This window comes from Amblyomma mixtum, chromosome 6 (assembly GCF_055824585.1).
Source record: "Amblyomma mixtum isolate Tamu chromosome 6, ASM5582458v1, whole genome shotgun sequence".
Classification (NCBI taxonomy): Eukaryota; Metazoa; Arthropoda; class Arachnida; order Ixodida; family Ixodidae; genus Amblyomma; species Amblyomma mixtum.
Genome location: NC_143017.1, coordinates 46,571,219 through 46,714,534, shown reverse-complemented (window position 1 = coordinate 46,714,534; position 143,316 = coordinate 46,571,219). Strand labels below are relative to the sequence as shown.

The 143,316-nt window shown below is 50.9% G+C and overlaps 1 protein-coding gene, 1 non-coding gene and 1 pseudogene across 2 annotated transcripts; 2 read left to right on the top strand and 1 right to left on the bottom strand.

The window, feature by feature from the left end:
- Nucleotides 1-55,111: 55,111 nt before the first annotated feature.
- CenG1A (Centaurin gamma 1A) lies at nucleotides 55,112-127,255 on the top strand. Its single transcript, XM_089547838.1, has 19 exons — nucleotides 55,112-55,263; nucleotides 79,203-79,261; nucleotides 90,654-90,741; nucleotides 90,825-90,910; nucleotides 94,718-94,862; nucleotides 94,949-95,083; nucleotides 100,835-101,109; nucleotides 103,701-103,928; nucleotides 105,031-105,108; nucleotides 106,260-106,364; nucleotides 108,025-108,178; nucleotides 110,594-110,689; nucleotides 114,163-114,306; nucleotides 116,761-116,834; nucleotides 118,398-118,475; nucleotides 118,571-118,667; nucleotides 120,175-120,292; nucleotides 122,064-122,433; nucleotides 124,414-127,255. Exons 1-19 carry the CDS (start codon nucleotides 55,119-55,121, stop codon nucleotides 124,618-124,620), a joined length of 2,682 nt encoding a protein of 893 aa, XP_089403964.1. The 5' UTR covers nucleotides 55,112-55,118; the 3' UTR covers nucleotides 124,621-127,255.
- Nucleotides 59,705-59,776, top strand: TRNAS-GCU (transfer RNA serine (anticodon GCU)). The gene has a single exon. It is a non-coding gene; the product is annotated as a tRNA-Ser (tRNA).
- Nucleotides 127,256-134,017: 6,762 nt separating the features above from the next.
- Nucleotides 134,018-135,261, bottom strand: LOC149338981 (uncharacterized; annotated as a pseudogene).
- Nucleotides 135,262-143,316: the final 8,055 nt, after the last annotated feature.

The window sequence follows — 143,316 nt, the reverse complement described above, 5'->3', positions numbered from 1 at the left end:
TACACTCCACTACGGCACCTCTTTCTTTATTCCTTCTTTCACTTCCTCTCTTCACTCATGGAACGGTTGAGGTGTCCATCAAGAAGTGGGGAATGTTATACACTCTTAGAAAAAAAGTAGTGAAAACGTAGTAACGGCTGCTGTTACAACCTTTTTTTAACCCTTACTACCTATGTACTATGTTGCTACGACCTTGTTACTACCTCGAAAGAAAATTAAGTAGTAACAAGGTAGTAACTTCTGCTGTTACTACGTTTTTTGGCAGTTACTACACTTGTACTACCTCATTATAACCATGGTAGTGTGCATTACTACCTTGATCTGGAAATGGATGATCTGAATATGTACGTATATACTAACATCCCCGGTGACGTTGCTACTCAATGCCCCATCTTTTTATATAAGGAAAAGGGTTTCCTAATTGGCAGCGAATCTAACAAAATTGCCAGTGCTGTTTTTTGTTTTCATTACAATATACGCAGCGCGTATGTGTTCCATTCTTTAGTTTGATTTCTTAATTGCACTTTGTCACCAACCCCAAGCTTTTGTGCCTGACTTGTGCTCATTTTTCTTTCTGGTTTACTACAAGGTGCACAAAATGGCCGTTGAGTTTCTGATGTCATGTTCATGCACTCCTTGTGACACATTAGAAAGTCAGCACGAAGTCAGGTATTCATGTCTTTCGACAATAAAAACTCAGCAGTGACTCTTTTTCGTTAACACAGAAGATTTCCTTATGTCATTGGCCATCAGCCACTGAAAGGTCCCTGTCAACAACATTGTTGTCCCGTGCGAGAATGTAGATGCTGCTGCTACATTTACACGCAATGGAAAGAACAAGAAACAACTGTGGCTGCACATATCACGCCACTTAAGTTGGCTAATTAACGTCTGGTGGCGTGGCGTAGTGGTTAGCGTGGTAGGATAGGTCCGCGGTTCGAATCGTCGTGAAAGCAGGTAATTTATTCTTTTTTTTTCTTTTTGTTCCTGCTCTAGTTTTTTTTTATTTTGGCTCTTATTTTGCACTATTATTATCTTATAGGCATAAGATCCTAAGTCAAAAGCCATTAGATTTTTTTCTTAAGGTGTTTTCTCTCGAGAGGTAGTAAATGTTACTACCTTGCAGTTACTACGTACAGTTACTACCTAGGTAGTCATATATGTGACAGTCGTTGCTACCCGAAAATGTAGTAACCTCAACTACCTTTTTTTTTTACAGTGTACTGAGCCATTTCCTTTCCTCAAAACCAATTTTCATCGCCGACCTTCTCGTCATTGCACAATCGTCTAGGGAGACCTGCACGTCCACACATGGGGTTTAACGTCCCAAAGCAACTCAGGCTATGAGGGACGCCGTAGTGAAGGGCTCCGGTCTAAACTTCCATAGCACTTCACTACGGCGTCCCTCATAGCCTGAGTTGCTTTGGGACGTTAAACCCCAATAAACCAAACCAAATAAAACAAACATGTAGTCAAGCGGGGCATGTTGCGCTTTTATTCGCGGTTCATCCGCCGTGCGGAGAATGTAGGTATAATTAATTATGTGGGATAGACTCCGTCAAACTATGTCAGGCATTGGCTCGTGCCGGGCCCCTAAGTGAAATGGCCGGAACCGCCTTTCCTCTGGTTCGTCTCGATCGCTGCTCTCGGCTCGATGACTGCTGGCATACGTTTAAATTTTGTCCCAGCCTGGGAAATTGAAAATTGGTTTTTGCGGAAAGAAAATGGCGCAGTATCTGTCTCACATCTATTGGCGGACACCTGAACCGCGCCGTAAGGGAAGGGAGGAAGGAAGGTGGGGGTGAAAGAAGAAGAAAGTAAGAAAGAGGTCGTCCCAGCCTGGGCCCCTGCTGTGTTTGAGTGGGGTCCCTCCTCACAACTCCCACACACTGAGCGCTGACCGGATCGCCCTGCTTGCTTCTAGTGCGGTGGGCTCCCCGACCTTCATCACTGTCAGCGATTGGCATCCCTTCACGTCCAGCTAGCGCGCGCCTGCCTTCAGAGCGGTGTGTGTTGGTCAACATGCCTATTCCCTTGCCCCGATCTATGTGGATGGTCGATGCTTGTTCTTTGAGGCAAGAGCTGATCCGTATCGCTGGCCGCTTGTCATGCGTACGCGGGACCCTCCAGCAGGGACCCTGGTTGCCTGTGCATTCGAGTCCAGTTTCGATTCTATCCCCCTCCCCCTTATTATGCCGGTCTGCAGCGGCCCCATCTGCGAGGCCCGATGTCGGCCCGTTCTGAAAGCTGCCCCGGAGCCGAACGAGGAGCCCGAAATCGGCTTCTCCGCGGGGGCGCTGAATAATTCAGGAGCGCGGCCTCGTCTGCCCTGATTCTCTCTCGGCGTGCCCGGCCTGTCTCCATCCCCTCTTCCTCGGAGCGCACACTGACGTTGACGGCGGCTGACGCTGGCGCGTGCGGGGCCGTCAGAGGCGCATTCATTCTGCCCTTCTCGGTACAAGCAGCGAACGCGTCGGCGCGTTCTCCGGTAGTCTTCCCGGCAAGGCATGTAGAGAGAGGCACCGCGATAGGGTGGCTTCAACCCTATGTAGCAGCTTTAGAATAGGAGTCCGTGGTAGGGGGTGGGCAGGATGGGTTTGTTGACAACGCAAACGATGTGGACAGGGGAGCGGGAAGCCTGCAGTCTGCTTAACCAGCATTTCGACGAGACGACTTGCCTTCGTTTGGGCAAGGCGTTCATCATTGGCGCTGGTCAAATAGGGCCTTCACTCTGAGAGGAGGAAGCCCCGGCGCTGGGGAGGAAGGTGTCATGTGGGTAGGGTTTAGGATGGGGAGCTTGAACCTGTACAATATTTCCAAGTTCACGCTGCTCATCCTAACACCGCGCAGTGTCTGTCGCACATATCTCGGCGGACACCTTAACTGCGCCGTAAGGGAAGTGAGGAAGGTGGGAGTGAAAGAAGAAAGGGAGAAAGAGGTGCCGTAGTGGAGGTCTCCGGAATAATTTCGACCACCTGGGGCTCTTTCCGTGCACTGACATATCGCGCAGTACACGGGCGCCTCTTGCGTTTCGCCTCCATCGAAACGCGGCCGCCGTGGTCGGGTTCGAGCCCGGCTACTCCGGCTCGGCAGACGAGCGCCTTACCACTGTGCCACCGCGGCGGGTAGCTGGTCCGTCCATATTTGGGAAGATGTGCGAGCGCGAGGAAGGGTTTGGGAGTGGCTCCACAGAGTGGGCTCTTGGTTGTAGGCAGCGGGCATGAAGGAGGTTGGGGAGGAAACGTACTTGAATAACACCATCTGCCGGGCTAGTTGGTTGCGATCCACATGTATCAGCAGCGCGAACACAACACAGGAAGAAGAAGGAGAAGCGCTCTGTACTATCTTCTTCTTCTTCTTCCTGTATGTGTTGTGTTCGCGCTGCTGATGCATATGAAGGAAACGGTCTTCCTCTGGTGAGGGAGGGGAGAGCGGGTCTCAGAGCCCGGCCTTGTCGCGGCGACCGAGGCACACCGGAGTCGGCGACCCGCTTCCGCGTTCCCGGGCTGGTGCGTCGCCCTCGGCGCTTTTCTGCTCGCGCCCTTGCTTCCTTCCTCTGCGGCATCTCTCGGTCCGCTGCGTGTCCCCGGCGAAAACGGAGGGGTACTACAGCGGCCGTGGGCGGCAACTCCCGGGGTTAGGGCCTGCTCCAGGAAACGCCCCGATCCGCCCATCGGCGGACGTCGTATTTTAAGGCGAAAGCCTTAGAAGATAAAAGAAAACCAACGGTTGCTGCAGATAGAGGAGGAAAAAATGAACCTGTAAGCCAAGTTTGATGACTGTAGGTTAATTAGCTAATTAATTATAGGCGAAAATGTCGAAATTGCGTCGAAATAGCGTGGACGTCCATATAGCCACGGGAACGATGTGACGTCACATCCACCGGATGTCGTCACGACATAGTGAGAATCGTCACAGAATGGTCGGAAAAATGTCGGATTTGTGTCAGATTAGGTGGTAAAATGTGCAGTTAAGCGTAATTAACACTTAAGAGCACCGAAATACGAGTAATTTGAGTATCGATATAGCCGCAGGAACGGTGTGACGTCACATCCACCTCAAGTCGTCGCGGCATAGTGTCCTCGGCTTTCTTCGCCTCTCAACACTTTAGTTGCCAAAGTGTCCTCGCAATTTTTGCTTGGGACTCGCCGCTACCGGCTGTCTGCGCACGTCGCCAGGCATTCTCTGTGTCGGCCCCGGGCGAGAGCGGGGCAACGGCCGACTCCGGTGGCACTTCCGAGCTGCGTGGCACCCGTCCAGGGCCGTTCACACGTGGCTGCTGTCGTCTGTTCTGCCGCCGCCGCGTCGGGGAAGGGCGACGTCGGCGTCACTCGCGCACAAGCTTATTGCTGCTTTCCGCGCGCGTACATTTCTCCCCGGGGGTCTTGCAGAGGTATACGCACCGTGCGACTTCGAAGAACGGCGCGCCGAGCTGATGAGCACGTGACCGGTGCATATACCTCCCAGATCCGGACAGTCGGGCCAATGTGTGTCGTTCCGCTACACGGGGCAACATTCTAACCATCGCTGTTGCAGCGCACTAAGAATGCGCGCAGGAAGCACCAAGAAAGTTATACGCCATCAAATGTGATTGGTACGGGGGAGACGCTGCCGAGTTCAGAAAGTTATTTCGCCTCTCTCCTGCCACCTGTCGTCTCCCACCCTCCTCCGTTAGTGCCGCCGCGGTGGCTCAGTGGTTATGGTGCTCGGCTGCTGACCCGAAAGACGCGGGTTCGATCCCGGCCGCGGCGGTCGAATTTCTTTGGAGGAGAAATTCTAGAGGCCCGTGTACTGTGCGATGTCAGTGCACGTCAAAGAACCCCAGGTGGTCGAAATTCCCGGAGCCCTCCACTACGGCGTCTCTCATAGCCTTAGTCGCTTTGGGACGTTAAACCCCATAAACCAACCAACCAACCTCCTCCGTTCGTGGAGAGAGGGGTGTGGGAGGAACAGGCCACCGCATTGAAATCAGCAGCTACTCCGTGAGAATGGTCTCTTTTTCTCAATTATTTGCGAATTAATTTCGTCCGTCGAACAACTCCCGGGGCGGTCAGAAAGGAACCCCTGGCATTATTGTGTTGATGCCAGCTGTTGCACTCTAAAAGCTTGTTTGTGCGAAGTGTTTTGCTCGGCCCGAGCCCGGGCGGCGGCCAACGCCAGTGGGGTCCCGAACTAGGGACCTCCACATAGTACTTGTAAGGGCTGGCCCCCTCTGGGCCAGCTTGTATATCACATCTTTAAGTGTATCTGTATATAAATGTTTTTCACCACCACCACCACAAAACGAATGTTCACGGCGAAAAAAATTCCCAACGGTATTAAACTAACTCGAAAAATACAGAACTCTGGAACAGTTTCGATAAAGTATTTTTGTCTATCTCATCTGAGACTAAAAGAATAGCGTGGGATTTTAAGCCCCTAAATTTTGGGATAATATAAAACCCTAAATAACTTTTATGTATATTAGAACGAAGGCCTGACTGCTAGTGCATATATGCGGGTGGTTGAAGTAATCGTGTGTCGCAACTGACCGGGTCGGCATGCGACTGGTATGCGTGTGGCTCTCGGCGCCATCCGCGGGACTGAGGCGGTGTCGAAAGCTGCCGCCGCTGGCCCGATCGATGTCCGCCCCTCGGCGTAGGGTGCCTGGATGCCTCCTGGCTCATCTTGGCGGCGGGGCACGACATGTATGCTGCCATCTGACGGGCCGGAAAGGAAACAAAAACAAAACAAACACGCGCGGTCAGCGGGAAAAGTTTCGTCAGCGGCGGCGCGCTCCTAATCTGTGGCCTCGGCGGCCCGATGCGTGTGCATTCCTGCGCTTGCCTGTCGGCGATGCAGCACCAGAGTGGGCTGCATGGGTGGTGGGGAGGAGAAGGGAAACAAAGCGCGGGTGGTGAGTCGACGCTGTGAGAGAGAGGGGGGTGGGGGGGGGGCTATTTGGGCGCACAATGGACCGGGCTCAGTGCTGCTCTGAGTCCGGGTATTTGTGCCGCCCGCGGGGCCTCGAAAGCGATCGCCGCCGTGCGAGTTTGTACATACACACCCATGCACCCTAGGCATATCTGTCCGGTCCCGCGGAGGTGCCCACGCTTATTGTTTCGCCGACCCCTTTGCCGTGTCTCTGACTTCGTCAGCCGAGGCCGCTCGCGCCTGGGACGGTGCCGTTTCCCCCGCCTCTTCGGGAGTAGGGCCACGGAGAACACTTTTCGCAGCCGAAACGTTGCGAACGTTTTTCGCGGCTTCAGAGTAGTGATGCGAAAATATCGGAAAATTGACTATCGATAGTATCGATAGTTTTTCTGAAACTATCGATAGTGCTACTATCGATAGTACCGCTATCGATAGTACCGCTATTGATAGCAAGACTATCGATAGTGAAACTGTCGATGGTAAGACTATTGATAGTAATATCATTGCTGCTCCAAAACAAGAAGACGCATCCGATCCAGCTTGCAGGGCGCTCTCTTGGTCCATGTGGCATCTGAATGTGATGCCGATTCACTTCTGCTGCCACTGGCTGTTCAGTGAGTGAAAACGAGCAGTCATATTCTGGCGCAGTTGTGATGCCTCACCTCGGTATATACCTTAGGGCGGTAAGCTTCAGGGTGTGGTCTCTTCTCCGCGCGGTTTAATCTGTGGCCACTGCTGTCTCGGCAAACCACAGTGTGTCGGGACTGTGGCTCACTCCGCACTAAAGCGTCTCCAATGCGGAGCTCCCTTAGAGAGATCTTTGCTTGGTTTGGTTTGATTTATGGGGTATAACGTGTGGGAATCCTGGCTTTCCGCCGTCGCCTTTGCGCGGCTAGCCGGCCTCCCGCGTTGTTTCTCCTCTTTCCCTTGCTCCCGCCTCAGGCGGTGGAGAGGCGGCTGGGTGACTAATCACTGTCATTTAGCCACAGCTCCGCCCCGGCTCCCCAAGGGCCTTTGCCATTGGCGCCTTTTGGCGGGAATTTGGGACCCGCTTTGGGCGGCCGCGCACCCCGCGACCGTCCGAGCGGGGCCCAGAGAGAGGGATCCCTCCGAGACAGCGTAAGGTGCGTACGTTACTGTTTGTCCGTGCCGGCCTTTGCCGTTCGGACCAGTGCTTACTCGAGCTCGCCCGCACGTGTCCTCTGACCTGCAGCGGCTCGAGCCTGTCCAGCGGGGTCCAGCGACCTCCGACAGGCGTACCAAGTGTTGTTTGCCTTGTTTTCCTTTGTTTGTGTGTTGTTTTTTTTTAAGTTGTTGTTCACAAAGGAGACGTTTATTCACGTCATCCTTCAGCAGTACACACGCACTCAATAGTCACCCCGTCCCGGGGGCGCGCGAGGAGCAAGGCTCCGCTGCGCGCACGAAGCGACTCGAGCAATGTGCGCCGCTAGCACGCCGCTGCAGGAGAATGTCCCCGCGGCAGTGCTGTGATCTCTCTCTCGTGTCGACCGTTGGGCCGGTTGCGAGAGAGAGTGGGCAATCAACGCAAGGTACGCCTGTCTGAGGTCGCTGGACCCCGCTGGACAGGCTCGAGCCGCTGCAGGTCAGAGGACACGTGCGGGCGAGCTCGAGTAAGCACTGGTCCGAACGGCAAAGGCCGGCACGGACAAACAGTAACGTACGCACCTTACGCTGTCTCGGAGGGATCCCTCTCTCTGGGCCCCGCTCGGACGGTCGCGGGGTGCGCGGCCGCCCAAAGCGGGTCCCAAATTCCCGCCAAAAGGCGCCAATGGCAAAGGCCCTTGGGGAGCCGGGGCGGAGCTGTGGCTAAATGACAGTGATTAGTCACCCAGCCGCCTCTCCACCGCCTGAGGCGGGAGCAAGGGAAAGAGGAGAAACAACGCGGGAGGCCGGCTAGCCGCGCAAAGGCGACGGCGGAAAGCCAGGATTCCCACAAACGTCCCAAAGCGGCTAAGGCTATGAGAGACGCTGTAGTGAAGGGCTCCGGAAATATCGACCACCTGGGGTTCATTAACGTGCACTGACATCGCACAGTACACGGGCCTCTAGTATTTCTCCTCCAAAGAAATTCAGCCGCCGCGGCCGGGATCGAACCCGCGTCTTTCGGGTCAGCAGCCGAGCACCATAACCACTGAGCCACCGCGGCGGCCGGAGAGATCTTTGCCTCGGATCACTAATCCGATTTAGGGAACTCTACCGTGCCACATATCCTTGCTGTGCTGGCTTGGATTGTGCACTTGTGGGTGATGTGCACGTTCCCTTTTTGGTGCGCGCATGTTTTTGCGACCAGCGTGTGACACATTGATGCGGAGCCTGAGGGGGTGGAATGTTCCATCGACTTCGTCGCCCGCACTGTGTTCCCCGTAGGCTTCGCGAGCTACACTGTGGATGTTTCGCTGCGAAAGCAGTGTGGGCTCTCACCCCTCCTCCCCTTCCTCGCTGTCACGCCGGAGGCCCGCTTCATGCGGGTTTACGAGCGATGACAAGGTTAATTGGGGCTCAGTGGGAAAGGCCTCTGCCCTGTGGTCGACGTACAGTTAGGCTGACCATGATGTATGCGACACTGCGTGATCGCGAGTGACGCGCACCTACACCCTTAGCGACACGACACGCCCGTGACTCCGTGGTTACTGCGCCCGCAAACTTCAATACGCTCAAGCAACCACTATAGCGGGATGCCACTCCAGAACGCAGCGGCGAATGCGCCTCAAAGGAGTACACTGTTACTCCAGATAGCGGCATCATCCGGTTCTCATGACGGCACCGTTAATGCGTGATATCGCATGGTGACTGACAGGGGCCGCCGTGAAGTAAGATTAACCGCGACGTCATGCCAACGACGCCACTGGCTGACGGGGGGAGGGGCTCCTTCGAGGGCCATTTCCCTCTGCGTTCTTGTGTTGTGTTCGGCTGTAGAGCGTATATACGAAGCTAGCGCGCGTATAGCAGGATGCACGCAACAGACATCCCGCACCCGCGCAGAGAGTTTTCTGTGCTCCATCTCAGTAGTTACTTGAAGCACTGGCAAAGCTGCGATGAGGGCAAAGGCGGCGTTCTGACGCTGAGGAATGTATTGCCAGTACAAAATCAGCAGATTGGATAGCGTGCTTTTAAGTAGACACATGCGCCAAACGCCATTTCAAGTCGAGCCTTGACTCACGCTCGCGTTAACTTACGCTCTGCAGAGTTCAGGATGTGCGAGTCTTGCGTACGCTACAATAGCGTTTCCAACATGGCGGCGTGCTTCGATGCAGGATTCCTCGCTTCGAAGCGAATTCGTCGTTGTGTCGTTCACTGTTCATAAATGGGGCATTGGGCTTTGTTTTTTTCTTATCTCACCTAACAGAAAAATCGACGAGTGGCAAATTTGCTGTACTTTTGTTTTTATTTCGAGTGACGGTTCTCCCGCTCTGAGGCCTAAAGATAACATTGTCGGTTTGTTGACAAAAATGGTTCCCGTTAAAAAAAAAAGAAAGAAAGCACGTCGCGCCACTAGCCTGAACTAAAATTGCCGGTATGTAACAAACAGCGCAATGTCCCGCACAATGCATGCGTTCAGTGTATACGTAAGCGTGCATGCACTGTTCGAAAACTTCCTAATGTTCCCTCATTGTTCGGTACGGAGGTAGCGTCTATTTACACTGGCGCGAGTCTTTGTCAAGTTTATTTGTCGCCGCGGCACTCGTATTTATCACTGTTCTCGACGGGAGAGGCTACAGATCTATCTGATATGTTTGTAGCCGTGCACAATTGGTTTTAGGTTGTTTGAGTTTCACGTAGACATGCACTTACCGCGTCCTCGAGAGTTCTGGGTCAGCTCTAAATTAAACACGACCGATAGCAGCGGGCATTCTGTATTTCGACTACCGCCAAGCACACCTGTCGTTATCGCCGCCAGCGAGCTGTTCCTTTCTTTATGGGCTTTTTGTTGCTACCTCCTCCGCCGAGTTGTTTTTTTCTTTGTGGCCGCAAGGCAGCCCTATAAAGGGCTTCTTTCAGAGGTGGTGGCAAGCGGTTGACCAAGCGCGGAGAAACACCAATCAGGAGGAGCGCTCTCCTGATTGGCTGATTCATTTTCCTGATTCCTGATTCATTTTTTCCTCCTCTGTCTGAAGCAACCAGTCGTTTTGTCCTATCTTTTTTAGTTCCCGAGTTAACACGAGTTAAATGCTGCCAAAGATGTGACACGTACCCTCTGCTAGCGGACTACAGTATGAGCCATTAAAGGCTTTCGCCTTAAAATCTGAAAAAATCAGAAGCTAGCCCGCCGTGAGCGTGACTCACCTCTGATGATGAGAGTAGAACTTTTGCGGCACTTCCGGGTTTACGAATTGCGCACGATCTGGCAGCTTAGTTTTAGCTCGTGCTTGTTATGCGCCCGCGGCAGCTATCCGGATCTTTTCGTGTTGTTTAAAAAAAGAAATCACCTCGTATTCTTCACGTGCCATGTGAAAGCCCACGGCCTGTATAGAGCTCCCACGCGGTGTGTATGCCTTCACGGTATCGATCGAACTCCGCGCCTGCGTGGTTGGCCGCTCGCCAAATTTGTACCCCACTGGTGATGGCTGCAGAGGGAAGCTCCCGCCAGGGGATGGAAGCAGCGTGCGCGAAATGTCGGACCCTCTAAAAGAAACAAATGCCGCAGCGCGCGTCAAAACTGGGAGCGCCTGGCTGGGTTCCGTGCATGCATACACGAACGACAGACGAGTCGGGAGTTGGCGCCTGTTGCGGAGAGAACCCCCCTTTCCCTCTCCTGCGGAACTTTTGAGCGAAACAGCGCTTCCGGAGAGAAAGGAGTAAGGTCGCAGGAAGTTCGGTCGCTATTTTTATTGCGCGCGTCGTATCCGTCTCCGGGTCGCTCGAGTCGTATGCCTCCGTGGCTGATTGGCGCCCATTGGGAGGCGCTGCTTTTTTGTCTTTCCTGCTGCACCTACTTCCGTGTACGTGCCCCCCCCCCCCCCCCCCCCCCCCCCTTTCTTGTATCCTTCATTTCGCCCGTTGAAGGTTGTCCTTCGCGGTGCACGCCTATTTCGACCACCTAGGGATCTTTAAAGGGAAACTGCATAGATTTTAGAAATCAACGAGCTTAAGAGGGTCGAATGTGTGAGACTGGCTGGTAAAGCATGCGAAGTCTCTTTGGGCTAGCACTTGAAATAGTGAAGTGATCGCCGATCAAAATCCGGACGCCCTTCAAGCTTCTCCGCAGCGCACAACGCCAAGTTGGGGGGGCATGGTGACGTCATCGAAGGTATCGGTTCATTTCCAGCGCACAAACGCCTCCTTTGAAGGAAAAAAAACCAACGCCACCGAAGGCAAATCCTGTCGAGAGTTGTTTGGCAGCGTCCAACGAGTCAGGGCAGGGTGTGGCTGACGACAGCGGTAATTTGAAATCATACCTTCCGTGACGTCACACTGAACTTCCCTGCACTCCTCCGGTGCATTGAGGACAAGCGCAAAATTCAGTCGTCAATTATGTCACTATTTTAAATGCTAGTGCAAAAACACTTGACATGCTTCACCTGCAGCCTGTATAGATTTGAATCCTTGAATATCGCGAAATTCTCAAAAAAGTGCTGCAGTTGCCCTTTAATTAACGTGCTCTGAAATCGTGCAGCACAGAGGCGCCTTTTGCGTTCCGCCTCCATCGAAACTCTTGGGAAAAAAAAAGCAATTTTCTTTTCAAGTTTATAACCACCAACCCCGAACAGTATTCGTTGTGGGAGATTGCACCAATATCTCGAATGACGAGTCACACTCGGCCGACCTGATGTCCCATTGCTCCCACCACCAAACACTAGTTGTTTGGTTTGAATTGTCACCACTAAAGGGAAACGCGTTTTGCGCCTATAGCGCGTATATTTAAGCCTGACAACAGTAACTTTCGCAAAAATCGCCAGAGAATTCGGCGATTCTGGTACGCTTTTCGGGAATTAATTTGGAGGTTAAAGGGCTAAACCGAGTGAGACAGTTTCTGTGTCTTTCCTTTCCTAAAAAAACAGCATTTTTTTTTTTTTGTAAACCGCGGGGCCACCGCCTATCGTCTTGTGCCTCGCCTCGCGGCACGCTCATGGCTGAATAGCATAACTAACGTGTAAGTTGTATGAAAATCATGTTCGGGTTCGATCCCCAGTGCCACCGGGCACCCACCAGTGATACAAAGGGTACAGTCCACGTTGGTACAGTCTGATCCGATTTGGAGGCGATCACTACAAGCCGTACCTGCACTCGTACTGAACTGCTCAGCTGCGATTTATTTTCCGAAGAAGGCTGACAGCAATACGTGAGGTTGGCTAGCCCAAGGGTTCCTCTATCCTGCACCGGCATTTTTAACGTAAACTAAGCTGCCGGGAAAGCTGTACGGGTCGTTTTTGGCCGGAACGATAACCTCCAAATCTCGCGAGACCCTACAAGCTTTGCTCGGGGCTGGCTTCCGCGGGCTAAAATGCTTGGAGATCAGTCTTGGGTACCATGTCTTTGTGCAACGAAAGTACCTTGCGCCATACCATGCTTTGGTCACGGCTGCCTCATCATCATCGACAGCAACAATTTCCGCCTGGTCATGGTCTTTCGGCTCTCGTCTTGTGTCAGCCTTCTCGTCGGAAGAACGCGGACCATGGTAACAACTCCGTGGACGCGGACGGATTCGCCGCCCAGGGTACGTCTCAGTGATGCCTCTCGCTACGTCTCTCAGGGCGGCCGCGCTCGTGTCATGCACAAGTGTCGCGCCCCGCTCCTGCCCAGTGCAGACGCCCTACCCAGTGCGTTCGCTCGCCCGGCGGCCGCATCGGATATGCGCTTTCTATCGCCTCGAGCGAACGCCGTCTCCGTCTGTCTCCTTTTATTTTTGCGTCTGTCGGCCCGGAAGTTTTTCCGATCTTATAATATCTTCTACTTTCTCTACTTCGGCGCCGTATACGTATACGCACTGTGCAGTCTAACGCGGTTTGAAGGTTACCGTTCCGGCCGGTCAACGCAAACTCTCCAAGGGGGCGCGGTGGCTCAGTGGTTACGGCGCTCGGCTGCGGACCCCAAAGACGCTGGTTCGATCCCGGCCGCGGCGGCTAGAATTTCTTTGGAGGAGAAATTCTAGAAGCCCGTGTACTGTGCGATGTCAGTGCACGTTAAAGAACCCCAGGCGGTCGAAGTTTCCGGAGCCCTCCACTACGGTGTCTCTCATAGCCTGAGTCGCTTTGGGTCGTTAAGCCCCAATAAACCAAACCAAACCAAACAAACTCTCCGAGGGGGCGCGGTCACTGAAGGCCCATTCACACATGCGGGTCGCAAAGGTACCAACCTCTGTCTAGACGTAGCAGCTGCTCTATTTTACAGGGTTGCCAGTCGCAACCCTCTTGGGCTTCTCGTTGGTGGTAACATAAGTTAGAATGGGCAAGAAAAAGAAAGAAAATTAATAATGGTAATAGCTGAGACGACAGTTCTCGTTGCGAATGAGACCATTTCGGGAAAGCGACCGGGAGACGACCCCGCCCATCCTTGGTCGAAAGTTGCCGCCGGTGGGGCGTCCTTCGCGACTCGCAGGTGTACGAATTGACCTTTACTCTCCAATGAAAAATTGGCAGTGGTTCAGCTCTGGTTAAACCCGGATTATTGCAAAAACAGCGAGGAGAGAGAGAGAGGGGGGCGATTGAGGGCGCGCGGCAGCGGCCCCTGCACGCTAGCTATGCGCCGCTACTGCGCATGCTCAACTGGCGAGCTCAGAGGCGGCACCTCTGAGTCACCCGCGCAGCGACGGCGGAGGCGCGCCACTGTGCGCCGTGTGACGTCACTGCTCCTCGCGCATGCGCAGTATGCCCTTTCCTCGGTTCCGCGAAATGGCTCGGCGACTCGCGTAGAGTTGCTTTCGCTACAAAATTGGTAGGCGTGCGAAAGCATGTTTTCATCCTGGTTGGCTCATGGGTTTGCTTTTCTGGGTCGTCGGCACGTCTGGCGAATATATTAGATTTAGGTTAAACCCTGATCGAGGTTAAGCTGATGTAATCTGTTAGCGCCGCAGATGGAATTTGATGGAGACAACGATGTGCAATGCACAGCGCAAGAGTGTGTTGCAGTTTACCACGAGGCGCGACCGGCTGCGCCGATAACGCAGTGCTGAAGGCCACCAGATACAAGACCCAGTGCCTGAGTGGCTTCCGAGAATGGAAGCTTTGGTATATACAAGCGCGAATTTTAATGTGTTCACGTAGCCCCAAGTGTGAGTGACGTATTTTTAGCACGCCTGTTGTGTTCTTCGCGTGGATTGGTTTGTAGATGACGCGCTGAAGTTGGCAATAAAGGAAAAAAAAAGAGTGGATAACTAAGTGCCTGATTTGGTCGCGCCGGCGCGGGCTCGAAACGCTTTCGCGGAAGTATTTATTAAGGCGAAAGCCTTTAATGGCTCACACTGTTGTCCGTTAACAAAGCGTGTCACACGCGTTTAACTCGGGAACTAAAAAAAGATAGGAGAAAACCAATGGTTGCTTCAGATAGAGGAGGAAAAAATGAACCTAGAAGCCACGTTTGATGACTAGATTTATTAGTTAATTAATTATAGGCAAAAATGTGTAAATTGCGTCAAAATAGCGTGGACATCGATATGGCCACGGAAACGGTGTGACGTCACATCCACCGGAAGTCGTCACAAGCATAGTGAAAATTGTCACAGAACGGTCGGAAAAACGTCGGATTTTTGTCGTATTAATTGAAAAAATGTGTAATTAAACGTAATTAGCACTTAAGATTACCGAAAGATGTATAATTTGGGTATCGATATAGCCACGGGAACGGTGTGACGTCATATCCACCGGAAGTCTCTCACGGCATAGTGTCCTCGGCTTTCGCCTCTAAACGCTTTAGTTGCCAAAGTGTGTCCTCGGAATTTTTTATTTCTGCCCCCTCAAAGTCAGGCACGACACAAGATTTTTACCCACAAGTATTCCGTGAAGTGGTCCTTTCGCATTAAAAAATGGCGGCGGAAGATAAAGCGATCACAGGGCTGTAGCTAAACTCATAATCCAACCTTCTCGCAAAAATTAACGTTGTTAGAGCACTTTATTGCGAGTAGGTTAAGCCCGAAGTGGCCACCTTCAGACGGCGTCAGGCTGCACGTTTGGGCGTTCCAGTCGCTTGGCCTAATCGTGCGAATGAGTGCGCGGCTGTCCACACACTCGACGTTTGTGTTTGCCTTCGCGGCAGGGGAAAAAAACAAGAAACAAGAGCGTGTCACGAGGCGGCGGTCTATAGTGGGCGGGGAAAAGTCCCGAGGCCGATGCGCCTCATTTGTGCCTCGTGCGCCTCCGTGAATTATTGAAAGCCGGGCGCAATACAGACGTGACGGAGAGAAAAGCACACAGTCGGTTTGCGGAAGTCGCAGGCGCCGTCCATTGTCTGGTGCCACTCTCGAGTAATTGGGCACGCTGCTGATATTGCCATGGAAGTCCTTGGGGCCCCGGTGGTCAACAAGACGTGGTCCGACACATGCGTTAGCTCGGCATCTGTTGATAAAAAGAGTAGCAATCTCTGAGCGAGGGATAAGAGCCCCGCCTCGTGACTGCCTCTGCGATCTGTATGTCTTTCCGTCTTTGTTTTAGAGATGCTGCGTGGCAGTTTTTTTTTTTTTTTGTCGTGTGAAATTATCGCCTGTTCATGTGTGTCCACCCGTGTCTTCGAGTTCGCTTTCTCTGCCCGCAGCTGTGTCCATACGTTTGTGGGCGTGCGTATTTGTGTTTCTCAGGCGCAGATAAGGCCTTTCTAATGAAGGCCACTCGACAGTCGCAGCTTAGTCTCTTCTCTGCGTTCATCTTCGTCCCATCTGTTCAGCGCTTAATTTTTTAATAGTGCTTAGTCAACTAGCCCAACGAGCAGTCTGCGCAGGTCGTGAATTAATTCCGCTGGTCTTTGAGCGAGTTACGCAATCGTTGGCCAGAGACCAACCTTGTGGTTGTCGTATAGCACGCGCTGTTTCAATTCCTGGCGGCGAGTAGGTCTCCGAATGGTGGGGTGCGAACTGCCTTGTAGGTACACATGGGTTTGGATGCACAGCGTCACTGCCTTCTATGCCAAGAGTAAATCGCCTTGCAAACCGCTCGGGAGCGCAAACAGTTGGGCGCACGGAACTCCTTCGGCCGCTTCTGTTCAAAGACTCCACAAATAAAGTTTATTCTCTCTCTCCCTCTCGAGCTGTATAGCAGCACGCATAGTTTACCTGTTTGCTTTCGCCGCTCAAGGAGCCTCGCGGCATCAACGGCTTTACTTAGCTGGACAGCGCTTGGCTTCCCTGGCTCACAGCTTTTGATGCTTTACGTGCGGCCGCGTTTAGCCCCCGTAGCTGTCGGAAGTTGTGTGGATTGAAGTACACAATATGGAAGTTAAGTACATTTGTCAGAAGTTGTGTTATACGGTGTGCGTACGGAGCAAGCAAGAGGAGCAACAGCCAGCGCTCGCCCCTGCAGACCGACCCCTGCTTCGTGCAACCGAGGGGAGGAGATCGCGAGCCACTTCAGTCCAGGCTGTAATTTAAGTAGCCTCGATCCGCTGACGCCGTTGTTGCTCCCCGGCCCGCTGTGAATGTATAACTGAAGGAGGAATTGGCGCCAGAGTCTGTGCATGGCCAACTCCCGGGAGGTATAGGGGCTGGTTTGGTTTGGTTTATGGGGTTTAGCGTCTCAAAGCGACTCAGGCTATGAGAGACGGCATAGTGGAGGGCTCCGGAAATTTCGACCACCTGGGGTTCCTTAACGTGCACTGACATCGCACAGTACACGGGCCTCGAATTTCTCCTCCAAAGAAATTCATCCGCCGCGGCCGGGATCGAACCCGCGTCTTTCGGGTCAGCAGCCGAGCACCAGGTATAGGGGCATACCCTGCCTGCAAACATCCGCAAGTGTGTGCATTGCTGTGTAATGCGCGAAAACCCGGGATAGCTGTTGTGCTGCCTGTACGCGTGTGACGGCGTCGACACAAACAGCGCACGCGCGGAGAGTCAAATCCCGAGCGCCATCATCATCAGCAGCAGCCTGACTACGTCCAGTGCGAGGCAGCAGCCTCTACCGTATCTCCAATTAACCCGCTCCTGTGCCAACTGCGGCCACTTCATCCCAGCGAACTTCCCAATGTGATCCGCCCACCTATACGCTTGCCGGAGCGTAAACGTTGACGCTTTTATTTAATGCGTTAGCACTGAAGCCTTCAATATAACGATCTCTGTCCGGCGTCTGACTCTGAAGCCTCCGATGAAAGGGGAGCGGAAAAAAACAACAACAAAAAGCTTACCATACTTATGCCCCCATCGGGATTCGAGCCTCTGCGGCGCGTACAGATCAGTTTCGCGTGCTGCTGCTTTATACCACCAGGCCAACACCTCAGCTGTTGTTACCGCCTATTAAACTGTCAGTTTCTAGCGCTGTGCTTCGGTTTTCGTCGTCTTCATCAACTTTCATATGCGCGGGACAGTCCAAACGCAAGAGGACGCGGGACTTGGACGCGCAAGCCTAAGTTGGAAAGCGTGGCCGTTTTGAAGCCTACGCTTGATACCTGCTGGCCATCTCATTTGAGCAAATTGGACAGGATCCCAAATGATTCGAAGTAACTGGAGAACTCGCAAAGAAATATTTATCAAACCGAACTTAAGTTGTAATTGGTAAATTAATTCTTTTGGTTAACACGAACCACTCACAACATCCGGGCGCCTACAGTCCAATGAATTCCCCTTCGCATCAATTCCATTGATCGTCCTTGACATTTTTTTTTTTTTTCGGAAGCGTGCGCTCGGCGTCTCTTTATGCTTGTGCTGTTTGGCGCGCGGTTGCAGTCTCCCCCTTCTCGTCGTCTGCAGTGGTGCAGTCGGCCGCCTTGGACGCCCTGCATAACCTCCCTGTCCGGTTGCTTCTACGTCCGTTAGGGCGGTCATTAATAATAAGCGAGAAAAATAGCACCCTGCCCCCACTGGCCACGTGCACAGACGCGACATATAGGTAGGCCTTTCCGTCTCTTGACTAATCCATTTCTCAGCCACGGCGGCAACGCTACTGATCATTTGAAAGCGCGTAACTAACGGATTAACGATAACTATTGAGAGCACGTAGCGCGAGAGGCGGCGGCGACGGCCGAGTTGAGCGCGCATCCGGAAACTATAGTGTTTCTGTCTGCGCTGCTTCCAATTCCGCTGTATGGTTATGCTAAGTATGTTTTCTTTTGTTGCGAAAGCAACACTACGCGAGTCTCCGAGCCATTTTACGGAGCCGACGAAAGGCCATACTGCGCATGCACGAGGAGCAGTCACACGGCGCACAGTTGGCGCGCCGCCGTCGCTACGCGGGTTCCGTCGCCGCGCTCGCCAGTTGCGCATGCGCAGTAGCGGCGCACAGCTAGCGTGCCGGGGCCGCCGCCGCTGCCGCGCGCTCCCCATCGCCCCTCTCTCTCTCCTCCAGGTTTAACCAGAGCTAAACCACTGCCAATTTTTTTCAGCCTGATGCCATTATAACGGAAAATTTAGGGACGTTTATGAAAGCTCCGCCTTCATTTTCGACTTGGAGTTAGCCTTCATGTTCTCCTTCACGTTCATATTCGTCGTCGGCTTCAAGTTCACCACAGTTTCGGGGTTATGATCGCTTGCCGGGAATGGTCGCTAAAAGCACTGACACACGCGGAAGGCTGCGCGGGAGGACACTCGAGTCCCTTCCCAGCCGTTCGTTCTTCGGTTTGTCGGATGCGCGGCTGACAGCGTCTCGGTCGCGCGCCAACGCCGCGGTGACGACGGACACCGCGCCGCCGCTGGAGCGCAGGGGGGACTTGTTTGGACAGATCCGGGCGGCGGGTGATTGAACGGCGGCCGCCCCGGAAGCAACCGAACCGTGCACGGGAGTGATACGGGGGAGCAGCCCGTCCCTTCTCCAGTCCAGGGTCAACCGAGTGAGGACAAAGTTGGGGGTGAGCTCGGTTGTAAGCGACCGAGCGCGGGATATCATATCGAAGCGGTGGGGTGAGATCGGCCTGTAGCCGCCGGGAAAGCGATCTGCGGATTTTGCGTGGGAAGTCCGGCAGAGCGGGTCGCACAAATCACTACAAAGCTTTCTTGCGCCGACAAAAAAAAAAGAACGATCGGGATGCAGAGCTGCAACAAGCGAGCGGCCGAGAGGGGATATATATCGCCCTATATGGGCGACTGAAAGCCGTGATCCCCTCGGGTGAACCGCGGTACTTTGGTGTGCGCGGTTCCGTTTCCGCAGGCGTCCCCGTTGCCTGCTCTTTCATTCCCTGCTGCCCGTCTCGGGTGCGATGAAGGGGAAGATAGCCTGGGGGAATAAAATTCCCCCAAGAATACAAATCGCGGAGGAAAGACAGCGCTGATCCGCCCCCCTGTAGGAAGCGCAATCGCAGTGCGTTTTTGCGGCATTCGCATTCCTAAAGCAAGGGAATATTTTAAACAAACTGTAACGTGTAGCAGTATTTTTTTTACAACCCTGTTTTTGGCGCACGATAGCCCTAGTTTCTTGTGCGCCATAACCCCGCCCCCACGCACGCACATACACACACGTGCGCACACACACACACACACACACACACACACACACACATACATACATACATACATACATACATACATACATACATACATACATACATACATACATACATACATACATACTGTGGGGACGCATTCGTCCCCTGCGTTCGCTTTCCCGCAACGCACTAGTTCCCTGTGGTTAGCTCCCCCGCAACGCACTCTTCCCAGTTGGGTGACTTTAACTAACAGGGGAGGGCGCTCGCGTCGCAGCGACACCAGCGCCACGGATGGCGTTTTGCTGCGCGCGCGCGGGGGAGGCACAGCTCTCTTCTCCTTGGGACCGGGAAAGCTCGCGGACGTTTCGCGCGCCGCTCCGCTCTTCGCCGTCGGGCGACCTCGTGTGGAAAGATGTTCCCCTCAGCTCGTCCCGTCCGGCCTCGGGAGTTTTTCCCCTGCCCTAGCGTGGGCGAACGTTCGCTCGTAACCGTGCTGGTGAGTCGGACATCCTCGATTCCTCAGTGTATTTTGTTGCTATAGCAATAAATGCCTTGTTTGTGTCAGCCAGTGTGTCGCTCCTTTGTTCCCGCAGAGCAAGGCCCGCCGTGGTCGGCGAGCGCTCGCGACCGCGGGGTGGGGTCCGCGCGGCTTTGAACAGGGTCAGCCGCGGTTACGCGGGGAAAACGCATTTATCTCCCCATTTAAACCCCACAACACACACACACACACATGCGACAGAGGAGTAAAGCGAGGAAGGCGGCGGCAGGACCGAAGAATGGCCGGCACTGCCTTCTCAGAAGCATGCTAAGCCGGGTGGTGGTGTCTATAAGATGAGACGAAATACCATCCGCGGTAGAGGCGCACAGCTCTTCCAGTCGATCAGAACGGGCCGCATCGGAATTCGCCGAATAGGGGATGACTTGTGCCTACAGGACTGGTTTGCCCGTTTTCAGTGTGGTGGAGCGGACTGCGGCCACCTTCAGATTCTTTAAAAAATGGGCTTTGGAATGATGGAAACTTGGATCACCGCGCAAAATTCGCCTGCACACAGTAAATAATTCGATTGAACTTTGTCCCCTCTCCAGTTTCAGTTTCGATTTCAGTAGCCGAACAGCGGGGTTGCGACATCGCAAGTAGGCCGCCGTTCCCCTACTACCTACGGCTCGCATTGTCATCCGCACCGACGCTCTTCAAGTCATACGCCTACTACGACGCGTCAGTCGCACCCCAGGCATTTGCCAGGACATCCATCGTCTCGCGGCACGCATTCCGCAGCCAGTCCGAATACAGTGGGTCCCACGAGACCTCCTGAGTTCGCAAAGCCGTGCAGATTCTGCGACCCACCTTGTGACCCCAACTTCGTCTTCGCCTCGAGTCCTAACACTGGATGACACCACCCTCCTTTTAACAAAAAAGGAACACCTCCGGCGCCGCACACGTGCTCTAATCCCTCCGTTTGCGGTAACCCTCCCCCGTGGTCTTACCCGTGCAGAGGAGGTTGCGCTTCGGAGTATCCGGGTCGGGGTTGCCCTAACTCCAGCCGTTACACGAAAGTGGCCGCAATTTGAAGGTGTATTTCCCCGCCCCGGGTGTCCAGTCTGCAAGAACAGAAATCTTGAGGCCGACATTCACCACCTGCTGTGGGTTTGCCCGGCGCTGAAGCCTACAAGAATTCGGCACCTGGCGGCAGCGGGTCTTTCGCCCGAGAACAGTGCTTCATACACTGCTTGGACACAAGGACCTCATCATCGTTCACTGCTCGATTTCATTAGATCAGCGAACCTTTACTCATTTATTTAGGCATCCTCATTTATCATTACATGCCGTTTTATGCCCTGAGGCAATAAACATCGCATTAAAAAAAAAAAAAAAACTGCGATCCCTGCTCTGTCGTTTTAATTCGATCCGATTAAATTACAACTCACTCACTCTTATACTTAGCTCTGACGTCACAACCACAGTTTGACGGCTGGAACCGAAAGCAAGACTGCAGAGGAGAAATTCATTTACAAAATATTTGCCGAGCATAGACGAATGCCGATACAGGTTCGTTAGCCATTTGCGCGTCATCCCTAAGCAAAAACACACTACTAAACGAAAATAACACGCGCATTTTTGAATTTCGCCTCCATAAGAATACCGCTGCCGGTATCGAATTGTCGACTTTGACCTGAGCAGCTTCAGCGCTGGCCGATGATTTCGTGCTTACCGTATGGTGCTGGTGGAAAAAGCATTTAGCACGTTTCGTTTGAACGTCGCTGCATGCATTTGGAGGCACAGTAAACAGTGGAGAACACCTGTCTGCAGCAGACCTAGCTGCTGCAGTCGGATACAACTCAAGTCTGCAGTGAAGCTCCGCCCACATTTAGGACTGCCAAACACAATTCCGCCGGGATAAAAAGCAGACCCTTGTTACTAAACAAGAATATAATCGCCAGACGAAATTGTAAGCCCAAAAATTTTGATGCCTGTGGCTTGTTCGATAGCATAAATTAAAAAGCTGGTTTTGTTCACTGTTGTAAGTGGTCAGCGGCCGGTGTTAGCAACCGCTGTTTTTTTTTTTTTTTAGTTGTATCCTACTATGAACGATTGGTGACACCTAAGTGGAGGAAGGAATAGAATGAGCGCTGTGTTAAACGCGTTAGTGCTTTTAGAAAGGTGGTAGCGTTACGGTGCGGAGCAATATTTGTTGCCCCCGAAGGGGACTCCCGGTCAGGAGGACTCTAACCAGTTGGGGAAACCACAGAGCCAGCTGGGCGGTCCATCCGCGGGCGCGCGGTCGATGCGCACTGTGCAATGGCGCGGATCATTGCCTGGTGTGACGTCATTGCTGTACTTTTCCCTCTCGCGGGGGCAACTGGTTCTCTCCGGCGTGGCCGTTTACACCCTCTCAACTTCTCCCCAATGTTTCGCTTTTACTTGCGGCTGTGAAAAGGCGTGCGTCCCGGTTCTGCGTAAGGGTGACACCGCTCCACGCTGATGATTGGTCAGCACGCAGTGACGCCATGCATGACGTCCCTGCAGTGCATCAAGTTTGAGTGGCCCAAACACAATGACGTCACGAGTGGCCGCGTAATGGCGTCACGCGCTATGTACTAGAAAAGATGACAAAGGGTGATGAATAGTGTATTACGATCACCACCGCGAACTGCTCTCGCTAAACCTCGTATTACTCGGTGGTAACCGCCCCGCGAGTTTTTATTGCTATTTGGCGCCATCGCAGTTATACGGGGTGTTTCACGTGAGCATAGCCGCGTTTTTTTCCCCAAAAAATTAACGTCGGCTTTGCAAAGATCCAACTACTTCAGGTTGTCAGCGCAATTGCCAGGTTGCCTGGTCATACTGACCAGACCAGAATATCTTTCAATGTGCGTAATTGCCCTGCGCAATTGTCCTGAATTCCCATGAAAAAAGATAAATTAGGTAATTTTTGTACTAGTTTATCTCTGTAGCACAATATTTCTGATGTGGAAGTTGTATAGAGTGCGTTGAAAATTGCCAGTTTCAGTTGTTTCCTCCGAAACAGCATCAGCCTGCTTCCTTTTTTTTTTTCGCTTAAAACAATAGGTTTGGTTTAGTTTGGTTTATGGGGTTCAGCGTCCCAAAGCGACTCAGGCTATGAGGGACGCCGTAATGAAAGGCTCCGGAAATTTCGACCACCTGGGGTTCTTTAACGTTCACTGACATCGCACAGTACACGGGCCGCTATAGAATTTCTCCTTCAAAGAAATTTTAGCTGCCGCGGCCGCTTAAAACAAAAGCCCGCGAGATTAAAAAAATTCAACGTGCCTACGCGCTCCCGAATCGCGATGTCAGCATCGCCGCGATTGAAGGAACATATACCACGTCCGGACTGGAGGGGACCTCGAACGCGGCCTCTTCCACTCCGGCCGTAGTTACATCAAGCAGCGGTGAATAAAGTGGTTTCCGGTCACGGCGATCGTTCCGCGATGAGCAGCGATTCCGTGGCTTCGCGATTCAACAGCGCTGCCGCCCAACATGTCCCGTCGATGCTACAGGGTCAGGATGTCAATACGAAGTTCCGTTTATCGATCTACGGGAAGTCGGCGACTTCGGTTCTCTCTGGCCGCTCCGCCCTCACCTTTTTCGCGCTGCTCCTCCTCCTCTCCGCATATGCGCTCCTCTCATCCTCTCCTCCACTGCCCAAGTAGTTGTATGGTCGTGCCCTCTGTCGTGTGACCTTGCAAGCCGCGGCGGCCTGATGGGGCGCTCCGGCTTTGCTTATTCACTGAGAGATGGCGCCACAGTGTCCGTACTCTTTTGTTATTTCTAAATCGTTTTATTTTTTTGTGCGTGCGTTTATGTACGCGCTGTTAGTTGAATCACAATCGCGCTGACGTTTGCGGGGGCGAGTTGATGGCCTATGGTTGGCGTTCTGTGATGAACAACACACCTCAAAGGAGAGCGTATGCATGGTTTTCTCTCTTGTTCATTGCGCTGTGTTGCCAGTCGGCACGGTTGACAGGCGATGAATGCTGTGCCGTTACAATTGGTTCGCGCATGACGCGAAAACGCTGGCAACTCGACGCCAGGAAAATCAGAAATGCAGTTTAACGTTAAACGCCAACTCCTGTAGGACATGCAGAGTACAGTGCCCACAGACATCACTGGGCCGCCGCTGTGGCACAGTGATTATGGCGCTCGGCTACTGGCCCGAAAGACGCGTGTTCGATCCCTGCCGCGGCGGTCGAATTTCAATGGATGCTAAATTCTAGAGGCCCGTGTGCTGTGCGATGTCAGTGCACGTTAAAGATATCCCCATGTGGTCGAAATTTCCGGAGCCCTCCACTACGGCGTCCCTCATAGCCTGGGCCACTTTGGGACGCTAAACCCCCATAAACCATACATCACTTGTCTTGATTTTAACGTGTCGTCGTCGGCACCACAGAGGAGTATAGTGAACGTAAGGTACTGCAGTGCACGTATGAGCAGCTAGGAGTTGATAAACGGATGCGCAAATTGCGCACGCTTCTGCCGTGCTCGCGGTTTCAAGAATCGGTGACATGTTTGCAAGACATCCGTTGACACCTCGCCGATAAGACGCGATTCGCCGCAAGACTTTTTGCTGAGTGACGAGCATCCGTCCTTTGTGCTCGGTAGTCAGGCCGACACTTACGAATCCGGAAACGGCGTCGCAAGGCAGACACGTGTCGATGAGCGGTGAAGTGACGACTATGTTCAGCCGTCATTCAGATCGCTCCATTTCCCTTCTCTGAATCCTGATTTTTATACACTGGCACACAGTCATGTCGAAGGCCCTGGAACCGGTAGTCTGTTGACTCAAAGGCCAGTCGAGCGCTACTACATGGGCGGCTCCGATGACCATCTGGTCAGTAGTCTGTGGAGCAGCGCGGAACTGTGACCAAATCTCGAGGGTCTTCGAGCGGCGGCCGCATGCACTCTAGGACGCGTAGCGGCCGCTGCAACGCACCGAGGAATAAAATCGGAGCACTATCAGCTCTGAAAAATATATGAAACTTTATATAATATGAAGCGTTTTTTTTTTTTTGCAAGTAAAAAAAGAAAGGACAGGTCGGACTACAATATACTACAGCAAGCATAATACCATTTTTTTACCGATGATGCAAAAACAGTCAACAGCTTCCTCAAAATTTAACGAATGATTTTGGTTGCATGTTTTCTTATTTTGTAATGGTACGTAACGCGTTAATTTGGTTTGTGAGGTTTTAACGTCCCAAAGCGACTAAGGCTATGAGAGACGCCGTAGCGAAGGGCTCCGGAAATCTCCACCACCTGGGGTTCTTTAACGTGCACAGACATCGCACAGTACGCGGGCCTCTAGAAATTCCGCCGCCGCTTCCGGTATCGAACCCGCGTCTTTCGGGCCAGCAGCCGAGCGCTATAGACACTGAGCCAGCGCGGCGGCTCGTAACGCATTACCATACATGGAACACTTAGTGGTATTCGCCTACGACCGCAAAATGATATACAATTAAAATGCTTCTCTCACCTGTTTCGATTTCGGTTTCAGCAGCCTGGCGATGATTATGATGTCAAAGGTCAGAATTTTCCTTCCTCCGTGGCTGTGCCGCTGGTCGCCACAGCATTTCGTTTCGGGAAGCGTCGACAGTTGGCGCATTGATGTGGTTATTTCTGCTAGGGGGATAGCGAAATGGGGAAAGCGTGACCCTAGTTTATTGAGCGGTCGTTCGGTGCGTACAGAAATGGAAGAGAGCGGAAATGCCGGTTTAGCTTTCGGCGCTTGTCGCACTCGGCTTAGCGAACAGACTCGATATACGGCACGCGCACGAAGCCTGTGCCGAGGGCATGGGCACGTGACCAACCAGCCACCGCGGGCAGTCAGTTTACTCGGTTGGCAGTTCTTTGTGCGGCATCGTTACGACGCGCATACGTATAGTCCGAAGCCTGCTTATGGCCGTCGTATTTTATGCCTCTCCATAAACCCCTACGGCCGCTCCCCGCACTGCCGTTTCTGTTAGTGCTTCCGACAGGACGGTCAGTCGTGCTGGCTTCGCTTGATTCGACCGTGTAATCTGCCGCATTCAGTACGGCCTTGTGCGCGTTTTTATATGTGGAACTGTAGCGTGGACTTCCTAGTATGAGCGGGATTCGTACACTTCGACGGGCATGACTACAGCGCTGACTATACGGAGCGGATTCCAAGAGAAGGCCAGCGTAGCAGGGAGCGGCAGAAAGTTAGGTGGGCCCAGCTTTCAGCCCAGCTCTCCAATTTCCAATCTTGAGATTAAGGAGTTTGCGGGGATACGGTAGCTGCAACTGGGAAAGGACAGCGGTATTCGGAGAAACACGGGAGAGGCCTTTGCCCTGCAGTGGGCGTAGTCGGGCTGATGATGGTGATGACGCGCTTTCTTGTGTAGAGGTGGCGTGATGGCGTTGTTTATAATATATGTTGTCACGCGATTATTTTTACCGCAAATTAAATCTGCGATGTCCGTAAGCAGAAATTGAACTCTGCCTGCCTGCGCCCCTGCCCCTCCCCATCATTTCTAGCCATAGATCTTTTCATAATAGCTAGTTCATGAAAAGCACGACGAAAATGAAATTAAGTGAAATCTTGAGGCTGACATTCACCACCTGCTGTGGGTTTGCCGGGCGTTGAAGCCGACAAGAATTCGGCACCTGGCGGCAGCGGGTCTCTTGCCAGGCAATAGTGCTTCATAAACCGCTTGGACACAAGGACCTCATCATCGTTCACTGCTCGATTTCATAAGATCAGCGAACCTTTTCTCATTTACTTTAGGCATCCTCATCTATCATTACATACCGTTCTATGCCCTGAGGCAATCAACATCGCATTAAAAAATAAAAGCAGTGGGCGATGTAGTTTGTTTGATTTCTTGGCCCAATATCTCGTTACTCAAAGCCATCAAGAGCATCGCCGAGTTACTTCGAAAGGTTTCAGCTCAGGTGTCAAAGTGTCGATCGCTTCTCTGCCTGACCCGAGGCCCGACACGCGGCCATAATTTCTTTTTCATCGGGAAGGGGAGAACACGTGTTATTTTACCAGCGTGTTGGGGTGGTGTGCGGCGCATGCTTAAATAATCCGTTTTGAGGAAAGTCGCCGTAGCTGCCTCATTTCTCGCTGGAAACCTCAGCCGGGCCACGAAGCAAGGGAGGATGGAGGAGTGAGTGAAAGGAGGGAGAGAAAAAGAGTCGCCATAGTGCTGGGCCGCGGAATGACTTGTGCCACCTGGGTATCTTTAAAGTGTGCTGACAACGCACAGCGCATGGGAGTTTTTTTTGCCTGGCCTCCATCGATGTGCATCCGAGATTTGATCGGCCGTCCTCGTTACCCCATTTTGGTCCCCGGCAGCCGAAAACCGTAACTACTGGTGCACCGCGGCTGGTTACTGGGACACCCGTAGGACGTCCGCACACCGTCCAACCGCAGCGCCATCTGGGACCGGCGCAAGGCTGTCGTCGTACGTAGCTGTACGGGGAACAAAAATTAGTTTTGCAGGAAAAGAGATAGATGGTTCACTATGTCTTACTTCTGGGTGGACAGCTCAACCGCGCCGTGAGGGAAGGGAGAGAGTGAAAGAAGGAATAGACTCAGAAGGTGCCTAGTGCGGGGCTACGGAAAAAAAATTCAGGGAGCACTTTGACTGTCTAAAGTGCGTAGAGGCGAAAGCGTTTTCCGCAACACTTTGCCTAGTGACACTGGTGACGTCACACATAATTGATAACGACGTAATGAAAAATCACTAATTAATGACAAGTACTAATTGGCTGCTAATTAATGGCGCTTAAGCTTCGCCTTTAGGAGTGGAACGCGACAGCGTGTTGTACCGCTACCAGGGAGTCCACGGAACACCACCACCCGTTCGGCGCGATGCCTTAGCCTTTAAAGGAGGGCAAAAAGTTGGGCAAGTTGGTAAACATTCATGATGGGTTTCAAAGCGCGACAAGACGGAGACGAAAGGAAAAGTCGTGTGTGTTCTTTTCCTTTCGTCTCCGTCTTGTCGCGCTTTGAAACCCATCATGAAGCCTTACCCTTTGAACGCAACGCTTTTTGAGGAAAGGAAATGGCGCAGTAATTCTCTGTCATCTCGGTGGACACCCGCACCGCACAGGAAGGGAGGAAGTGGGAGTGAAAGAAGAGAGAGGCCGTAATGAAGAAACTGAAAATTGTATTTGAGGGAAGGAAACTACGCAGTAACTGTCTCACATATATCGGCGGACACCCGTCAAAACGTGGACACATGTGCCGACACGGCTGCCGACACGGCTGCTAGAAACAGCATGAGGCATTAAAGGCTTTCGCCTTAATAATCTCGACCTGGAAGGTCGCGCGAAGTGGGCGAGAGGCGAGGAGGAAGAAGGCCGAACAAACGGAAGAGCGAGCGGGCTTTCCGAGGTCAGTGGCCATGGCTGCTTCCCCGCGGTTCCGCGTGGCTTTCTCTGCTGCTGCAGCCCCGCATGTGTCGGCCGCCTTCCGAGTGCGCCGACCCTTGCTAAGGAGCGAGCCTTCACGGGTCTTTTCCGCAGCGGCGGTCATTATGATCCGCGGCCGACTCGCGAGCAGTTATTTCGAGGGATAAAGAAACTGTACCCATGCGATAGGATAATCAGCTACCGGGCGGGGTCCTTGACTGGAGCTGCGCGACCCGCTGGTCGGCCACGCCTCCCGTGTGGCGGGTTTTGGTACGGAGAAAAGTGTCTCGGCTGTGGTGCCACAGCCTTGTCACGTGTTTACCGCTATGTGGGGGCAGTCAGGTGTGTAACTGTCGGGGGTGTCGTTGTGAGGAAACTTCCTGATGTCGCGGAGCCTCGTGTCTTCCGATGCTTCTGAGTGTGGTGAGAGTAAGAGACATGGTTCATCGGGAACTCTGCTTTTGCAGTCCGCCTCAGTTGCAACCGAACTGTGGGATGGAGTGCTGAACGTGAGGGGGGATGGCCATCGGGTGTGTTGGTGCGCGACCCATAGAAGCACATCGGCATTTGTGTGTTGAGGCGGAAGCGTCGACGCCACGGCGGGCAGAAATTTACGCTTAAGCTCTTCGAGTAATTCGCGAAATTGAGCGAGTGCTATAACGTCAACCTTTTATTTAATCACTGCACCTTTAACCTTTTTTCTAATGTCTTATCAGATATCAAAATTGCACAAGGATTCACTTCATACATAATACAAATATAGGAAAAACAAGAATGAAAGAACAACGCATGAAAGCACATACACCATAAACCATTTTCTTTGGCTCTTTATTTTCCGTTCTTGATTGACTTTCATTTTAGTTTGCAGTATTGCACGTGTCTTGTTTTCGTTCTGTTTACTTTTCTGTACCAGTGGCGGCTTGTGCGGGCGCGCACTTTTCGTAAACTTCACAGTTGCACGTGCCGCTCGTCCAGTCCGCACGCTTCCTCACGTGTCCTGTCCACGGTCGCGCTCATTTCCCCTGCACATATGTATCTATGACCTAATCTTTGGCTGGGGGCAGATGCGTATGGCTGGCCGGAACTGCGGGTGGACGTCACCGGGCTTACCGGTTCAAGGGACGACGCAAAAGCCGGACGGAAAGGAAAGGCGCGGGGATCTGTAATTGGAGCCCTGGGATGTATACCACGCGCCATGCCATTCATTCACTGTCCGCTCCGAAACAAAGACTGGTGATCACTTCGGCCTCTAACCCAAGGTGTAAGTTAACCTACAGTAGTTTCGGCTTTAACATAGGCTCTACGCTGCTGTTCTAATGCGATCAGAGCCCAGCCGGCGCTAGCACCGTGGAACTCGGCCGTATTTCCCGCACGAATCGAGCTGCTGGCGTCGGGCTCGGCCGTCACAAGCTTGGCAGGTCTTGCTGCTTTTTGCTTCCTGACACACAGGGTCGTCCACTCAAACTCGATGGACACATCCTAGGCGTGCAGGCGGAGCTCCTACGTGCACGGGCGCACGCGTGTCTGCGCATGGCGCGAGCAAGGCGCAGATATAATTTAGATACTTATATACTTTATTTTTCATTGTGATTTTTTTTTCCTTGTGAAATGAACAGAAATTAAACTGTTCCAGTGCTGTCATTGTTGCCAGGGTGGTTGGAGCTTCGTCAAGCTGCTATTGTGCAGCTTTTTCTCCTACCCGCCTTTTTCGCCATGTATATTTTTTTGGTGAAAATAAAACAAATTGATTGATTGATCGATTGATTGATTGATTGATTGATTGATTGATTGATATCTGTGCATGTCAGATATCGGCGCCTGCGTACGGGCGCTCGCGCGCGCGTCGGAAGCAGGACCCGTTTTACAACAGTCGGAGGACCGCGGTGCTCTCGGGGACTCTTCTCTTCATGGCTGGAAGCTCTTTCGGGTTTCCCCATGTTTTCTCGGGGTCCTTTCAGCTGCCCAATCATCTTTTGTTCGCGGCTTGACATTCTTTCAGTCGGCTCGCGAGGGGGAGCGAGCCAGCACCAGGAGCGTGGAGATGCTCCCTCGACGTCCAGATGCTCGACGTCCGTCGCGGCACGGCGCTGGGCAGGCGCTCCGCACGTACGCCGAGGAAGTGTTCATCGAGTTGCCGCTTTTAGGGTGAACACGCTAACTAGTGGCCGCGCTGTTCGAAGCACCAGTTAGTCAGTTACGGCCGCGCATCGAAGTGGCAGATTACCCGAAGCACCACCTCTACACCTCCGCCACTCTGCTTGGTCTCAAGCTCGCGTGTTCACCCTAGAGTGGACGACCCTGTTTGTTGATCGGCAGAGCTATTGTGAACTAGAATTCTAGTTCACTATAGGCAGAGTGCGCTTTCTGTAACAGCTGAGCTTGTCTCAACCAGCCGGCCCTAAAATGCGCCCTCTTGCTGGAACGTTCTACCGCAGTGCTTGCCAGCGCGAGGGGGGGAATCCCGACAAGCGTAGTGACAAGAATGCGTCGAAACGCAGGGTAGGCACGGCGGTGTGCGACCGGCGCGCCCGTTTCCGGTTGCTGTATCTTTGCGCTGTCAGCAGGTGGCGCAGCGGCACGGAGAGTGTTTGTTCGGGCGCCAGAAGAGCAACTGCTCGGATGAGATGGCAGGAGTCTAGTGTGTATCAGCGCTGGTGCAGATCCCTGCTTGGATACGCAAGTTACCTCGATGATGGAGCATGGGTGCATTGTGAGGAGTAAATCGCTTTCTTTTTTCTCTTTTTCTGTGTGTCATTTGAGAATGAACGCGGTTCCATAGCTGATCCACTAAATCATACAGCCGCATACAGTAACGCATGCTTACGCGCCGCCGCGGTGACTCAGTGGTTATGGTGCTCGGCTGCTGACCCGAAAGACGCGGGTTCGATCCTGGCCGCGGCGGCAGAATTTCTTTGAAGGAGAAATTCTAAAGGCCCGTGTGCTGTGCGATGTCAGTGCACGTTAAAGAACCCCAGGTGGTTGAAATTTCCACAGCCCTCCACTACGGCTTCTCTCATAGCCTTAGTCGCTTTGGGACGTTAAACCCCATAAACAAACAAACATGCATACGTACGGCGGCTTTTGTCGAGAACGGGACCTCTCGTTAAAAAAAAAAAAGAAAAAGAGAAACACGTCGTCAGGAGCAGTCGTTTAACTTGGATTCGAACTTGACAGACAAATCCGAGTCCGCCATTCACAACGCGTGAGCCAAGCACTGCCCGAGGCTTCCGAGTTTTTTCAGTCGGGCTGGCGTGCTTAGCTGTTGCAAGAACAGAAGGGAGGAGCGGCGCATAGGCACTCCACTGCCCCTTTGAGCCCGCCAGGACGGGCTCCGCTAGCTAAGCGTACGACCTCGAGGTTCTGTCGTCAGCGGACGAGTGCTCCAGATGTGCGCAGGGGAACAAGGAATGCTTTCCGCGGCCCCGGGGTCGGTGCTCCCCGCATTCCACGCAACTTTCTCCGGGACGCCTCGTTTAGGAAACACGCTGCGCGGGAAAGCTCATGTCGCGGCGGCACAGTTTCCCTTTCCCTGTCAAGCCAGAAGCCTGTAGCCCGCGACGACCACGGCACCCACCGGTGTCGCTGCTTTCTGCGGCACCCACCGGTGTCGATGTTGCGGACCTCCTCACTATCGGCGCGAGAGGGACATGATGCATCCGCGCCCCCGCACAGCCTCGCTGGCAGTGCCGAAAGAAGGGTGTTTTGCACGGAAGGGGCGCACCCACCCATCCGTTTTTTCTCGGTTTGTTTTCCAAGCTCCGCCCTCGTGTTTGTTGCATCCGGCGCACGTCAATGGGGTTTGCTTGGCAGGAAGCGCGGCGCTCTGCTATTTTTGTTTCCCCGCACATGACACAGCGACTCCGGGAAAGTGTCGAAAAGGGCTTCGAGCCTGCTATCACCACCACCTTGCTCGGATGGGTGTTCGCGCTGTTTCAGGCCCGCATTTTTATGTGCGGGACTGTGTACATTACTTGCCATCCCCCGCTCCCGCCGATGGGAACCGTTGTGCTGATGTCGCCTCGAGTCTCACTCTCTCCGCTATGATAACGGCCGCGTACATCTTTCCTGCGTATTCGGGGTCGCCGCGGTGATCCGCTAATGTTCGCGCATTAGCGATGGGGTAGTAGTCCCCGTGGGACAGACTCCGCCGTTCAGCTGGGCGGCACCGGACTGGCAGAGCGGGTCACGGAGAGGGCGGAGTGGTGGTAATTAGTGCGGTGCGTCACCACTGGACCGGGCGGCGGAGTCGCGTGCCTCTTTTCGCCGCCGGAGAAATGGAGCTTAATGAGGCGCCCCCATCGCGACTGGTTCTCTGCTGCGGAGCTAGCAGCGGCGGCGGGGCCGCGGCCGCGTGCGTCGTCCGAGGAATGCGGCGGCTCTTGACGGATGCTCTCCTCCTCATCCTTCTCCCCCTCCTCTCGCCGCCTTTCTCCTTATCGCGGCCTCGAGGGTTTTTTCTTCGCTCGCTTTCCGTGCTGGTGCTGGCGGATGCGCGGCGCTGCTGCTACCTTCTTCTTCGGCCGGCGTCTCTGCTCGGATGCGAAGGCCGTCTCCGCATGGCTTTCCCCGCAAGCTTTCGCAACATTTCGTCGTTCGATCCGGAGGCTTTCGGCAGTCCCGCTGGGCATTGCTCTCGGCGCTGATGTGGGCGCTGCCGGCGCGGTTGGGTCATCGCTCCTCGGGTCTCCGGAGCTCGGACGGCAGCGCCTCTTCGGATCTCGTCGCCGCTCCTGCAGCGCCGCCTCTGCCGCCGTCGTCGTGCCTGTTCGCGAAGTGGAGACTTATCGGGTGCCCGCCGCCGTCGGAGCGCTGCTCCTCCGAGCGCTCGCGCGGCCACTATCGCCGCGGCGTGCTTTCTCCGCGTCGCTGCCGAAAGCAGCAGCAGCAGCAGCAGCTGGCGACAGCGTCCTCTCGGCGCGGCCCCCGCCACACTTCCTGGTAAATGCTGTTTCCCCGAGTGCAGAAGCGGCAGCGAGTGTTTTCCCCGGCTGTGCTGTGCTGTGGTGTGTGTGCCCGCCCGCCTCTGTTCGCGCGCCCCTCGTCGGTGTCAGGTGCGACTCGGTCGTCGGTGTTGTATAGTCCACGCATGCTCGGCGACGTGGTGGTGCGCGTGACATGGAGAAGTTCTTCCTCCGCGCCCTGGGCCGCTCGTACACGTACTGTTGCGCCGAGACGCCTCCCGGCCAGCGTCAGCAGTCCGGGCCCGCGCTGCGCAACAGACCACCTCGCACCAGGGCGTCGCCGCGGAAACGACGTGAGTCTCACACCTCCGGCTCGTCTTGATTTCGCCGTATGTGCAGCCACTCACCCGCCGGAAACTTGCCGCCCAGCTCTATATCCGCGCACGGATCGTGCGTGGGTGTTAGTATTGTTACTCTCCATTGGCGCTGGAACCTTATTCGCGGGTAAATGTGTTCGCATTGAGCTAGGGGATCGGCAGTACCGACCAGAGTCGCCGAAGTGGAGTACATTTCTTCGAGGGAATAATAGCGAGCCCCTGGGTTCTGGCACGACGGCCTCGACTTCTGTGGCAGGTGCAACGAAGGAGTCGAGCTCGCGTCAGTAGGTCCACTGTCGGGTCTGGCCAGGCCCGTGTACGGAGTGAATGCTGTGTAAAATGCGGAGATCGGTAAAAAAAAAGTGCGCAGTTATGGCACTGGTGGGCACTAACAAACACAAGCGCATCCTCCGAACCTGGATCAGGCATACGCTGTTCCTGCACGCAGGGAAAGAGTGGGGCCAGTTAGTTGCTCAGTGCAAAAACTGCGCCTGACTGGCTGAAAAAACAATAAAGGCGACACAAAGGAACGACTGAACAGATGAAGCCGTACCCGCAACTGATGTTATCACACAGTTACGGACTCTATTCGATACGGAAACATAGGCGTGATGCTAAGATGTCATCATCATCAGCCTAACCACGCCTACTGCATGGCTAAGGCCTCTCCATGTCCCTTTAATTATCCAACTGCGGCTATACCTTAACCACGCAAACTTCCTAATCTCGTCCACCCAGCTGAATTTCTCCCGCCCCCTGCAACGATTGCCTTCTCTTGGAATCGACCATCGGTTGTGTCGCTATCGCATTACGTGATGTGCCCATTTCTTCTCGATTTCGACCAGAGCGACATTAACTCGCGTTTGCTCCTGGACCCATTCTGCTTTGTCCTTGTCTCTGAACGTGACACATCAATCATTTTCTTTTCGGAAACTCGCAAAGGTATTTCAGGCTACATCAAAAGAAACTGAGTTATGTTGTACTTTGTAGTCTGTGTGTAAAAATAGCTGTTTGCCGTGTACTGATATCAGTTGAGTGCGCGCTCCGTCTGAGCCGCCGCGGTGGCTCAGTGGTTACGGCGCTCGGCTGCTGACCCAAAAGACGCGGGTTTCGATCCCGGCCGCGGCGGCCGAATTTCGATGGAGGCGAAATTCTAGAGGCCCGTGTGCTGTGCGATGTCAGTGCACGCTAAAAAACCCCAGGTGGTCGAACTTTCCGGAGCCCTTCACTACCGCGTCCCTCATTGCCTGAGTCGCTTTGGGACGTTAAACCCTCATAAACCGCTTCGTCTATAGTCGTTCCTTTGAGTCTGCCTTCGTCTTTATGTGACCAGTTCGGACGTGTTTATTCCTTTACCGTTCCTGCTCAGCGTGAGTTGCCACACCGTATGCAGCTCTGACATAAACGACGAGACGCGCCAAACGTTCATTTTTTTATTTGTTTGTTTTTTCCTTGTCACCGCGGCGCGCCGGGAACCTGCGAAGGCGGAACTCGGCACGCTAGCGTGCCGAGTTTTAGACAGTCTATAGAGTGTCTATAGGCTTCTGTCTATAAAGTCTATAGACTGTCTATAGACTAATCCTAGAGAACAGTCTATAGGCAATACAAGTGTCATAGACAGTCTATGACAATCTATAGATTTATGACCATACAGTTTTAGTACACTTTTGTCTATAGACAGCCTATAGACTATGAATAGACAAAAAGCAATATTTATAGGAAGTCAATAAGAAGTCTATAGACAGTCTATAGACCATTTTTTAAGGGAAGCTTGCTGCCGCGAGCGCGCTTTCGTTTGTGGCGTTAGCACCAGTACTGCGAAGAAGATGGACCCGTACGCCGAGGGAGCCTGTAGTGGGGCGCTAGTGACTATTTTCGACCGCTTTCGGTAATCGGCGCTCACTGCCCTCTGTGCGTCAGCGTTGTTGTCGCGGGCCGGGCCTTCGCTGCAACCGCGGGTGCAAGCAGCGCTGTGCACAGCTTGGAGCACCTGCCGACGACAGAGCTTCCCACGCTGCCTGCGTCACTGCTGTGCCGTGGCCGCGCTTGGATAGGTGCGGCAACTTTTCAGCGTCTAATTTCTTCCCGTTGCCCGACATGCCGCTAGCTGCATACCCTGCGAAATAGCGTGCGCTGCGCCTGAGCCGCAATTCGTTCGGAGCGTATAAAACAAAACTCAGGCATATGAGCGCATGGTGTTCAATTCTAAGTACGTATTCCGTATGAAACCGTATTGCGCCGAGGTGACGAACAACAGTGGAACACACACTAAACAGTTTCTCACTCTTAAGGGTGAAAAGAGGGTGCGCCATAAATTTACACCCTATTTCACACCCTATTGAGCTGCAGCACCCTACGAGCAGGAAGCAAAGGGTTCATTTACCAGAAGGGTGTAAACGAGGGAGCAAGAATGGTGCTACAACTAATGGGTGTTGAAGTGCTCACAAGGGTGTACATGGAACTGAGTATATTTATTAATGTACACGTAGATATAACCAAGATATAAGCAAATATCTAAACCGATAACACGGCGAGAAATATAGCTAATATCCTTTGTACAGAATACATATTTATTTGCCTTGCAAAATACTACAGTTTGCTTTGTGATTCCTTATTGTCGAAAATGCATAGCGATTATGTGTACATATTACTCATGTAATTTATAGCAGCAGCAAATACAAGCGATAAACGTTTGCACAGTGGACAGTACACCTTCTGCTTCCGATTTGAAAGGTTGCCAAAATCTAAGAAAGCTGACATCTCAGTCATTACTGCACGTAATGTCATTAGTGAAGTTTCGTGAATGACTCACAAAAACAGTTGTCTCCTGAAAACTAGATGTCGTAGCGGTGTCGAGCGGTATGTGAAAACAAGATTAATAAGTTGGTTGTATGCACCTGTCGGTTACGCACCCAGTGGGAGCATATGCGGAGCGACGCAGACGCTTTCTGCGGCGATTTGCCGAATTATATATGGAAGCGATGCCTCGGTGGACGAGTTATCGCGCCATGTGTGTTGTGCGGGCCACGCATCATGTTGCGCTCGCGCCGGCCGTCGTCACTTTCAGCTCCTCGACTGTGGTCTCCGCTTCTTGCCTCGCCAAGCGGTGCGTGGAGGCAGCATTGTTCTCTCTCTTCGAGGTAGAGGGCCCGTCTCAAGCGAGCGACCAAACAGGCACCCTAATGAACTTCGCTGAAGACATGTGCAGTGGTGGAAGACAGTGCGACACTGACCGGCAGATGTGGTCGGATGCGGGTGCATTTTTAGTTTTGTTTTCTTGTGTTTCTTTTCTGGATAGGGCGGATACTTATTGTGCTCGCGCGTTACAAATGCAACAGCCACACATTATCATCATCGGCCGCTTCTCATGGAAGGGGATTTTTTTTTCCTCCGGGGAAATTCTGCGAGAACTCGCAACACGTGTGTTTGACGACCCCTATAGCCCCTTCCCACGCCTTGATTCGCACCATATTTAAATTCCTTCAATACCCTCGATTTTCGAAAAATATTTCAAGGGCCCTTGCAACTCCTGGACGCTGATGCTCTGCCCGTCCCAGAGATGGAGCCACCAGTCACGGATTGGTGGGCGCGGAGGAACACGCTTCGCAGCGCACGCCGATCTGATCGGCTCAGATCGCCGCACCGGCGCCCTCTATGCGGGATGTGCGAGTATGCGCCAGTAATGCGTGGTCTTCGGTTCACTCCGGGATGTGGCGAATGGAAGGCAGTGGTCGATTTGCACACGAGAACGATTCCCGTCGCCATTTCATCGCCGCAGTCGAAAGTGTCTCGTGGGCGTTGTTGTACGTTCGGAGGGATACTATTTGGAACAAAAGCATAAGGTGTGTGCCTTTCGTCCATGCTTACGGAGTAATCGTCAAAAAATTGCGAGTACACAGTAAAGTTGTTGCCGGTGGTGTTGGTCCGGTGGTTTTCAGCAACTGGATGCACCGCTTGAAGGGCTTCTCGATGAAGTGACTTCCAGGCGAAGCGATTCACGGAGAAACGAAGAACTTTTATACAGGCTATTTACAGATGGGTACAAGATTCAGTACGGTCGAACTATCCGCGGCCGGCCTAGCCGACCGCCTTCACAGAGGCGAGGGACACCACGTCCCAACAGTCGAACTGGCGCGCCTTGCACCAGCTCTCAACGGCCGCTACTCCGCGCTCGGCCCGACCGAGCGCCTGACAGCTACGAGTAGCTAGAGCCCAAAGCCCTCGGGCGCGGGTCTCCTCGAGAGTCCACTACGATTTTCCCGCGCCCCTTTCCACACGCAAAAATAAACAGTGCTACAGCTTCCCGCCTGACATCAGTTTTAACGAATAAGAAAGCTCAGAACTGATGTCAGCGCCTTTTCCCTCACCCCGAAATTCCTCCCTACGTGGCTGCGCAATCCTCCGCCAAGTGGAGCGGAAGCGCGCCAGATGTGTGGGGCCAACGGACACCTTCAGCTCCTAACCGTGCTGGCCTAGTATACCGCCCGTCGCGTAACGCGACGAAACCGAGACCGTTCTCGCTTGTTTATGGCCGGCGGCTTCTCCCCCCCGGGAGGCAGGATTCCGGGAAGATGGGGGACAGGAGCCCAAGGTCGATGTCGGCAGAGAGCCCCGCCATCTGGAGTGGCAAGGGAAAACGCAAGAACGAACGGGGAGACCAACCGAAGAGCATGGGCGTTCGAGCCGCTCCTCCCCTTCCAACGGCACGCACTAAAACAAAACAAACAAAACGAAACAAAACGGGGCGCGCAGCCTAGTCCACTCTCCTCTCGCGGAATGTTCGTAACACATGTACAAAAAGAGGCGGCAGCGTGCCGAACCCTACATACACTTTGTCAGCTAAAGTATTGAGAGGCGAAGAAAGCCGAGGACACTATGCCGTGACGACTTCCGGTGGATGTGACGTCACACCGTTCCCGCGGCTATACCGACGTCCGCGCTATTTCGACGCAATTTCGACATTTTTCCCTATAATTAAATAGCTAATTAACCTACAGTCATCAAACTTGGCTTCTAGGTTCATTATTTCCTCCTCTATCTGAAGCAACCATTTGGTTTTCTTCTATCTTTTTTTAGTTCCCGAGTTAAACGCGTGTGCCACGCTTTGTTAACTGACGGATAAAGGCTTTCGCCGTAATACCGTCGGTACCCAGAACGCGCACGCAGCAGTCGACGCGGGAGTCCGCATGGCGCACGCGAAAGAAACGCGTACCCCGTGTCCACAGTAGCAGCGGTCTCCGCTGTATGCAGTATACGTGCCACAGGAGGTGCTGAGAAAACTTGCGAGTGGTCCACGCTCCGTCCTTGCTTGCCCCAGTGGAACCATTGCCAATCGATGAGTTGGCTGCATATATGCCGTTTGGGGTCGCCAAGTAGAGCTGAAGCATCCGGCGTCCTTTCCAGGTTCCTCTTCTCGCTCTTATCGCGTCTATCTTTGGCCGCTGTTGGGGCGTGTACACATACATCGCGCTAGCCGCCGCCGCCGAGCACAACAAGAGCGTGCCACGGGTGCCGGCCGGACGTGCAAGCAGTGGCTCCACTCGGTCGACGGCGTCCCTCCACGACCGCTGTGCGCGCACTGTTGCTGCTCGCAGTAGCAGTGTTGTTCACTTCTTTCACACAAAAAGTGTATACCTTTCAGGCTCTGCTCGTTGTGTCCGCCTGAAATAATCGTGATCTCGAACTTATCCCCCCCCCCCGCGGGACCCGCATGACTGACCTTTGTCTAAAGGAACCACTCCGTCGGCTGAGTGGTTCCCCGGCGCATTCAGGCGTTGTTTGCCAGGATTTGTGCTGTGCAAATATTTGTTGGGAGCGCTCTTGCAGGCATGTCGGCAAGGTAAGGAGTTGGAAAAGCCGCTGTCATTGCAGGATATTTCTGGTGCATGCAAACACGGTCTTCACTCTGCAGTTTAACGCTCGCAGGACCATGACGGCCCAGGTATTATCAGGTGCCCGGTGTATATTTCTGAAAACATGGTTTGCCTGGACCAGAAGGGGCTATGTAAAAAATGCAAGGCGCCGTACGTTAAATTCAACAATGGTGAGTACACTTACCTGACGGGCATATTTCAAGCGAGATGTTTAGTGCTACTGTCGCTAACTGAATTGGTATATATGGTGACACGGAAGGGGTGATTTAATGATATCGTTAGAATTCTGTATCATTGTTATTATTTTTTAACTCCTATTGCCCATGCAATACTATCGGTGTCGCAGGAATCAGATACACGGACGGATGACAGCAACCGCATAGAATTGCACGAAAGTAACTATCTCACCGGCCTTAAATTCATCACATGTTTTCCGTACCCTGCATACCAAAAATTTGAGGACACGAGGCGCGGTTAAGAACTCCAAGAAAACAGGGTGCGGAAAAAGGTGACATCACCGAAAAACAGCGCGCTTACACGGGACAGAGAAAAGAGACACACACACGTGTGTGTGTCTCTTTTCTCTGTCCCGTGTAAGCGCGCTGTTTTTCGGTGATGTCATGTACCAACTGGCCCGGCAACTATCCTTAATAAGGGGTTCACATCTTTGGTATCGCTTGCCACGTGTATATATACGATTAGGGATCTCTGTTCACTTTATGCAGCACATGGTTAATACAATGTATGTGCTGGGAAAACCGCAAAATGGCGCAGTTAAAGCCCAAGCGATATCTTCTGCCACACTTTTCTCTATTGTACGCAGCAGCATGCCATACTGGTCTTGCTGATCTCCTGGTTTCGTCACTCACTTAAATTCCCTCTAAAGCGCGCGTCCACCATGTACTTATTTATTTATTTATTTATTGTTTCCTCAAGGGTCCACAGGGGACATTACATGAGGGGTGGGCAAACAAAAAGTTAATACGAACACAGATGGTCTTCAATGGCGGTTTTGAATAGAACACGATTGATGATGGTCGCCACTTCGGATGGAAGGTCATTCCAGTCATTGGCTGTTCGAAGAAAAAATGACATTTTATATGTTTCGGTGCGGGCCCGTTCAGGGTAGACGGCGTTAGGGTGACTATGACCGCCCTCGCGAGCCGTTTTCAAACGCTATATTTCTTCGTTCTTTATTGTTTTACACCCTGGAGAAAAGAGACTGAGTTTGCTTCCATCAACTGAGAAACAAGGCTAGTCCATCGTGAAATTTTAAAACAAGCACTATTCTACGTAGGCTAATCCTGGGTACAAACCGGGAGCAGTCATCCGTGGCGCCGCCATATTGGATCAGGGTGAAAAATCGCCAGTACGCTGCCTGAGGGAACACGTTGACAGTCCTACCAAAAGTGCAAATGCTGCTTCTCTCCCAGGTGACGTTGCAATGTAGCTGCGGAAGGCCTTCGCCGCTGGCGCTCAGTCAAAGGTTGAGGCTTCACACATACCTCGGGTTTTTCAGCTTTTCGAGTTTTTCAGAGGAAGAAAATGTGCTGCGGATCGCTGGCTTGAATACCCGACATCACGTGACAATCTTTTGCGCGGCTCTCCTGAAAGAGAAGGGCTCGGTTTCGAAAGGCTTGCCCTGTAATGGCGGTAGCGACTGGTGTATACTTTGCGAGGGTTCGAAGGCGGACGGAAGGCAAGGCACCGTCGTTCTCTCCGTTCTTTTCCTGCGTTTGAAGCCGGGTTCGCGCTTTTCCGTAATAACCGTGACTCGCATATTGGTCGAACACCGAGTTCGAGGAGCCAGAGTTTGGAAAAAGAGGTACACCTATATGCGAATAAACACGGTAGTTTCGCAACACTTGGCAGCTACTTCAGCATGCCGCATGCTGAAGTACCTTCCATGCTGTCTATGCATGGAAGTCGTCTACCTTGGTGTAATGGGTTCTATATACGTTGATGAATGGGAAGGTAGTAGGATTGTATCTTGATATCTGAATGCAAGAGTGGAATAAGCCGGGCCAGTTGGTACATTATTTGAAGCAAAACAGAGCAACAGACGGGACCAAGAAGAGAGAACACACAGACACAGGCGCTGACTGTCCACTGAAAGAAGTTTATTGCAGCAAAGGCAATATGTAGAAACCCTTATCTCGCCCACATGATAAAAAACATGAAAACATTAAAACCAGGTGATAAGTTTCTTCGCAATCAGCCATCGAGAAATCTGATTTCTTTTCAAGTTAATAGACGGAGTTGCCTGAATACGTGACCACTTGCCAGTGCACTGCCACTTTGGACCGGACAAAGGTTCTGAAACGCTACAAGAACCAGCTTGAACATCAAATATTTGAAGCGTATGCCATTCGTGAGCAGGCCTTCTATTAAGTTGAAAAGAAATCAGATTTCTCGATGGCTGATTGCGAAGAGACTTTTAACCTAGTTTTAATGTTCTCATGTTTTTTATCATGTGGGCGAGATACGGGTTTCTACATTTTGACGTTGCTGCAATAAACTTCTTTCAGTTGACAGTCAGCGCCTGTGTCTGTGTTCTCTCTTCTTATTGGTCCCGTCTACTGCGCTGGTTTTATTCAAATCAAAATGCAGTTCTTTTTCTTTTTTTTTTTGCCTTTTCTTGCACACACCATTATTCCCAAGAGCTTCTTTGTGTGTGCTGACACTTTGTTCTGGCTGCTAAGTGCTGTTGCCAGTGCTGGGGCCTGCAGCGCTGTTCGCCCGTCGACCTGAGCGCACCTTTTCCGCACCGTTGCGTACGCTATAGCCGAGCGAGGACTCCCGCCGTGAGTCTGGTGCACCGTGCGCGCCGCCGCGTTCTCGGCGGGGGAGCGTCTCACACGCCGCGTGCGACCGAGGTTTCGCGTCATCTTGCTGCGTCACGCCGGCCGTGTATCCTTCAATGGCTGTTTAGTTCCTAACTTAAGCACAGAAGCCGCGGTGCGACGCCGTCGTCTGATGTGTACAGTCTTTGTCAAAAGTAACCAGGCTCCATGGTTTGCTTCTCATTCGTGTAAGAGAGCCCTCACGGCTTCCCTAAAGATTAATTTTTTTTTTGTAGGTGAGAACAGGGGTTCTTCTTACCATACGAGAGATCTAGAGCTTGAGGGCTGGTATAATAGCTTTTTTTATTGTTTATTGTTTCACGGATTCTCTCCGTGTAGGGGGCAGAGGTAGAGGCAAAATGCCTGACATAGCCTCTGCGCCCCCACAGCTCAAGGCAGCATGACGTATCATTCACACACATGTTTGCCAAACATATCTCTAACACACAGCAGACAGCAACAAAAAATTCAATTATTCAGATCGCATGTCTTCAAAGCATTACTTTTCTTTTGAAAAAGCAGAAGGTACATATACAATAGGTATTATGTAATACCTAATATACGACTGAGAAGAAAAAACGTGCAGCCTGGTTACTTTTCCGGAAAGGAACTGAGACTGCCTTTCACCGAGTCCAGGTTGCGCGTTATCCCGAGTCGGAGCCCTCTGTGCGGTCCTCATTGGCTGCGGCCTAGAAAAGGGGCATCGCCAACCGCCGCCCGTGCCCGAGTGTGCCGGCGCTGCTGAGATGGGGCTCGTCTCGGGAGCACTCAAGGGCATGCACCCGCGTTTCGTGCCGCGTCGCGAGCGAGCCAGCGCCTTGGTCGCAGTTTCCTCGTGGTGCGACATTGCGCGTTTCGTTCGCGCCGCGATTCCGGTCGGCGGCGAGGGAGACATAGCGCCTTCGTCGCAACGACCTTTGTCTCCCCGCTTGGAAGAATGGAAGCGCGCGCCGCGATGCCCCACATTGCGTGCGGCCGTTGACGCGCGCTGCTCGAAGACTCGGGTGGCCCCGTTGCGCTCGAATGGGTGGCCCTGCTCTCTCCCCAGCCGAGCCACGGCGACGGGAGGGGGGGTCGCACTGTCAATGTGACGTGCTGCGAGGCAGCGTGCGCGACTCAGATGTCGCAGTGCGGCGCGTCGTTTCAGCGCGTGTCCGCGCCGCGACTGATGTTGTCGCAAGGCGAACGCGTGCGCTGCGCAACTCCATTCACTCCGGAGCCCTCGTGAGCGCTCTTTCGGAGAGGCTGAAAACCGGTCGCTTTCACGAGCACGCTCTCGTAGAAGGCGCGAGCCGTGGCCTCAGCGCGAGTTGCGCGCTCTAGGACATTGTGACCCCTTTTTCATTCGCGAGTCCCCGAACCTTTGAAAACACGACGCGCAAATTAGCATCGGGCGCCGTAAAGCCGGGCTTTGCTTTGCTGTCGAGCGTCCCCGTCCGTATCGCAAGCGTGACCGGCGCAGCGCCTGTGCGAGGGTGGTCGAGCGTCTTTTGTGCGGGTCCGAGCGAGCGCGCTGAGCAAACGGGGCCGTCTTCTCGGATCAGTCCCGGTCGCAGCCTTTAGCAGGTATTCCTCCTACACGTCTCTGCTAACCGGTTGTCCGCGTGTTGTTTCCAGGGTTGCCCGTCTCTCCTTCCTCGGGCGTGAGTCATCGCTCTGCGCGGCGGGGCCGCAGTTGCGCAGACTCGTAGTCGTCACGTACGAACTAGTGGGGAAAGCAGCGACTGCGAGCCTCGTTAGCTGTGTATTATAGTCGAGCGCACTTATAACGGCTGCGGATATAACAAATTATCGCTTATTACGAACGAGTGTGGTTCTGCCGCCAAAATGTTCATTTTGGCAATGGCAAACTCGTCTCACTTACAACGAACTTTGTCCACGCCACTCGGTTATAGCGAAGGAAGAGGCGCCGTAAACACGCCCCATTGTAGTGAAATACTCGCTCTTGCTGCTTAGCGCGGAGGCTGATTAATGTCTCCCAGCCACACGACTCCGCCCGAAAAAAACAAAACAAAAAAAAAACATGTCGAGCCAGAAATGTAAGAAAAGCCGGCATTGAAACTGCAGGTAGCCGTCAGCCTCTATAGGACAGGTAACCGATGGCCTCTATAAGGTAAATCTTTGACTGCGTGTGCGCCGGCTAGGAGAAGCATCGCAAAGGAAAGCAGAAGCGGGTTTCATGCGAGGCAGTGGTAGCGTCGAAAGCGAAGCTAACGTACATGATTGTGGATCAGCCAACGGCAGCGATTTGAAAAGTTGGAATGCCTTGACGGTCACGTGGTGTGCGTCGCCTGCACAGGCGGCTTCACCTTTTATGCTGCTACCGACCTCGTGCAGGCAGAACCAGATAGCAGACAGTGCAGCTGATATATTTGCGCTACTTACGTCGCTGCGCGGGCCCAGGAACGATAGGTGACGCTGTCGACGACGCATGTAGATGTGTGGCCGGATGTTGCCTCGGGTGACTACGTTCGTGCGGACGACAATCTCGCAGAGCCATGCTCTGACAAAGCCGATCTGGAGTCGCCAGAAAAAAAAGATTGTGTCTAGTGACGCGTGGCCGGAGCGGAAGATTGCAACGCACGGTGCTACGTTTACGGGAAGGCCAATAAAATCAATGCTAGGTGTGTTTTGCGAAGCATGGTGCCGCGCGGTTCGATTTTCGCCTCTCCGCTGACGTCATTGCGCTAATCTTCGTTACTCGCGACTGTAGGTATATCACTCCTGATTAATGTGTCCACCCTGCCACCGGCTGCCATGGACGCGTCATCCACGATTAGCTTTATTCCGTCCCTAAAGCAGTTTTCTTGACAGCAAAGATCTCGGCGAGCAGAACATGACCGTCCCTGGGAAGAATGGAATGCGCCACAGTATAAGGCCCGCTTTGAATAAATAGACGCGCATGATGAAGTTTTGAAGGAGTAAACATTGCTTTTGCAAGACTGAGTATTTTTGGCTTTAATGCAGAGAGTTAGTTTACTGCGAACATCGGATATAGCGAACAGAATCTGCGTGACCGTCAGCTTCGTTATAAGCGGTCTCGACTGCATATCGATTTGTAGGGGTGTGCTGACTTCTCAGTGAGGGAGCTGGATCACACCGAGCAACTGCGCTCAGTTGTTTCGTGTCGTTTCCTCACCGCGTCCAGACCCAGAAGTTAGCGAACCCCTGAAAATCGATACTGCCGTGCCAATTATAGCCCCCTTTGGAGCACTGTGTTCTTTCGCTGAACGCCAGTGTCTGAGTGCAGCTTCGGAGGACCCTCTTCTGTGCAGCTGAAAGAGCAAGGAGAGAAAAAGAGAAGGCAAACAAACTAATGGGGCACTTAAGTCGCCGTAAGAGTGCAGTGCGTTAGCAGTAGATTTCACATTTGTCGTAGCATGTGTTGAAACTTTGTGTGTGTGCGTGTGTGTGTGTGTGTGTGCGCGTGCGTGTGTGTTCAGGTGTGCTATAGCTGCAGTATAGCTGGTATCCGCTATGCTGTGACGGCGATGTTTGAATCTATATCACCTTTTTCCTTTTTCTGATCCTTTATTTCTATTCTCTATCTATAGTTTGCTGTCCAGAAACCAGGTTGCTCGTAACCCGGTGGCCAGGTTGTGATCACGTCACGAGGTTACGTGACCTCTCTATAGAGCAGTCGGCGAATTTCGTGACACCCGAAGTCGGCTGGGATTAGTGTGACGACCACTCTAAAGCCATTTAATTAAAAATCGGTGCATTGTAGGCCCTGTGTTGAGCGCCGGGGAAGTCGGCGGCTTGACGGATTAACGGTCCGGTATAGCATAAGAGAAAAGTATACAACAGCTGTATCCTACCGGTACTCACCTATGGAGCAGAAACGTGGAGGCTAACGAAGAGGGTTCAGCTTAAGTTAAGAACAACGCAGCGAGCTATGGAAAGGAAAATGATAGGTGTAACGTTAAGAGATCGGAAGAGGGCGGAGTGCGTGAGGGAACAGACGCGGGTTAATGACAGCCTAGTTGAAATCAAGAGGAAGAAGTGGGCTTGGGCGGGGCATGTAATGCAAAGGCAAGATAACCGCTGGTCCTTAAGGACAACGGAGTGGATTCCAAGATAAGGCAAGCGTATCAGGGGACTGCAGAAAGTTAGGTGGGCGGATGAGATGAAGTTTGCGGGAATATGGTGGCCGCGGCTGGCGAAGGACAGGGTTAATTGGAGAGACATGGGAGAGGCCTTTGCCCTGCAGTAGGCGTAGTCAGTCTGATGATGATGATGATGATACTATAAGCAGGTTCAACGATTGACGCCCACTTTCTCGATCCGTGCAGTAGACAGAATTGCGACAGCGCTGTGTACACGAGCAGGCCGAAGCGGTCGCGCATCCCCGGCCCGCATCTCACTGTACGCCAAGCTATATGTGTAGGTGCGGGTGAGTGTAGTATATCGCAGCGTGCGGTTCTTCCGTCCATTTCCGAGAACCAACGTTGCGGCGCCGACCTTATCGATTGCACGCCTGTACTGCGTGGCGCTCGGTTAACCCCCCCCCTCCCCCCCCCCCCCCCCCCGCTTTGTTCGAATCCATATCCGATAAGCGGCCCTTATTTGCCCGTGCATGGCGCTTGGAGATAGCGTTGCCGGGCGGAAGAAGGGCGCCCACGGACTCCAGCGCGAGGCTGAGCCACTCGACAGGTGCTCTCTCTCCTTTGTTTCTCGCACTGTTTGCTTTCGCCCACGTTGTCTGGCGCGAGTCATCCGCGCTGAGGGACCCCGTCGTCGGAGGCGGTTCCCTGACTCGTGCCGTACTGACGTAGCGCAAATGCTATGGATGTCGTGGTTGGGAGTGAATGCGTGGGGGATCTGGCTCATCAGAGGCAAAGTACAGTGAACTAGAATTTAGCCCGCCGCGGTGGCTCAGTAGTTACGGCGCTCGGCTGCTGGCCCGAAAGACGCGGGTTCGATCCCGGCCGCTGCGGTCGAATTTCGATGGAGGCGAAATTCTAGGGGCCCGTGTTACTGTGCGATGTCAGTGCACGTTAAAGAACCCCGTGGTCGGAGTTTCCGGAGCCCTCCACTACGGCGTCCCTCATAGCCTGAGTTGCTTCGGGACGTTAAACCCCCATAGACCATAGTGAATTTAGCCAAATAAAGACTACGACGCTGAGCAGGAAATAGCTTTATCCCGCGGGGACGGTTCGCGAGAGCAAGAGGTAGAGGGAAGCGTTAAAGGTGCGCTAAAGAGGAATCCGGTGGATGTGACGTCACACCGCTCCCGTGGCTATATCGATATCCAAATTGTACATCTTTCGGGGATTAAGTGTTAATTACGTTGAATTGCACCTTTTTCCATCTAATTTGACACAAATCCGGCGTTTTTCCGACCATTCTGTGACAATTTTCACTGCTGACCGGTATAAGAGTTGGAAAAACAGCGCAATCAAAGACGAGACACAAGAAGGACAAAACACCAGCGCTGCTTTAGGAGGCAGATAAGAGTTCTTGATTGAAGACGTGAGAAGACGAGCCCGGCATGTGGTTGCGGCCAAAAGATTTACACATATAACTGAAGAGCGGAGGCATAAAGAGGGTAGAAAAGTGCCCGATGTAGAAGAAATGAATTCCAGAAGAGGGCAAATACGGGCTGGTTGGTACATGTTTTACGAATTGGAAAAACAGCGCAATCAAAGACGAGACACAGCGCTGGTGTTTTGTCCTTCTTGTGTCTCGTCTTTGAGTGCGCTGTTTTTCCAATTCGTAAAACATGTACCAACCAGTCCGTATTTGCCCTCTTCCGGTATAAGAGGGCTGCGGCTCAGTCAAGCTGTCTATGACAGCTTTTTCTGCAGCTTCTCTGTCACTTTTTGGAGGCAGAAATAAAAATGATTGATTGATTGATTGATTGATTGATTGATTGATTGATTGATTGTCGTGACGACTTGCGGTGGCTGTGACGTCACACCGTTCTCGTGGCTATATCGATGTCCGCGCGATTTCGACGTTTTTGCCTATAGTTAATTAACTAATCACTCTACAGTCCTGAACCTTGGCATCTATGTTCGTTTTTTCCTCCTCTATTGGAAGCAGCCATTAGTTTTCTCCTATCTTTTTTAGTTCCCGAGTTAACACGAGTTAAACGCTGCCAAAGGTGTGACACCCTCTGCTAACAGACGACACTATGAGCCATTAAAGGCTTTCGCCTTAAAAATGCGTAAAAGGAACATAGCGGCGCGCGGTAGATGCCAGTGCGGAAAGACTTTCCTTACGGCGGCCTTCTCGGAGTGCGACAGTTGCTGCGACTGGTGCTGCACCCTCGATAGAGACGCCAAAAAGAAAAGAAAAGAAAAGGAAAAATGCCGCACTCGTTGCTTCACTGTTGGGTGAATTACTGCCGGTATACGCTGCGGTGACGCTCGGCGGTCGTTTAGGTTGTCTCCCGAAGATTAATAGGTCGGAAAGAGGGTGGCGCCATCTCTGTTGCGTTTTCCTACACGTATATCGCGTCTTCGCTCATTCCTTCGTGCTGGGCGCAGAATAGAGCAGGTAGCGGCCCCTGTGACGTCACGGGGCAGCTCGAAGCGTTCGTTGCGTGTCCTGTACGACAATCCAACCTCAGCGTTTTTCCCCTCTTACCGATGTTAGTAGGCGCTTTCGACGGATCGACCCATTCGGGACCGGATATCGCAGTCATGTTGAGCTGACTCTATAGCCTGGCTCGTAAAAGTCGAGCACAGGATACGAGTTCGTGCTCGTCACATCAGTGTTTACTTCCTTTGATGCGACAGAGAAGTGCATTCTGGTTGAATAATGCTTGAAACTGAGTTCGTAACTTTTTCTTTTAACATATATACCCGTGATCGTTAAGGTGGGGTGAGACGTAAAAAAAAAAATGTTTTTAGAGTTGGCGACTTTCTGACAGCATTTATTTGGCTTTCAGTAGGTGTATTACACTTGGGTATTTGTGACTTGAAAATTTCTTGTTCCTCTGTTTTCGTCGTGGGGTTGAGCCGAAAAGTGTGCGTGTCTCGACGTGGTCTTGTTGTTTCGGATACTTGCGAAGATCACGAACACAGGCTTTGGTTTTGGTTTAGCGTTTAGCCTTTTGTTGGTAGTACATTCTTCAACGGCTGGGGCTCATGCTGTAGCTGTTTTGTTCTCAAGCAAAACTTTATTTGTGGCTCCGCTCTGTTGCTTTCATTTCACAACCTTTGCATTTTTCTCATAGCAGCATTTTCGAAGGGTTATGTGCCCATTTTCCAAGGAATCGAAAGGTTTAACTTGGGGTTGGGCTTTTTTTTTTTTTTTCAATTTCGGCGTAGTTTTTCCGGTATTACTTTTTTTTTTTTGTTTTCACAGAGCAGTTTTTGGTATTTTCGGCAGATGTTATTTTCAACCAATAGATAGCGCTTTCACTTTTTCGGTGATGTAATGTTGGTTGCTTTATGGGGTTTAACGTCCCAAAGCGACTAAGGCTATGAGGGACGCCGTAGTGGAGGGCTCCGGAAATTTCGACCACCAGGGGTTCTTTAACGTGCACTGACATTGCACAGTACACGGGCCTCTCGAATTTCTCCTCCAAAGAAATTCAACCGCCGCGGCCGGGATCGAACCCGCGTCTTTCGGGACAGCAGCCGAGTATCATAACCACTGAGCCACCGCGGCGGCGGTGATGTAATGTGGTATTCCTGTGAGGTCGAAAGGCACTTGAAGTCTATATAGGCTGTTTTTTTTTTTGTCAGCTTGAGCATTCGATTTACCACCAATTGAACCATTAAGACCCTTAATTACTGGTAAAACGCTAATAGCAGTGCCTAAATGCAGAAGGAGATGTTGTCAAAAATGAAAAAAAAAAGTACCGGAAGGTATACGTTATAGAACCGTTCAACGAAAACCGCTGCTGCGTGAAATACAGGGTCTGGCGCTGAAAAGGAAACGCGAACAAACACCAGCGGAGGCAGTACCGGGTGAATTCCTGCACTTTGACCTTCATTTTCTGCATCGAACAGGGACGATTAATAAAGAAATAACATTCTCAGATAACGCAGCTAAAAAATTGACTGCCGCAGAGAAATAGTGCATACAGTATGGCGATAATTTATCGGGTCTAAGCAAGGGAGCTTTTGGTTACGGCGTGGGATATTACTGGACAAGAATCGCGTGAGGTGCGGTCAAGGATACTGCAGACGGTGGAGCGATAATGTTCGCGAAGCGTTGAGTAATTTCACCCGAGGAAAGATCGAGCACGCGCACGGCTATGCCATCTAATCTGGAATCAACTAACCCCTTGCTCGCCACACCCTCACTTGAAGGGACACTGATAACAACGTTCTGGGCCGAAAGCTGATAGAACTGCTATAGCTAACCTAACGCAACAGTTTTGTGGGGTGTGTACCGTGTATACATATTGAAGTCTCCGGTCATACGCAGCTGACCTTTTGCACTATTATTCTACACTCTATAAGTAGTAGTAGTATAAAACCTTATTCCGCAAAATGGGACGTGGTTTAGGGGTTGGGTCTTGAGCAGCGGGTGGTGTTCCTAGGTACAGGATCTCATCGGTTCTTGCTGCCTCCTCGGCCCGCTCAACCAGCGCAAGCTGATCTTGCGGGTCGGAGCTACACCGAAGCTCCTCCCACTGCTCGACTGACGGGTTTGTAACTTTGGGCTCTATCGGGCTCGCCCGACAGCTCCATGTGGAGTGGTAGAGGGTGGCTATCTCTCCGCACCACACGCATTCTGGAGTGTATTGCGTAGGCCAAATCTCACTGTATATGTAGCGACTTCTTGGGTATGAGTTTGTTTGTAGCCGTCTCTATGTAGTTTCCTGATGTCTTGTGAGTGTCTTGATTCGTTATTTTTTTTTTTTGCGTTTTCCACTGATGGCGCTGCTCAGGTAGCGTCAGGGCACAAGGCTGCCTTCAACACTTAGAACGTTGCATAACATCCCAACGCGTTAGGCGCGACGAGCTAGGGCATTCCTGCATCGCTAATGGCTTGAGCGCAGCAAGGACTTGCTGTCCTCTTGGTATTCTTTTCACGTGGCCGTTCTGCGCGGTGTCTAGCTTGGACTCCGAGACAGGGCACAGGCGGCGAACATCTCGGTTGCGTGTGCACTTGGAGGCCGACGGTGCCCTTGCATGCACGTGCGTTTGGTGCGTGGAAGTCGCAGCTGCGCGGCAACACTGCAGACAGGGGATCCGCAGCTGTTCTGCTTTCAGGGACAGCGAGCCTTATTTTTTGTTTCTCCACTAGGGCGCTGTTTGGGACGCCGATTACTGGCGACCAGTGTTGTCGTCGAGCACTTGGAAACAGCCAGAAGTGGCCAGTTCTTTTATTTCGGCGCCAAATTTGTCGCCATTGTGAAAGAGTGCAATAAAAAGCTCAATAACTATGACTGTACTACCAGCCTGTGATCTTCTACAATATATGGTGCCACGGCGCAAATAATTTCTGCAAGAAATAACATTAAGCGTTGACGGAGTTTCGTGCTTTCAGGTTCCGCTTGTGTTCGGTTCCCGTCGAGGCAGCCTGCGGGAAACCACACTCATACTCCTCGTTTGGTGTCGCAAGTGACAGCGTCTTGAGGGTGCACTGCGCGTTGTCGCGGACTGAAAGCTTCTTCGCGTACAGCTTCCCGGTACCAGTAACTTCAGTAGGTCGACAATCAATCACTCTTTTATTTCTCTTTGGACACACAGAGCTGAGGGGGTATACAAGGCGAAGGAACGGCTCATGGCGCGACGGAAAAGACGGGTGGTTTTGACTGGTGGAACAAGTGTGAGGCATTTGTTTCAAAATCACTGCGCGAAGGTTGTGGGGCCCGAGGTGTTTCGAACCGTTTAGCCGTTGTCGGACTTCGGTCTCCAGCGAGGTCGAGGAGCCGTTTATGCTTCAGGCGGCCGCAGTTGCCCTTGAATTGCCGTTTGCTTCGGGAACTCAAAATTATGCGAGTTTCTTTTTACGTGCGGGCATGCGCCCTAAAGCTCTGTGCCATCTAATCGCGGTCAACGTTTCGAACACGCGCCTGCTCTGTTCAATCGTCCAGCACGGGCTACGCACCTGCGCATTGTATAGGTTTGGTTTATTGGGGTTTAACGTCCCAAAGCAACTGAGGTTCCGTAGTGGAGGGCTCCGGAAATTTCGACCACCTGTGGTTCTTTAACGTGCACTGACATGCACAGCACACGGGCCTCTAGAATTTCGCCTTCAAGAAATTCAGCCGCCGCGGCCGGGATCATCCTTGCGTAGCCTCCAATCGGATATGCGCATGGGATCATATTGAATACGCTTTGCAATGTCAACAAACTTTTAATATTTCTCTCCGACGTCTGCCGAATGCGAACGTCGGAAGTAGCTTCCGCGGCTGCTACGAGAATCGAGGTGGCCGCGTTTAGTCTTATATGAACACAAAGGCCAAAATTGGTGTTAAACTTTAGTGCATTCATGTTGAAGTTAGCGCCAAAAACGAGGACCAAAGTAGGAGAGAAGACACAACACGAGCACTTTTTCGCAAGTAAAACTTTAATGGAAGAACACGTGATATATATACCCATCTCGTGAAGTAAATCAAAGGAACATACATGATAACGTGAAGATAAAACTTAGAGGGCGATACATCTGAAGAGTGCTCGGTAACATAAATGGTGCAAAAAACAGGAAAACTTCATGGTCACAATCACGAAGAGCAAACCCAAATACCCAAAAGAAACAAAAAGGAGGGAAGGAAAAGATGTTATTTCCACGTGTAATATATCATGTGTTCTTCCACTAAAGTTTTATGTGCGAAAAAGCGCTCGTGTTGTGTCTTCTCTCCTACTTTGGTCCTCGTTTTTGGCGCTAACTTCATCATGAATAAGATTCGACTCGCCCAACTTTCCACCTTACTACTTTAGTGCATTTCTTTAAGTAGCGAAAGAGCTACCCTTACAGAGACGTAAGCGAAGCTATGAAGGTAGCGTAAAAGTCCCCGAAGCACAAACGCAAAATTTTAGTCGCCGCATAGCCTTGGGAATTAGCCAATCTGGCTGGAAATCGCCACCGACGGCAAAACTGCCGTTGGCGAGCGCTTTTGCATGCGCGGCACGGAATACGAGGCGCCTTTCGTGCGCTGGTCGCAATTATGTAACTACGGAAGGACCGTGCTAAAACGTGCGTCGTACTGGTGCGTGCGTAGTGCCAGCGTAGAATAAAATGTCGCAGAGTTACGCGTTTTCGACGGCAATAAAGAAAAAGAAAGGTTGATGCGGGTGAAAGCTCGAAGGCCGTTCTGTGGAGTGTAGCTGCTGTTCTGTGACAGTTGCAAGTGCCCCGGTATGCCGCCGCAAAGAGCGCCCATGTCGGTAACAATGGTTTCTCTCCCGGCCGCCTCGGCATCAATGGGAAGCGCTACTGACGCAATGGAAAGAGGGGGCCGATAAGTTCTTCAGCGCCCCTTCTTGGAGTTGAGGGGGGTTCGAAGGAAATGTTCAGGCCGGGACAAAAAGGCGAGGGGTTAGGACTGGCGGAACAAACGTGAGGCATTTGCGTGACAATCACTACGTGAACGCCGTGCTCGAGCCCCGCATTCGTGCCTTCGCCCGCTGAAACGGCTCGTCTCGCTTAGTTTTCGTTTTTTTTTTTTCGTTTTGTATTCATTAGAGGGTCTAACAGGTGTTCTCAGCATTCGTCGTCTGCTCCTCGCTCTCCCTTCGCTCCGCTCTCGTCTGTTTTTGCTTCTTTTTTTTTGCTTCGCTTTTCTATTTGTTCCCGCTGCGCGGCAGCGGCTTTGACGCTTCGGAGAGGGTAGTCCGCTGGCTTTCTCTCTCCGCGCGCCTTCCCCTCTTTCAGGGGAGGGGAATCACGTGACCCTTTTCCACACGCTCTCTCGCTGGGCCGTCCGTCGCGGCGATCGCCCATTCATTCGCGGCGCGCGCGTCGTGGTCGCACCTGTGGATCGGACTGCGTGGAAGGCGGCCGCAAGCTGCACCTGCTGCGTTGGAGACGGCGGCGACAGTGTCTTTCGCGAGTGGACAGCAGCTCAGAGAAGCGGCACCACGCTTTCTTCGCCTAGTTCCTGCTGCGTTACGAACGGCAAGGTCAGCGACCTCCTTCGTCACTTGCGCATGGAGCGTCGGTGATTTTCGTGGCCGACAGCTCCGTACCGGCGATGGCTCCTTCCCCAAGCGCTGGATTTCTCGCCGCCTGATCGAACTGTCAGGTGCGCTCAGTGGACTTCGTGTGTGGTCGTGGGTCGTGGCCGAATGTCAACCCCAACCTTCTTCCACGCTTTGACGCCGTGCACCGTCGACGCACACTCGGCTACTAACACTGCGATCACCCGCGATTGTTCTACCCTTCGTTACGTCCGGTGGCGTTGAAATTCGCTCCGTGCGCCTCCAGCATCGTGTGGTGCGTAGCGAAAGGCTGCGGTGTGTCGAGAAACTTGTTGTGCGTGCTCGCGTTTAGTGCTCGTCTTTGAAGTTCATTACTTTTCCCGGGAGGTTGTGACGCGTTGGAACACTTGTCACGTGGCGACGACAGCCTCCCCTCTCTGCCACACATGCCACGCGTAGCCGTCCGAGACTCCAGTTGTGCCGTGTCACGTGTTCGAGCCGATCGGTGCTTCGTCGGCTGTGCGTAGTGCATTGCAGAGTCGTCGTCGCAAGAGCGCGGCTGCTTGAAGTGCAACTTTGAAATCTCGATGGCGGCGCTGTGAAGGTTCACCGGGTCCGTTCGATCGCTGCCGACATTCGCCATTTGTGGAGCTCGTGCCCTGAGGATACAACGGATAATCCGCGGAGAATCGTCCAATTTGTGCATCGGCTTTTCAACGTCGTGCGGTGCTCCGTCCGTGGAGGAGGATGAAGTTCCCGTCGCTCTCCGACTGGCTGCAGCCCAAGTGTGGCGGTGTCCACCGGTTGGCGTTCGCCCGTCGCTCCTTCCGCGTCTCCAAGCGGATCAAGAAGGCGGCATCGGGCATCTCCAAGCGGCGCGCGCTTTCGCCCGGTGAGCTCTTTCGCTCCGCGGGCCGAAAGCTTTTTCCGGAGCCCGGAAAAAAAAAAAAAAAACGTCGTCACTGCATGCCTGTCAGCATACATGTCCTTACGGGGCTGGTTGCGCCTACTCATAGAGCGTGACGCCCGACCGGTGCCGTTCGCACTCGCCCGCGTCGGAGACCTTCGAATAAGTTCTGCTGTTCACGCGCGCGTGCTGTTTCTCGCGCCAAGTTTCGCGACGCGCCTGTCGCCGTACTCCGGGGATCAGCTTTCTTTCTTTCTTTTATTGATGTCCATTTTTTGGAGGAGGCCGAGGTAAAAGCTGCGACGGTGCAGCGTGAGAGGCCCTCGACCCCCCTTTACATGTGGCAGCGCGGAGAAGCACAACACACAAAACACAACACGCACAGGTCACCTGTCCCGGAAAAACAATCACCCAGATATGCATAGAAGATAAGATGAAAAAGAACTGTTACAGCATACTACATAAGGTCAAAACCACATGAACTCAAGAAAGTCTTGAAATTTGAGGGGCTCATATTTTCGATACTGATGCCATTTTCATTGAGGGAATTTAAAAGGCGCGGTAAATTGTTCTCAAGCATTTGTTTGCTATAAGTTGTCCGGTGTGCTTTTAACCTCCGACTTTTCAGAGTGACGTGTACTGTGAGCGGGCACGTTTGAACGTAAATTAGCGATGTCACGTAATATAGAATTATGTTTCTTGATACCAGACTAGAATTCGCGCAGGAGTCGATGTGTGTAAATATCTCGATTTTTTTTTTTTTTTTTACGTTATACCTCTCGAAGAGAGAGAGGGTCACTATGTTCAGTGTAGGATGCACTGGCAATAATGCGCACAGCCCTTTTCTGCATGGTGATCATATTGTTCAGATTTGATTTAGTCTTGGGCCAGTGTGCCCTGGTTGCGAGTTTGATGCTGAGGCTATGCTGAGCACTCTCCCTCGCTGCCTGCCTGCCCGGGGCGCGTGTGTCGGTTTACGGGGTGGCGTCATGCATCCCAACTGCGCGGTTCGGTACGCGCCACACCTGCCGCAGCAATTAGCTCGGCTTCTCCCTGAGGGGTGGGCCGGAGCACCCATGCGCGCTCCAGTCATCGCGGACGGTGCAACAGCAGCCTCGGGTCGCGTGCAAAGCGGTCACGGCCGGAGCCAACGGATTCAGCCTCCTCCGCGGTTCCGTCCGCCTTGGCGTCGCGATTTTTTCTCTGTGCGAAACGGTCGGGGGTCAGGAGACCGTTGTAATGTTGTTTACTGTAAACCCCCCCCCCCCCCCCTCTTTTTTTGTTATTTTCTAGTGTTTCGAAAATTTCACAGATTAATGTGAAGGTAACCTTCCTTTAACCTATTAAACACTCACAAATTTCATGCAACTACCGACGTAATTAAGTTCTGCTAAAACTGGTACGACCACACTTGCAAATTCTCTCAGCACAGAACTTCAATTGGCACTCCGCAAGATGCAATGAGGGCGGCAAATAAAGCACTACACAAAAGCCAGTGATATAACTCATTACCTCCGAACGTTGATATCACGGGCCAACGCCTACATGTACACTACCATTAAAAGGTACCCCGTAAGTGTTTGGGGGTTGATAGCCAGTACGTTAAATTACGCCATGAAATTTTTGCGCTATGGATGCAATCTTTGCCTATCACTATGCAAGAAATTTAACTGGAAGGTTCTGTCTGGTGAACAAATTGATTACTGCGCAAACAGTAGGAAAAGCTGTGGGATACGCTGCGTGATGTATCCTTGCATTGGTATTTTTCAATTTAAGACGCGTTCACAAGTCGCGCCGACCTACATCTCACGGATCTTGAGAGAAAAATGCTTACATAAAGTTCAAAAAGAAGACATCCTGCGCGTGAAGATACACGTACAGTTACTCCAGTTATGCTGCTCCAAAGGATCTTTCAAGGCGACTTGGGAAAGTCGCATTACTTTAGATGTTTGCGGGTTGACCCAATGTTGAGAGCGTATAACATTAACTTTAGCAGGTTGTCTCACTGCAACATGCAACGTTACCGCAACTCCCACAATGCACCTGGGTCGTCGTCCTTCACGAAGTAATCCTCTTTCGGCATTAAGCTGGCTTATTCCTGTGCACGGTGCCGGTGCAAGTCTAGGAACTAAACATCTTACGTACGCGACGGCGACCGGACGGCGCTGCCGACCGGGTGTAGTGAAGTGGGCTGAACGAATCAGAAAGTGCGTCCACCGCGCTACGCTATCTCCGGACTGGAGCGAGGTTTGCTCTCGAGCAGCGCAAGGGTCAACTGGCCGTGTGTCGTCCAGGCCGTGAACCCTTTTGCAAACTCAAGCTGAAGTCGTGTTTGCCGGACGACTTCTTTTGTGGAGTTTTATTTTTTTTCTCCCCCCTATGCCTCCACACAGCTCCGAGAGGGCTTTCCCGCACAATGGCGCGGAGTTTCTTCCGTTCGCTCTGCACGCCGACTTTCCCCTTGCCGGTGTGCACGGTGCGTGTTCCCGTTGGAAGAACTTGGCGTTCGCCCCCACCGCTGCGTGACGCGGCCATTTCCGCGTCGCGGTTAAAATGCTGCGAAAGTGACGCTTGGGCGAGCTCTGCTGCGCCGCTTTCCCTCTCTTCCGGCAGCGAGGGTTTGCTTGGGGGCGCAGTTCAGTGTTCGGCCGCTGAACTGCGCAGTTATTGGATGGAGTTAAGAGGGTTATAAAAATTTATATATAACCTCCTTGGATGGAGCTAACTAGCAGAAGAAATTGTAAGGTCAATTATTTTGATGCCTGTCGCTTGCTTGATATAGCCAAACATCAAACAGCTGATTTGGTTTAGTGTTGTTACTGGTCAGCGGGGTAATGGAGGACGCAGCGGACTATGGCTCATAGTTACCGACTGCTGCTTATTTTTAAATCGTATCCTGCTGTACCACCGGCACCGCCATCATTTAGCCCTGAACGGCGAGGCGTGGCTGGCCTCCCTTTTCACGTCACGCCCACGCGAAGCACTTTCAGCGGAGGCGCTCCTCGACGCAGAGCAGGGCTTCATTGTGTTCCGCGATGGTTGCGCCTCGGTCGTAGCCAGAGGTTTCTTTCCTTGATGACTGGGAGAGACATTCTGGTGTCTCAGCGCATGTTGTGGTCAATTTTACTTTCCCATCTCTCATGAAACTCAAGCGTAAAGATTGACGAATGCGTGCGATACTTGAGCCATGTTGTATCGCTAAATCACGTGCCGGAGCACGAGACTCTCGCCCATCGGGTCTCAGTTAAAGTTAGGTGAAGAACCTCTCGTCGCGTTTTATTTTTTGTTTCTTATTCCTTCCAAACTTTCAACACGTTTGCGGTGCTGCGGATTTCGGACTTAGGTACGAACTTTTTTTTCAGTCGACGTCGGTCCATTATGGAGGCTGATTTCGCGCCAGCGATAGCGCATTTATGCGCGGAGCGGACGACACTTCCCGGAGTTCTCGTGTCGCCGCCTTGTTCGTTGCACGCGCCTTCCGTTGACGAAGGCATTTTTATGTTGCCTTTCAGCCCCTCGCGAAAGTCGACGGCCTTCACGGAGAAAGGGGTGCCGTGCGCTCGGCATTTCCCCACCACGGCTTGTTCGCAGGCGCTGTGTAGGAAAGAAGGCTTTGGTTTTTGAGGAAAGGAAAATGGCGCAGTATCTGCCTCGCATATCTCGGCGGACACCTGAACCGCGCCGTAAGAAAAGGGAGGAAGGTGGGAGCGAAAGAAGAAAGAGAGAAAGAGGTACCGCAGTGGAGGTGTCCGGAATGATTTCGACCACCTGGGGATCTTTAACGCGCTCTGACATCGCACAGCACACGGGCGCCTTTTTGCGTCCGCCTCCATCGAAACGCGGCCGGGTTCGAACCCGGGTGTTCCGGCTCATTATGGAAAAAAGGGTGTTCTGCCGTTTTTTTGTTTTTTTTTCCAATTTCTTCGCCCCGGCGCCGGTGTCGCCTCATTCATCGCGCGTCCAAATTTTACCCGCATGTGCATCCTGCGTGAAAAGTCTGCCTGCCACGTGGTTAGCTTTCCAGCCGTGTATAGCTGAGCTCCTACGACTCCCCAATGAACCAGAGGTCCCAGAAATATCACTACTCTGGTTCTCGCCACCCTGCAGAACTTTGGAGCTTCGGGGGTGCCATGCAAGCTCCCCATTAATGTGGCCCGAATGCAGGCCTTGCGCGTTACCTGCATTCGACCAGTGGCTTCTCCGTAAGTGTGGGAGGAAAGAACTTGTTCCCTTGATTTAAGTAGTTTCCCTCTGAGCGGAGAATGGCCAGGGGACATTAGAGAGGGTTAGGATACCGGTCACGTACTAGCGGAGACGTATGCCGGTTTTATGTTTCATGCGCAGTGGCGAATGCGTGGCCGGGTAAGACCACTGCTCGTGCGCAACAGGCGTACGTAGAACCGCTATACGTATCCGGTATGCTCCCGCCGCGGTGGCTCAGTGGTTACAGCGTTCGGCTGCTGACCCGAAAGACGCGGGTTCGATCCCGGCCGCGGCGGGTGAATTTCGATGGAGGCGAAATTCTAGAGGCCCGTGTGCTGAGCGATGTCAGCGCACGTTAAAGAACTCCATGTGGTCGAAATTTCCGGAGCCCTCCACTACGGCGTCTCTCATAGCCTTAGTCGCTTTGGGACGTTAAACCCCAATAAACCAAACCAGTATCCGGTATGCTAAATCTGTCTGTTTTCAACTCCAGTGCAGATGCAACAACGGAGTTCGTTGTTTTGCGCAAACTGGCTCTTCCATTCTTTCTCAGTGGAGAGCTGCCTACGCATCGACCCCCCTATAGTGCTCATCCACTTAACGGCAGTCACCGCGCCGGCTTTGTTTTTGCCAGAGTTTCCCCTCTGCCATTACGCTATTGGCGTCACGCTGACGCGCGTGGCGCCACGGTCCGGTCGCGATATTATCGGACGGTGGGCGCTTCGATTTCCGCCTCTATCGGCGGCAGGCGTAGCCGGGGAGCGGTCTTCACTCGGCGTAGGCGTTCTGTTCCCCAGGCGTGATGAGACGACGATCCGGTCTCCGCCCTCCGCGCGTTGCGTGCGCGCGACGTGTGCCGCTCGAGCGACTCGCGCCGGAAACGTCGTCGATGTTCGTGACGGCGCCGCCTTCAACGGTCGTGTCTCCGCGCCCGTGCTCTGGCGGGTTAAGCAGCTGGGGCACTTCCGTGAATGCCTTCTCCTCCCGCCTGTCGTCTGTTTGTGAAAACTGAATATACAGTTTTGTTTTACAGCGCGCTGTCTTCACCCGCCGGTTCGGTCTCTCCGAGGCCGTGCGGACCCCAGTCGATATCTGGGAACCTGCGTATACAGCGTTTGCTCCCCGTTTTTGCATTATTTCGTTGTTGCATACCATTTTGGGGACGACGTCTGCTGCAGGCGATTTGTGCTCCTTGCCATTTGCGTGGCGCCTGCTTGTCGGCTACATTCCGTAATGGTAGGAGACACGTATTGGGGGGGGGGGGGGGGGGGGCACTCTGTAAATAGGCTCTGTACTTAGTGTATTGAACCATGGTGGATGCGCCTGATGTTCTTTGAGACGAAGCGTCGTCGGGATGCACTGGATCGATGCCGTGGCTGCTTGCGCTTGAACTGGCTGTTCTTTGGGTATACGCCGTTAGGCTTTACCCGAATTAAATCACCCACTTTCCTTTCGTGCAAATCTTCTTTCAGTGTACTCAGTTGCACTGCATAAACGCGTTTAGGATATCTGTGAAGAGAAAATAAAGGGGGGGTTCGGGGCGCAGTGCAACGACAGTCAATTTTGTACTCGTGGTGGTCTGGTTCGATTCCCGGACTGCTCGGAGTTCACTCATTTTGATGGACGCTGCATGAATCATGTTACCTCCGTCGTAGTTTTTAAGAAATGTTCCGCTTTATATGGTTCTGCGTCATTCTTCGCAAGCGCAGCCAGTTAAACTCCTCGCCCGCCGTTCATTCCCAATAAAGAACAGGCGCAGTAGCACTCTGCGGCGCTGCTCCGTTGACGCCGTTTCTCCGCGTTGGTCGCTGAGTCATCGGAGTCGTCCGACGCAGGGCGAGCGAGCGATTTGACGGCGGCCGCCTTCTAGCGAGAGCGGACGTGACCCCCATGCCGTGTTTCTTTCTCTTCCTCTCTCTCTGTGGGAGAGACGCATTCATGGCGGGTGCCGCGTATCTCTCCCCTTTTTTTCTCGCCCTCCCCCGTTTAGTTTATTTTATAAGAATCTCAGTAACTAATCGTCGGGGATGACGGTCCATTCGGTCGGTGCTGGCCCGCTGCATTCGAGGAAACTCAGAATCTCTCGCTCTTGTGAAACCAGGCGCTCCGGCGCGTCCGCGTGCATCGTTTTCTTCGCGCCTGCTTTGCGTAACCTTGGCTCATCTACAGGGATGACTCCATCCAGTTTTCGTCGGGAGTTGAAATCGATTCTCTAGATGGATCGTTTTGGCTGTACTGTTTTTTTTTTTCTTCCAGGCAGCAAAAGACGCAGATGTTGCGGAGAAACCCGCGTATAAAAATGGAGCACCACTTTTGCCGCCACTAGATCTAAACTTGTGACGTCATGACCTAAATGGACTCCGTGATTACTGGTTGTGAGAAATTGGATGGCGACGTAGCTTGGCCTCCTCGAATGAAGGCCGTTGTGGCGCCACTGCCGTGTGCTTGCGAGAATGGCCGCTGGTGGCGACACCTGTTCATTTCAGATCGAGGGCACTAACTCGCAGGTTCAGAACCTAGCAAAATTGTCTGCTGCCTATGTATCTCCGGAGGTTCGCTTCAGAGCGTAACAAAAAGAAATCACATCGGTATCCACGACCAGGAGTCGAACCCGCCACGGTGCGAACAGATCAGCTTCAGAGGCCGCTGCGCGAAACCACTATAGGCTGTCGCTGCATTTTTTTTTTTTATTTATTGCCTGTTGCGGCACGTACAGAAGCACCCCAACTGTGTCCGTGGGTATCGCCGTATCCAAACACGCCTCGTGTTAAACTGCAGCACAGTGCTCTCGCGTCGTCTTCATCAACTTCCACCTGCTCCGTCCGGCGGCACTACCCGCTCGTCGTCGTCTTCTCCGTAGCACGAGTCCGTACTTTAGCGCTGATTCGGATGTAGTACATTTTTCTTTCGTTTTCTAGCTTATGAAAGCTCCGTGTTTAACAAACCACGCTCTTTGTCATTAGAACGGAGTAATAGATATGTTGATAGAGACCAAGTTCGATTTGTCCTCGGTTTGCGTTGGAGTGTCTTGAACAGTGCAGTAAATTGCCCCTCGACGAGAGCTCTGATGAAGGCGGTGCTGAGGTGGTTAGCGGGAATGATGGAGTAACGATCCGGAAAAAAAAAAGAAAAGTCTATCTTGAGAAAAAAAGCGCTGTTTTTCTCAAGATGTACCCCAACCAACTCGCCCAGCAACACACCTTGCTCAAGAAAAGTATAGTTGATGAATGAATCCATGTGATTGGTGCGACAAAAATGCGTTTGGATTAGGCGCATTCGTATTAGGTTTATGCGTTCTCGTTGTGTAACGAATGAGATTCGGACAGACATCTATTAAAGATCTCCGCTCTTTGTCTTCCCTCTCTCTTCTCTTCTCCTCTGAAAGTGGGTTGGGGAATTTCCCTCTCCCTGCTTTGCCACCTTCCAACCGTGGCATAAGCAGGCCTCAGAGAACGCTGGCGACGGACGCTTTTTTTTTTCTTCCGAACTGGGGGCTTTGATGCTACTGCATTGAAAACTTTGCCGAGCCACACGCTGGGAATTTTAGAGGTGACAGTCAGCGATATCAGGGAATGGATGTTGGACCGGAAAAGTGGGCCGCCGTCGACCCCGAGTCCCTTTTAGCGCTCGAAGAATGAAAGTGAAAATTGCTTTTGGGGAAAGAAAATTGGCTGAGGCTTAGCTAAGGTTAAGCCTAGTCAGATGCGAAGCGTATTGATGGCTAGGCTTGGTAATACATGGCTTTCCTTGGTTGAATACTTGGTCATTTTAATACAACCACTAGAAGTGTAGCAAGGATTGCCGTGGCAGCTATATACGGGATCATCGGTGAATTCAATGCAGAGTGTGCAACCGCTGCCCCAGCACCGGCTACAACAGCTTTCGCTTCTCGTTCAAATCAGCCCTGCTTCTAGGCGGCATCCCAACACTTGGCCGCCTCGTAAGTGCCCGGAGAGCGAGGCAAGCTCAGCTTTATACCGCTGCTGTAGCGTCACGTGGTCAGCTGCAGCGCCTCTGATGTGGAGCCTCCACCGCCGCGGCCGACAGCGCGAGCCGGCAGCCCATCTCTCCTCTGCTGTGACGTCATGTTGTCACGTGGTCAGCCGCCGCGCCTCTGATGTGGAGCCTCCACGCCGCGGCCGACCGCGCGAGCCGGCAGCCCATCTCTCCTCTGCTGTGACGTCATGTTGTCACGTGGTCACTGACACGTGGTCAATGGTAGCTCCACCGCCGCGCTCGACGGGCTGTAGTGTAGCTCTAGTAATATGCTTCGCATAAAAAAAAAAGGCCACGGTAACCGCGTCATCGCGCATGACACGACTCGATGTGAGCGCGCGTGACACTGGGCGTTACTTGGTTACGTAAGCCCAAGAGAGAAAAGTTCGGTGATTCGTTCGGGCGCGTGCCACTAGGAGACGCGCCGATGTGGCCCACGGAAGCATATACAGGAACTCTAGCCCACGCTTTAGCCCACGCGGTACCAGTGCCGGCCGAAATTTGTGCTCGGACCGGTCGGTTGTGCTGCGCGGTTCGCCTGGGAGGATCGGCAGAGCGTGACGACGTCGTTGGTAGGAAAACAAGGACGCGACGCGGGCGCCCCCGTCAAGCCTGCGCTGTCCGCTCCGAGGGCGGCTTTTTGGTCACGACTCGAGTGTGTCGCCCCATTTGCGTCCTGCCCACGGTAGATAGACCGCACCACCAGGCACGCGCTGACGTGTCGCGGCTGGCTGACTGTCGGCTCGCTGGCCGCGACCTGCGCGACACGTGACGAGCGCCCACTGTCAGCGCCTGTCGCGAGCCCGAGTGCACGCCCCCAATGCGAACTGTGTCGCTCTGCCGCACGAGTACGGGCTGCCTCGTTTATTTCCGGACGTCCGTGGCAGGAGTGCGTGACTGACTTGCGATAAACAAAAATTGAGGGGGGGGGGGGGGGGGCACTTTGTTCACCTAAAGTGCGGTGAAGCGAAAGCCTTAAAGCGCGGTGTTGCTGCTTGTGTCACTGATGTGCGGTTAAGATGTTAATTAAGTGGTTTAATGATTTATTGGGGTTTCACGTCCCAAAGCGACTCAGGCTATGAGGGACGCCGTAGTGAAGGGCTTCGGATAATATGGACAACCTGGGGTTCATCAACGCGCACTGACATCGCACAGTACACGGGCCTCTAGAATTTCGCCTCCATCGAAATTCAGCCGCCGCAGCCGGGATCGAACCCGCATCTTTCGGGTCAGCAGCCGAGCGCCGTAACCACTGAGCCACCGCGGCGGCTAGATGTTAAGTACACAGTTGTTTGTGAATCTTAAGTGCTGGATACATTAAGGGTGTTCGGGAGGCATCCGTCTGATTCGACGCTTTCTGCAAACATTCTCCGGCGTCCCAGACGAGGAGAACTACGTGTGCGTTGGCAGGAAGTAGCGTAGCCATTAGCACGCTCGGCTGCGGAACGGAAGGATGGTGGTTCGAATCCCATCGTGCACAAATATATTTATTCTGGTCTGACCAGAAAAAGCGTGACACCTTTGTTGACAACCTTCTGGTTTGGTTTATGGGGTTTAACGTCCCAAAGCGACTAAAGCTATGAGGGACGCCGTAGTGGAGAGCTCCGGAAATTTCGACCACCTGGGGTTCTTTTACGTGCACTGACATCGCACAGCACATGGGTCTCTAGAACTTCTCCAAAGAAATTCAGCCACAGCGGCCGGGATCGAACCCGCGTCTTTCGGGTCAGCAGCCGAGCACCATAACCACTGAGCCACCGCGGCGGCTGTTGACAACCTTCTGTCGACAATGATGAGGGATTACAGGCTTTCTCTTTAGAACAGGCCATGCGCCACTATGCCCTGCCTGTGAACACATGATCATTTTTCCTGCCAAAGCTTTGAAAACGCTATCATTGCGCGCGCAATCCCCCAGAGATACGTTGCGTGCGTCTCGGAATCGTCCGCTCGCGTCTTTTTATCCGCCGTGAAGGGCCCGCGTTGACTTTCCCAACCCCCGCCTCTTCTCGCGCGCGGTGCCGAGCGTGCTCATTTGCCGCCGCATTGGGAAAAAGCGCGCGCGCCGCTCCCTCCGTCTTCATCTCCCCCCGGTTGCGAATGCCGACGGTTGTGTGTCGCCATTCATTGCACCACCCTTCCTTTTCGGAATGGCCCAACGTCTTCTCTGGGCGCCTTTCTTTTGTTGTCGCTGGGGGCAACGACTCCAGCCGTTGGGCATTTGGACTCGTGGCGCGAATACAATGGGGCGCATTCCCGTCGTTCCTTAGCGCAGCGTCAGACGGCCAGAGAAAGCTGTGTGCCCGTGAGAAACTAGGCGAGACGCTATTCAGGCATCCCGCATGTCGGGAGCTTCTCTGATAATCTCTAGCCAGCTAACAGCACCTGTCTTCTCGTAGCGTACAGAAAATAGGCGGCTGTTCCAAATTTCGTCCTTCGCGTTGGCTGAGAGAGACACGGTTTATCGAGAACTGCGCGCTTACCGCGTAGTAGTTGTGGAAATGCGCGCATTGTCGAGCGCGGGCGAGCTTCTGCCGTCCTCGGTGCCGATGGGACCGTCTTTGGAGCACGGGTAGCACTGGTGCAGTGTGCAGGTTCGTGCCAAATCCGGGGGAATTTCTCTGCAGTCCTTGCGGAATAATGAGATGCCGCGGAATTTTCGCCTTACCTCTATGTCTCGTAGATGCCTACATCCCTATAGACCCACAGTAATGGCGGTACCCAACGTTCTGCTTGGCTCGCAGGAGTGGAAGCTTCTGCTTTTTACACATGCGCGTTCTGTAGCTCTTCGTCGTCGCCACTGTGGTGGCTTTCCTCGTTTCAGTCGAGCCGGTCGAGACTGGTTAAAATCGAATTCATGTAAACACACAGTGGTCGAGTTGGGCTGGCCTTGCTCAACTCAATCCCTTGACTTTACCCACCGCTGTCGGTTTCATGTAAACGATGCTTTTAGGCGGGTCAAGCGAGTTGACCTACCCCCTGCAGGCGAGTTGACTCGACTCGCTCTGCCGCTTATTTTACTCGACCCGACAGCGTTTACAGGAACCCGACAACTGGTTTTTTTACCCGACAAGCAAACTATAGTAGGATACAACTTAAAAAAAAACAGCAGTTGCTAAAACTGGGCCGCGGTCCGCGGCGTCCTTTATTACTTCGCTAACCAATGGCAACAGTAAACAAAATCAGCTTTTTAATCAAAATTCTACAGCTCGTAATGCTTTTCTTGTGATAAGCTTCTTGTTTGCGTAACAAGACACGCTTAAAGGGCCACGGACCACCCCAGCTCAGCAGACACTCTCTACCTCTCTTTCAGCGAGCCTCCTCTCCTTCCATTCCCTCCTCGAAATTCTTCTCTCCCGCTCCTCGTCGAGTAGGCTCGGCAAGGCAAAATCACCCCTTCCTTCTCCGACGTAAGCCGGAGGCGTGGTGTCTGTGGAGTGCGTCACGGGGCTACGTCATGGCCCCGCCTTCAATAGAATTCTTTTCTTGGTTTTTGCTGCTGGGGCTGAAACAGCGTCGTCGCATTTTCGCCGCACACTGAACGATCGAGAGGCGCGATCGGCTCGACCACCTAGACTTGTTAGCGAGCGCACCCTTTCATACATCTGTTTGTCATTCCCAGTTAGCGAGCCACCTTTTCATTTTTTTTTTAGGCCTCCCCACCGTTTCACGAGCGGATGGGCGGAAGTCGTTTCTGTTCGAAACACACGGCGAAGTGCGGACCCGGCAACCGCCCGTTTGCTTTTCTTCATGTGTGTTTGTGTTCTGTGTGTTTGTGTCTTTTCTCCGCTCCGAAGCCCATGTCGTTCATTGGAGTCAGGGCGTACGCAAGATGCATGGAGGATAAGCGGTGTCTATCTGGGCGTTTACATGAGCCCGACAAAAGTCGGGTTAAGGAGGCTGTCGGGCCGAGAACCGGTTGTCGGGCTCATGTATACGCTAGGGGGTCGAGCAAAGGGACCGTCGAGTCGAGCTGGGCCAGCCCGACTGCAGGGGGTGGGTTGGCTCTGCCCGACCCGGCTGGAAGGAGCATGTATACGCTGCCGCATCGGCTTAGCGCCTCCTCTCCTGCCTCCTCTCCGGTCTGGCTGGCGCTGTGCAGGAACTCGGAGCACTCGGCGCGCGCGCTCTTTCTTAACGGCCTGTGCATGAGGGGCAGTTGCTATCTACCGCCGCAACTCTCCGGGGGCTGGTTCGGTTACTTTGCACATATTGCTGAACGGCTGCTCCGAGTACTGAAGAACTTGACGACCATATCTTATGCAGCCACTGCTATCGGCACGCAAAGCAGGGAACTAGTAGATGGATCTCAAAACATTGAAGTCGGCATGCAATGATGGCGCATAGTATTAGCGAATAGGGCTGTATCATTAGCGTCTAGCAGGAATAAAAGTGAGGCAAGATATTACAGGGCGAAGCCACGGTTAGGAAAACATTTATTTTCATTTTCAGGGCTGGCACAATCTCTGTTGATACTTGGAAATGTATGAATAAAATAATAGCACTTGCCGTTTGAAAACATTCGAAGTATCTGTGCCTTCTGTTCTCACTGCGTGAAACACACCAGATCAGAAAGATCCTTTGCTCTTTGGAACTCCGATATCGTTTCACATACTTAGAAGGACTGAAAACAATAACAGGCGCTGCTTGTAATGGCCTATACAACATTGTTGTGCGGCTCGCAGTTCAAGGGATGTCAGTTACAGCCTTAAATGCTTTCGCCTTGGCTTGTGGATGAAACCAGGCGGCTTGTCATTTTGGTTTGTCAATTTCGTTGTGTAGTTGACGAGAAGAATTCGGAGAAACTTCTCAGAAATGAGGTGTGTTAAGCATTTGGTGTGGCTTCTGTTAACCCATTCCGGACAGCATAGGAAGGGTGAATCTTCTAGATGTGGTTCAATGATTAGTTACAAGACTTCGAGAATTTCGATCGTGGGAGATACTTGACCGCCTTTTCAAAAAAAAAAACGCCGGAATCACTAGAAACCCCGGCTTTGGATAGTGGTTTTCACCATGATTTGTTTTCTCGGCACCTGCTCAGGCCGTAAGAAGAGAGCGAGAAAGCGCGCGCGTCGATACCGGCCGTGCTGGGAGATTTTTTTTTTTTTCCGGCAGCGGAGACACCCATTAGAAATCAAAGCGAGCCGCTGCCGGCCTCGAAGACAGCGCGCACGTGAACGGGCGAACCAACCGGCCGGAAAGAGCAGCAGCGGGAAAGGGAACTTTTCGTCTGGGCGTCTTTCCTCCTCTAGCATGCGTGTAGTTTGCGTGCTCGACGCTAGGTGTAGCGACGGTCTCTGCCCGACAGAAAACCGGTTCATGTATACGCGGTAGGGTCGGGCTGGTCAGCCCTACATCTGGCGCACCCCGACCCGACCCGCAACGTCGGGCTCCATGTATACGAGGCTTATGCGGAGCGCTCAAGTGGACGAGCGAGGGAAAGGCTCTGCTGCACTACTAATTAAAACCTTGTTTTGGGGGGCTCGCATAGAAGAAAAGAAACTGAGGAGGGAGCGCGCACGCAGAGCTTCTCGTGACGTGATCACGGCGGGGGGGGGAGGGGGGGGCGAACCAACTCCCTCAGTTTTACTATTTTTTACTTTTTATGGCAAGGGTTCAAGGCTGTCGCCGCACGCTCCCTCCGCAGTTTTTTTTTTTTTCCTTCATGCGGGTTTGGAGGCATGAGCCAGAACAGAAGGCGCTGCGGAAAGCCTTGTGCAGACGACGCCCCTTGACGTCAGCGGTGTGCAGAGTAGTGGGCGGGGCCCGTTCTTGAAGGAAGGAAAGAACGAACGAGCTTTGATTTGAATTTTCGCAGCTTTTCGGGGCGCGCATGGCTCTAGTATTTTGCAGAGGTTATCTTCGATGCCTCATCTATGCAGTGGGCTTGTTTTTCAAAAATGTCCGGACCCTGGTCAGTGGCCCTTTAAGCAGCGCACTACTTTTTTGTCGCGGAGGAATTCTGTGCGCGAAGGTTGAATGTGGGCGGAGCTTCGCTGCAGACTCAAGTTGTATCCGACTATAGACTCGACTCTGTCGAGTTCATGTAAACAGGCTGATATATTTTGCCGTGCTCGTAGCGTGTCCCACCAGGCATCGGGTCCAGGATCACCGCCGCTGTGCCAAAGGAGGAAGGAAACGTGGGCCGGAGACGGGGAGTAGGGGAAGTGAAGGAAAAACTGTATTCACATATTTACATTATTTACATAGAGCGGGACTGAGAATGGCTCTCAGTGGAAGGGGAACGTCTTCGTCAACCGTAGTCGACTGGAGCTAGCAGGCTTCTCTCGGCCACACTCACGGCCGAGTTAAATATCGTTCGGTTTCCCCAGATCCCTGGCTGGGGAATAATGGTCGACGAGCACTGTCCAATCGGATGGACCGAAGGGGACCTTCTTGTTACCGCCCACGGCTGGGCAGGTGCGAGCTTTTCCACTCTCTCTCGCAGCTGGGTCGATGAGAGGGGGAGTTGCCGCTGGTCCAGCCCTGCGGGAAAGGAATCTCCCGAAGTCTTCCAGCAGGTGAATGAACTTGCTTCCCCGCCGATTGCCCAGAACGCGAGTCGGAGACACAGAATTCTTCAATTATCCGCCAGCGTGACCGGCGCCGGCCCGTCGCCTCCTCTGTGGTCGCTCGGACAATACCTCCGGCATTCCTGCTACACTAATCCGCTCAAGGAATTTCGCTGTGGTTACTGCTGACAATGGCCCTTGAAATTCCTGCTACACTAATCCGCTGAGGCTCGGAGGGGCATTCCAAGCATCCCACTTCCCACCGCCGTCGCGGGGTTGTCGGCCTCGATGAATGTTCACGGTAGCTGCTTGATCGGGCCCACGTGGTCCGAAGTACAGTCACAACAAGGCCTAGTGTAAGGGGCGAGGGTCGTGTTTGGGCGCTGGATTTATTTGTTTTTTTTTTTTAACTTAGTTGGAAAAAATGGAAGCATAGCGTTTTTTTTTTTTTTTTGCGAAGAAAAATTCTCTCTCCTTACTGGAGCGCGTGCCCTACAATTCAATATGCCTCTCTCTGGGATCTTGGCTTACCGTGGTGTGTTTCCCCGTGTGCGGAATATGTTGACGGCGTGCCGCGACTGAATGCCGCGGGCGTTGTGTCATGCATCCACAAGGCGGAGAGTCGCTCGGGCCAAGGCTACGCATTGCGTTCTCTCGTGTGCGGAACCGAGCGCTCACTGTTTCTGCTGGAAGCTGCTTTTCCACGGGTTGCGTCGGGCCGCCGACGAAAACGCGCGTTTCGCGACGCAGAGAAGCGCCGCTGGCGAAACCGGTATTCGTGCGCACTGCGCTTTTGCTTTCAGCGCACGCTAGTTGGGTCTGTGTTTCTGCAATGTCATCTTTGTAATGTTCGTGCTTGTGCAAGGCTGAGAGTGGGGGGGGGGGGGGGGGGTCAAGAGATGGAATTGAAGGGACGCTGCGGATATGTTAGGGAGTTTAAGGATACTGGAGCGTGTAGGGTAATGAAAAGGGTGCATCTTAAGTTGGGGACAACGCAGCGAGCCATGAAAGGAAAGCGATAGGTGTAACGTTAAGAGACCGGAAGCGGGCAGAGTGGGTCGTCAGGGAAGAAACCAGGGTTAATTATAAGGCAGTCTAAATCAAGAGGAAGAAGTGGGCTTGAGCAGGGCGTGTGATGCGAAGGCAAGATAACCGCTGGTCCTTAAGGGTAACGGAGTGGATTCCAGGGGAAGGGAAGCGTAGCAGGGGGCGGCAGGAAGTTAGGTGGGTGGAATAGATTAAGAAGTCTGCGGGGTATGATAGGGTAGCCGCAACTGGCGAAGGACAGGGGTGAATAGAGAGACATGGGAGAGGCCTTTGCCCTGCAGTGGGCGTAGTCAGGCTGATGATGATGGTGATGCTTATTGATTAGGGGGAAATGGGAATAGCGAGCTGCCACTGTGCATGCGCAGAACAGTGACGCCGTTCGGCTGATTGTCCAGCGCATGCGCACTGATATCCCCGCTATTTACTTTCACCCCTAATCAGTAGAGTTCCTGTTGAAGTTGGCCTATATAGATAGGGTGCCAAGTGTTCATTGACAGAGAGGCTTCTACCACTCCGAACGGAGCTGTTCATAGACTTACAGTAGTACACGTGTCTCCACCGGATGGTTTCGCAAGGAGACTGCGGTAACGTCGAGACCGGCTTGGGCGCGGATCCTTGAGGCTGGGCTCTGCCGTCATTGAATTCCCGTCGGTAATCGCGGAGTCCATTTCAGACGACGTCACGAGTTTGGATCGAGCGGTGGGCAATAGCATTTTAGTTTTTAAATTCACATTTTATTTTTTTAAAGCTCTAAATGCGTGTTCTGCTACTAAACAAACATCAGTGTAGCCCGGAGGAGCCACACACACTGAGGAGCCACACTGCGCCGCGGTGGCGCAGTGGTTATGGTGCTCGGCTGCTGACCCGAAAGCCGCGGGTTCGATCCCGGCCGCGGCGGTCGAATTTAGTTGGGGGCGAAATTTCTAGAGAGAGAGAGAGAAAAAAACTTATTAATGCAAGTGCGTTTAGACCCCCCTTGGGTCCCTGGACCACCGCACGGTCCCACTCTACGTCGGAACGTTCATGTGGTGTTTGTCCATGACGTCGGCACCCCGAAGCACCGCAGCAAGCTGCGATGGCGGGTCCGGAGACGAGAGCACGACGGCCCGTGTACTGTGCGGTGCCAGTGCACGTTAAATTTCCGGAGCCCTCCACTGCGGCGTCCCTCATAGCCTGAGTCGCTTTGGGACGTTAAACCACACAAACCAACCTAAACCAAACCGATAACAATGTGGAAGCGTCCTCTGTGTCCCTCCTTTTGCGCGCTTGACGTCAGCCTCGCACGTGGGAGACCCGGCGCGTTGCTTCAGTACAGAGTCGCGACTCGATCGAGCGACTTTCATTCGGCGGGTCTGCAGCGTTGTCGCTGGCCACGAAGCCGGCGAGCGTGTGCGGGGGGCCTCTCCACGTTCTCACCCGCGGCGACACGCTCCGGACCTGTGCCCGTTACACAGACACACACAGGTGGTTTGGCGGCGCGTGCCGTGGGGCCCGCGCGCAGAAGGCGCGCCGCCGCCACGCACGATTGGCGCCGATCGCGTGCCTCCAATTAGCGCGCCCCGCTGGGAGCAGCTGCTGCTGTGCGGAGAAGCACCTGCCCCGCCGTTCGGCACGCGCGAGGAGAAGAAACGGTCGTCGTCGTGAGTGCGGCGCAGGGCGAACGTCTCTCGAGTCACCCGTGTTCCACGAGCGGAGACTGTATAGTTGTGCTCAGCTTCCGGGCCCCGCGTCTTTTTTCCCAGCTCCCGCCAGCAGCTCATAGTGTGCGCACGCGTCGTTGTACCACACATTTTGGGTGCGCCATATCGGTCCTGGGTGGAGCGTGAGCCTCGTTGATCTCGAAGCCCATCAAGTACGACGGGTCCAGTAAATGAGTGAACAATAAATAAATTGGCTAAATCGAAAGGAAAATTGAAAATTGGTTTTTGAGGAAAGGAAATAGCCCAGTATCTGTCTCACACATCTCGGCCGACACCCGAACTGCGCCGTAAGGGAAGGGAGGAAGGTGGGAGGGAAAGAAGAAAGAGAGGAAGAGGTGCCGTAGTGGAGGGCTCTCGAATAATTTCCACCACGCGGTGGTGGTGATGTGACACTTTTTATTAACAGCCTTTATGTTAGGCGTCCAATAGGTCCTGGGCCAAGGCGACGAGGGCGCGTTGCAGGTTCAGGTCCCGGGAGGCAAGCCAGATGAGCCACGGAGGATAGGCGGGGGACTGGAAGGCTGCGTGGCACTGTGTAAGAGTGTTCTATGCCTGCATATGTGTGTGGACAGTTTGGGCACTGAGGTGTGGAAGTGTGCCGGTACAGATAAAGTTTGGCTGGTGTACGTTGGAGATTAAACTGTATTCGGCGAAGAATGCGAGCTTCACGGATCGATAAGGATGGGTGTGGCGGTGGTAAATCAGCTAAGTCCAATTGTTGCTGCGTGTAGTATTCGTCGACAGTGTGTCTGTAAGCCCTGACCGCCTGCTCCGTCGGTGGGCTCGTCCATGGGATCCCCGGCGCCCGGTGTATAGTTTCGCAGGCAAGCTGGTGAGCCAGCTCATTGCCGGGGATGCCCATGTGACCCTGCGGAGATCTTTAACGTGCACTGGCATCGCACGGCACGCTGGCGCGTTTTTGCGTGTATAGTCTCCATCGAAACGCGGTTTTCAGGAGAGGAGACGAGCAGATGTGCCACTTCTCGGCGGACACCTCAGAACGGGTCAGTGGCCGTTTCCACCGCAGCGGAAGAGACAGCTGTAGGCGGGTTGGTATGGTGTCGGTTTAAAGAACCAGCTGACATGCGAACTTTTTTCGAGCTGACAGAAAAAAAAAGCATAACTACGGCTAAGCAAGAACACAAGCATAAAACTTGAAAATACAAATTCATTTCCAGATTACACGCGGCGCGAAATCTACAGACTTTTACAGCCCTGACTGATGAAGCAAACCTTCCCGGTGCGTTGAAGCGACAGATGACAGGCTGACACATGCTTCAACTTGTCGCAGAATGCGCATGACTTCGACAATTTCTCGATTGAGCTGCTTAAAATAAACAGCCAGGATAACAGTGCCATGAAACGATTAGGGCGCAATCTTTACATTCTCTGCAGTGCATTGCGAGAAATTATCGGGGCCATGCGTGTTCTGCGACAAGGCGTGATGTATTTCTGTCACTTTAATTCACCGGGAAGTTCGTTGTCTTATCGGGGTCGCAGTCAGCAGGTTCCGCAACGCGTGGTATCATGAAATAATTTTCTTCTTTGTGTGTACGTTTTATGCTTGTGTTTTCGCTTGGCTGTAGCTGTGCATTTTCACTGTCAGCTAGGATAAAGTTCAGTTGCTAGTACAGCCGTTGCCTTGTCCTTCCGTGACCCCGTATTCTGCGCTGTTTGATGCTCCAAAGTGTTTTCACCCTTCGTCAGTCTCCGTGCGTTTCCTCCACCACGCTGTCTCTTCCTCTTTCGCATCGAGTGCCCTTTCGCTTCGTGCCGGTTCCTCCGCTGAGGCCGATAACGCTTATGGCCGCTATTGATGCAATAATGGCCTGCTTCCTTGTGCCAACATCAGCAGGCCACCGCGCACCAACGGGAAGTCTTTAGGCCGCTGCAGTCAGACTTCCCCGTCGAATGCTTCTTGTCGGACAGGATGTGACCGCGGACGCTGGGAGCGCGCGGAGTTGTTCCTGTGCAGCTGTGCGCGTGCACCTAGTCCTGCACAGATTTCCGCAAAGCGCTCGAGACTGCACACTCTGGCATGTGCAGTCCGCAGTCAGAAATCCGCGTGCCCAGGAAGCCGGCCAGGAGGCGATGCGATTGTCTGACTTTGCGCATGCTGTTTCATCCACCATCGAGACTAGCGCACATGTATCCAACACAATACAACGCTACTTGCAAGCAATGCGGCGAGATAGCCGGATACGACCACATTCTATCGAGTTGCAAAAAGGCGGCGCCACCGGCGGACCTACTACCAGTCCCTTCTCTAGAGCGTTGGGAGGCTATATACTGGCCAGCTCAGACCCGTTGACGCAAGTCCGGGCCACTGAGTGTGCTCACAAGGTCGCCAAGAGCCATGGGCTCGAAGTCACCTAGTAAAATGCCCACTAGGGCACAGTGGTGGCAATAAACGTTTTCCAATACATATGCATGGGATGCATAATATGTGCTGGAAATGAAAGGTGCACTGTAGCCAGGACGCTTGCTCCAAGCGCGCGTAGTAGCAGTTCTGGGAGGCGTGGGGTGGGGACCGTTTGAAACACGGATGTCGAAAATCGAAGCTTAAGAGGAATGGTTGCGGTAAACGGAAGGAAGAGTGCTTATTTTTTTTAAGTATTTACGCCGTTTTAGTGTCCTATCTTTCTAATTTATTTGAGACCCCATCCGCGAACTGAAAGCTAAGTGAGACGCGCCGTGCTAGCGCACATGCTCCACATTTGGCCCAGTCAGCAAAATCGGCTGAAAGTTTTGCGGTAAAAAAATATTTGACCAGAAGCCGCAAGCCTGTTTCACATGCAAGCGTAAATGCTCGCGATTTCTGCCGTCGCGACGCAAGAACCTGTTTCGAGTTATCGCGGCGGCTCGAGCGACGAGGATGGTGTCCCTTGAAAAGCGGTGTGGCTGTACTGGCGGCGCAATTCTGATCGTACGCGATGTTTAAATAGGATGTCGTCACCTGCCGCCGCCTGCCCAGGTGAAGCTTTGATCAGGAAGGATCCACGCGATTTGTGGTGAACTGCGAATTTCTTCACACATTCCGATATGACGGAGCTCGAGTGGAGATTTTCACAGGCAGCTTGACTATATCACGAAAAGACGGGACCTATCGTTATGTCCTATGGCCACGTCTTTTTTCGCTAGTCAATGTACCTCAAATGACGAATGACCAAACATTCTGGGATACCGATAAAAAAATGAACAGCAGCTGGTAACAATGGGCCGTGGAAAGAGAAGTTTATTTTTTTCTGTCAACAAAAATACAAATATGCAAAAAAAAAACTGCTCTACTGAATGGTCTATACATTCAAGCCACAATTCAAGTAACAATGGGCCACGGTCCTCGGCGTCCTGTATTACTCCGCTTACCAGTCACATCAGTGAACTAAATCTGCTTTTTATTGTTTGACCATATTAAACAAGCCAGATGCGTCACATTTCTTGCGCTTATGATTTCGTCTTTTTGCTTACATAACAAGACAAACTTTAAGATGGGCCGACTTTGTTGTCACGGAGGAATTCTTTCTAACCTACAATAGCCCAGATAAGCGCTTTCGAGTAGAGTTGCCGGCCAAGTTCCGGGCGAAATAGCGTTTTCATTTCTTACAAAAATTAGTTTCCTCCAATAGAAGCCAAACTACTCTGCCACATTCATTCAACGTGGATTATGCTTGAACGTATAATATTGCTGAACCGAGCTATGCGTTACGGCTCAGTGGTCGACGTTTCATTGAGGTCGAGTGCTCCTGTTTCTAATAGCGTCTCTGCGATTAAGGTATTCGATTGGCACTGGAAAAATTTCACACTCCAAAACCGTGGATGAAGCCTTTGAGCAGGTGACGCCGGCTGCGGCACTGTCAGTGCTAAGGCCAACGGCGCTGGCGAGGTGCTTGTATCAGCCATCGCGAGATGTCGCTGCCGTCGTTAGGCGTGCGCAAGGGCGGAGCCTCGTGACCGCTGTGGCGGTGCTGATGGGATCGAAGTGCGCGCTAATGCTGGGCCATTATCACTAGGGAGGCTCCCCAATCGTCACCATTTAGTGTGCTTGTCCGGCGGCTGCAGCGTTTGGCTGTCGTTAGCCGCCTAGCGCGAGTGCTGCGGTATCAGCCAGCATGGCTGTGGCGCCTGTCTGGCGCCAGGGGGGAGGACGCCGACCATCTGGCCGACGGTGTACGCGCGTTGCGCGCTGCGACACCCCGCTATATGCACGGGTGGGTCCCGCTCTCACTGGAGGGATGAATGCGCGGTCGGGTTCTCCCACTGCCCCTCTCATCTGCGTGGAAGAGGTGGCAGAGCGTGTCGAGCCGGAGGTCGCCCGGGGCGGTGGACGCTGCAACGCGTTGTTGACACGGCACACTGATCGCTTAGCTGCTGCCCGCTGCGTGTTCATCCTCTTTCGAGCTGCTGCTCTCTCGCCCTTCCTTGTGGGGCGCGTGCCCAATCTTCCGCTGCTCAGCTGTAGTTTACAGGAGCGAGTTGATGGCCTGCATGGGGAATATACAGCGCAAGGCAAAACAACAGCAGCAGTGAAATACAAACACGGGCTTGCTTTCTCTGTGTCTTTCACTGTTTCGGTCCTTTTGTCATTATCTCTTGCGCTGTGTATTCACCAGCTGTGGCGCCCCTGGAGAGCGATCCTGGCCGGACGGGCCGCCGCAGCCTCCCCTCTGGCGCTTCATTGCGGCTTAGTACCCTCCACGACGTCGTGCTGCGGACTCCGGCCGCTTCTTCCGCCGCCGGTCCGCAGCTCCCACATTTGTTTTCTCCTCCTCGCCGGTCCCCTGCAGCGCATCTTGGTCTGCAGCTCTGTCGCCCGTAACGTCGCGCCAAGCCGTGGCGCCATCAGGCGGGGCCCTCTTCGCCTATCACCACACGAGGCCAAGAGCGTGCACAGCGTGCAGCCGTTCTCAAACGCCAGTCAGGTGTCAGTCGGCCCTTCCCCTCCTTGGCTTAACGAGGGGGGTGACGCCACTGAAGGCCGGTCGAAGACGTGCTACCGTCGCGCTTGCATCGGCGGTGCACTGCGTCTGCGAAGGTTTGTTTTCATGCGGGTCGCGTCGGCGGTATTGCGCCCCGTCTACGCGAAGCCGCAGATGCAGAGGCTGCCGTGTCCTTTCATTCCTGTCCGATCGCTGGACACGTTGCGTCAGGCGTCTGATCGGGGATCATGGTCGCCGTTGGCGCCGGCTTTCACGAGTTCGCTCGAAGAAATTCACTGGTCACGTAACTGAATCGTAGCACCGCTATCTCTGTCCATTGCCTGATGCGCGCTGCCGACAACTCCGAGGTAGCTATGGAGGCAACCGTGGAGACGAAGCACGTGGAGCTGTCGGAACTTCGGCCGACTCCGCAGTGGCGGCGTACAAAGGGCACACTCTCGGTGCTCTCGCGCGTGCTGCTCCGTGCGCTAGTCGGGTTGTTTCGCATCCGCTGCACGCCGCACTGAGGGCGGACTGCACCGGGCTGGGCGCCTCGAAGTTGCCGGCTTTAATTCCGTTAGGGCCGCTTGGAAATGGCTCATCAGCAACGAAACTCGGCGGCGTTGACCAAGTGGTACCAAAACCTCATGACGTCACCATGGTCTCGCATGCCGTCAGTGGTCGACCATAACATATACTATTAATGGGCGATCACCAGTGATGGTGGTAATTTTGGAATGGTGAAGGACGTTACTAAATAATAATAACTGTCGTTAATTACAATGATAACGGCCTTTAGGTCAGGGGCCTTTGGGGTGAAGGTCTCCACGGTTAAGGCCTTCAGTGTAAATACCGTCAGGCTGACGTCCTTTAGTAAAAAGCCTTCAGGGTGAAGGCCTTAACTGCCTTTCGGGTATAGGCCTTTTATAAAGGTCAAGGGATGCTTTTGCATTCACAGCACGCAAGGATCTTTAGTGCCCACGGTAACTTTTACCTGCTTGTGCACCTTTACTTTTTACAGGATAAATGCCTTATAACAATGGTCTGCTGTAAACTTGTTACAGACTGTATTACTTTCCTATAGATATTTCCTTTTGCCTATTCATAGTCGATATAAAGCGTATACATAATTAAATAGATAAATAAATAAACTGTAATCTATTTATAAATAAATAAAGTGTGGTAAAAATGTATGACCGTAACTCTGTTATGCTGTCTATCGGATTTCTATTGGCTATAGGCTTGTCTGTATGATTTGTATATAAATTAGAAGGTCTTTATGGACAAAAATCTATGACTGTCTGAAAAAATTTTTGAAAGGAATTAGATGCATCTTGATGGAAACAGGCATACATGCAAAGACCACGTATGCAGCGCACTGCATGGTCAAGCATTCGTGTGCGTGCGCTCGGCGCTTTGATAAAACTGCCTACAGCGTTGATTGAACCGTTTTGAGAAAGCTTTTTTTTTTTCCCCCGAATTTCCCTGTCCGTCGTGCCACCATTTGCTCGTCCCGTTCACTGAATGGCACTGCCCTTCTGCCTCTTTTGCAGACTCGTTCGTGAATAGCCAGGAATGGACGCTGAGCAGATCCGTGCCCGACATACGCCTGGTAAGGGGAGCCATTCCAGCCTCTTGCGTGGTGCTCTCGCATGCAGCACTGCCTGCGTGTGCGGCACTTATCACGGGATTCTGCGTCGCGGGAACGTCGTACCTCAATTTGGCAGGCACTCTGGGGTCATTAGTAATGGTATACCTTACCAGTATAGTGCATAAGTTGTTTTCTTTGTTATCAGGGGGTGGAAACATGGAGGCTTACGAAAAGTATTGAAACTGAACTGAGAACAACGTGGAAGAGAGCAGAGCGGGTTAGGGAGCAAGCTTGAGTTAATAGACACCTTTAGCATACCGTGTCTTACCGTTACCGGAATACCGGCAGCCTGCCCGCCGCTGGCGAGCAGGCGCTGATTGGTCCCGATGCTGCAGGCGCGCGCGCAGCTGCAGGGTACCTGGCGCCATCTGGTGACGTCAAGGCGATTTGCGCATGCAAATGCGCATTGGCTGCAATGCAGTGCGCATGCATGCAATGCCTGCGCATTTGCTGCGCACGGGCTCCCGGCACTCCGGCACCGGTAACACGGTATACTAAAGGCGTCTGATGATATCCTAGCTTAAACCAGCGAGAGGGAATCGGCAGGTTGTGTGGTATGGAGAGCAGATATCCGATTGCTTAGTTAGGGTAACGAAGTGGATTGCAAAACAAAAAAAAGTTGCACAGTGCAGGTGCAGGACAAGGTTAATTAGAGGTCAGCTGCTGTTGTTATGCAGTGGGCGTAGCTGGAGGAGGTACGGTGAGGATTCATGAGAGAAGAAATCTTTATTGCTGAAAAGGTTCGAGACTCTCCAGGTGGTCTGTTCAAGGCCTTGAGATTCGTGAAACGTTTTGGTTCAGTGGGTGAGCTGCGGCATATTGCCAAACCCCAGCCCCCTCCTCTCGAGAAGAGCCGGTGACGGATGCTTGGCCTGAGCGCCGGGCTGACGGCTGAAGCAATTGGAGAGCTCGATTAAGAAGTCCAACCGGAATAACAGAGACACAAATCGATATCTCAGTAACGTTTATTAGAGCGAAAGTTGGAGACACCAAAGGAACTCTAAACGACGCTGTAAGACTAGATTAATTGTGCAGCCCTTTCTTCTTGGATCTTGTCTCACAATCTGAGCAATGGCACCGCATCTAATACCCCTGTCACACTAGCAAATTTAATGTCATTCGAATCGAATGACATTAGCACCTAATGTCATTAATCGGCTGCTACACGGGAACATGTAATGCCATTAGGTTCGAATGACATTCGCCATCGAATGAGTTAGGGGAACTCATTCGCATTCGATCTCGAACCGAATGCGTACTCTGGACACCAGATACGCAGCAGGAACAAGCGACGCGAAAAAATAATGTGCACACTGCCAAACTTAGAAAGTGCATTTATTTAGTTCTGATAAAAAAAGGTAATGTTGGTGTGAATCTGTTCACACTAGAGGCTGTTGTGGATAGCTATTACTCTCGGTCTCAGCAGCAGCCAACAGCAGCGGCCGAGCGTGAGGCAGCGGCCGAGCGTGAGGCAGCGTCCTTCCCGCGACCGTCGGTCATTTTGGGTTGCGTGATTCTTGCTGGTAGGCATGCCATGTTTGTTAAGCTCGAAGGTACTTAAAGACGTAACTGAGCAGTTCACCTTTTGGAAGTCATTTCCAAGCTCCGCGCGTGTTCGCGCGCCGCCATGTCAGCCATTTTGTTTGTTTACATTTGATGGATTTGTGGTTGACTTTGCACTTGGCTTGGCTTTTGTTGGCTAAAGTGGTGCAGAATGGCCGGAAATAATATTTTAAGCTTATAATACGGCACACAAATGTTCTCACTCGCTTTTGGAACACTGCACAACAATTTGAAACATCTTTTATGCGCGCTGATGTCGTTCAGTTGGACTATTTTTTCTTCACTGATCGTCGATGCCACCATTTTCGAATGACATTATTTTTTTCCGTGCAGCACCGAAAGAGACCAAATGACATTCGATGCATCGAATGCCATTGGGTTCGAATGACATTAAATTTGCTAGTGTGACAGGGGTATAAGATTCCCACTGCATGGAGCATATGGCCCGGATGCCCCGTGTCGCTAGTTAGCATTGACCCCTTCAGTCAGCCTGCACCCGACTCTCCACCGCGCTTTTGTGCTTCTTCTAGAACATTGATGCGTCACTTTTACTCCCATCAGGCTTCCAAGTGCGCCGCTGCAGCTCTTACTGTGAGGTAATTAAGTGGCTTACTGCGTGGTAGACGCTGCGCTCATTTTAGTTGTGTGCATTGGACCACCAGCAGTGTAGCGCTCCACTATTTTCACGGCCTCTCTTCGGATGATGAAGCCAACAACAAAGTGCACTTGCTAAAGCTGGTCCTTGACGAATGGAAGTGGTGTCAGCACCACGAACGCTTTATCGGAATCCTTTCACCCTATCGCTCCCCTCTTTCTTTCCCCTTCACTTTTACTCACGCTAGCCGCAGCTCAGGTGCTTCAGGTTTCGATGGCGGATGCCGCAGCTAGCGACATCTTTTCTGTCCTTTGTTATTTTATTATTTAAAAAGCCACTAATAAGCCATCTTGTGTCGCCTTCGCACTGGACACATGCATCTTATGCAGCGAGCTATGGAAAAAAAGTGATAGATGTAACGTTAAGAAACCGGAAGCGGGCAGAGTGGATGAAGGAACAAACGCGGGTCAATGACATCCTAGTTGAAATCAAGAGGAAGAAACGGGCTTGGGCAGGGCATGTGATGCGAAGGCAAGATAACCGCTGCTCCTTAAGGGTAAGGGAGTGGATTGCGAGAGAAGGCAAGCGTAGCAGGGGGCGGTAGAAAGTTAGGTGGGCAGATGAGATTAACCCCCAAACTCTGAAAGCTTCCTTACCTCAGTAAGGGAGCCTTCACTGCAGTGAGGAGCCCTCATGTCAATCTGAAAGCTTCCTTACTGAGGAGCCCTAAGTAAGGTCGTCCTTAGTGCCTCCTCACAGTTGAGGCAGCTGCCAGCTGCCTTCATGCGTCCTTACGTCGCTTCTGGCCCTGGAGGAGCGCTTCACCTCACTGGTGCCACAAGTGACTCCGCACACTCACGCGGGCGGCGAGACGCGGCGCAAGGACGCGAGCCCGGCGTGAGCGCAATTGAGCAGGCGGGAGAAAATGGCAGCGTGGACTGACCGCTACGCGGGCGACTACACGCAGTTTTTTAACCGAGCTTGTGAATACGCATTCGATGAAGTGTACCTGTATCCTCGAACAACTAGGTTGCTTCGCGACGCGGTGAATCCAGTGGAAGTGCACTCAGAGGAAGAATTTGCGTTCAGATTCCGCAGCGGTGCGGCTCTGTCACACTTGGTCATTCGGCGGCGAGAGCGAGCGAAATCCGCCGCCGCCAAAATGTTGCCTCGTTCACACCTCCCGGCCGCCACGTCGCCGCTCGTGGCGTGAGAGATATGGCTAGCAAATAGCACAAATCGACGCTGTCAATGTACCATAAGCGTGTGCATGCTTACGGCAAAACAGCGCTGACGGACAGGACGGAAGAAGATGAGACAAACACATGCGCTGTGTTTGTCTCATCTTCTTCCGTCCTGTCCGTCAGCGCTGTTCCGCCGTACCATTCAACATGAACCAACCAGCCCGACTCAGCCCTCTCCTTGCATGCATACGTACGTTAAACGCAGGCATTTTGCGGGACGTTACAACGTTTCTCAAATTTCCACTTTTAATTCAGCTTATGCAAACAGCGACGCAATGACATGACGATTGACGTTTATGTGGCTATTCCCTTTGCATCTGGTGGACGAGGTTTCCGCCTAGCTCAGCCTAGTGGCGCCATCTGGTTGCTAGGACGGAAACCATTTCTGTCAACAAACCGATGATCTTAAGCCTAAAAGCGGCTGAATCGCCAATCTAAATAAAAAAAATAAGGCAAATTTATCACTCATACTTTCCTTAGAGGCGAGATGAGAGGAAGCGAAAGACCGATGGCCCATTTATGGCCAGCGAACGCACTGAAAAACACAGTAACGACGACGAATTCAGTTCGAATCGAGGGGCCCAGCTTCGAAGGGCGCCGCCATGTTTGTTGTCGCCGCCGGAATGCAACTTCCTACTCGGCATCCTATTGGCCGATGTGAAGGAACCCTCAAACCCAGACACGCGGCATGCGTTCCTTACTTGAGGAGAGGCGAGGAGAGCTTTCAGAGTAAGCTGGCTTCCTCCATCGAACATTCGCGGAAAGGCGGCCTCACGTAAGGTTAGGAAGACTTCTAAGGAAAGGAAGCTTTCAGAGTTTGGGCCTAAGAAGCTTGCGCGGATACGACGATCGCAGTCTTGCAGTAAGCGTAGTCAGGCTGATGCTGCTGATGATGATCTTACACAAAACTTCATACTAGTGAATCGAAGAAGTCCCTTTTGTGAACTATGTGGCGAAGTGATCACAGTGTGCCATATTTTATCGTCATGCAGAAAACTAAAAAAAAAAACATTTCACAGTATTTTACGACAAACACGTCCGTTTCCACCCCTTCCAAGCTCTCAGGAGAGAATGCAGTAGTTGTCGCGAGGTTAGATTCCCAGAAGAAGTAAATGTTATCAGGAAATTGTAATTATTTTCAAGAACTAGTCCGCCTGCTCAGCAGTGAGATCTTACCAACCCTTTCTTTGGCGCATGATAGCCTATAGCCTCAGCTGCTTATGCGCCATAGAGCCCAACACACACACGCGCGCGCGCGCGCACACACGCACACAGGTACGTCTCGAGCGTCGTTCGGATGACGTGTGCTCTCCGCTTTACACGGCATGGAGAGGAGGACGGCTTGTGGTCACCTTAACCTTGCCGTAAGCGCGGTGCGACTTTCAGGGCCGTGGCGTAGAGGAGGAAACCCTCGACTAGTGCAGCGGTGCGCTCTTTGAGGGGCAGCCTCTGCGTGCAGCCGCGGCGTCCGTCAGTTGCCGTTAATCTCCACGGACGGGATCCGCATCTCTTCGAGCTTTCCTTATTGTCGCCGAGTTTCCTGCGCGGACGCGCTCCTCACCGCGCCTGCTTCACGGCCTACGGCAGGCTCTGGGCCGTGTACACCCGCCGTCAGTGAGGAGGAAAAATCTTTTAACCAGAAGGACGACAGTTCCGACTGTCCCGCTGTCAAAGGTTTACGGAAGGCGGCGCCGATCAAATCTTTGTAACTCACTAATGAGACTAGCAAATTCATCCGTGTATAAGCCAGGTGCTTCGCATTCCAAGTCATACAGGTTGTACAAATTTTTCCTTAGTGTCTGCTCCTGATATTTCTTGTAAAACGACCTCACGGAACCAATTTCTATAGCTGTAGCACGCACGTCCTGCTTAAACATTTCCCAAGCGGCGAGCAACGGCATCTTGCTCGAGAGACAGGATTCCAGTTGCGAGCGGACACAAATGACAAACTCTTCATCATTAATTACTGATGAGTTCAGCTTCCAAAGCGCCCATTTCGGCCTAAATTTTGAACAATCACTGCCTCCGAGGCGAGCAACCAGCATACAGCGATCAGAGAATGAAACTGGTGCAGTGTCACAGACCAATCCTCGGGCGACAAGTGCAAAAGATGCATAAATTCGATCTAGGCAAGTGTGAGGATGGCCCTGAATAAACGGGAACCAGGACATGAAGCTCCGGTATCAATGAACCCTGTGTAAAGAAACAAAGTAAAAACAGCAGTAAAGAAACAAAGTAGAAACAGCAGTTTCCGGGGAAGAAATGCGTACCTGTGGAATAAATCAGACACGGACGGCAGCAGAAATCATGGCCATCTTGGAGACATACGAACGGCGGCACCCATAAAGACGGCGGACCGAAGGACACCGACAGCACGGCGCCCTTAAAGGAACTATGCAATAAATTAATTGAGATTGCGTAAAGCAGACGAGACGTAGGCAATCCATCGCTCGTCACTCCAGCGCAAGAATGTTTGAGCTAGCATCAATAACAACGAAGTTATAGACGATTAAAAATTACTCTACTCCTCTCCCCCCTCAACTCGTACACGCGGAGCACCAAGAAAAAAATAAAGAAAACAGCTCTGAGACTGGGCACCGCCCATGAATGCGTCATTCGCGGACGTTCGGTTTGCGACTTCCGGTCGTCGCCCCGTGCTACAGTGCTCTAGAATATTGGGATATTCTAGAGCACTGTACCCGTGCAGAGCGGGGAGAAAGGGCCGAAAAGGCGGCTGGACGGGACCAGTGCGAAAAGAGCAGTCGTCGGGAGAAGACGTATGCAATCTTTCCAGAATACAAGCAATGTTTTTGTTATCGTTATGCGGTTTTTGCCCCCGTGTGATTTATCCGCTATATCCGAACCATAAAGTTTTAAGTTCAGAGTTGTAGTATTGTTAATTCATAATCTACTACACCCTGCATCTTCTGTAACGAGTGACACAACTTCACCGCTCCTATCCCTGGGTGTGTCAGGACCGGCGCGATCAACAGGGTCGCTCGCATACACAATTAAAGTCACCGATTAGCACAATGTGCCGGTCACAGTCCAAGCGTGACCAAGCGTACCAAGCGTGATTTGCAATGTGAGCACCCGACACGACAGGCTTTGCTTGATGAGCGCCGTCACGCGACTGCAAAGTTTACACCGATAGTACTATAGTGGCTTTATTATTTCATTTCATATGGAAGGTAAAATAATGTTTGCTGCCCCGGCATCTGCTATCGCGGCTGGAAGCACCTGAGCTGGGGCAGCGGAAACAAAGGATAGCAGGCAGTGTGTAGAAGTGAAAAGAAAGAGGTGAGGGGATAGTACAAAGGACAGGGGGAGGGGTACACTGGCAATAAATCTATTTACATATATACGTGATAAATATAAATATATACAGGTCGCACGCGGGCGCAAAAAGCGACTACGACAGTGTGGAACATAGCATTTTGCGCGCGTTTGCAATCTATGCGCAGAAATCAGGCCGGGAAATGCCGCATTGTTATCCGATAATGCGTCGTGCCGGGGGCTTCGGGCATGAGCAGACATCGTAAATCTTCGTGGGAATACGTTTCTTGTCGGGATGCCTTCAGTTCCATTTCCGCGTGATGCCAAGAACGTTTCGTACCTCTTGGACTTAATTGCTGTTATCGAGATTCGACTGTTGCCTGAAATGGGACAGCTCCGGAAGTCTCTTCTTTGAACTTGCGTGGTTCAGTTTGCGAAGGCAGCCTGAGAAACCCTGCAAACTGCACCTGTCGTGGCCATCAAGGAGACCATCCCTTACAGAACAACAATTTTTAGTCTATAAACTGTCCACAGACTTCTGTCTATAAAGTCTATAGACCCTCTATAGACAAATCGTAGAGAACATCTATAGGCAATACAAATGCTATGGACAATCTGTAGATAATTTATAGATTTATGGCCATACACTTTTAGTAGACTTTTTTCTATATAGTCTATAGACTATGAAAAAATTGCGAGGACAGTTTGGCAACTAAAGTGTTGAGAGGCAGTAAAGATTTTATAGATCTTCTTTTGTTCGTTTCTTCAAAGTAAGGTTCCCAAATCCTTCCTCTAGTGAATTCGGCGTGGAGGAAGACCAGGAGGCATTCTTTCAGATGATGACAGATAGAAGAGCATATATTTACAACAAACATGTACAGAGATTAAAACTGAGAACAGCAGAAATGAATTTACAAAAAGAAAAACAAACTTTGCGCTACTTTACTCTTCTACCTAGCAGGTTAGAGCCTAAGAAGCAGAATGTTACATGCTAAGCATGGAGCCCCAGCTCAGGCTCTGACCTGCTAGGTAGAAGAGTAAAGTAGCGCAGTTTGTTTTTCTTTTTTTTTTTTGTAAATTCATTTCTGCTGTTCCCAGTTTTAATCTCTGTACATGTTTGTTGTAAATATATGCTCTTCTATCTGTCATCATCTGAAAGAATGCCTCCTGGTCTTCCTCCACGCCGAATTCGCTATAGAGGAAGGGTTTGGGAACCTTACTTTGAAGAAACGAACAAAAGAAGATGTATAAAATCTTTACTGGCGCAGGTGTCTCCGCGATTCGCACCCAGAAGGCTATTGACACAAGCCGGGCTGCTTTCGCGCCTACCCTCTATCGGGCATGATTGTTCGCGGCTGCTGGATGTCACTGCATTCTCGTGACCTCTTACGTAAACACCTTCGAACCACTCGCATGGACCTAGCTGTGGCTTGGCCGTTACGGCCTTCTGATCAGTGCTTTGGAAGCAATAAAACTGGTCGCTACTGATTGCTTCGTTGTTCGCGCTTCACGGACATGCTGAACCTTGTTCAGGAGCTCCTGTGAGCCATTCGAGCTTAGTTTGTCAGCTAGCTCGGCGTCCTTATCAGTCGCCCAATCGTAGCACACTTCAGGTTGAGTGCGGCTGTCTGCGGAATCCTCAAAAACAGCTCTGTTCGGAAACGACTGCTGCGACTTGGTTTTAAACAGCTCTGAAAGTGCGCTGGATGCACCGGCCGTGATTTCGCAACTTTCCTCTTCTGTCATTTCGCTCTCACTATCCTTCAATAGTTCTGTCTCGAGCGCTGCTTCTCCTGACAGTGGTTTTTCAACCTGCACTGACCGAGCCTGAGAGACCATCCGGATCTCAGTGACCTCCTCATTATTCTGGCCTAGTGCCTCTGTCAACTTTTCAGGGAAGTCGTTATCACCCTCGCTACTACACTGGACTACTGGGCCTAGGTATGCATGGTCTCTGTCCTTCAGTTCGGACTTAGTGCCATGCCGCCCGCATACCTCAGCTCCAGCTTTCCTTCTCATTGCACTCAATTTGTCGCATTCCCTGGTGCAATTTTAATTCAAGGCGGCTATCCTGCCCTGCCTCTGATAGGGTAACGCCTTGGAGCGCTTCCCATCCGGGAACAAATTCAGGACTGAAGGCGCTTTCCTGGCTGAAATGTCCGTTCATGTCAGTCGAAATGTACCGCGCCCGAGAATGAGTTCCTTCTCCTTCTTTCCGTTTCTCTGCATCCGCCAAATTTTTAGGAAGTTCGTTGTTAATCTCCCCAGCACTCTGAGCTTCAGGGCCTAGGTCTGCATGATCTCTCTCCTTTCCATCGGAAGCAGTACCATACTGCCCGCCGCCCGCGTACCTCAGCTCGAGCATCCTTAGCTGTTCCTGCTCCTGCCTCTCTGTCTCTCTCATCCGTTCCTGAAACCTCAACTCAAGGCGGCGAATAGTCTCTTGCCCTGCCTCTGAGAGAATAACGCCTTGACGCGTTTTCAGTTCCAGGCCTAATTTAGAACTGAACGAGTTCTTAATGCTGAAATTTTCCTCCATGGTGCTCACGTGTTCCGTGTCTGCACCCTAAGCCTCACAGAATAGCAACCATGCCAACCTCGACAAAACGCAAGAAATCCCACTCACGCGGCGCAGATCTTCTGTTGTCTGCCGCCCAGAGCCCGGATGATGCGTCCGCTCTACCAGCGTCGGTAGCAGCCGAGATGAAGTCGTCCCTTCACAGCTCCTCGCTGCTCCGTGTCGGAAGGCCTGTAGTTGTCGCTGCGATGACTGCTCTTGGTGATGACACGTGCCGAATCCTGTCGGCTGCGCCAGTAGAGTTTTGATCTTGTTCGTTACTTCGAGGAAGGTTCCCAAACCCTTCCTCTGGTGAATTCGGCGCGGAAGAAGACCCGGAGGCGTGCTTCAAAATGATGATGATGAAAGAGCATATATTTACAACATATACGAGAGTAAAACTGGAAACAGCAGAAATGAGTTAAGAAAAACAAACGTTGCGCTACTTTGCTCTTCTACCTAGCAGGTTAGAGTCTAAGAAGGAGAATGTTACATGCTAAGCATGGAGCCCCAGCTCAGGCTGCTCTCCATCCGTTCACTTCGGTTTTTATAACCGTAACAAACAAAGAAATGGGGCGGTCTTTTTGAGTGGCCTGCCCCAAACATCAATTCCCCAATCAAACATAGACCCACCCGTGGGTTGGGCACAGCCTTAATTAAACCCAGGGTCTCGCTATGAGCACGAACAAACAAACAAATACTACACCACTCTCGTCGGTAACCGCATGCACATCCTTTCCCGTCGGGGCTCTCCTTCAGACCTGTCCCAAGCACACCGCCGCCCCCCTCTCCACTCGCACTGCAAGTCAAGTTCTTGGCACAGATGCGTACCCCTTGTCCTCAGTGCGTGTCATATGCAAACAATAGATGAGAGAGAAGCCGGTACGGCACAAACGGTGGGACGCTCGGACAACAGTGATCGATGAGCAGGCGGATAAGAGTGAGGAACGCATGTGGTTCTACGCATCGCCTGAAAAACGCATCGTCTTTTCGTGGGAGGTCTTTGTCGGCTCGGGGAACCAGCTAAGGAAGGGTTCCTATTTTCCCCCTCCTAATCTCCGTCCTTCAAAGACGCCTCGGTTAGCCTACGGCGGGAGGGGGCCCCGTGCAGATAGCAGTGCGTCGAAAGACCAGCTCCCTACTGCACTGTGCTTGGAGGGGCTTTCGTTCTTAATGGAAAGCTTCTGCAGGTGCAGAGGTCTTGCAAAGGATTGCAGCCGGAAATGAGCGGCGACCTTGCAAGGTCGCTGTGGGCCATCGGTCGCCTTTCCGACGTTAGCGTATGCGTAAGGGGGGGGGGCTGAAGGTAGCGGCGGTTCCGCGGGGGCAGCGCCCTGCACAGCGGTTGCAGCTGGAAATGAGCGGCGGCCTTACAGAGGCGAAAGCGGAGGACACTATGCCGTGACGACTTCCGGTGGATGCGACGGCACACCGTTCCCGTGGCTCTATTAATACCCAAATTATACATCTCTCGGGAATCTTAAGTGTTAATTACGCTTAATTACACATTTTCCCATCTAATTTTGACACAAATCCGACGTTTTTCCGACTATTCCGCGACAATTTTCACTATGGCGTGACGACTTCCGGTGGATGTTACCTCACACCGTTCCTGTGGCTATATCGACGTCCGCGCTATTTCGACGCAGTTTCGACATTTTTGTCTAACTAATTAATCTACAGTCATCAAACTCGGCGTCTAGGTTCATTTTTTCCTCCTCTATGTGAAGCAACCATTGGTTCTCTTCTATCTTTTTTAGTTCCCGAGTTAAACGCATATAACACTCTTTGTTAACGGACGATAGTATGAGCCATTAAAGGCTTCCGCCTTAATAGACGAAAAGAAATATCTATAGGAAGGCTATAGAGTCTGTAAGAAGTCTATAGACTGTCTATACACCATTTTTTATAAGGGATAAGCTACCGCATGAACCATGAAACGCGTGAAATATGTGGCGCATATACTATACGCACCGGCACGCCCAGTGTCAGTTTGTTCTTCTAGAATCAGATTTCTTTTTTTTTTTTGCCCATAGAGCTGTTGTACAACGCGTAGTTAGTAGCAGCGCTTGGCCTCCCTGTGCACGCGCGAGCCATACCGTTGGTTCTCTCTTGCAGGGCATCGTGGGCAGCCTGTCGAGCGGCAAGTCTGCCCTGGTGCACCGCTACCTCACCGGCTCGTACATGCAGGACGAGTCCCCCGAAGGTACGTGTCTCCTTTGCCAATGCGCGACACCGGAGAGGTTTGAGATAGAGATAAACCGGAGTGTGCATGTGTGTCCGTTGCAGGCGGCCGCTTCAAGAAGGAGATCGTGGTGGACGGCCACAGCTACCTGCTGCTCATCCGGGACGAAGGGGGGCCGCCCGAGCTCCAGGTTTGGGCCCCTTCCTCCTTCTCGCTGTATAGTGTGCTGCCATGTGTAGATGGCTTTATTGCTGCCAAAGCGTTATAAATGGCTCATCGACACGGAAATCTGGCGGCGTTACAAAACTCTCGATTGGGCGAAACGGTGTGACGTCATGAGCGGCGGGAAAACACGAGATGCTAATCAGCAATAGTCAGTACTAGTACTTACAGCTGCGCCAACCAATTAGAACACAATCGGAATTGAATTCGAATTTAATTGTAATAATTGTAATGGAATTGAAATAGGGAAGTGTTGCTCCAAACCGAGGTTGTTGAACATTGCTTCCCTCCGTGTTAATATATAGTCCCGTGATTTTGCTTAGCGCTACAAACATGCGCTGCAGTTATTTCTCTTAGTAGGGAAATGACACTTAGCAAGGCAGTGTCATCAGCCGGCTTATAATTACGGGAAGGTGTTCTCCATAAAAGTTTATCCCTAGTTCTTCACAGCCAAGCCCTTTATGTACTGTGCCGTGTAAATACGTGGTGGATAGCACAGGAGAGGTCTCCCAGCCTTTTACACCCTTCCTTATCGGCATTTATTTTTACTTTTTCTATGGAGGACCATGGCTACATTCAACGTGTTCCCAGCCTCGTGACGAATTTTTGACTTGGCCTCAAAGTTTCGTCCTCATAAGTCAGAACCTGTTGAAGCATGTCGCTGAGCTGCTGGTATACCTACTTCTACTCTTCAGCCTTTTTATGTGGAGGTCCGGATCTAGCTTAAGCACTTCGCGAAGGCGGATTTGTTCCCTCAGTGCTTGCCGTGGCTAATGGGGAGCTCTGGACCGTTCACCGCTGTTTGCTGGGCTTTTTTCTCGACATAGCGTTCTTTTCTTTTTACGTTCGCATCCTTCAATTCCGCCTCCTGTTCTCGATCACTGGGTGTAGTTAATTTCCTGGGCAGCTTTAACGAATCGGACGTTGCGGGATATTTTGCATCGAGGGTCATCCCCGATGCTTTCCAGCTTACGGCTGCGCGTGTATATAAGATTGCAAGGTCCGGTCCTTTCGCGTCTCGACTTGGCGACTGAAGAGTGCCTCCCTCCCTTGTGAGCCAAGAAGCACGCAGTGAACGCTGTAGCCGCTCTTTGTCGGCGATCGCCCCTGGAAGTTGCTGTCCCTACGGATACTCCTCCTTTGAAAAAGCAGCTCCGTGCTGTGCGAAGCCTGCCGGCAGAACGGTGAGCGCGGTGGAAGGACTTGTTTCGCCGTCACCAGTTTTTCCTATGGACAGTGGCGCGGCTTCGTCAAGCTTCGAGCTTTTTTTTTTTTGGCGAAAGCAACACTACGCCCACCAGTTCGCCTCTTCAGCGTGGCTAGCGTGGCGGCGACTCCACGAATGACCTTGAGCCGTCGCCTAGCAACCGCAGTAATGCCGCCGCCGCGCTTCGCCAGATGGCGCAGCCGCCGCTCGCTTCGCCAGCCTAACCACGCCTAACCACAGGCGAATCCCAAGCGTAGCCAGGCAGCCGTTGCTTTCGCAACACAACCAGGTTTAACCAGAGCTAAACCACTGCCATTTTTTCTTTTAATACAGCGTGGCAGATGTGTGGTGGAGAGCGCGTCTGCGGTGTCCCGGATGCGGTGTGGAAAACGGGCGGCCGCAACGCATTGTCTAGCGGCGCTGGCGAGTATTGCCTCATTGGATCGAGCGGGTCGGAAAATGCCTCTCCTTTCTCTGCACTTTCTCTGCACCCGAGAGGCGCACCTCGGGGGATGTCGCAAAAAGGGGCTCTTGTTCGTTCCCGCGCGCTGTGCGCGAACCGCTCCCTGCACGCTCCGGTCTGCACCGCTAAGCGGCGCTTCGACGAGCCCCGCGCAGTCATTGCCCTCTGTTGGCGAACGAGGGAAATGGCTGGTGCCACGCGCTCCCACCCCGCACCTGTTCTTCTTTTCGCTGTTGCAGGCGCAAGTTCACGGCCGCGAATTATCGGAGCTCCGTTCTTCCCACTCGTCCTTCGGCCGGCGCGCGCGGGCGCCGAATCTGGGTCACGCTTCATCCGCCGGCCGCACCGATCGCTCACGGGAGCGAGGACGCGCAGCTCGGTCGGCCTCCGCGCCGCTGCCGTCGAAGCGGTTTCACAAATCCCGCCTGTCAGGTTTTTCCGCGTTCGCTGGCGGCCCTTATTTTGCTTTTTTTTTTTCGCCTTTTTCGATTTCGAAGCAAAGCCGGGTAAAGCGCTCTCTCTCGTATGCTAAGCAGCGCCGCTGTGCGGCCGAGCAGCCCGCTTCCGCCGGTCCTTGAAAGCAGTGTAGTCCGGCGATGCTACTGGCAGTGCGCGGATGCTACTGGCGACGGAGAATCAGGTGAAATGGGGCAGCGGTAGGCGCTAGGTGATCGTCTTGCCCTGCTCTGATGCTGGCGACGGCGGCAGTTACGGTGCAGATACGGTCCGCGCGATACGTCTTCGAAGTCAGTTTGCGGCGTATTGCTTTATGGTGCGTAGGGAAATAAATTTTACCTACTTCCAGTAAGCCTTTACATTTAGCAAGGTTATGCTGTGCTGCTCCTATCGGGAAATCCCTATGATTCAATATTATTTGTGTGCTATACCAGCGCCTTGAGGAGGCGCTGGCTATACGTAATCGCTGCAGGTGCCTTGAATTCGCGATATACTTCGCCCTTTTCTGTTTTCCTGAGGGATGTTTTACCGCCAACGTTAAAGCACTGTTATAGAGTTTCAGCATAGCGTTTGCGTGAAAACGGAGTCGATGAAAATTGGCGCGAACAACTTATCCTCAACGAGCGTGTTAGTATATGGCGGTTCCGAGAACTTCGGAAGCACTTCTGAAATTGTCGCCACCTTCGCCGTGAGGTAGCGTGCGGTGCCCCTTCCCCATGTCTGCCACCTGTACCTGTTCCCACCTTCACGAGGCTTTCACACCGGGAGGTGACGGAAGATAGGCGCCGCAGAAAAATCGGCGAGCAAGGGCTACGCAAGTCCTGGCCCTCTCCGGTCACCCAATGCATCTTGTCCTCGCAGGCGCGTTTGTCTTCTGCAAGCAAACTGACCCCCCCCCCCACTAAAAAAAATAAAAAAAGGAACCGCTTATAATCTCTGTCAGCTAAATTGGTTCATTATGGAAATATAGCGCGCGTCACATGCGCGCTCGTAGGCGTCGCTGCGTGCGCTCCTCGGCCGCGCGGTTTCGGATTTGGTCGTGGAAGTTCGTCATCCAGCACTGGCGAGGAGCATCGCATTTTCGAAAATGTAGAAACTGATATCGGTTTTACTAACGGTGAGCTACAAGCCTTTAGATATTGAAGCGCCGAACTGTAACAGTTTAAAGGCAACTATTTGATTTTAGTTAACACCGCAGCTCGCCTGTTAACACGTCTTAAGTGGTCTCCAATGCCAAATACCGTACTGGCACGGCCGCCCTGGTGGTACTGGTGACAATACTGCGTCCAAGAAAGCGTTCTTTAGACTCAAAAACCTATTTTGTTTCCCTGATCTTGTTGCGCAGTTCGCATAATTTCTTACATTTCGCCTAGTTAGTTAATTATCTTAGGTTACTTATTCAAATCTGTCGTATTCATTTTAGGCTCAAGCGAGTTTAGTAGAGCGGCGCACGAGTCGAGCAGCAAGTCTCACGGGTCACGTGACCCGTGAAGCGAAGTGACTCTTCCGACCGCGCGCGTGCCTTGCCTCCCAACGCCTGAAGGTGGGCGGGGAGTGTTGTCGCGAGCAGTGCACGCGCGAAGAACCGTCACGCGTTGTGTGCGCGAGCCCGCGTGACTGACCGGCGCGCTTCGTTGTCGTGCTTGCAGTTCAGCTGCTGGGTGGATGCCGTGATCTTCGTGTTCAGCCTGGAGAATGAGGCCTCGTTCAGCGCCGTCTACAGCTACTACATGCGCATGGCTCACTTCCGCAACAACGCCGCCGACCTGCCCCTCATACTGGTCGGCACGCAGGGTGAGGCCCCTCTCTCTCCCGAGCAGTTTACGACGCCGCGAACCCCGCAGCACATTGCAGCCGCTTCCTTTTTCCCTGCCCAGCAGATGCCATCAGCGAGAGCAACCCGCGCCTCATAGACGACTCCCGCGCCCGGAAGCTGGCCAGTGATCTGAAGCGGTGTTCCTACTACGAGACTTGCGCCACCTACGGCTTCAACGTCGAGAGGGTGTTTCAGGACGGTGCGTGCTTTGATTCCGCCCTGCGCCGCGCACCCGCGTGTGTGCATGCTGGCGTGTGCATGCTGCCATTCTGCGTTGCACGTGACATCTAGGGCGCTGTGACGTCGATGCTCGCGAAGCGGTACTAAGGGTGATACAAAGGGCTCACGAACTGAATGAACGTGCGCCTTTTCGCGATGGTCCATGTCACCAAAACGGCGGCTGCTCTGACGTGCAGTCACGGACAAAAGTTAATGGGATGCTAGTGTTACGTCCTTTATTGCTGGTGGCAGGGTACAGACTGGCGGGGAAGCCGCCAACACGTGACACATGGTAGCTCAGGGTTGCTTGGCCCTAAAGATTGTCCCGCTATAACACTCCTCCCCCCTACGTCACGAAGTCCTTCAGATACGCAGGGCGGCTGCGTTGGCGCTGTGGTCGCTGGACTTGAAGGGAAGCACTCGCTTCACGGTCCTCACCACAGGAAGCAGATTCGGTACTGGGCGCTGCAGCCTCCTCCAGTCTTTCTCCTTGGTCCCGTCTTCCAGGGTCCTCTAGGCTTGAAGGAATGCCAAGCCCGGAACACCCTGCCGGGGAAGCAACCAGCGGTTCCTCCTCTTCACACATCCCAGAAGCGAAACTGTCCAATGCGTAGCTGGCAGAACGACTTCTGAGTTGGTCAACATGACGTCTCCATCGACGACCGTCCTTGGTGACGACCAAGTACGACACTGGTCCTGTGACAGCATCCACAATGCCCGGCAACCACTTGGGCCCATAGAGATAGTTGCGCACAAACACTCGATCCCCCACATCAAACAGTCGCACTGCCTGGCTACGGCGCTGCATCACCTGCTCTTGTTTCTGCTGCACACTGGACTGCAGGTCAGGATGCAGACGCTCTAACACAGTTGAAAGTTTCCTGCCCATTAGCAATTCGGCCGGGCTCTTGCCTGTTGTAGCATGAGGCAGGATATGCTGGGTCATTAGAAACCTAGCCAGACGTGTGTCGATATCGCCTCCAACCATTCGCTTGAGTACTCCCTTGGTTTCGCGCACCATGCGTTCTGCTTGACCATTCGAAGAAGGGTGATATGGGGCAACGGTCACATGTCGGATTTGATTCCGGCACATGAAGTCTCTGAACTCCTCCGAACAAAAGGCAGTGCCATTATCAGAAACAACAGTTTCTGGAATGCCATGGGTAGCAAAAAGGAAACGAAGCTTCGCACAAACTGTAGCTGTCGACATGGAATTCATCCGGCACACTTCCAACCACTTTGAGTGAGAGTCCACCACAATGAGGAAAACTTTGCCTTGGAAGGGCCCAGCAAAATCGATGTGTAGTCTTGTCCAAGGACGCTTGGTGAATTCCCAAGGGTGAATCTTTGCAGCTGCTGGCGCAGACCTGGATTCCTGACAACGTGCACAGTCTCTCACTTTCTGCTCAACATCTCTGTCGATTCCTGGCCACCACACGGCTCCTCTGGCAAGCCCCTTCATCTTGACAATTCCTGGATGAGCTGTGTGAAGAATGTCCATGACATACGGTCGAGCTGGCTCTGGAATGACCACACGACTGCCCCACAGCAAACAACCTTGGTACACCGACAGTTCATGCTTGCGGCTCACAAACGCTGCAAACTCTTCTGGCAGCTTACCCTCTGGCCACCCATGCTGCACCCAATTGCAGACTCTAGCCAACAGCTTATCCCTTGACGTGAATCTTGCCACCTTCCTAGAGTTCCATGCTACTTCCGGCGCCATTTCCAGCATCCCTACTTCCCCAAGACGCTGCTCCTCTACCTCTGCCCTACTGGCTCTCAGTGGTAAACGACTGAATGCATCAGCATTGGATAGCTTCTCCGCTGGTCGATACTCAATTTCATAGTCATAAGCCGATAACATGAGGGTCCAACGCAGCATCCGTGGTGATAGCACCTGGGGAATGGGCTTGGCATGGTGCAACAGTCCTAAGAGGGGTTTGTGGTCTGTCACAATTTTGAAATGTCTCCCATATAGAAACTGATGATACTTCTTTATGCCAAAGCCGATGGCGAGTGCTTCTCGGTCTGTCTGGGCATAATTCCGTTCTGCCGCACTCATAGTTCTCGACGCATATGCAACCGGTCTCTCGCTGCCATCTTCGCACACATGACTCAACACAGCACCCAGTCCGTACGGGGATGCGTCACAGGCCAGCACTAGGGGTTTGTTGACATCATAGTGCACCAGAACATGTGATGACTGTAGCAGATCTTTCGCCTGGCGAAATGCTTCCGCCTCAGCTTCCATCCAACGCCACTCGCGACCCTTGTCCAACAGCCGGTACAGTGGCTCCAAGGCATGAGCTGCTCCTTTAAGAAACTTGTTGTAAAAGTTCAGAGCTCCTAAAAAGGCTTGAAGTTCCTTTTTGCATGTCGGCTCTGGGGCCTTGTGAATAGCACGCACCTTGTCTTCTGTCGGCTGCACACCTGCAGAGTTCACACGGAATCCCAAGTAACACACTTCCTCAACACCAAATTGACATTTGTCAAACTTTAGTCGCAGACCGTCTTCATGAATTCTTTTGAGCACTTCTTGTAAACGAGCATTGTGCTGCACCTCATCCTTTCCACCGATCAAGATGTCATCCAAGAACACAAGAACACCATCAATTCCATGCAACAGTTCTTCCATGTACCTCTGAAAGATAGCCACTGCCACTGCCACGCCAAATTGAAGACGGGTTACGCGGAACAGTCCCCGATGTGTTGTAACCGTCAACAAGTCAGCTGTTTCTTCATCAACAGTCTTCTGTTGATACGCCTGTCCGAGGTCTAGCCTTGAAAACTTCGAGCAACCTGCCAGCCTGGCAAACAGCTGCTCCGGTGTCGGCAGGGGATACGTTTCCCACTGCACTACACGATTGACTGTGCTCTTGTAGTCCCCACAGATCCTTATCGATCCATCTTTTTTGACAACTGGAACGACAGGTGTTGCCCACTTCGAGTGCCGCACAGGCTGGAAAATGCCTTGGCTCACCAACTTGTCCAGTGCTTCGTCCACCTTCGGTCTCAATGCAAACGGTACTTGTCGTGGCTTCAGAAATCGCGGCGGAGCTGCCGGGTTCACCTCAATGCGTACAGGAGGCCCTTTACTTGTCCCAAGTCCAGGCTCAAAGACTGAAGAATACTTCTTGAGCAAGGCTGTTGTTCCCCTACTGCCAGTTCGACTCGGCTCGTACACACTGTGAACACCACTCAGACTTATTCCCAAAGACTTGAACCAGTCCCGACCGAGAAGTCCGATACTAGCACCCTTAACCACCACCAATCGCAGGCGATGTTCCTGCCCCTTGAATTCCACCTTCACGGTCAGTTCACCCAACACTCGTAGTTCCTTGTTATTGTAAGCTCGGAGATGAAGAGTACTTGGGCGCAACGCCCTTTTCGATATTCGCAGCTTCTGCATAGTCCGGTCGTTGATGACTGAACACACTGCACCAGAGTCCACCTCCATCTCTAGGGGACTTCCGTTGACGCGCACTTCCACTCTCACGGCTGGCTCTTCACCAGACAGCACGAACACGTCGTAAACGTCCGACGCAGCATTCTTGTGACGGCCTCCACTGGCCCGTTTTTTGTTCTGAGAGTTGGGTTCAGCCGAAGCGCGAGCTGCCGCCTTCCTCCTGCATGCTCTCACTATGTGCCCTCGTTGCTTGCAGAAGTGGCACTGCATATTCATGAATGGGCAACTGCTTGGCGAATGCGCACCCTTGCAGCGGAAACATACGCTTGTGCTTCCAGGCGAACCAGCCTGCTTATGGGTACCCTCCTTGGCTGTCACTGGCGCAGAGACCTTCGCAACACACGGGTCGAAACGCTGCCCGCTCACGCTGCCAACTTCACACGATGCGGCACTGCCGCGAATTTGCTCGGTCTGTCGCTGCGCAGATTCCATTGCAATGGCTTTCTCCCGAGCTGTAGCAAACGTAAGCTCCGGCTCCGCCAGCAACCGACGCTGAAGGGTCTCGCTTCGCACCCCGCACACTAGCCGGTCGCGCAACATGTCATCGAGCGACGCACCGAAATCGCAGTGTTCCGAGAGACGTCGCAATTCTGCGATGTAGTCGGCAATTGACTCACCGGGCTGCTGTTGACGTGTGCCAAACTTGAAACGCTGTACTGTCACCGACGGTCGCGGCGAGAAGTGGTTTGAGAGACGCCTGACGATCTCATCGTAGGCCACGGCCGACGGCGCATCCGGAGAACAAAGGGAGCGAACGATGGCATACGTTGCTGGGCCGCAAACGCTGCAGAGCGTTGCTCGCTTCTTCTCGTTACCGTCGATGTCGTTTGCTTGAAAGAAAAATTCGAGGCGCTCCAAATACAAGGGCCAAGACGTCGCCTCTGTTGGAACGAATTCCCCAATCGTGCCCAGCGCAGTTGCCATTTTTACCTCGTCGCCAATTATATGTTACGTCCTTTATTGCTGGTGGCAGGGTACAGACTGGCGGGGAAGCCGCCAACACGTGACACATGGTAGCTCAGGGTTGCTTGGCCCTAAAGATTGTCCCGCTATAACAGCTAGTTCACTGAATAAAAAAAAATTCTGCGTGATCATGCAAAGCAGGTCAATGAAAAGCACAAAAGCATGAGGGGACTCTAGTGCTCCATCTGTCAGAACAATTGCCACCTCATTGGCTGGTGAGGCAATGGAGAACTAATTTTTAAGGCGAAAGCCTTTCTTGGCTCTTGAGTGGTGTGGACGGAAGTCGCAGACAGAGGCTGCCTGCAAAAGTGTCCGCGCGAACTGTCAGTCATAAGTGCTATGGTAATTAAAATAAAATGTAAAAGTTGATTAAGCAACATGTATGTAATGGTAGTAGTGATAGTCTGTAAGCAGATAGTAAAATATAGTGTTAGTATTAATGATACCTACTGATATATAGTAACAGTAAAAATAGTTTTAAGTGTTAATGATAGCTATTGATAGTGACTGTGCTAGAGATAATGTAGTGATAGTGTTGATAGCTGCTGATAGTGATTTTCTAGGGATAGTGATAGTTATGGTAGTGATGATGATTGGTACTGATAGTGATGATGATAGTGGTAGTTGATGATATTGATGATAGCGATAGTCATAGTCGGTAATAGCAGTGGTGATGGGTACGAGTCCCACAAAGGTTGTGGGTTCGAGTTCCGTGAAGGTCGTGGGTTCGAGCATGAAAAAGAGAGAGAGAAAGATAGGATAGGAAGAGGCTTTTGCACTTACGCTCTTCAGCCGACTTAAATGAATGCAATCCTGTAATTTTTTTTTCTGTCATTACACATCCCGTAAACTTTTACCCATGACTGCACATCATAGTTTATGCACAGCCTTTCAGACACTTCCATAATAGATGCATATAGCATAAATCAACATTACAGGTCATAATTCCTTCATGCGGTTCGCCAGAGCATGTTAGGTTATACGAAGATTAGGCTTATGGGGGTCATTGCTTTGGCTGTAGCAAGATTCATTAGAGTTGATCAGGGCATTTGGTGCGCTTTATCAGGTGTTATCTATCGTAATACTTTGTTATATTTGGCAGTATGGACACCATTAAAGGAATTGCTCAAATCTTTGTTAGTACTGCATGCTGTTGTTGTATCTTCAGTAGCATTTTTATTGTTGCTATCATGCATTCTGTATGATTTTCCCACTCTGGGGGCCAGTGAGCCATTCTGTGTGAACTGGTATGGGAAGAGGACCTGTCCATTCATGTGTGACCTGTCCTTTCATGTGCAGCATGCCAGAGGATTGTCCAGATGCGGATGGCCTCTGCGCTGACGCCCAACAACTCCCGGCCCAGCACACCGGTTGGCGTGGGTGGCGGGAGGGCCGCAGCCCACTTTGGCATTGCCAGCAATGGCTATGCCAGGGAACAACAACTGCAGCAGCAGCAGGCCTCTACCACTGTGTCCACTGCCAATGCAACGGCCACACTTGTCAACAGCTACAATGCCCTCCATGGCGGGGCCGTCAGCGCACCAGCTGCAAACCTCAACCAGACCTCGCTCAAGGTTAGTCCCTGCCTGCTAGTTCAGTTTACGTGGAGAAATATTCAAAGTGGAAAAAAAAAATGGTCTGAGGATCTTCTTCACCACCATCATCAGCCTGACTACGCCCACTGCAGGGCAAAGGCATCTCCCACGTCTCTCCAATTAACCCTGTCCATTGCCAGTTGCGGCCACCGTATTCCCGCAAATTTCTTAATCTTGTCCGCCTACCTAACTTTGTGCCGCCCCCTGTTGCGCTTGGCTTCTCTTGGAATCTGCTCCGTTACCCTTAAGGACCAGCGGTTATCTTGCCTTTGCATTACATGCCCTGCCCAAGCCCACTTCTTCCTCTTGATTTCAACTAGGATGTCATTAACCCGCGTTTGTTCCCTCACCCACTCTGCCCACTTCCGATCTCTTAATGTTACACCTATTGTTTTTCTTTCCATAGCTTAAGCTGAACCCTCTTTGTTAGTTTCCACGTTTCTGCCCCATAGGTGAGTACCGGTGTGATACAGCTTGAGGGATATTGGCGACCTGCCATTCATGATCTGAGAGAACCTGCCATATGCGCTCCACCCCATTCTTATTCTTCTTGGAGCGGCTCAACTGTTAATATGATAGCATTAGAGCTGTCATCACACCAAAACCTCACCGATGTAAGAGACGAAATTCCCTGATTGGTCAAGAGAAGTCATGTGACCCTGTGACGTCAACACAGCCTGCCCACTATGGCAGGTGGCAATCAGCCCACCGGATTGAGATGGGCAGTGATATAGAAGGGCAGTGAGGGGCAGCTTAACATATTTTTGTGTAGCTATTGCGAACAAGCCTGCAGTGCTAGTGAAGAAGCAGTTTTCGCCCTGACTGAGCAATATTTTGTTTGTTGGCGTATTGTTTGCCAAGAAATAGATGCATTGACTGATTGGCTGGAAATTAGTCATGCAAGCGGGCATGATACTGTATGAAGCAAGCATTTAAACCAGTGTGCTGAACTGGGCTAGTTGGAACATGCTTCTGAAGAGATGATGCAAAAGCAACTGGACATGGAGGAAAGAACACTGCTCTGAAGATGACACAGGCGCTTCTGGCAACTTTCAGATTTATTGGAAGACGATGGTCAAACGAAAATCTTTAGAATAACAAACAAATGGGTCATTTTGATACGTGAGCCATTCTTCATCAAGTGTGATGCAGGGTTGTTTTGCTCAAACCTTTTTGTTGTTTGACTTCCAGCAAAAGCTGCCATTTGTTCAAGCCCGTTTGTAGTTCAACTTCCAACAAATGTTTCTTTTTCAGCCAGTCTGCCAGTTGTTTATAGTGCCAGTGTTGTCTCATGCATTGTCACTCTTTTTTGCACTGCTTCTTGCTTACCTGATGGGTTTCTGCAATCTAGCTTAGGTATGGTGACTCATCCTCCTGATGAACAATGTACAGTCACGGTCATAATAATTGGGCACAATTCGGAGATGAAACTCCTCTTGCGGCTTACCTAGGGAAAATTCAGGTATACGCTTAATACATTAGCTGGCAAACGCCACTGATGTACTCGCATATGAGCTCAGGAAACTGTCATATTTCCTCGAAGCAATGTGTGAGAAAAGTTGAGACACCGCAGCTTGCTTCGTGTTATTCTGTTCGCACTATTGCACTGATTGTGAGCTGCAACACAGGAGCTGTGGCTAGAGGGCAATTCCAGAAGTATCGACAGCCCAGCGCTGCTGGAAATTTGTGCACTTAGCAGTTGATGCAGAAATCAATGCACACAAACAATGCTTATGCAGCTTGAGTGCCGTGTATATGGGTGCATTATTTTACTAATACCCCTGTCAAGCGGGCAAGTTAAGTACACTTACCACGAGTGTCACTTGCTGTAAGTACACTTTGCCGCATCTAAGTGACGCAAGTGGAGTGTTACTCACGGAAGAGTGCACTCCGCTAGGAGTGCGTTCACGGACGACACTTTGAGGGCTGAGTGCGTACCCTCGCCAGCAGTGACTTCAAAGGCACGATATGTATAGTGCATAAAAAGTACTTATAACTTTACTTTACATGCTGTAGCACTGCTTTTAGAAAACAATTCCTTCGTTATTGCTACAAGCGAAGCAACAAAACGAAGGAACGGGATCAGATGCAACATCGCTGCCCGCCGCCATCTTGTTTGTTGCCGAAATTCTGGATGGTCTTGGCTGGTCTTGGCTTTTCTTCTATTTCTATTTTTTTTTCATCCTTAAGAACTAACTGTTGAACCTCGTTTTATTGCGCTATTACGTCCAGCAATCAAATATTAGGAGTCCTTTTTCTTTTCCATCGTCCTCTTCAGAAATACCGCTAATTTTTCTGTCGCCATTTTTTTTTTTACTGCGAGTGCACTTTGCTGTCTCGTGTAGCACAGCATAGCCCAAAGTGTCACTCAGGATGCTGAAGCGCACTCCCCATAAGTACACTTGTGCGCTTGACAGGGGTATAAGGAATGAAATCCTCAGCAGGTTCACTACGGATGTGTTGAAAGTCATAGCGAGTGTGAAGGTACCTTTCCAGCTCCAATGTGTGCTTTGACCATGTTGTCATTGTGTGACTGAGGAACAGCGTGCGTTGTTCTTCAACTGTTCCAGGAGAGCCATCTGCGGCAGATCCGCGATTGCATCACAGCGGGCACCTCGGTGCAGAGGGAGATTCAGAAGTTTGAGAAGGGGGAGCGGAGCACGTCGCAGGCCTCCTCGGAAGTGGTGCCACCCCCGGCGGCCGCTACCGGAAACAACCGGGAGCGGCCGGAGTTCGTGACTCCTTGCTCCACGCCAACAACGGCTCGGAAGACGCGCCGCAGATCCAACTTGTTTACGGTGGGTGGTAGATATGACGAGCGAGGGTGTTGAAACACCTTACTCCAGCGTGCGTCGTGGTACCCAATGAAAATTAAAACTCTCATAGACGTTCTGCGGACGTTTAGGACGTCTACAGGACGTCCAAGGGAGTTCCAGTGCTCATTGGGTAATTTGGCAGCCAACATTTCCTGTTGATCATTAGTTGCGACACTTTAAAGTGACAGCTACTAAGGGCACTTCTCCTGGCTCTGTGGCATTGGCATACCACAAAGGATCTAGTGATGCCATGTGTGATGCAACCGCATGACATTGCTGCAACACACCTCGCTGAGAGGCCAGAATACTGTGACATCACTGGTGACAGCAAAGCAACATAATGCGTATTCTACCAGAGTGAAAGACAAGTATAATAATGAACAGATGATGTTATATTCACCATTGCAGGCAGCCGTCACTGTTGAATATTTGGAAATTTTGAATACCAAATTGAATATCCTCGTCTTCGATTATTCAAACAAATCAAATAGTATACGTCTAAAATTATTCGAAACGAATTGAATATGCCCTCAAGTTTTCTAATATTTTCCGTGTAAATGGCGTGAAGTTCGAATAAGGCCTGCTGTATTTTTCTTCCATGACTAATCCAAATAGAAGAGACCATACACGCCGTGTTACCATGCTGCTGCAGTCGGTATGTGCGGGATGGAGGGGCAGCTAGCCTGTGGCAAGGAAAATGCCAGCAGGCATTATTTACGTGCACTGTACGCAATGCATACACTGCGCCATGTAGACAGGAGGCTGTGGTGAATTGTGCTGTGAAAGAGCTGGAAAGTGAAACGGGCCTACCTAAATGCTTAGTGTGAAACCATGTGAGCACCAAGTTGAAAACACTAGCACCGGAGTGACATATGGCTCTGGGATCTAAAAGTGAAAGCATTGCAGAGCTATGGCAGCACCCTGCTTGACACCCATGTGCTTGTGGCTGCTGTTATTTCCAACTAGCGCTTGACTTTAACGTTAGCGTTGTTTGAGTTGAGCTGTTTCTTTGATGCATGCTCTGAGAGGATAAGGATCAATGTGCGGAACACTGAAGCCTGCTCTTGATCTCTTGTGTGCACAGCCCCTGAAGAAGGCGGAAGAAGAGAAGAAGCTGCGTAATGGGGAGATGGGCAGCGGAAGAGTGATTCCTGTACGGCAAGTAAGTGCACTTCTCAACTGGGCCTTGTGGGGTTTTAAAGGGGAGATAAATGCGTTCTTCCCGTTTAACCGTGGCCGGCCCAGTTCAAAACAGCCGGACCCCAACTCATGGTCGCGTACACTACCGAGCGCACGCCGACTACAGTGGGCCTTGCTCTGAGGGAACAATGGAATGACACACTGGCTGACACAAACAAGGCATTTATTGCTACAACAACGATAATAATGCCAGCTAGCAGCAAAATACGCTGAGGAATCGAGGACGTCTGACTCACCAGCACGGCTATGAGCGCATGTTCACCCGCGCTAGGGCAAAGAGAAACTCCGAAGTCGGACGAGGCGGTGGCAGCATGTTCCAACCCCAAGGCGCCCGCCGCCGAAGAGCGGAGCGGCTCGTGTGAACGTCCGCGCGCTTCTCTGGCCCCAAGCAGAAGAGGACCGTCTCTCTCCCACGCACGCAGCAAACAAGCCATCCGTGGCGCTCGTAGCGCTGCGACGCGAGCGCCCTCCCCTGTTAGTTAAAGTAACACAACCAAGAAGGGTGCATTGAGGGGAAGCGAACCACCGGGGACGAGCTGAGGGTGCACTGCGGGGAAGCGAACCACAGGGGACGAGTCGTGTCTCCACAGCCTGCAGTTCCATTCCATTGGCGTGTTGAGAATGCTTGAGGGACACACGATTTTGTTTGCCCCATGGGAAGCTTGAGTGTCAGTTGGAATGTAACGTGCACTCCTAGATGAAACTTGCTTTTATCGCATAAATTGGGCTTGCACAAAGAGCGATCTTGAGGCGAGCAAGTTTTTCTTTTGTGCTACTGCATACAGTCACCGACAGTATGCTTCCAGGGTTGCGTGTAGGAGTCGTCCGCTTTGTTTCATATTTCTTCTGCAGTGCATGTTACTGGGAGCGCTGGAGAGAGAGTGGAGGCTTGGATGGGTTGTGGGAAGTTGTGAAGTTGTCGTCAGGGCTCTGATCATGCCTCGTGGCTGGAGTTCCTGCTTTGATCTGTGTTTCTGAAACACTTTTCTAGGCCGCATCTCGAGCTAAAACTAAACTGAACTAAAGCCATAAAAAATGAAACTGGAAAGCTTCACTTGACCCATGCCTGGCTGCCTTTCTTCACTGGGAAATGTCTGTCTCCCCGTTTTCCAGGGCTACCTCTACAAGAAGAGCGTCAAGGCTCTCAACAAGGAGTGGAAGAAGAAGTACGTCACGCTGACGAGTGACGGGAGGCTCACCTACCACCCCAGTCTCCATGTGAGCTCGCCACCATTCGCCTTTGCTGACTCACTTATTGATTGAAATTACTGTATTATCCAATAGCGAAGGCTCCGAGGCTCTAAACGGTTGGGTCGCCTTTGCTGAGGGTCCTTTTTTTTTTTTTGAAGCTGGGGCATGGGCTGAAATGCTGGCTGGGATAACCATATGTTCACATTATGAAGGAACTGAGGGAAAAAGCAACTTCTTACGCCCACATTAAGCTGGCAGTTGTGCTCGCATTCAAAACACCTGCCCAGCTACGGTGGTCACATTTGATGGAGGCAAAAGGCTTTAAAAATGCCCGTGTGCTGTGCAATGTCAGTGCATGTTGAAGGACCCTAGTTGTTCTAGGTTAATCTGAAGCCCGTCGCTACGATGTCCCTCGTAGCCTAGGTGCAGCTTCAGGATGTTAAACCCCACAACAGTAGGACATTCAACAGCCAATATAAAATTTTTTTTTAGCATAACTGAAGTTTGATAAATCAATGTGTGGTCAGTCAGCATCAGTTTGCATTTGGTACATTTCATGCAGCTATTCAGAGTTGTGTGAAAGACCTAATAAAAGACCTCATACCAGCTCTGTGGCCTAGATAGGAAATAATCTTTATTGAACAAACGTCTTCCTGTTTTACCTGCAACGTTTGTAGGGAAATGAGAGGTGAGGAATTGTTGGACATTAGCTGGAAGTGCCTTTGTCTTCACGCAACTTGCTCACAGTGACACCAGACTTTGCATGCAAGCTCCTTGTGGTAATAAGTACACTGCGTGTAAGTGGCATGTCATGAATTAGCTACACTACTTGTGAAGGGGTAAAAATAATAATAATCATAATCCTTATTATCCTTATTCTTTCTCACTTGAGCATGATCTCCTTCACGCACACCCCTGCAGCACCGTTTCAGTGGAATATGGTCCAGTGAGAGCAAAATGGAGGGCTCACAGACCAGTTCTTCTGTTTATTGTGTCACCCGCTTTACTGGGGGGGGGGGGGGGGGGGGGGTTTGCACAAAAGGAAAAAAGAAACAGCGTGCGTGCTGCTCCTCCGAACTTACCCGAGCTTACCCCAGTTACTACTGAGTAACCGAGTTATCTGATAACTCGAGTAAACTAGAGTAAGTGTCCACGTTTTTTGTCCACACTTTCTGTTAATGCCATGCATGAGCCAAGTAATGCTTACACATTAAAACAGCGGCATGGCGCCACCTGTTGGAGCACAGCCGAAGCAGTTGCCAGGCAACGGCGACTCCAGGTCGTCTGGTAGCCACACCGCCACGAGCATACGCGACAAGCTGAGCTGGGCTCCAGTAGCGTTGCTTTCGCAACAAAATGCACCATTGGCGATGGTCAAAAATTGCACCAAACATAAGCAAAGGGAGAGAAATAACAGCTACAGTACAAAAGTCTTAACATAGAAAGCAGTGCAGGTCCAGAGCGGTGACAGTGAAAAGGCTACTGTGCACACCATCTGCATGGGCTTCATTATGTTCTGTAGGTGGGCTAACAGAAACCTTCACTCAGAACTTGTTGCAGCAGCTGCTACTGATAGCTACAGCTATTACAATGGTTATTGCTGAGGCCACTGTTTCAGCTTCGCCATGCCACACGCAAGACAGATGCACCTGGTCCGAGTGGCACAACCTTCCTCTTTCTCTTGCAGGATTACATGGATGACGTGCACGGCAAGGAGATTCCGCTCATGCACACCACGGTGAAGATTCCCGGCCAGAAGCCCCGGGGTTCAAGGGCGGCCGGATCTACGCCGCAGGTCAACGACCTGGCCTCTGACGTCGGCACTCTGTCCCTAGCCGGAGGTGTGCAGCTTTGTCCTTCGTTCTCGGGATCCGTGTGCTGCATGGTAGCATGCAGGACTTGAATGAGCACCGAATTGATTCAGGCGCATTCTAAACCGGCATCTGTACGTTCCTGGTGCATGCATTTCTGGCGCATACCTGGTGATGTGTGTCTGCATTTTAAACTGATGTGATGGTTCCTTAGCTCAGGGAGGCTTGGAAAATAGAGGCATAGAGTGTTTTGTGTTAAGTGACATATGCACCTGTGTGACAACTCGTATGCATGTGTTGCCGGCACCATCCAGCTGCATTCACAGCTGTTGCAGCCCCTTTGCTGGCATTGATGATGCTACCCCCCTCCCCCCCCCCCTGCCTGCGTGCTTGCTTGCCAAGTCCAAAGAAGCATTTTGAACTTTGTCCCACACCCATTGTCTGCTGTAATGCCTCTTTAGCTTTCCTGGGACAGAAATGTCCTGAGTTGGGATGTTCTTCAGTACTTGCTCAACTTAATTTGGATGTCCCGGTTGATAGGTTCCACTCTCTCTGTGGTCAGTGCCTGCAGCTTGGGAACAGAACTAACATAGAACCGGAAGCTTTTCCTCCAAACTAACATATTGCAGGAACATTCTCCGCGCAGTATTTCTTGCCTGAGTCGACCCTATGATTTCTTCAGCCTGACAAACCTTTCTTACGGTGCGTTGCTGTTACGGACGACTTCAGTGACCCCCCCCCCCGCGCACAGAGAGGGAAAGTCGTGGGTGGTACAAGGGCGGAAGAAAGCTGATGCATGTTGCAGCAACAGAAGGGAGAGATTGTAGCTGGCCACTTGGAGCTAGTAGGAGTGCTTTTAATGCATGGTAGTTATTTGGTCAGCTGGCTAAAATGAATTGACTTTCAAACCACCACTGGTACGAGTAACATTTTGGTTACGAATTTGCACTGTTGAATAAAATGGGTGGCACAGGGTTTTGTAACTGTAGGAATGTTATGAAAATCCCCTTTGTGCTTAAAAGATTGTGTAGCTCCGGGGAAAGGTGACATTGCGGTGGCTCGTACTAACTCGTGGCGACTGTGGTAGAAACTAGGCGCATGTCAGTGGCTAGCAGGAGAGTGCAGAAAGCCATCCAGAGGCAAAGGTTCTCTTGCCGTGGCAGTTTTATATCCCATGCAATTTGTTAACAGTGCGGAGAACATTCGAGTAAAATATCCCTTTTTGTGTCATACAGCTTTAGAATGGAAATCTGTTATGCATGTCGAGCAATTTAGAACTCTCTCAATTATTTCTACTAATTTAAGTGAACAGGCAGTTAGTTACACTGCCACTTACTTGTTCTAGGCAGACACTGTTATTGGTAGGTTAGCGTCAGTTCAGCAACATGCAGCACTCTTTCTTCTTTAGATCTCGGGGTCATGCAGTGGTTAAGAATCGCGGGCACACTGTAGAAATGTTCGCCTGTTTCATTTTTATTCCTTGCAAATGCATCTGTATAATAATAAGTGCAAGAACAACTCTGGATGTTTGCTGTGGCTTGGTTGGCCTGCCTGGGGGTAAAAAGGGCAGGCGAGGAAAAAAAACGTGAGGTAGCATAGTGCATCCAGGTTGAGACCTTACTTCATCTAGCTATTTAATCTTGCATTACATATTTGCTGACCTAGGTGAACGGCAGATGCAGACGGTATTAAAGTGAAGTGAAGTGAAGAAGTGGCTGTGTGTAATGCGATATTGGTACTCGTTAAACAGTCCCGCAGGGTCGATATTAATCCGAAGCCCACTTGCAGTGTTGGGATGTTAAACCTCGAATATCACCAGCACATAGTTACTGCCAATGTAGAAAGTGGGATATGACTGCTAGGACCTGAAGCACCTAGTTGGGCTGCAATTACCAACACGTTTAGCACTAGATGTTGTGACACGCCTTGTGATCTCCTATTTAATTAGCTGCCAGTGCTTAGCTGAGCAGCGCTAATCCATTCTTTATGAGCTGAGAGAGAGCAGACTAGAGGTGCTTAACCCTTTAACTACCAAATTATATCTGAAAAACCCTACCAAAATTGGCCATTTTTTTTAGATTTTTGCCGAAAATGTCCGTTGTCGGGCTCAAAACATGCACTAAAGGTGCAAAGCGCATTTCATGAATAACTGCCACCCTTTAGTGTCGAAAATTTGCAACCAACGCGATTTCCAACCATAACTCGTCATTGGTGGCGGGAGCAGCGCAACATCGGGCCGGGCGAGTGTGACTCGTTACTGGTGATATTCGTACAATCTCCCGTGCGATTACAGCTTGGCATTAGTAGTTAAAGGGTTAACGTCGCCACAGTATGCTTTGCCCCGTAACGCCTTGAGCTGTGTTGTTGGCTCAAGCTGCAGCACTGAGCACACCCCGCTTGCTTTCTGGCCTCCCCCCGTCCTGCTGTCCGCTGGGGCAACCACAGGTGTTCCTTACTTCAAGTATAAGGAGCACCGTGACCGAGACTGTCTGGCCAGCTTTGAGCCTGCTGAGGTTCAGCACAGCAGTGCTTTCTTCTCAGGTACGCACTGCCGCCACTGCTTTCCCCCTCTTCCTCGCCTGCTGTTTTGTGTGTGCGTGCTTGCACGGCAACTTGCACCCCACTGTGTGCACATTACCGGCACATTACCAACAAACAAGGTCGGACCACCACTGTGCTGTGCGTATCTTTCGCTGCAGTGCTTTGTCATTGAGCACCGTTTACCGTTACCGGTTCCATTACCTTGATGATGGTTCAACAGCGCAAACACACACAGACCAAGAAGGAGACAAGACACACGGGGGGTGTGTGTATGTCTCGTCTCTTTCTTGGTCTGCGTGTGCTTGCGCTGTTGAACCACCATTATGGATCTACACCAACTAGCCCAATCTACAGTTCTTCTACCATTATCTTGCTTTGGAACTTTCTTGGATGACAGCAGTGCAAGGATGTGGTCTAGTTGGTGCTGGTTCTTGGCGGATGACCACACTGTTTGGAGGCACAGAGCGACTATTGGCACGCTAGAGTTGGGACGAACCACACTTTGATGGAATGATGTGTGAAATAACAACTGATTGACTTTACTCGTGATTTCGCATGGGTTTTAAAGTAGGGGTGTGCGAATATTGAAATTTTCACATACGAATTGAATGCGAGTGTGAAGAAAAAAAATGGCTTCAAATATTGAATATCTGATCAGCACAAAAAAAAATTTCAGAAAATGATAGACAAGCAAATGCTGTTGCCTTTTATTTATTTATTTTTTATTTTTTTATTTTTTTTTTCAAAATAGTATGTGGTCAAAATAGCAACTGAAATAAACGAAACTAGACTGACTCAGCACCATGTAAAAATATATGATGTGCACAGAACTGTGTACGACTTGTTCAGACAGCATAACAGTATCCAACCTGTAATGTGGTCATGCAAGATGAAATCCATAAAATGACAAGACTGGCAACAAAAAATAACATGATGGCCTGTAAAACCCCAATAATTTGGAGTTCAAGAGACTGGAAGAAACGCCCGGGTTACCCAAAGGTGTATAAAGTGCCCCCCCCCCCCCCCCCTCCAAAAAAAAAAAAATTACTGACGAAAATACGAAGATGTAGTACAGCTTTATGAGGCGGCTGTACAGCTCAAGCACCTATAAGCCCGTGAAGAGCACACAGTTTTGGTGTGCTGCAAGAACTTGAACGTAAGCAAGGGGAGAATGTGTCGGACTGCTGTCGGAACCAGAATCCGAAACTATGTGGCCAGGCTATTTTTTGGCCTAGCGACGGGCCCTCCAATCATTGTCACGTTGGCTTTTACACCCGCTTAACTCTTTCCTTACCACGGGAAAAACGACCATTTTTCACATGTCTCAGACAAAATTTTTTTTTAGAAAAAGTGTGATAGATAAAATTATATAAAATGCATAACAATAATTCAGATAGAATGCGCTTTATAATGAAATTTATTTGAACTCATATTCTGCTTCAAATGCTGTGAAAAAAAATCAGTAAACACAACAAAAAGTAAAAAAGAACAAAAGTTTTGTGTTTATATGACAATAACTTTCGAAACACTTGTACTAAAAAAAATTCTAGAAATTACAAAACAATTCAAATTCTTTCTAAAACATGGAATTAAAGTTTGAAAATTATAACTTGAATAGTTTTCGAGCTAGAATTTTTTTTCTTTATGCCTCTTGAAAAGGCTCGTTTGAGAGTGCCCTTTAAGCGATTTTTACAGTCAAACAAAAAAAATTGGAAGTGTAATGTTATGCGCCAAACGAAAGCTTGGTAAGCGTTGTTTAAACAATACAAATCAAAACTTATTTAATTTACGTCAAAAATTGAAAAAAAAATATAAAACACAACAAGTATAGGTGTGATATTGCGATATATAGTATGCGATAAGTATAGCTGCGATGTAGCTGCAGAATCGAAATCCGACGTTACAACATCTTCGTCCGAGTCACTGCTGCTCGGAGGGTCTTGAAAATCAGCTGCAGAGGCTGGAGAATCACGTGCAGCGGGACTCTTCCGAGCGCGCGAAGCGCCCGACCTCGACGCGGCGCCATCCTCACCGCGTATTATGTCGCAATAAGCCTATGCCCCAAGGGCATTTCAAAAATGCACGACTGGCGGGGAAATTACGAACTAGGCTGATAATGGAACTAACCGTCTGAACAACAAACCAGATGCGCCCGCACAAGCGGACAGGAAAAAGAAAGCGAAACTATCAGGCCAACGTTCCGGGATCGGTTTGCGCAGTTACAGCGTCTGAACCAAAATCCGACAATGCAACATCGTCACCAGAGACTCTACTACTCGTAGCATAGATAATAATTGCAGTCAACGCAGTAGAATTGCGCGCAGCAAGGTTTTTCCGAGCGCGCGCCGTCTGCGCGCCCGACGCCATGCACGGAGCGTCCGCGCTGTACCCTCCGCTTCAAGGGCGTTTCAAAAATTCGCGCGTCGTGGGAAAATTGCTCTCTACGCAGAAACCGAAACTGTAGTCTCTGGAGAACAACTTAGATGGCGCCACATCACTGTAACGGCTACAATGAGGAGCTTCGGTTCGCACAAACAGACCGGAACGAGGAATCTGAATGCACAGGCGAGCGTTCTGGGCTCTCGTTGCCCAGTTTGAGCTTCGAAACAATACCTGACGATACAGCATCGTCGTCACGGTCCGTGCTAATCGATACATCAAACGCAGCGGAATTGAGTGGAACGGGGTTTTTTCGAGCGAGCGCCATTCCCGATGATGACGGCTTGTTCGGAGCACCCGACGCCGCACACCCGACTTCAAGCGCGTCTCAAAAATTGCCGCTTTTTGGCAAAAATATAAACTAAACAGGAAGTTGAAGTTCAATGTGTGAACAACAAACCGAATGACTCAGCAAGTCCGTAGCGGTCGCGCTGCCGTAGCGCTTCGAATTTTTCGATCACCGGTGATCGAAGCACAGTGGCGTGGTAACGAAAGAGTTAAGAGGTGCTCGGGTTTCAGTGCACCATGCGGTAGGTGGGAGTTTTACACAATTGCTTGCCCTGCTTTGACACCTTGACTCGACTCTTTGGGAGCCTGATGCAAAGTTCCGCAAGTGGGCTTTCCTGCATATCATAGCTGACCAAAATGAGGTGACGTAGCTCATGCTAGGAGAGTTATGACGGTGACTGGACAAATACCTTAAGTGTGAGCATAAAGTATGCAAGTGACCATTAAGTATTATGGAAGGATTAAAAATAATGCATGCTTTCGCGTTGCAGTTGTTCAAAGCAGGTCGTTGGTCATCTTGTACGCAGCATGACTGATATGTGTGAAAGCCCACTTGGGGAATTTTGCACCGCATTGAACATGCGTAGATGTGTGCAGCTGTACACAAGTGTGCGTTTTTCCGTTTGAATAAACAGCTGGCAGTAGCGCTTGTGTTCAGATGCATGGGCCTACTGCGTTTATTTGGGGGCTGCTAAAGTGGCAGTGGTCCTCTGATTGACGCTGTATGCCTCCTCCTAACTCCCCAGGGATGCTCAATGGGAGCGAGACGCAGCTCATCCCTGCTGTGCCCAACACCAACCCAATGCTGTCCAAGCTGGAGACGCCCAACGTGAAGAAGCGTCACCGGCGCATGAAAAGCACTGGCGCCAAGAACTTTGAGGCCATGGAAGGTGGGACCTTTTTCCTTTGCTGTTGCCCAGGGGCACACCATGAGTTTTGGGGAAGTAGGGAATATTATTCCCTATAAATTGCCCTAGTCAGGGAAAGTTATGAGGCGGAATCAACTCAGTGCAGTGTACAGCCAAGCCTCTATAATCAAGCGTAGATAAAACAAATGAGTTGCAATAGCAAAGTCACAAAATTTTCATGACAAATACTTGCAGTTCTTGCTCTGGGGCACACCATAGGCTTTGGGGAAGTAGAGAATATTTCCTATAAATGGCCTATGTCAAGAAAAGTTTTGAAGCGGGATCAACTCAGTGCAGTGTACAGCCAAGCTTCTGTAATCAAGCGTGAGTGAAACAAACGATTCGCTATAGCAAAGTCACAAAATTTTAATGGGAAATACTTGCAGTTCTTGCTCTATACAAGGTGTCCCAGCTAACTTTATTTATTTATTTATTTATCATACCCCTCAGGGCCAGAAGCATTACGGAGGGGAATGACAAAAACACAAGAATAAGATTAGAAAAATACAGCAGAGAGACAAATTTAAAATAATACCCTAGTATATACAATGCTAGCTATAGCTTTGCGGAACATCTCATAATTATTCATGTCGGCAATATCTACGGGAAGGTGATTCCACTCAAGCGAGGTACGCGGCAAGAATGCCTGAGAAAAATGTTTGGCGTTACAAGAATCAAAACCGACTCTATGATTATGGTCAGTACGATGGGATACATAAAATGGCTAAACTTTAGACAGAGATTAATAAATATATCAAGGCAGAAAAGGCAGAGGCAACTTCAACCATGCTGTTGACCACTGTTTGTAGAGTATTTTATTTTGTTGAATTGAGTAAATGAATAAATTGAAAAAGCTTTCTTTTTAGCTATTGCATTTCTGCCAGAAATTCCGGGTCCCGATTGTAGAGCATGGCAAGGAACGTCTAACTGATTAGTTGATATTTTCTGTGCATGAGGTTTTTCTGTGTTGAAAAAGAAGGTGCACAAAATGTTAAAAAATCCCATCATGACCATGCAGTTGCCTGCCACAACAGCAGTGACCTCAAACGGAGAATTTGTGAACGAAACCGCGTTCAATGATGCCGCGAATGTGACGACAGTTAACTAACTTAACTAAGTTAACCAACTAATAAATATTGTTGTTACTCACTATTGTGGGACACCATGAGCGTACTGCATCCAGATCTGATCGAAGGGATTGTTACTCAATATCATAAGTAATGTTAAGAAAAGAAAATAGTCCAACTTGAGATGTTACACAGCCGGTTACATCAGTAATGTAGAGCAGAAGAAACAAAAGACCAAGCACGCCACCTCGGTCTGCACCACACGTGACATGAGTGGAAGGGGTATTAAATGAGGGGATCATACTTCTACATGCGAAGAAGTGTTTAATCCACATTAGTTTAACATCACAGTGAGTGTACAGCTGTGTTAGTCCCTGTAGGTACCTCTGGTGAGGAACCTGTTTGAATGCCTGTTTGAACCACCGGAACAAATTTACAAAAGGTGTTTCCGAAGTTGTTTACGAAATACCTTTTTCATGCGGTCGTTCCTACATAGGCCAGACTGGCCGTTGTTTTAATGAGCGCGCTTTAGAACACCGACGATCCCTTAGCAGTGGCACTGGCAGCAATCTACCCTTGCACTGTAAGAACTGCAACTCCAAAAACTGTTCTCCTTACCTGGAAAAAACAGTTCCTTTCAAAGGCCAAAACAAAAACCGAAAGAGAAGTTACCGAGGCCTATTTCATTTCTAAAAGGGGTGATAAGTGTGTTAGTGCCCCTTCTTTATCTCTTTCATGTCAAGAAATCAATTTCTTAGATGGACACATCCGGACTTTTCATGCGTCGTAATTCACACGTGGTCTTGTTGACTCTGTCATTGCCGTTCGCACGTTGCTTCTGCTTGTCTCCTAGTTTGCTGTGATTGCCTTTATAAGCACCCTGCTTTTACGAAATAAAGTCAGTTTGAAGTCTGCGCTTTGTGTGTGTGTATTCGTGCCTTTCTTTTGTCCCGTCGTCTTCGCGCAGTTTTGTTTCGCTCTAACCATGAACCGACTAGCCCAACATCATGTCTTACTTTGAATCACTGCATCACCTGATAATCAAGAAGCACTGCATCACCTGATAAGCATAGTAGAGCCAGCAAGTGTAGTGTTGCATGAAAAACCCTTTGTGGGAGCTGTATGCTGGTACCTGAAAATTGTGCCATGATCTAGGTGGCATGTGTGGCGACTCAGCTGTGAATGACATCTGCAAATGGTTTTTCAGTGGTGGTGGTGTAAATAACCTCCATACGACCGAGTGAAATTGAGAGTGTTTTTGTTTGCGCTTCAGGCGTTACTAGGCCGGAAGCGTCTGAGCTAGCCGAACATGTTGAGTTGTGTTAATGCTTTTTTAACCGTGGCATCCGACCACGATTGTGTGTTCCAGATTCCGATGGGTACGAGTTCATCATTGTGTCCCTCGACAACAAGCAGTGGCAGTTCGAGGCATCAAACGGCGATGTAAGTGGCTTGTGGTGCCTGAATGCATACTGTAATCGCACGAACGGCAAGGGACGAAGGAGACTGGAGGAGGAAGCGCGGAACTTCAGCTGAGTTTTACTTCAGAGACACGTCACATTTATACACTTTACACTGGTCTTTACACTGGTATTTGTGCACATTTATACAGTGGTCGTAATGACGCCTGGAAACTAACAACCAATCATCACAAAACACTGGCATGCTGGCATGTGTTGCACAGATTTACATCGAGATATGAAAACTCTTTTTTTTGGTTAGCGAGAGGGAAGTTTTGTTGACACGCTAACTCAATTCCTTCTTTATACAGTAAGCTTTGTAAATTTCTCTGCTAAGTTGGGACGTGAACTTTTTCAAAATTCTCGTTTCATGGAACCGAGGTGTGCAATTATGGCAGGGCAGTGGCGACGGTGGTTGGTCAGGTGCCCACTCCTGCGTGGTTTATGGAAATGTTTATGCAATGTCCTTTGCTGTGTGATTGTTTTTATGACTACGTTGTACCGTAAAGGATGCGGCTGACCCATCCTCGCATTTTGTTGGTGGGCACTCGCGGGTTAGAGCAAACCTTGCCAGCAGAAACCTCCACTGCACGAGTTTTGTCTGACCTTCTATTTATGGGCACAGCTGTCGCATGGTGTCTTGTGGACATTACTGCTTGAGGGTGTGCATCTGTAAATTAATGTGCCATCTTTTTCTTTGATCTGTGCATGTTAATGGGCCGTCTTGTTTCCTTTTTTAGATTTTTGCTTCGAAAAAATCCAAACTAAACTTGTGTAAACACGGTCGGTGAGCTATTTATTGTAAGTGGTGAGGAAACACATCTAGGGCAAGTAGCGATCACAGCCCCAGACCATGACAGGAAAAATAAGGAGCCCTCCACTACAGTCTCTCTTATATTGGGCATGGAGCTTGAGGGTGTTAAACCTCACATATCCTGCCTTTACAGTGTGGTGTCACTTTGTTTTTGGATCTTGGCAGGACCAAGTAGTACAGCTCGAATGATACCGAAATTCGAATTAAGTTCGAACAAGTTCGTACTCTAATGGAGTCGGTAATAAGCTGCACTCTGGCTAAGGCCCATCTTAGGCTGATGGACATCATGTACGCACATAGAAGGTTTAGAAGGTTCAACCAAATCGATTTTATGCTGTTTTTGCATTGGGCACATGCCCCTTACAATTTCATTTTCATAAAATTTAAAGAAAAAGTGTGAAGTACTGTGTGGACGTGTTAGCACAATAAATTTCTTTTCATTTCCATGCTCGAAGCTTGAGGAACTAAGGGAAGAGCCTCTCATGTCATTCTGGGTTGAACATTTTCCTCTCAACCCAGGAGGAAGTGCAGTTGGTGATTGCTCTTGCATTTTTAAGTTTTCTAAAATGTTATAAACTAACTAACAGTTGAAAACATGCCCTTTTTTGGCGGGAAAATGTATCTATCCCTGTGCTTGGTGCATAAATTTGGGACAGGACATGACTGCAGCGCTATTTATGACCAATGGCAGCTAGGCATTTGCATTGAATGTTTTTTTTTTGTTCTTTTCAGGATCGGGAAGGCTGGGTCAGTGCCATCGAGCAGCAAATTCTCAGCAGCCTCCAGGGAAACGAGAGCAGCAAAGCCAAGGTTGGAAAAATTCAAATTTAGTGCCATTTCAGTGCGTTGTAAAACTGTTGGCACTTTGGCCGTAGCTGATTTTTCTCTGGCCATTCCCTCGACAGGGCCGCATGAACAGCATAGCCGACTCGGCGACCTCGGTTCAGGCGATCCGCACCACCGTCCCTGGCAATTCTCATTGTGCCGACTGCGACACACCACGTGAGTAGTGTTTCCCTGAACACAGCGTAGTGCGCGAGATGGTTGTTTTAAAGAGACCTCGCGTACAGGTAGCTTATGATGGTCTGTGTTTTTTTGACAAGTAGTTTAACATGCGAACTTGCCTGGATTTTCCGGAATCGGCAGAAAACTCCAGTCGGCTACGTCAAAATTTTCGTCAAGGCAAGCCCAGCAGCCAATTTGGCAGGTGGCGCCATCTGGCGAGCTGTGAGACCCACCACCACTTTGAGCTGTGACATTGGTTGCCTCACAGTTCGTCAGATGGCGCAGCCTTTCATATTGGCTGGTCCGCTTGCCTCGAAGGCTTTACCGCAGACGGCTGCAGTTTTTTGCCGATTCTGGAAAATCCAGGCAAGTTCCCATGTTGAACTTGTCAAAAAACATAGACCATCATAAACTACCTTGAGGTTGTCAGTGTTAGACCCTAAATAGGCCAGTAGTTTTGAGCAGCAGAATTGATTACAACAACCCGGACCTATAAGTATTGCATATGCAGTATGTTGCAAATCAAGTAACCAGACTTCAGGCATTGCCATTTTCGGTTCTCAGTCAAAATCAATTCTGAGTCACTGTCTGGCTGTGTAATGCTTTCTGGCAGCAAAGCATGCACAAATTGCTGAAAAAATTTGATTGAGTGGTGGAACTATTTTTTCCCACCACACCGTTCAAACTTGTGATGTCAAGACCGAGAAAGACTCCGTGATCGCTGTTTTAAAATGAATGGCAGTGCTGCCTAGTCTCAGAGATTCGCGTCACCAAATCATTGCGACACACAGTAGTTTGCTTGCAAAAGCGGGCAGTACTGGTTGCATTTGTATTCAATTTTTTCGGCTTTTCTAGCCTATAGAAAACCTCCGTTTTCAGTGCAAGCTACCTCTTGTCATTAATGTGGTGATCTGATGGTACAGGCCATCTTCAGTTTGCCCTCGGTGTCCCTTTAGGGGTTTTAGTGATAGGCTTCTTTGGGTGTAGGTCTATCAAATAGCAGGTAACACTGTGGATAGCTTGAAAGTCCCTTTGGGAGCAGGCAGGCTGCGAAACTCTTTGCTGGCCGCCGCGGTGGCTCAGTGGTTATGGTGCTCGGCTGCTGACCCGAAGGACACGGGTTCGATCCCGGCCGCGGCGGCCAAATTTCGATGGAGGCGAAATTCTAGAGGCCCGTGTACTGTGCGATGTCAGTGCACGTTGAACCCCTGGTGGTCGAAATTTCCGGAGCCCTCCACTACGGCGTCTCTCATGGCCTGAGTCGCTTTGGGACGTTAAACCCCATAAACCAAACTAAACCAAAACTCTTTGCAAGATGGGTGCCACGAAAAGGTAGGATTCCCTTGCAGAAGTTGCATGCACCTGACAACTCAAAAGTGCTCACACTCCAAGCAAATAGCCTGCGCGATGTTGTGGACATGCTCATGCATGTTCACGTGCCGATCGTTTGTGCAGTGCTTGTGTATACTTGTTGTAATGATTGATTGGCCGCTTTCTGGTGCAGAGCCGGACTGGGCCAGCCTGAATCTGGGCACGCTGATCTGCATCGAGTGCTCGGGCATCCACCGCAACCTGGGCTCCCACATCTCACGGGTTCGGTCACTCGACTTGGACGACTGGCCGTGAGTAGAGTCGCAACAGCAGTGGCTGCTACACAGTGGGCTTTCTGAGGGTTTGATGGCATTGTTGGGGCTCTGTGTTGACACACTGAGACACGCTTGACAGGAAGAATGTTGTCCAGCTGGGTCACAAAGGATATGGCTGCTCTGGAGAACTTTTGCTGCGTTCACTTGTCACAGTGGTAGCTGCTGTGAATTGTTGCCACAGGCGCCCCCACGGCAAGGGGGTCACATCACCCCCTCTTGTCTGCACTAATTGGAGGGGTGCAATAGAGGGAGAGGGTGGGTAGGAGAGTGGGAAGACGCAACGGGGGTAGAGCACCGCAACATAGGGTGAGAGCCAGAAGGAAGCATAGTATTGAAGAAGCGTAGCTTGTGGGGCCAGTTGTTGCATGGTAAGTGGAAAACCAGTGGAAAAGGACGCGTTCACAAGGAGCGCTGTCCTGTGTACTTCTCCTTCTTGCGAACGCGTCCTTTCAGCTGGTTTTCCACTTACCATAAGGAAGCACTGCACTGTAGAGGTGCAGCACAGGGGGCGAGGAACCCAACAGCTGTGGCACAGAGGGCCATCTACGGTGCAACCTAAGAGTTTGTAGCTGCAGTGCAGCACAGTGGAAAACGTGAGGTGCCATGGTGCACTGCGCAAGAGGGCACAGCATAATAGCTATTGCCGGGTTCTTCCACCATGAGGCATTGCATAAACGTTTGTAATTTTTTGTACCTCAGAGGCGTCAACTTGGGACATTGCCTGCACTTGTGTATGGTGGTCGGCGGCAGACAACTGGTAGCAGTTACATCGATGAGTCTGCTACTTTGATGGAGTGCGCTTCAGCCAGGGAATGTTGCCGTTTTGGCTCAGTGGCTTTGGCATTCGGCTGCAGTTCCGAAGGTCACGGGTTTGGTTCCGGTTGCAGCGGCCATGTTTTGATGGAGGCGGAACGCAAAAGGTGTCCGTGTGCTGTGTGCTTTCAGTGCACGTTACAGAATCCCAAGATGGTCTAAATTAATCTGGAGCCCTCCACTGCAGCACTTCTGTAAGTCCTTGTATTGCTTCGGGACGCTAAACCACATGGTATACAATTTTTATTTTACCACCCAAAGTTTTTATGAATTTTGCCAAGAAGCGGAATTGCATAAAGAATTCAGCGCAACAGAACAAGGGTAATTTTTCTTCAGGGTCAGTAAACTTCTCTGTGCTTATGCAGCTTTCCCAGTGCCAACAGAGTGCCTGCCTTCTTGTAGACCTGCATGCACATCCGGTGGAATAGAGCTCAGCTTCTTCCACGTTTGGCTGTTTCAGCAAGTAGAAGGATGAAGCAGTCTTATCCTTGAACCTCACTGCATACTTGCCAAGGTGGTGTCAGCACTGAAAAGGACTCCTTAATCCCCATCTGGGAGTGAATGGCAGTGCAGCCTTGCCTCGGAGGTCTGTGTGCAAAGAACTGTCTTGATGCAAAACAGCTGGTGGTGGTGATACTTGTGCAGCAGAATCTCGATGATACGAACACAGTTGATGTGAATTTTGGACGATACAACTCTGAAATTCCCTGGTCGGAGTGCATTGTGTACAATGTGTGCGACTTTGGATGTTCTGAACTCTCTCCCACGCCACTGCGGATGATGCGAAATCTTGAACCGCATCCGCACCCTAGAGCACTAAGCGCTGCCTGTAAATCGCAGACTCCACGATAGTCAATGTGCTGTACGCACCGCGAGCGATGAGCTGTGCCCTAGTCACACACAGTCGCATATTGAGGATTCCCTGACATTCCAGGCCTGAGCATGTGGCGGTGATGATGGCTCTCGGCAACACGGCCTCCAACTGCATCTGGGAAGGCAGTGCGGCACGCAGCGGCTACTCCAAACCGGGCCCACATTCAAGCCGTGAGGAGAAGGAACGATGGATCCGGGCCAAGTACGAGCAGCGCGAGTTCCTGGTGCCGCTGCCTTCGGGCCCCACAGCGCAGCAGCTGCGTGACGCCGTCTGCCGGGGCGATGTCCGGCAGGTGGCGCTGTTGCTGGCTCATGCAGCGCCCCACCAGCACGAGTTGGTCAATGCACCGACTAGTGCCAGGGACTCGCGTACCCTCCTCCACTTGGCCGCTGCACAGGGCAAGCTTGCCATGGTCCAGCTGCTGCTCTGGGTGAGTTGTGTGGCCCTGTCGCTCTGCTCAAAGAAGAGGTGGTGGCGCTTTTTACACAAACTTCATGGCCGGTGCAGTGTCGCAGTTTAGAAATGGATTCCGTTCCATTTTAAGAGTGCTAGCTCTTACTCATCACATTTCGAGATTTCGTGGGGTCTGCTACCACCCTGAGATCACAGCGCCATCTGTGGCAGCAACTAGGAAACAGCACATCTCGCATTGAGCCTTGTAGTGCCATCTACAATAGCATTGGGAAATAAACATACAAATTCGTATTCCCATTGGTGTACCTCCCTTTAATCTCATTCATATCAATTCTAGTAAACCAGACAGCTAACGCTCATTACTTAAACGTCTTCGAGACACTGGCGGCCTCTTTGGATTTCCAACCTTTCGTGGTTGGCTGAAGCGACAGCACACCTTCATTCACTTTTCGTTAATGGCTGAAGCTCGGCACTAGCGCGGCTGTGGCAAGCAGAAAAGCAAGCTAGGCAAGGGCCGCTTCACCAACGACAAGGTGTCATGTACACGGAGCACTGGTCTGAACTATGGGCCAAACCCTCCTTAGTTTTTTTCAGACTAACAGATGTCTGGCAAAGGAGTGATCTATGAGCCTATTTTATTCTGGTTGCCTCTTGCTTGTCGTCAAGTGATTGCATTTGTACAGTGAAAGCTCGTTAATTCAAAACTCGATAATTCGAATTTTCGGATAATTCGAACTACACTACTTGGTCCAGCCAAGCTCCATAGAGATCTGTGTATAAAAAAGCCCGTTAATTCGAAAGCGTGTCAATTCCGTTATGGATAATTCGAACTACGCGCCACCGCGTCTGGGTGGCTTGGCACACAGCATGTGGCCAAAAAAAAAAAAAGCACCTCCTCCGCATAGTTAGAGGCTGCGTACTTCCTAAACGGGTACAGAAGATGGAACTAGATAAAACCTTGGAAGAGTGGGTAAAGCTTAAATGGCGCCATCACTGGCGCGGTGGCCAGCGGCACCGGAGGGAAGGGGTTGGCGACCGCGCTGGCGGCTGCCTACCCTCTTTTCCGCGCAACCTCCGGAGCTCGCAACTAAATGCTTGTTAATTCGAGCCCTGTTAATTGGAAAATACGGATAAGCACTGTCAGCACGGTCCCAGCCAACGCCCAATGAAGGCTATGACTTTGGACGGGCTCTACAAATTACGAGCAAAAAACTTTTTTTTCTTTGCGAGTGTCGTCCATGCTTCCACCCATCAGTCGGTCGCCAACGCGCTCAGCCATGAACAAGACGCCGGCACAAGCGCTGGCACTCTGCCAAAGTTCGCTTCCCCCTTGCTGGAGCTAACGTCAAAAGTGATGTTATTGCTGGTAGCCTCTTGGCGCGCCGCCAAGAAATGCGTTGGGGGGCCGTGAGGGTGCTGAAAACGAGGCTTGCACAACCGAACAAGCGCTGGCACTCTGCCAAAGTTCGCTTCCCCCTTGCTGGAGCTAACGTCAAAAGTGATGTTATCGCTGCGCAGCATCTTGGCGCGCCGCCAAGAGATGCGTTGTGGGCCGTGACAGTGCCAAACGGAGGGAAGCGTCAACGACTGACGCTTTTTTTTTTTTTTCAGATTCTTAGGCAAAAATCGGGGGTGGGTGGGTTCATGATGTGAGTGGGTTCGTTACCCGAGTAAATACCCTACATACACCGTAATGCAAATGGTTGTCGGTTTTTTCGCGGCCATTCGATAATTCGAATATCCGATAATTCGAACGTTTTTCCCAGTCCCGTGAAGTTCGAATTAACGAGCTTTTACTGTAATTGCTTGTTATATCATCCATACTTTTAATCCATACTCAGAGGTGAGGCAAAGCTGTCCAAGTGCTTGAGCAGTGTTTGAACAGTCATAGGGGCACTTGTTGGTGACTGCGGCTTGCGTTTTCGATGTTTTCACTTATTGTGCTTGAAACATTAAAGAAAAACGGAGTCTGAAAGCTTTCCTCTGCAAATTCCAGAACAACGCCAACGCCAAGGCAGTGGACTCAGAAGGTCGCACTCCTTTGGCGTACGCCAAGAACTCCAACTTCACCGAAATATACGAGTTGCTGCTGCATAGTGGTGGACCGGACCCAAACCAGTTGTCGACCACGTTGTCTCGGCGGAGGGGAAGCCTGTCCAAGCGGTCGGACGTCTTCGACAAGCTCCCAGCCAGCATCATCTAGAGAAAGCCCAAAGACCGACCAGCAGTTAGTTCCTGGTTCATCACCCATCATTTGTCGGCTGCCACCGTGCTGCTTTCATTGCTGCATATCAGCCACTGCCCTCGTCCGTGTGTTTGTGCCCGCCTGTTGTTATTGTTGCTCTCATTTCCTGCTGAGTGGCTGTGTGTTGTTATGTCTTTTTTGCTCTGCAATCCTCTCCTGTGTGCACTTCGACAGAAAATGAATGTCATCCTTCCCCCTTCTTGTTCGTATTTATGAATGCCCCCTGGCGAGCACTCGTTGAGGCAAGGTCCCATTCTCTTCCGCTAATCCGCAAGAAACGTTAGCTTAAGCATGTGTTTAGTGCGTTGAAACATTGAGAGTGTTGTGACGTTCTCAAGGATAATCTTGTCATGAAAGTTCAGTGGATGGACTCCCCGAGGTTCCTGTTGGTGTGAACACATATTGCGCTTTTCTTTTTTTCACCTGCTGTTCACACTTCATATTGTTTGCCATGCACTTTCTGCTGGCATGTTGAAATAGTTCCTGTCTTAATGGCTAGCCTTCACTTGTTAAACACATAGTGAGTAGCGGTTTAGCACTGCAAAAAAAAAAAAAAAAGCTGAGTCGGTACGCGATGTGTGTCAGGAGTGTTTGCGCATGTTTGTGGATGCACACTCTTGGAGTGGACGACGTTCCTGCGAGGTGGCGGAGTTTCTGATGTCCCACTGCAAGCGTGTGCATTTGCCAGGCTGGCTCAACGCGTTTGTCCGAAAATTTAGTCGTAGTGAAACGTGTGCAGTGGAATGGTGTGTCCGACGCCAAAGCCCTATGTGTTTGCATGCCGCTCTGCGTGGAAGTATGCGACGATTTGTTAGGATCTCTCACTGAAGCTGTGCTTCGGTGCTGTATGCATTCAGGACGTGTGAGTGAATGGAAGAGTTTTGTACCATAGTGGTGGAGTTTTAGCTAGTGAGGTCGTTGTTGGTGGTCAGATTAACACAACATGCTTTTTTATGACTGCACTATGGTACCTGGCTGCCATGTGCACACCGTATGTTGTCTCACTAAATGCACGCAGCGTTGTCAAAGCTGGGCGTAGGCTAATCAGTGGCCGATCCAGGAAGTCTCGCGCTACGAGCAACGAGCACAGTAGCTGAGTGTGGACTAGGAGCCAGCCCGTGAATTTGCTCGGTGATGACGGGTGTCACTGATTGGCCAGCTCTAGCCCGCACGATGCAGCGTGTGTCCAAGAAAGGCTGGGCCAAACCTCAAGCGCTCACTCACCGTCCACACTTTTTGATTGCGGCCTGCGTGAGATCGGTCACTCCAATTTCTTTATTACAGAAAAAGGGAGTCCAATAAGTACTGTTAAAATTCATGATTACGGAGAAAAATTTTTCTCCACACTGTGACAATGTGTGTTAAGCTTAATTCTTTTTTTTTTCCTCGAGGTAGGTGAAGTGTTTAGCAGAAACCTTGAAGTAAGTTGTCTTTTGTATCTGGGCACCACACACGTGTCAAGAATTCTAAGAGGTGTAGTCTTGCCCCACATGCACTCATTTGAAGGTAAGACGTTCACTTCAGGTAACTTACTAAGAGTATTGTCCCTCTTTGATGAAAAGCAATAGCACCCGACTGTAACCGCTTCATAGCAAGTGAGCAAATGGTGTTCATTTTTTGTACGAAAAGCACAAATACCCTGTGTGGTGTGTCTCTCTCCAATGCCTTGCTGTTTTCTCTTATCAGTCATGTATTATTGCACATCATTCTCTGTGTGTGGTGTATGCCTTGGTGTACATATGTTTGAATAATTTAAGCTGTGTTGGTTAATAGTGTCACTTGTTTAGTAGATTGGAAGACTGCCAGTTGTGTGGGATGTCCCACTGCACTGGTTTTCATGCGCTGCTGTTTTCCAGCAGGTTGTGGAAATGTACATACTGGGATAATATGGCTAATTTAAATTAAACATATGTTGTTTCTCTTGCACAAACAGGTTGCTTTGTGTAATGTTGTTTTGCTGCTGCTTGAGCCAGGGCAGTCCAGATTTGAATTGTACAGTGAATTTAATGACGGAACACTGCACTCACTGTTTGCAGCTTGCATGCCAGGCTGGTTTATCTTGTCAACATTCCGTTTACCAAGTGTGTTGTCACAAAAACGAGGTCCCTGGTTGTCATTTCAATAATCTACGCCTGAGTATCGACTCGTTCTTGTGTTGTTTTGGAAGTACCCTCTGTTAGTGAACCATTCTTAATCCGGATGCCAATAAGAAACGCCTGAAATAAGGTGGATTATGCTATTTCTTGGCGTTTACTCGGATATTCAGACACTTTTACGAAAACACTGAGGCTAAGCTGCATACTCTTGTGGTTCCTATGCAGTGTTGCTTCCACTGTGGGTTATTTATGCCACATTGTAGTGGTAGTGCGTGGGAAGGAACATTGTGCAAGATGCGTCTCTCGTCAATACTTCCGTGGAAAACCTCTGGGCCGTTTGATTTCACTGCTTACAAGGCATGCCTGCTGTCGTGGCTGAAAGCAGTGTGTAGCATTTTGTATATTTGTAAAAAAAATAGTGACCAGGTTGTTTGCACTACCGGTTTTCTTTTTAAGCAGAAAAGAGTGAGAATAAAGCGATGCGACACATGTGCAAATTTGTCAGTGTGTTGTCATTCCCTTCGTCTGGCTGTGAGGGCAACAGTGAAGCCAAGTTGCACATCATCATCATCACTCACTCACTCCACTCACACTCACTCCCACCCACCCACTCACTCTCTCTCTCACACACACACACACACACCTCTGAAAAGGACGCTCAGGACAAACTACTAAGTTGACCTGTATCAATGAATTACTACTTTCTAATGACAGATATACTACTCTCAGTGAAAACTGAGCTTTCATAAGCTAGGAAAGACCAAGAGGTATCATTTAGGCATTGCCATCATAGGCCGTTTTTGAAAAGCTAATTGCGGTGACGTCAGGGCAGTTTTTCCGGTGTGCATCTTTGAGGCCGGGCTCCAGTGCCAGCCATTTCTTCCCGGGATCATGGAGTCTCTTTGTCTTGGCATCAGGAGTTTGAATCGAGTTGCAGGGGGTAAAAAAAATCCCTTTTAAGCCTGTGCTCGCAAGCACAGGACATCATACATAGAGCTCACAGGCGTCCGCGTAGAGCATTCAAGAGATAGGGATTTAGTCAAAATAATGTACTGTGCCATTTTCTGCACATTATCCACGCTGCTGCACGAATTCTCCGGGAATAACACTTGCGTGGAAAATTTGGGGATCGGTGAAAATATATTCGAGTTACTTTTGAGTTGAACAACGGCGTGGAAAATTTGGGGATCGGTGAAAGTATATTCGAGTTACTTTTCAGTTGAACAACGGCGCTGAACATGCACGGTGGTCTCGTGCACAGGGAGCCTTTCAGGCCACAACCAAATCAGCGTATTACCTGGAAATTTTCTAACTGGGATTTTGAATAGACCCAAACTTCGAATAAGCTCATTTCGAAATTTTGAGGGTTATAATGTGTGTGGCTCGCTCTGTGCCTCCCCCCGGTAACTAGGTTCACTTTGGAATGCATTCCCTGCATTAACAGTCAATTACCTGAAACGTTGACAATTGCAGTAGAACTCCCCGTCAAGTTTCTCGCTGGACTACAGAAAAATAGGGAAAAAACTAGACACCTAATTAGCTGTGACAATGTGGTAACACCTCAAACTTCGTTGTGAGCGTATCAACGTAGCGCATTCTCCATGCTCGTCAGAACCTCTTAATTCCGTGGTAGCCGCCCTCTGGGTTCTCCTGCCACCATCTTCCGGTCTCACTCTTCTCTCTCCTACAAGTGGAGAGGGGGATTTCACTCCCTCCACCTTGCCACCTGACAACCGCTGTAGGTGGCAGGTCGCAGCATGGCTCTACCGTGTACCACCCATGGCAGGTGGCAAAGTGTGACATCGCCGGTGGGTGGGAGGCTCTAATTATGCTTTCGCATAAAAGAAATGTTCCAGCTGAGAAATGTGATAGTAGCCTAACACTAAAAAAAGTGAAGCAGCAGCGGAAAACTGAGCTGAAGTGTATTTACACAGTGTCTAAAGAAAGATTTATTTCCCACAGACCCAGTTCAAATTCTACAGTGGACGTTGCTGTAGGTCCACGGCTAAAGAACACCCAACACGTGTGTCATTGCTGTCAATTACTTGCTCTTATCCGCGAAGTGTTTGCGGTTAAGTTGCACACCACACATATTCGTGACTTTCGAGGAGCTGCGAAAGGAAGTTCGCCCATTATGTCTCCTTTGGCCAGAGCCTTTTAGTCACTGATGAGATCCGTCTGACATACCCCAGAAAATATTGTTCTGGATCCGCCAGATGTACGTTATATCCACAACCTTATTTATATCTCGGCGGATGAAAAATTATACGCAATTGTCTGCAGCTGTCTTTTTTCTTCATTTCCTGCAGGCACAATGCTTCTTTATAATTTGCCAGTTGTGGGGTTTTAATTTGGGAGATGAATACATTCTCCTCGTTCAACCCCGGCTGACACAGTTCAAAACCGCACGGACCCCACCCCGTGATCGCGCGTACGCTGCGGAGCGCACGCCGACCACGGCGGGCCTTGCTCTGAGAGAACAAAGGAACGACACATTGGCTGACACAAACAGGCATTGCAACAATAAAGCCAGCTAGCAGCAAAATACGCTAAGAAATCGAGGACATCCGACTCATCAGCACGGTTACGAGCGAACGTTCGTCCACGCCAGGGCAAGGGGAAACTCCGGGGCCGGGTGGGACGAGCTGGCGAGAGAATGTTCCCACCACGAGGCTTCGCGCCCGCTGGTGAGGAGCGGAGCGCCGCGCGACACGTTCGTACGCGGCCAGGTCCCGAGCCAGAGAAAGCCGTCTCACCCGCGTGCGCCCGCAGCAATCACGCCATCCGTGGCGCTCGTGTCGCTGCGACGCCGGCGCCCTCCCTTGTTAGTTAAGATAACCAAGCTAAGGAGGGTGCATCGTGGGGAAGCCAACCAAAGGGGAAGGCGCGGAACAAAGTCCCCATATCCCCCCAACCTTAACCCCATCGTTTCACCTCGGTATTCATTTCGGACATTCAAATTTCGCGCCGCGCGTTGGTTCCGCCCGCCTTTCGGTCACGTGGGCCGCTCACGTGGTACATCACTTGGTGTGTCACATGGTACTGCACTTCCGCCGATTCAAATTTCGCGCCACTCACGGGCCGACCACGTCCACTTTTGGTCACTATTTGGCTGTAATTAATTACCTAATGGTCCGAGCGGCACCAAAATTTTTGCACCGCATCCTCACGTCATTCTCCTTCGATTACAATCACTTTTTAAACGCTATCTCTTTGTAGTTTCCCACAATCGCTGCAGACACGGTTTTGATGACAGAAAGCCGCCGACATAGCCTAATAATGCTTTTGCATTAATAAAGCCAGCTAGCAGCTAAATACGGTAAGGAATCAGGACGTCCGACTCCCCAGCACGGTTACGAGCGAACGTTCGCCCACGCCAGGGCAAGGGGAGACTCCGAGGCCGGACGGGACGAGCTGGCGGCCCCGAGGCCCCGCGCCCGCTGGCGAAGAGCGTACGCGGCCAAAGCCCGCATCGAAGAGGGTTGTCTCCCCCGCGCGCGCAGATACCACGCCATCTGTGGCGATGGTATCGCTACGCCGGCACTGAGTGAATCGCGGGGAAGTCGACCAAAAGAGAAGACGAGGGCCAAAGTCCCCACAAAGTATTAAGGCGAAAGCCTTTAATGCCTCATACTGTCGTTAGCAGACGCGTCGGCAGGTTTGTCCGCCTTTCGGCGTCACTGCTTAAAAACAAACTGCGCCGAGGATGGGGATCGAACCAGGGCCTTTGGCATTTGAACCGGAGACGATGCCACTCCGCCACGAAGGCTCTTTTTTTTCCTTATAGCATGGAAGAACTTCCGTAAAAAGAGGGAAAACTTCAATCAAACTGGGTCGCGTCTCAAGTTACCGGGCTGCTTAATACGAGCCCGCCATAGCCCCAACTCAACACTGCATCCCCATCAAAACATCAAAATTCAGGAGGATACAACTTAAAAAAACAGCGGTTGTTAACACTGGGCACAAAGTCCGTGTGCGTTGTGTTGCTCCGCCCGCCAATCACAGAAACGAAAAAAATCGACGTCATGCGACCTTTTCAAAATGGCGTCGTACTTGATACCACACTTCTCGTTCACTGTACTGTAACTGTACTCCGCATCGTCTGCTGTTGTTGTAGTGTGTTTTCATCAGTGGAAACGGTGCCGTGTACAGCAGACATGAACAAAGTGTGAAGTGTTTCAACACTTCACTGTTGAAAAGGCCGCGGTACAGCTCACATCGCTGGCGCTTCGTAGTCGCTGCTTGCTGAGCTCGTTTTACGTCGAGTTAAGCGAGCTTCGCTTTTTTTTCCCCGGTCGCAGTTTTCGATCACGGGTGATACTTAAAATCTAATAGCTGAAGCGAAGAAAGCCAGTATTTTCGACATCGTTGCAGTTCCTCACTTCCCACCCGCATAGACTGTGCAGCGTAAGCACGGCACAAATTAACTGCAGAAACAACTCGTAATGAAGTCTTTCCATGTCAAGTGCACGCATACACTGCTGTAGTGCTCCTTGTTTCGCTGTTTAAACCGAAGCTTCGAGCGTATTGTATCAGCTGTTCAGCGCTGTCCGAACTGGTCGCTGAGCAAAGGTGAGTGCCGTCTTTGCGGGCGTTCTGTTGACTCGGTTGCTGAGCCCGATGAGTTCAATCCTAGCCGCGGCGGCCGCGTTTCAATGGAGGCGAAACACGAGACGGCCGCGTACTCTGCGACGGCGGAGTCGTAAGCTGCGTTTGACGATTCGTAGATGCCGTGCAATTTTGTATGCTTCAATAAACTGTTCTACAGCTTTGAGCAGAGCAGTACAGAGCAAATGAGCCATTGCTTTCTGAAATCATGAACATTAAAGGGTGAATTCGTTTCAAATGTTCTGGGAGCACATATGCTACATGCACTAGTCAAGCATTGCCTTATATTAAAGTGCCACATGACGTTTCTGTCACATAGCCCATGTGCAGCTTCGGGATGTTATACCATATACCATACTGTACATAACAGAACGTAGAGATGTTCATAGCAGCACCCGATGTCAAAGGCATAGTATGCTTGATTAGTAAAGACCATAAAAGGAGTACCGGGAAAAATTTCTTATCAAGTTTATACTGCTGCATATTAAAACATTAAGCTGCATATGATTAGAAATTTGGAAAGCTCTTATTTGCTTGGCTATAGGTGCGCTAAGCAGCTGGGTGGTATGAACAGGTAATGTTTAATAATCAGCAACTGCGACAAAACTGGTTTATGCTGAACACCAATATATAGGAGTCCACAACACAATATTGCTGGATCAACTTTTCACTGCTGTTTGTATTAACTCAGTGTTTTGAGTTGCAGCAAAGCATCTATGAGACATGGGCAGCAGAAAGACCTCATGCTTACTGCTGAATTTAATAAACAATATTGTGGTGTTGTGCAGGATGATTCGAGGGAAGATAGCAGAGACTGAGTGGCTTCAGGGAGATGAAAGAGCCTGTATAAGAATGGGATGACATTCACACATATAGAGATACACATACACTGCATTTACACTTCAACATTACATTCACACAGTGACTGCCCACTGTTAATGCGTACTGTTCAAAGAGAGAGTTCAAAGGGGAGATGATCGCAATGGACCAGCGCCACCAAGCAGCACAGAACATTGAACATCACTTAAAAGAGGCACGCCGTGCTCTCCTACAGTTGCATCTCTCACGGCACTGAGAGCGATCGAAGGGGCACCGCTGACATCAGAGAGTTCATCTTATATGGAAACGATGAGGCTTCCAGGACAACGCTGCAAAGTGAGCTTGTGCTTCAGGAGCCTCGTGGTTGGTGATGCAGAGGTAGGCTCAAGAGGTGGCATAATTGGGTACCCACCAGTGATACAATGGGTAAAATTTATTTCGTGGCTTGCTGACACAAAAGAGGCAGGTTCGATCCCGGACACGGTGGTTGAATTTCGATGGAGGTGAAATTCTAGAGGCCCGTGTACTGTGCGATGTCAGTGCACGTTAAAGATCCCCAGGTGGTCGAAATTTCCGGAGCCCTCCACTACGGCGTCCCTCATAGCCTGAGTCGCTTTGAGACGTTAAACCCCCTACACCTATCAGATGGCAGAACTAGGGGCATTGAAGCAAGATCGTACATTATGGTGATAAAAGCATATGACTCGCTGTTTGTGACAATGCTGAGATCACCACAACGGCTCGATACCAGAAAGCTCGGTTTCGGAAGTGCTGTCATCACTTCCCAAGCTGATGATTTATTTATTTATTTATTTATTTCAGGTTCCTTCATGGCCCTTGGAGGGCATTAGAGAAGGCAGTGAGCAGTTTACAAATACGTACAGAATATATACACAACGGGTTATTTAAAACAATAGCTAACGCGCGTATTTAGCAGCATCATTACACAAGATTTCGATGTTAAGAGAATACAAGTAAACAATATTGCAAAAAAGTATGAAACGCGAAAAAACTTTAGGTTTGAGAAACAAAAGTATACAAAGTAGTGTTAAGGCATAAGGTCATTTAGAAATACTCATAACACAAGCTATAATACAAAGCAATGACAACACAGTTAGCAACAGTAAGCGGCAAAAATAACGAAAATGCATGTTTAAAATTGGCGAAATCACTGTATACAGGATAGCAACGTGAAAATAAATAAAATGACCATTTTATCTAATCTACGACAAAATGATCCCGCAACCGTTTTTTAAATTCTTCAATGTTGTTAGTAGTAAGTAAGGCTGCAGGTAGGTGGTTCCACTCCGATGACGTCCTGGGAATGAAAGATGCCAAGCAAGCAGTAGTGCGGCAAAGTGGGATGCCGACCTTCTGCGGATGATCAACGCGTGATGAAATGTATGTAGGTGGAGTGAACAGTGCTCTTTTTAGGTATTCATTCGTGTGAAAAATTTTGAAGAAAAGGCTCAGTCGTGACACTTTTCTGCGCGTCTCAAGGGGTGGTAATGACAATGCATTTTTCATGAGTGTCACGCTATGTGAACGATTATAGTCTGAAAAAATAAAACGGGCTGCTCGATTTTGTACAGCTTCAAGAGCTGTTATCAATGATTTAGTTTGCGGGTCCCAAATTGAAGAAGCATATTCTACCTTAGAACGCACCAAAGATTTATAGAGTGTTAGTTTGACAGAAGAAGAAGCGAGAGAAAAATTTCTTTTTATGTATCCCAGCATGCGATTAGCGTTGGCGACAATGTGGCTGACATGATCATTCCAAGTGAGGTTTGGGGTTAGATACACACCAAGATATTTAAACGATGTAACTGGTGCTAAAGATGTATTGTTAATAGAATGATTGGCTCCAGCTTGTTGCTAAACCCACGCTTCTCCCTGAACAGCATTTCGATGTCCTTCACATGCCGCACAGCATTGGCCCAGTTTTCTGCCGTGACCTTCTGCACTTCGGCAAGCAGAAGAGCCTGCACATCCCTCGTCTTGAATGTGGTCTTCAGCGCTGCCACTACATTCTTAATCTGTGCCCAAATAAGTTCTATAGGATTAAACTCACAGTGGTAGGGAGGCAGCCTAAGGACAGCACACCCAGCACTTTCAGCAGCTGTATCAACCTTGTACTTTACAAACTGAGCCTTGACGGTGGCTACAAGGTCAAGCAGCTGCTTCTTCGCCATGGTGGCGGGGCACGGTATCGCCTTCGAGGCCACCCAGCCTTGAATGTCTGCCTTCCGCCACGAGAGTGTCGGGACATTCTCCACGCGTCTGGAATGGTAGGACGCATTGTCCATGACAATAACACTTCGAGCTGGCAGCTTATCGAGGACGGATCTAAACCACGTCTCAAAACGGTCGCCGTCCATCTCTTCGTGGTAGTCGCCTGTTTTTTTCCCCAAGAACACGTCCAAGCAGCCATCAACAAATCCGTCCTCACTACCGATGTGAGTCACAATCAGCCGCTGGCCTTTTCCTGACGGCTGCTTGAGCCCCGTTGTCAAGCCGCGCAAGTACGCGTCGCGTGACGACTCGATTGTCTTGTCGGACCACACCTTACTCACTGTGTGGCCAGCGGTTACCCACGTTTCATCGAGATAGAATATATTTTGCGGCCTTCTTCCCTGTAGCGGGCGATCTCGTACAGGTACTTATGTTCCCACCGCAACAAGTCCTCGCGCTCGATGAGCAAGGAGTTCCGCCCACGTTTCTCGTTTTTGAAGCCGATGTCCAGGAGGGGGCGGCGGATGGTCCATGGCTGAAGTGTAGGCAGCTCCTCTGAGTCGTCCGCGGATGCAAATTCTGCAGCAATCTTCTGCACTGTTGGAACCTCGTTGCGCCGGAAAAAGCTGTGCACGCAGTTCCTTAATGCGGTCAACGTGTGAATGCGCCTCTTGCAGCCGTCACGTTTAGGCCACTTCCGTGGAGGCGTCCGTAGCTCCCCGTCTATTGTTTTCGCAGCGCTCTTGATATCGAAAACCTTGCGTAAGCTCACACCGGTTAGGTGGCTCACCCTCTCGCAGATCTCCGTGATCAATGCTTTCGGTTCCTCTTCTCGCAGCCTCATGCAAACATTCAGCACGATTTGCTGAGCGGCACTGCAGAGGGCATTTCCACTTCTGTTCTTTTTGAATAACCCCTTCGGTGTCGTCGCGCTGTCCTGGAGCTCCTGATCTGATAACTGCGCAGTCGATGAAGGCTAACTCGACGAAGCATTTGGAGGAACGGCAGAAGCATAATTATGCTCAGCCAAAAACGCGTCCTCAGGAATGACATCCATGTTGGAAACAGAAGTACCGTCCCAGCAAACCAAAAACCTCTCAGAGACGTCTAGCTAGACGTCTCTGAGAGGTTTTTGGTGTGTTGGGGTATTGTGCGTTTTTATCGTAAAGACTTGCAAAAATTTTCCCGCCTCAACCGCTCGATCGTTTGCGGTGAAACTGCACACAGAGCTTGCGCAATACGGTAACTTTTGTATCGTAGCAAGTTTTACAACGTTACTTACTTAGTTGAGCCGTGCATGAAACGAAATCGTAGTTGTCTGCGTAGAGATCGTGAAACCAAAACCCGCAGACGCCGTTTTTTCGCTGAAAGGCGGCAGTGGCGCCATCTGTTTTCAGCAGTGAAAAGCGTCACGACAAGGTGCCGCGGTGATTTTGCAAATAATATCAACTGAAAGGTAAAGCCTCGTTAAATCAGTTGTTCTGATATTTCTTTTCGCTCAGTTAGCCGAAAAAAAAAACGGCACATTCAAAGGGCACGCGTACAGTGTAGGCACGCGCTTTATGCAACGCTCACCTCGGCTACCTCGGCACCTTGTCGTGACGCTTTTCACTACTGAAAACAGATGGCGCCACTGCCGCCTTTCAGCGAAAAAAACGGCGTCTGCGGGTTTTGGTTCGACGATCCCTACGCAGACAACTGCGATTTCGCATCATGCACGGCTCAACTAAGTAAGTACCGTTGTAAAACTTGTTACGATACAAAAGTTACCATATCGCGCAAGCTCTGTGTGCAGTTTCACCGCAAACGATCGAGCGGTTGAGGCGGGAAAATTTTTGAAAGTCTTTACGATAAAAACGCACAATACGGTATGTCTAAGCCCCGAATCGTTTAGCACCTCTAGCACAAACAATTTTTTTTATACCGCCGTAAACAGTAATGAGAGTTGTTATATATTAATTTTTATTGAAGAAAGTTACAGTATTTCCATTGTCGCACAAAATGTTTCAAATTATGGTTTTTGCCTCTTGCGATGTTGCGTGGCGCGCGCCGGGTTTTTGCGTTGCAAACGCTTTATTTGAGCTCAATCAAGAAATAAGCTTTCAATGCGCCACTCTAATAATCGAGTCAAAATGTTAAAATCTATGCCTGTATAATCTTTTTTTGTGATTAGATTTTTATTTAGGTTACAGGGAAAGCTTGAACAACGGACTATTTTGCAACCTCGCGGAGGAACAGTGGCTGGCGGTAATGAGGGTGTGGGCGGAGCTTCACTGCAGACTTAAGTTGTATCCGACTATAGGCACGGCAGCCGTCTTGGAGGTTCTTCGCGTGCAGCATATACACTCCTCACCAAAGCACACTGTTCACGAAACACAGATTTGGACGATCTTGGTGGCCCAGCATGTCTGTCCATCATACGGCTTTTCGAAAGACTGAATAGTCCCATCAACACAAACAGATCATAAGGCACAACAGAGTTTTTGCCAACAGGCAGAAATCTAATAGTGTATGGTGTAATTTCAATGTCCTTCTTAAGAGTTCCTTGTAGTATGTCCCGAAAGAACATGCCATCACGGCACAGGATGAAGCAATGATCAATTGTCTCAGGCACGTTACACAGACGGCAATTCACGTTCCAGGGTACAAACATCTCCTTGACATTAAGAAATGTCTTGACAGGCAGCGTCGCTGTGTGTAGTTTGAAAAAGAACTTTTTAGCGGCTGCATGAATGCACATCCGCCTAACGCGCTTTAGAACACTGATGTCCAAAGACCCCAGATAAGGCTGCCGATACAATGGTGTAGGGAACAAAGACTCAGTGAGAGCCTGGGTCATCTGTTTTCTCGAGAGGCTGTAGAGGTAATCTAAAGAGAAGCGCACAGTGAGGAAATTGAAAGTGTCAGCAACCTCCTTAAGACTGAAGCACTTTTTTTGAAAATCAGGCTGGCAGCGGCGTCCTATAGTTTTTCATGCTGTATGCGCGAATATCGCATCTAAATAAGGCAAAAACAAGCGCGAATTGCCTTTTTTAGCAGAAATATGCGGCCTCTGCCGCGGGGCACGCCGCGCGGCGCGCCGCCGCCCGTGATTGGTCAAGCGAGGTCGTGACGTCACTTTGAGGACTGGAGAAGCTGCCGATGCGGATCCGGCGCTGCGCTGAGTGGAGATCGCAGCTTTCCGTGGCGTTGTAAAAGCGAATATGGCGACTATTTTTTTACTGACCTCTAAAGAAAAGGATACTACAGTTTGTTCATTCCACGTATCACCTGAAAGCAAAAAAGACACGAGCAAAAAATTCTACGCCTAGCGCAAGCATACGCTAGCGTGAAAGACACGTACGCAGATCATGCGTAAAAGGTGCCAGCACAACCTCGGCTGGTATTCTCGGAAAGGAAGGGGTGCGAACAATACTCAAGTCAATTACCACCACCGGACGCCTCCTGGCTCGCCCGAAAGAGCGTCATCCTAAAGAAAAGGCCCAAAGCGCTGTGTACAAAAAATCCTATTCTCACTACCCGGCGTAGGTTGTGGCAAGAAAGTATTTCAAGGAAACGATGAAGCAGCACAAAGCTGATGTCAAAATTAGCGAAGCGCAGTGGCCAAGCACTGCGAGGCATGTGACCACAGGATATTGAAGGAATCATTGTGCGCTGGAAACCAAGCTAAATACGCGCACAAGGCTGCTGCTTCACTCGTGGCGCGTTCAGCAGGTGCCAGAAAATATTAATCGCTGGCTCGGAAACGTTCGCCCTTCCTAGATTTGCAGTTTATGTTCAGTGAAGTAGTGGCCAACTATATGTGTGTTTAAAAGCCAAGCTAGCTGCAACTCGTTCGCTGCCACAACTTGAAGAAGAAACCGACTAAGGTTGCGAGGCATGATGTTTTTTTGCAAAAACTTGGTTGGCATTCATTTCTCTGCATCCGAAATCAGAACGTCGAACGCTTTCATTTTAATCGCTTAGATACGATTAAACGAGATGCCGCATATGAAGAGCTTCAATGCTTGCTTGCTTTGCTTTATTGTGTTTTGCTTTGCTTGCTTGCTTGGACACGTCGAACCGAGTACAAAATCACTAACCGAGCCTTGCTGAGCACGCCTCAGGTGGTCTGGCCGCACCTATAAGCTGAGAAGAGCAACACATGCTTGAGCCTCTATTAGGTTTCTGCAGGGGCGTGTTTCTAGTGAGCATGTTTCTGCTTTTAGAAGAGGCGCTTCTTCGAAATGGTGACACGCCTCTCATGCGCGAGGAAATGAAAGGAACTGCGTCATGGTTCAGCCGCGACCGAAATCTCCAGAGATCACATTAGGGACAAGCTCTGCATGTAGCCGGTGTCACGAAAGTGCTTCGAGCAGAGTACGCTTGCTTTGGTCGGCTTGAATTCTTCGTCAAAGCAGCGAGCGCTTGCGCTGCGAGCGTATGATCTTGCGGAAAACAGTGGAAGACGACACAGTCGCTGGCGTAGTTGTTCGTGGACACGAAAGCAGAGTAGTACCTCGTGTTGAATCTGATTCTCAAGGTCGGCTGACACGCTTTGTACGTCACAACGCACGCAGTACGAGGAACAACGCATGCAGCACGAGAAACAACGCGCGCTGAAAGCTCTCTCGGGTGCGCCGAAATATCCCCGGCTCCTCAACGTGACGTCACGTTGGCCGACATGGACGAGGTTTCCCTCTCCGCTGTTCTCCTCTCCTGCGGTCGCGCGCGGCGCGGGAGATTTAAACATCGCGTTTTTAATTGGTGATTGCGCCACTGTTTTGGCCAAAATCGAAAAAATAATTTCACAGACGTGATCAGCAATGACACTACTTCAAAACCCTAAAAAATTAGCTGATTCCCCATAAAGTCCCCTCACGAGCCTGCACAGTCGGTGCGAATAAGTAAGGCAAATGAAAACTGAGCCGCCTAATGAGCACAGCTACCAGAAACGGGTGGTTTGCCGATTTGAAAAAGAAAAAAACGAGAAACAAGTTGATGCACGAACAGGTGAACAAGGCTCACTCCACCATCCTCTAAGGGAAGGAACAAGTTGTCACGCCTCATGGGCTCCCATTGAGAGCGCCACACGAATGTTGGAAATATTCTGTGTATTGCTTGCACCTTCCTCCTCGCACAATGCAGGACTTGAAGGACGTACGCGAGCTTTGCAAACAAAAATATGTTACAGACCTGTGCCCTCGCAAACACTGAGAGTTCCCTACCCATCCAAGCCTGTGTTTACCGCCGTAGAGTTACAATTTGTGAATCCCAGTAGGCTGTACTGTTGCGAACTTGGTGCAGCGGAACGCCTAGGTACTCAAGAGGGCTACAGTCCCAGCATATGCCACCGAACTGGCTTGGCCTAGTTCCCCAATGACCCAACCAAAAGCCTTTGGATTTCTCTAAATTAAGAGCCGCGCATGATACATCGCAGAACTGTTTAGTCAAGTGGAAAGCCTCAAGTACACTCTTTTTGTCAGAACAAAAGAGGGCGAGATCATCAGCGTAGGCTAAAACTTTAACTTCACATTGAGCCAGAGAGAAACCGCGGATAGCTGCGCTGTTAATAATACTGAGACAGAGGGGTTCCAGATATAGGGCAAACAACAATGGAGACAGTGGACATCCTTGACGAACAGATGCTTCTAGTGGTATTGGTTTTGTTAGCTCCTGATTAACAATTACCCTTGTATAGGAGTTCTTATAGCACATCCTTATGCCTTTGAGCAAGACGTCACCAATATTTGCATACTCCAAGACCGCGAACAAGAAATCGTGCCGAACTTTATCAAACGCCTTCGCCAAGTCAATTTGAATCAGAGCTACTTGGCCTGTCTCATCTGATACTGTCTCTAATACTGAACGTGCAATATGGATATGTGTTTGAATACCGCGGCCTCTAATACCACAGACCTGATGCGAACCTATCAAGTCCATAATGACGAATGCAGACGACTGGAAAGAACCTTGACAAAAATTTTGTAATCAACATTGCAGAGGGAAATGGGACGATATCCCTCGACAGTTTTCAACCGATTAGTATCTTTGCTTTTGGGAATTAATATTGTGTGCCCAGAATAGAAAGTGGGAGGCAGGACACCCACATCATAAGATGCTTGGAAAACTTCCATCAAAACAGGCACTAGGCAAGGCGAAAATGTTTTATAGAATTCGCTAGTAATACCATCTGGCCCAGGAGATTTCTGGCTCTGCAGGGCAGAAATGGCTGATTGAATTTCATCCAAAGTGATAGGTCCCTTCACTATAGCACACTTCTCATCGTCAAGTCGAGGGAAGTTTCCGAGTAAGGAACTGTAATCGAAACCCTGATTTGGATCTTCGCAACTGCCAAACAGCTTCCGACAATAGTCGAAGAAAGCAGCAAGAATAGCTGGCGCATCGCTGTATGTGCAATCACCATACTGAATTTCCAATATTTCCTTCGCAAGAGCATTCTCTCTTTCATCGCTCAGGGCCCGACGAGAAGGGTGCTCATCAAGAAACCTTCGGGACCTAGATCTTATCAAGGCCCCCTTATACCTTTCTGTCGCAAATTGTTGAAGCTCTGCTTTTACGTTATTAATCTCTTCGAGATAGGCACCCGGGCTAACCCTCTCTAGCTCATGCAGCTCCGTTAGGGTGCACCCAAGCTCACCAAGGTGGTGTCTGTTCAGAAAAGCGATTCTTGCTGAAGCCTCAATTGCCAAGTTTTTGATCTCCTGTTTAAACAAGTCCCACTTTTGAAAAACGGACAGATCACGGCGTGACCATACGTCCTTCAAACAAGTAGGTACTGTACGCTGAAAGATTTCGTCTGAGAGCAGACAGTTATTCATCTTCCACAACTCCCATCGAGGGTGAAGTACATGCCGAGTGTACCTCCCTATCTGAAGAGACACCATACAGTGATCACTGAAGAAGATGGGCCGCACCCAGTAGCCAAACACACTTGCTAACGCGTCTACAGAAACGTAAATTCTTTCAAGGCGAGCATTAGAGGAAAACTGAAAATGAGTAAAATGTACACTGTCGTCTTTTTTCTGTCCCACATCCACAAGATTATATTCAGAAACCAAATCGGTAAGTAATGCACACTAGGGTCGTATCTCTTACATACCACTGATCGATCCTCATCCCTACAAACGCAATTAAAATCTCCCAACAATATAATTTTGCGGTCCGTGCACAAATGTTCAACTAATGACAGAAAGAAAAACCTTCTATCGCGCTGCTTTGTGAGGGCGTAAACACAAATAATCCGCCACTGTACACCTGAAATTGTGAGATCACAGCATATAAGTCGCCCCTCGTCATCTATGCAATAAGGCATGGCTGTCATCTCTAGCGTGTTCGCCAGGAATAGCATACAACCTCCGGATAAGCCTCTCGCGTGGCTAACAATAATGTTGTATTCCGACAAAAAAGGCTCGAGAGCAGCTGCTGTCTCTTCATCAGAGGACAACTTTGTTTCCTGGATAGCGGCTACACACACACTCCATTTCTTTAAGAGATGCCGTACCTGCTGTTGCCTCCTACGATTACGCGTACCCCTAACGTTAAGGGTAGCGACTTGATATGCTGCGACGCTCGCCATTTTTGGAGCCAGTCTTAAAGGGAAACTGCATAGGTTTTAAAAATCAACGAGCTTAAGAGGGTCGAATGTGCGAAACTTGCAGGTAAAGCATGCGAAGTATTTTTGGGCTAGCACTTTAAATAGTGAAGTAATCGCCGATTAAAATCCGGACGCCCTTCAAGCTTTTCCGCAGCGCACAACACCAAATGGGGGGCGCATGATGACGTCATCAAAGGTATCGGTACATTTCGAACGCACAAACGCCTGCTTTGAAGGAAAAAAACCAACGCCACCGAAGGCAAACCTTGCCGAGAGTGGTTTGGCAGCGTCGAACGAGTCAGGGCAGGGTGTGGCTGACGACAGCGGTAATTTGAAATCATACCTTTCGTGACGTCACGCTGAATTTCCCTGCACGCCTTCGGCGCATTGAGGAGAAGCGCAAAATTCAATCGTCGATTACGTCACCATTTTAAACGCTAGTGAAAAAAACACTTGGCATGCTTTACCTAGAGTCTACATAGATTTGAATCCTTGTATATGGTGAAATTCTCAAAAAAGTGCTGCAGTTGCCCTTTAACAAACGCCATCCCCTGGAATGGGGTGGCCCGCCTCCAAATTGGCGGCCTCTCGGGCAGACATCGCCCTCCTCTTTAACGCCGCCCTTCCCGTGGCCTCTACACATTGTGCCTTGTGGTCAGCGCCATCGATACACACCTCGTCAGCATCTGCTGGACGTTTCAAAGGTGCGGTGCTGTCCATGTCATCCTCTGAGACAGCCAAGGCCTCGGCCCACGAACCCGAGGGGAGCACATCACTCGCTGCCACACTGACAGCCGAGAGAGAACCGGACACGCCAGAGATCGACGCCACACACGGCTCACCGTTACCCTCCAACGACGAAGCAGAATCAGCAACAGAGGAGGATCGGCGAGCATTCACTGGCTATATCGCCTCGACTGACTCCACAGGAGGCATATCCGGACGTTGACCTGTGGCGACGAGGTGTTCCTGTGCAGCAAGCACAGCAGTCTCTGTAGCACTCACGGGGGGCCCGGGTCCGGCGGTTTTCGTTCTGGAGGCGCGGATGCTAGGTGGCCAGTCGCTTCAGGTTCCGTGTTGATTTGAGGTGTTGAAGTCTTCTGTTCCCCATCTATTCGATGCTCACGACTTAGTTCTCCGGTCGCGTCGACAACCTCAGACACATCCATGATAGGGTTCGAGCATGAATAAAGGCGCATCTAGTGAATGCATGGGTTTCATAAATGAAATAAAAGGAATAAAGTCAAGAAAAGGAAAAATAAAAATAAGAAAATAAACAAAAATAAAGACAAAATAAAAAGA

Excerpts from the sequence above, each read along its gene's own strand:
- CenG1A (XM_089547838.1), top strand. The coding sequence starts at position 55,119 with ATGAAGTTCCCGTCGCTCTCCGACTGGCTGCAGCCCAAGTGTGGCGGT. Across the intron at positions 95,084-100,834 it reads CGAGAGGGTGTTTCAGGACG|CATGCCAGAGGATTGTCCAG; the intron begins GTGCGTGCTTTG and ends TTTCATGTGCAG. Across the intron at positions 103,929-105,030 it reads GCAGATCCAACTTGTTTACG|CCCCTGAAGAAGGCGGAAGA; the intron begins GTGGGTGGTAGA and ends TTGTGTGCACAG.